This window comes from Aythya fuligula, chromosome 11, assembly GCF_009819795.1.
Source record: "Aythya fuligula isolate bAytFul2 chromosome 11, bAytFul2.pri, whole genome shotgun sequence".
NCBI lineage: Eukaryota > Metazoa > Chordata > Aves > Anseriformes > Anatidae > Aythya > Aythya fuligula.
Window position 1 is genome coordinate 1,826,882 of NC_045569.1, and position 132,988 is coordinate 1,959,869.

The window sequence follows — 132,988 nt, forward strand, 5'->3', positions numbered from 1 at the left end:
CGCGTGAGGGAGGACTTGCGGTGTGAGAAGTCGCAGCGTGGGCTGTTGGTACATCAGCAGCGATTTTCAAGTAGGCTGGGTGCCCCTTCTGTGCCCTGGCTTCAAATCTTGAAGTCACAAATTTGCATTGTGCAGCTTTTTCTCTCTTCCGTTCCCCACAAAAGGCACGGTTCTTTGCACCATTTCCAGTAGTTCCTGCGGTTCCTGTGAGGGTGGCACGGTGTTCTAGGAAGCCGTGCGTGCCTGTCTTAACATTCCTTCAAGGATGTCAGATGAATCAAACCTCAAAGGCCCAGCAGCCATGTGATTCCTTCCGTAGCCATGTTCTAACTTAAAAGTAATTAGACTGCCTCTAGTAATGCTGTCAAAACGTTACTCCCCCTCCTCACTGGTCTTATAGCTATACATTTTCTTCTAATTGCCAGCCTACAATACTTGGGACCAGTTTGTACCCTGGTCTAAATGTTGTTACTGTCAGGCTCCTGAGTGATAAACATTTCATATGCCCAAGTGGTATGAGCAAATCCTCTTTTTGACCTAGCTGAAGGAAGTTGCCTAGATCAGAGTTGTGTAAAACTGCTGGATCTTGGAGAAAGGCACTCCCGTTCTGCGCAAGGGCTGAGAGCAGATTCTGGCACACATTGGAGTGCTCGGGCAGCTCTGCAGAGCTTGGGGCAAGCACCTGCTTGGAACAGACCCTGCCGGAGAGGACACGAGTGTGGTAATTGAGCCTTGGGTGGAGGCTGAGCATTGTTGTTCTCTGCAGTGATGTTCTCCAAAAATAAACACTACTACACTTTGTTATATTATGGTAGGTTCATTTTCCTGAGCACGTAGTCTCATGTCACTCTTCCTCAGGTGGATAAAGAGTTGCCATCCCCTGCGCCTTTCACCCAGTTCATAATTCCCTAGCAGGGTTATCAGCATGAAGGCTTTGGGGCCACAAAATGAATTGGGTTCCTGAAATGGGCCAGAATTAAAAAATATGATGTGAGGGGGGTGAGATATTTTTGTATGTGTAGCTGAAATTGTTTCCATGATCACAATTTGCATAGACTTCCATATGTCAACTGAGGGGGCGGTGAGCAGTGCGGGAGTCAGAATGAGCAGTCGAAGCTGGGACCCTGTTAAGCCAGCATTGGTGCCTGAGAAAACACTCCCAGGTATGTTCCAGTTCAACTGTTCTTAATGCTCTTGTGCTCCTCTCTGAGTCATTTAACTCACTGTGTTTTACCAATTGAACCAGCACAAGTGCGAGAGGGCACACAAGCATGAATGACCAGCCAGGGAGGAGAGGGAAAGTCAACTGCTAAACCCACTGCTTATAAAACTGTGTCTGAAAATGTGGCTTTGTACTGGGGGATTGAAGAGTGGGTTCGTGCTCCATTTTGCTGCCCCTCCTGCAGGGACAGAAATATCTAGCGCTGAGGAAGGACAGTTGGCTGGGGAGACTTATTGCCCTCAGCAGTGCACCAGGGCTTGCCAGTTTGCCTGTCATTGAATAACTATGACCAGATTTTTCTGAAGTGTTGTCAAGAATCAAGTCATGTGTTATCAAGACGAACTTCTGTTGAACAGAGCTTTTTGTAATGCCCTGTTTTACTCCATTTATTTATTATGACAGTAAGGCTGTACCCTCTCTGTAGTCATGTTTACTTAATCAGGACAGAGAGTTCTTAAGAAGTAACATATTAATTAAAGTATTTCCTTTTCATGCTGTCATCCCTGAAGTCATACAGCACTTTCAAAGCTGACGGCTTCAAACATACTATTTGCTATACAACTTCAAGCTAATTTATTCTAGCTTTACTCAGATTTCTGTGGGGGGAGTTACTTTCCATGTAGGTGTGCTTACATCAGTTAAAATAAACAATAAAATCCAGAATGTGTAGGTGAGTGTTACACGAAAAGTTTCTGAACACAGTTGCCACAATGCAGCTGAAAAGCAGCCTTGATTATTTGGTGTTACATTGACATATAGTACAGTGGCACTTGTGTGGTCAGTAGTCCAAAATTTAACAGCTTGCTAGTATATGAGCCTGCAATCTTGCTGGGAGGCTAAAACCTCAAAAAGAAAGCTAGAAAATTGTATACAAACTAAAGACAAGCATCTGGAGATAGAAAGTAAACGTTGCATTGCTGTGGGATTAGGAGCAGCAAGTAAGTACAGGAATCCAACAGAGGACTGGAGGACAGAGAGAAAGACAACAAGCGTATGAGGATATTAAACACAGATTCACAAACATTGCCCCTGGATGGGTAGAAGTGCAATCAGCTTGTAGGTTCTTTGTAGTCTCCTTTCTGTACCTCAGCTGCTATCTAGGGACTAAAAGACCGATTGACCTAATTATACAGAGATATCCTCAGCATGATTTTCCTTATGATTAATTAAAGCTGTTTTATTGTATATACAGCTCCATGGGTCATGAGGGGTTGTTGTTGTGCAGTATCCTATTTTTAGATAACAACAGTAATATTAGTTTTTGTTTGTTTGTTTGTTTTTGTTCCACAACTCCTTGAAACTAAATATTTAAACCAGCAGGTAAGTATGCTTTTTGTTATAAATGACAATACAACTCAATCTGAATTTGGTAATATTTATAAAGGGCAAGTAAACAGCACTAGGTGCGTGGGAGTCTACGCTCTACCAACACATACACACGAACATCGAGCTTTCTAAATATACAGAACATTGCTTTTACATATTAAACCTGAGTACGCCTATACATATCAGAAAAGGTATCAATTAAAACATGTCCATGAGTGGGGGAGCATAGTTGGAGTTGATAACACTGGTTGAAGTGCTCCCATATCTACCATGACTTAACAGTCTCCATTTTCCATCCCTTTTCTTGATTACAAACACCGGAGAATTCCAGGGCTAGTTGTGGGAACAATGTCTCGCTTTAAGTTGTTAAGCAATTCGGCCTTCAGGTCTTATGTATCCTGTTCTTCCCAGATTGAAGGGAAACACTTCTGTCTCCTTTTCAAGGCCAATAGGGCCTGGGACGAAAGGCACATCCAGGTCAACAGGGGGCATAACAGCAAAGGCCTGTGATGGCAGCAGCGGGGAGGGGGGGGGGGGGGGGGGGGGGGGCCGATGGCATTGCTGTCGGATCAGTAAATGAGCCTGCAGCTCCCTCACTGTTTGGCAAACCACACGTGTCTGACTGTGGCCCCATATGGCTCTTTAAGGCCTCAGAGACTGCTCTCCAGGTGCTGAGCAATCCCACCACAACCTTGTCGTTTTTAGTAGCAGAGTCCTGTAATACACAATAAATGTTTGTTCATTGTCTTTTGTATTATAAAAACAAGGAGTTCCATTTGAGGAGCGGGAGTTGCGAAAGCTCCCTGCTGAAGTAAGGAGCTGTATAATGCTTGGCTAGACACTATGAAAATTCTTTTGCTTAATGTAACAAAAAAGAGAACTCCCTCCCCTTCTCTCCTTCTGCATCTCAGTTGCCTCTTTTGTTCAAAGACCCTGCTGCAAAGCTCATGTAAGCATCTCCTGATAAGTTGCTAAACTAGTGTATCAACATCCTGCCTTCCTGTCTCATGCTGGGCCGACATGACCAAATAAAAAAAGAAGTTGAACCACAACGCTGAGGAAGACTACGGCCTTCATCTTCATGACCACCAGAGGGACAGAGATGACCCCCTAGCAACAGTGTGCGCAGTCGCAGAATATACCAGGATGTGCTGCGTAATCCCGGAATTACCAAGATATAAAAAGGGACCCTGGCGGGGGTGAGGTGCGTGCTGTTGGCGGAGCCGAGACTCCCCGGCCGCCCAGCGCTGTTTGGCTTGCTGTTGCTTACTCAATAAATTCCTTTCTATTATTAATGCAATGCTCTCTGAAAATTAATTAAGGGGGCAACTTATAACAAGTCCCACACCTTGACCTCAGGTTGGCCCCATATTTCAGGATCATAAACTGTCTGATTGTTAATAAAGAGAATAAGCTGTAAGGTTGCCAGGACAGTCTTTGTTCCTAAGGACGTATGATTCCCCATAATACGCAACTGCTTACCAGTGAGGGGCAGTTGTGTGTGCGGCTCCGCTTCTCTCAGCTTGAGCTTCTTTCCAGCTCCAGTGCCTATTTCCAGTGATTTTCTGTATAAGCTTCTTTGAGAAGTTTGCTGAGTTTGGCCGAACCTGTCTTCATGAGGCAATCAATGTGCCTGTTCCCCTCCTGGTCTCTGTTCTGCTAGCCTGTCCCTGTTCTTTTGTTTTTTCTACTTCTTTATTGATGACATAATTTCCATTATATCTTGTTGCCTTTTTTCACCTCAAGGACAGGCTCCCCTCTTATACTCTTTGCCCCACAGCAGTCCTTTTCAAAACAACTTATCATCGGTCACACAACTTTGCCCAGCAACAGCAACCACCCAGCAACTTCCATGCCTTAACGGCTGGAGAACAAGCAACCCCAGACGGCATGGCGCCTCCTGAATACGCCTTCTTTGCTCCCTCTAAACTCTTTTTCAATATCAACCATTTTCTTGACACGAATTATTGCTTCATGTATCACATTTTCAACCAACCATTTATGTTCTTCATTATAGGTTTCACTTAGTTTCCTTTTCAAATATCGTTATCTATTAGAAGAAATCCTGATTTAGCCCTTCACAGGATAATGAACTTGGTAACAAACCTGGGAAGCAGTTACTTCCCGCCCCAAAACTTGTAACAGAATTTCCAGTGCTTTGATTCTGCAGTATTTGGTTTGATAACTAGCTACATTTTAAGTGCTGTAGACACAGATACCAGTTTTAAATTCCAATTGTCAGTCTATTTCTGTGAGGTGTGGGAGGGCCTGGAACAGGCAAAGCAACAGCACAGATCTGAAACTCCCACGCCTCACATATGCCTGTTTTGGGATGATGATCTCACTTGTTCTTCCTAGGAATCACTTCTGCGAGCTGAGAAGTGTCTTCCCCCCAAAACTTGCCATGAAAGTTTCTTTTTTCCCACTGACAAGCACCTGTAAGTAACACTGCTAAGCAGGCTGACCTAACGAGCTGGTTCAGGGCTGTTCAGGCTCAACGATAGTGTCCCGTGGGCGCAGCCCGACTTCGGGCCATGTTTATTTTTTAATGTGCAAACAGAACAAGAGACAAAAACAGAACAAGAAGGGAAAGCAGGTGTGTTTTTAATCAGGTGGCAGCGCCACAGCTGCCATCGCGCTACAAAGATGAACATGACCCTGACGAGACGCACGCCGCTAACAGCGCGCTGTGCCGCCTCGCTGAGGGGACGGCTCCTCTCAGCCCGGCCCCAGGGCTGTGAGGCGCGGCCCTTCTAGCCCAGCGCGGCTGTGGAGACTCTATGGTGCGGCCTTTCTAGGCGGGCGGAGCTGTGGAGACTCTATGGTGCGGCAGCCATGAGCGGCGCGGGGTCGCCCCGGGAGGAGGCGGCGGTGGCGGCCGCCGGCGGCCCCGAGCGGGCGCTGGGTACGTGAGGGGGGCGGCGGGGCCGGGAGCTCGCCCGCACACCCGCAGCTCCGGCACGGCAGCCGGCCCCGGGTGGCCCGGAGAAGGAGCTAGGCGGCGGTGATGTAGGGGCCTGGGCTGCGGGTTCGGGAGTGATGTCTACAGGGGGCTTTTAGGAAGGCAGTTCTGAAAAAAAAAATATATATATATATATATTTGTATATATATATAGTCATAGGTTTGCTCGCTAACCTTGAGGGCAAGACGTGCATTCCTGTTTAGGTTATTCTTCCTACATAGCCCAAATAATTGATGCAGTCCCTCTCTGTTTTCCTCAGTACATTTTAGTATTTAACACTGTTTAACAACGTGTTTTTGGAATATTCTCATTCCCTCTGCCCATTTTCTCACTGTTCAGCTGTGGGATAACCACACACCAGGAAGCTCGTGATATAGGGCTGTGAACAACGGAAGAGTAAAGACGAAGGGAAGAGGGAGGGAACAAGAAGCACCATTCAGCAGATAAAGGGTGAAGAACTACAACTTGAGGCTGAAATGCCTTTAATTCTTAACCAGGAAAATGCAATTGCTGTAGGTGAAACTTAGTAAATGCTGACTTACCCCAGGCACCCTTGTTCCTCCCTGTGTAGGTTCCAGTGATGCATCTCCAGATGAAGGAGTAGTGGAAGATCTGCCTATAATAGATGAGAAAGCTGTGGAGCAGTTAACTGAAGGATTGATTTCTCATTATTTGCCTGATCTTCAACGATCAAAATCAGCTCTACATGAACTTACGTAAGCAAGTTTTTAAAAGCAGCTCCAAACATACTGGTTTGCCTTTTTTTTTTCAGTGCAGTGTCCTAGCAGTCCTTAACTGAAGTATTTGCTAGTAGCACTCTGGTATTCCAACTGTGATGTTCTGGATAGTTAAGTGATATGCAGGAGTACTCGCAGATGTATAGGTAGTGATGTTGCCTATTGGAAATCTGACTGAAGAACATATGACACCAAAATCCTGTGAGCCAGACATAGTAGAAGACATGCAAGTATCTTACGTAGTTGTTCACTTCTATAGTGGAAAGCCTGCCAAAAAATATAAACTTTGTTTGCCGTGATGACCTTCATATTGAAAGCAGCTTGTGCTGTATATTGCTTGTTGTCCAGTCTTTAAACTGTGTTGCAAAAGATGCACCAAGAAAACACAGTTAAGTCGCTAAACTGATAGGGATGTTTTGCGTATTGGTATCTCGCTGATAATTGAGAGCAGCTTGTTTCAAATGCAGACTGGACCTGCCATAGGGGCAATGTTGCTAGAGAAGGCTTTACATAGAGCCATCTCAGGTCTTTAGGGTACAATGATTAGAGTTTCCTGATGCATAATGTGCGCCTGTCAAGGACAGCCTGTGTCTGAGAAGAATTTAGCTGATTTGTGTGGGGTAGAAGATTTTTAATAAGCACCATGGATCCACACAAGTTCCATACAGAAATAACTTCATTCTGCAGCATGACTCAGAGGCAACTGAGTGGAAAGTCAAGAGCTAATAGGTTTTCCCCCCCACATTCAACCTCACCTCCCAAAGAGGAGCCTGCGTAGTGCCTATATCATCCAGGGTTTTCAGATGTTCATCCTGGTTTTCTTATCATCCTGTATAATGTTAGGTAGCAAAAAGGTGATTTTGCGTGTGCTTGGCTGGGGTTTTGCAAAAACCATTGACTTGTATTGTTACTGAAATCAGCTGGCAATCCATAAGAAGAGTCTGATACTGAGAAGCATGTATTTATACCTCTATGATCAAAGCCAGTGTTTATTTAAAGGACTAGTTGAAAAAAAATACTTAAACTTTAGAGAGAACTTTGTATAATGCTACAAGAGCTTGCCATCATGGAAGTTACTGATTTACTGAGCTAGAATTAAGTGCTCTGAAAACTTGTCTTGCACAGTATATCCTTACATTCCTTTGCCTCTGCTGCTTTACTCTGGTTTTATGGATCTTTTCTTGTTTCAGACAGAACCAAGTAGTATTACTAGAAACATTAGAACAAGAAATTACAAAATTCAAAGAATGTAACTACATTCTTGATGTCGATGCCTTGGTAAGTACTATAAATGCTTTTCTAAATCTCTACTAGTATGGATTCTCCTCCTACACAAGGAGCAGCTTGTATATTTTTATTGTTCTCAATGACCTACAGAAAAGTTACCAACCAGTGCAGATATGAGATAAATTCCTCCTAGAGATTGGTGCAGAACCAGCATGTTTTCATTAAATAGAAAAGGCACTGGGAGGAAAGAACAAACTCAGTCTGCCAGTGGTAGTAAGTCTAGTTCAAATCCAATAGCCAAAGCAAATGCATTTTTTCCAGCAGGACTGAGGTGAGCTTTGTGCACGTCTCCAGACTAGCAGGAAGGAAGCTTGAGACACTGTTATGTGGAGCATAAATTGGCAAGACTTTTTTTCTGTTCTAGTGAATATTAATTCAGTAGGTTACCAGGTGTACCTGTTGGGATATGGTGGTTTTCTGTATTGATGTACGTAAAATGTATATAAAAATTTGAATATGTTTAATCCATTATCAAATTGTTGTGGTAATTGCTATGTTTGTGATTGCTGTTTTCATGTGTAGCTTTATTAAAAAACCCAAACTATTCCAACTTGACAGTCACTATCTTAACTGTTACGTTTTTAAAGTTTTCAGAAGCTAAACACTATCACAGCAAGTTAGTGAGTATTAGAAATGAAATGATGATGCTCCATGAGAAGACATCCAAGTTAAAAGTGAGTGGGGTAACTTTTCTACTTTGTAACATAGATTTTAAATTACGTAATATTGACTCAACTTTTATTTTGGATGCATGCTCACAGTTCTGATGAAAATAGAATCTGTTAAATTCCATTCTTAAAATGTTTTTCCCGTGTTTTTGGTAGCACCAAACCATGTATGTTTTTAAACTTTCACTTACTGCTTTTTTCACTTACTGCTTTTGGAGAAGAGAATATTAAGAGAATGGGAGGGATGCTGTTTACAGTTCCAAATTAAATACAGCCATAAAACTTTTATTTTCTGTTTAGAAAAGAGCACTTAAGCTGCAACAAAAGAGGCAGAAAGAAGAACTAGAACAAGAACAACAACGTGAGAAGGAACTTGAAAGAGAGAAGCAATTAACAGCAAAACCTGCTAGGAGGACATGAAAGCAGAACATGCAATAACTTGTACAAATTAATCATTTTTGCATTCTCTGGAATGAAGGCGGACTTTGATTAAATTGGGCTATAGTTATTACTAGCAACAGTCTACTCTGCTATTATAAATTCCAGAATGTTCATAATCAGTTAGAAAGATTGACGTTTTTCATTTCAGCCATTCAAGTTGCCTTCTCTTGTAATGCTATGCAGTTTGATACTATTATAATGTAAGTTTTTTTTTTTTTTAATATATATATCCTATATATATATATATATATATAGGAGAACCTATATATCTTATATATATGTATGTATAAAAGAACCTAATAATCACAGTTCTTTGAATACCTCTAATTTTTCCATCTGTTCTTTTAGTACTGAGAACTCTTAAGAGTTTGGTGTCTGGCATCCATGATTTTCAGGCAAAATACAGAACAGTAGTTGTTAAAGTTCAGTTCTGGTCCCCAGACTGAGAGCCTGACTGTTTCACTGAAACTGCTTTGATTCAGGAAATTGTGGTCTCCTTTCAATGCCACGGATCTGATGAGATTTCTGGTGTATTTGCCTGAAAGATCACCTTACTGAAGCAGCTTTTTTTTATGTTGTTGTCAGGTAACTTAAGAACAGCTTCAAAGTAACTTTTGAATCACTTTCCAGCTGAATGAGTTGGGGAGCAATCATTAAAAAAGTAAAAATAAATAAATAAATAAAAAGCAGAACACAAGATTCTCAGAATTGATGTGTGCACAATACAAACATTATTGACTATGAGCTTCTACAAAGATGGGTGAGCTCTTGCTTCTGTAATGGTTCAACAGGAAGAATCTGGGCAGATTGCTATAGGACTGAAAGTTGTAGTTTCTTCACATTGTGTAACTAATTGAAGCATAACCAAAACTAAACCGCTTCTACTTTGTGTGAAATGTATTTGTCTGTAGGAAAAACTGCTGCATTTAACTTTTTTCCTAAACAAATTATTCATGTGTGCTTTGGGTCTCTGTGAGATAATCTGTGTGAGGGCAGCATAACAAACTATTATTAGTGAATACTGGTGATAAATGTTGTATGGAGGTTGGTATCCATTTCTGTGAGTTTAGTTACTTGCAGCACTTGGTGTGAGTTCCCATTTAGACTGGCAAAAGAGCTTTAAACCGTTCGGTCCTACAGTCTAAGAAACTAGTTGTGTTGTGTCTGCTATTTTTTGGTAATGTAAATGCCATGTATTGAAGTAAGACAAAGGGTAGGCTGTGTGAAACTTTCCATGAAACACATATGGTAAGGCACCAGAGGGGTGCCTTGTTTTTTATTTTTCTTCAGTTTTAGTTGATTTACATGTTGTATATATGCCTGGACTCATAACTTCTGAAGTTCTAATTTCCCACTGCTAATATTCATCTTTTTCTGTGAAAGACCTACTGTAACAAGTAGTCATCCAACACAGAAAGTCAACCGCATTGATGTTTTGGAGCAAGAACAAATTCCTTAAAGTAGTCTGAAGGGACATGAAATGCTATTACCGAAGTAGTAATAGATTAAAACTTTCCACGCATGTACTTTCTTTAGGTTGAATTTGTCTTGTCTTAATTGCCAGTGGATTGTTGATGTATGCTGTGGTTTATGTGTATTTCTAAAAGAAATGTAAAGAATTTCTACAGTCCATTTTTGGAGCAGAATGTACATAAATACTGTTTAAAGTTTTTTTTTATTTTGTAATGTAACTTCAAAACTAGATTCAAGGAATTTAAACTGTTCTTATTAAAGTATAATATGGAATTAGATACCTCAGTGAAGTATACTAATCAGAACTAATTTCCATTAATATTTCTTGTTTTCTGTTGCCTCATGCAGTATTCAATTTACCTTTTCAAGTTGGAGTCTCTGTATTCTGTTTTTTTTTTTCTTTTTCTTTTTTTTTTTTTTTGCTTGTTTCTTTTGGAGTGTTTTTTTTTCAAAAAAAAAAAAATCATGTCCACTTTTACTGAAAATGTAGAATTCTAAGCATAGAAATTGATGCTTTTGCAATTGCATGTTTCAGCATTTCTTTGGAATTCCTGATCAAATGAAGAAAAGCTTGCAGTGCTTGCTTGAGGAATCACAAACACGTAAAAATATAGTTGATAGTTTTCCCTTAAAATTGTATGAAGTTCTGTTCTTGTATGAATAAGAAACGTTTAGAGAAATTTTATTAAAATTAAAGGGGGGGAAAACAAATTGGGGAAAGTTTGGGCAGCTTATATAACGTCTTTATTAATTCAGCGAACTCTTAATTATGTCAGTTAAAGCTATAATTTGTTATCTCCATTAGATACCAGTCTTTCAAATGCTACTTTATGTCTTAATGCATAAGAAGAAAATGCCGTGTTGGATTAATATAACCACAGTGTGCTGGCATCTAATACATGTACAGCTAGATTGAATAATCTTATTACTGTATGCATTTAGTCTTGCTTGGCTTTAGGAAAAAAATTATTTATCGGTTAGATAAATGTAGTGTTGGACGCTTTCTTACTGTTTTTTTTGTTTGTTTGTTTGTTTTTTAATCCGGGTGAAGAGTTGCAGCTAAATGTATTGTTTAGAGAAACATAAAATTACAGCTCTAAAACAATCTCATTGTACTGTTTAATACTTCATATACGACTTATTTTTAAGTTATTAAGTCACTGTGGTGGAATTAATACTTAAATGTGCAGTATTGCTTTGAATTTCTGCTTTCTGAGTGGATTAATATGTGGATGATCAGTGCTGATTGGGGAATCTTGGTTTCCTGGGCTTCTATCATTAGTATTGTTAACCTGGATACTTAATTTGGGAACCCCTTCCATCATCATTCAGGTTCATGTTAGATAATTTTTTAATTCAGTGAAATCTGGCTTTTTCACTGTCAGTAGTAACTCTGCCATGTTCATAAGACGTATGTTTCCTTTGGAACATGGCAACAGAATATTTGATCTGTTTTTAGGCTGTATCATGACCTGAGTGATAACAGCATAAATAATATGAAGGTCATTTCTCTAACTATGCTGTTGGGATTCTTGCATCTGAGACAGTTCCCTGGCTGATTTATTCCCAACTATGCTTTAATAGATGCTTTCTGCCACCTACTGTTTGCTTTGCAGCACTGCTCTTCTCCCTCTATTTTAATGTTAAGCTTGGCTTTCTAATGCCCTGACCTGCAGGAGTATTTTTAAAATTCCATTATATCTAAGTAGTCTAATTGATTTTTTTTTTTCTTTTTATTTGGGTTAGTTGTGTGAATGCTATATATTGAAGAACTGGGGTTTAGTGATGTAAAACTGTAGGACCACAATATAACAGCATGAATATTAATATGGCTATCGATTCTAGGCAAAATAGTATGCACTAAATTTCAGTAAGACAGTACGTCAAGGTAGCAAAGATATATATATATATATATATATATATATATATTGTTGTTGTTTTGTTTAAATCAAAGTGTCAGCTGAAATCCTAGCAGTTTTGGCACAAGTAGTGCACTTCAAATTTCTGACAATTAGTACATGTAAGTATTTCACTTGCCTCAGCCCTCAGTTAAGCTATTTGTAGAATCACAGACGCCAAAACCTGACGCCCCCATCCCTGCCACTATGGTAATACGTCTTCTAACCAGTCCTTTGTGATACCAAGGCAGTCCACAACTCTGTGATGTGATGTGATTTGATACTCTACATGAAGAATATCTGAAATGACTAAAAGTGATGGGGAAGATCTGTGCTACTGGTACCTGACAGTGTCACAACAGTGCTCGTGTGAAGAAACTGTTTTCCTTCCAGTAGTAACTGTTGGCAGTGACATCTGGGGGATAACGAGTCCACCTCCAGTCTGTATATTGAATTGCTGCTCATGATATGCCACATAGCTTTAAAGCATAGATGTTGGCTGCACCTGTTAACTCAGGGTTTCTGTTCATTCTAGTTTGTGCTCCCATTTATCCATTTATTTCTATGTTGTCAAGCCATGGGGCTTAAGAAAGGAAATCAAACGCGCTGCTTGGCAAACATGAACAGCAGTGTGGGGAGCAGTCTGTAGAAAAGTTGCAGCAGACTTCAGCTTTCACAGGCTTGCAACTTAATGCGGCAAATCACTTTAAAGCTTGATATAGAATAATTTCAAAATCTGTACACATTCAAAGGTATTAGTTTCTAAGATAGTAACGTAAAGAAGGAATTAATTGTGCACTGTCATTAACATGGCTATGTCAGACAATATATAAGGTTGAGCTATTTTGTTTCACGTGGTGAAATGAATGACCCCAGCACAGCTGTGAAAGCAAGGCCATGTGTACATTGGTAAGGAGAACACTATGCCTGTGAATTAACAATACAGCTTATTGCTGTGATGAGCAACACTTTTTTTCCCTGTCACCTGAAACTCGTGTAAAGAGTAATATCCTGTGTAAATACAGCCTACCACAGTAATTATAGAACAGTTAATCTGAGCCCTTTGTCACCTCCCTACCTGAAAACAATGCTTCTGTCCTCTAGCAGCATAATGGAAGTTGCTAGTTTTCCAGTGTTTAAAGTCAGGTGGAAAACTTGATGGTGAACATCTTTTTTAAAGACACCAACTGTGTGCTCTCCCAGTATGCTTTCCTTTCAGTAACATCCGTGCAAGTGTATGTGTTTGTCAAAACCTGTGAAAAGGTGTTTGCTGTCCTGTTGAAATTAATATCTTTTGGCTAGACGGGCTTTTTGGCTTTATTCTGTGTATTTATGTGGGAGCAGCCACTGATCAGGTTTGATGGTGGGGATTTTCACAAGCAGGCAGAAGGAGTTGTTCTGTTTCAGGTGCTAAAGTACTGCAGCCTCACCTCCAACACCCTTCCTACCTGGCAAGGGATATCTCTGAGAACAGAGGTAAATTGACATTACGCTTATCAGCCTTCAGCTGTAAGCTGAGAAAAGCAACTGAAGTTGATTTCCTAGAAGCAGAAGTAATAAAGCACACAAAATAACACAGAGCATGGACAAGCAGTTCAAGCAAATGAAGGGTGTTTGCTACTGGTTGGCCACGAGGAGGGGTGGATGTGATTGTGTTGGGTGAATGACAACTGGGGAACAGAGACAGAAACTGTTCCTACTCTGCTGCGTGGGATCTGATTGCAGTGCATGTGCCTGGATGCTCCAGGAGACAGACACACAATGCCTTTCAAATTAGCACTCTGCAGACTGCCTCATCCCCATCTTCTGCTTTTTACTTGCAGACAGTAGAAAATCTTTGTGGTATTTTTCAGTTGAACTCCTCCACAACGGGCAAAATTGCCTGTTCTTTATATCTTTCTACAGTAGCTTGTTTATCAGCCGAGCTGCTTTACTTATGCAGAAATTTTGTGCCAAGAGGGGAAGGTCAAGCCTGAGAAGGAAGTGGCCTTACACATGCTTTGGATCTACTGGTTGCTCAGTGCCTATCGTGATTTGGCATAAGTACCTTTGCCTGTGTGTTTACTGTCAGCTCTAATCTTTGCATGGGTTTTCTTGGTTTGACAAATATGATTTAGTGGATTAATAACTGTTATTACTTCACCCTGTCAGCATGCCATAAATCAAAGGGAGAAGCATTTTACGGTCTGGCTCAGCAGTGTGCTGCAGCTGGCAGAACAGGAGCAGCCTGGCACTGGGGCTGGGAGGCTCCTCTTCCTTCACGCGTGCAGGTGAGCTACCGCCTGCTTTCCCAGTGGCACTTGGCTTTTTATTTTCACATATGTTTAACGTGCTGCGACTCCAGCCTTAGTGTGGCGAGCTGTAAGAGGGGGCTGGCTCCGGCCGGGCAGCAGGCGCCGCTTATCGCGCAGGGGCGGCCCGGCCCGGCCCCGCTCCCGCCTGGTCTCCCTCCCTCCCTGCCTCCCTCCCTCCCCGCAGGGCCCGGCTGGCGGCGCACCAGGCAGGCGAGTGCGGGGCTGGGGGGGTGGGCGAGAACGGTGGGGAGGGGGAGGGGGAGGTGGGGGTGCGGCGTGTCCCCCTCCCGTCCCCCCCTCCGGGCCATCGCGGCTGACAGCTGCCGCGCCTCGCCCGTGCTGGCTCCGGGCTGCTGGCCCCTTGGCTTCTGGGCGAGCCCGCACGGCTGGCGGGCGACCGGCTTGTGGGGCCCGGGCCGCGTTTGCCGGGGCTGGGGGATTTACCCGTGGCGCTGGGGGGTGAGAACGCCCCTCTGAGCCTCGGTGCCCCTCGTTGGCCGCTCTGGCTGTGGTTACCAGCCTTGTTTTAGACGTGTCTTCATCCATTAGAGGTTGGTTTTATTTAATTGCAGCCATCGATATGTGCAGAACCGTAACCCAAGACAACTTTCACCCTCGGAGCTTGTTCGTTGGCTGGGGGGAGGTTGAGGCTGTAGCCGAAACTTTAATGTGCGTGGGTGGGTTGTAGCTGCTCTGCGTTGGGTTCTGCACAGAACTAGCTGAGGAGTGCTTGTCCTGTGCTGCTGAGTCTGCTTTGTTGGGTGGAGATGGCAATTGACTAAAATGCACAAAAATATTCGGTTATAATGCATCAATTAATAAGCCCGGTTTTAGTAAGGTTTCTCTTTAAAGAAAAAAAAAAAAAAGGCAATCGTTCCCTCTATGATGCTTGTAGAAATGTTATTTGTTTGCTTTTTAAGAGCAGCTTAATGAAGATAGTTCTTGTGTTTTGCTTTCTTGGTCTCTTAAAGGTACATAGGTCACTAATTCTGGAGAGGCGCTTCCTATACATGTTAGCTTTTAACTGGGAAGTCAGTATTCTATTGATACTACTTTAACCTGCTCGATGGCATGCAAACACCAGATAATATGGAGCTCTCAAATTAGAGTACCCAAATTAGAGGACTGGTGTGTTGTTGATACACCTGTTAATTTGAGAGTTTAATATGAAGGATTTTGCTGTTTGTTTTTAAACACCTGTCTGCAAATGGCACTTCAGATTGTTTGTGTGCTCTAAAACAACTTAAAAGCAACATAATGCTGCATTATCATCTGTTAGACTGCTTGTAGTTAGGGTACGTCTTTGTGTGTTTGTAAGTATGCTTACAAACATGCTTACTTCAAGATCTGTTTGGTCAGAGAGAATAATTATTCCTTACTTAGCACTACAAACAGGAAGTTTTCTTCTGGACATGCTGTGTATTGTCAACCAGCAGGCCACAATGCCTGTTCTGCTGGTTTAATAAAACCAAACCAAAACCCTTCGCTCATGAGCTTGGGGAAACAGGATGTACCTCTTCAAACTGTGTCACAAACGGAAGTTGCAGAAATTACTCGTCACAAAAATTCCCCTTTCTGACTTGAAGAGAGCACGACACATCTAACACCAGCTAACTTTTACTTCTAGGGCTAAAACTTCCTCTGCATGCTTGAGCAGGTTGTCCACTTCTTTCAAGAACAGCCTGCACGAGATAAACAATAAACAGCCTTCTAAAGTGAAACTAACTCACTCGAGAGTTGCTGTTTTTTTACAGGGAAGAGGATGAGAAGAATGTCTGTATCTTGGAAACTTCCTTTAAAACAAAGTGAATAAAATTGTTTTTGCAGAGGACACCTCCCATGTTTTCTCTCTCCTTCCCAAACTAATTATACTCTGAGAGGTAATAATGGGACTTCTTAAAGAATTTAGGGTATACAGAGGTGAGGCTAATATAACACAGAAGGTGCAGAATGAATTGGTCAACTATGTCTAGTGTAGCAGAGAGTTCTTGGAGTTGTCCTTGGATTTTATTTATTTTTTAATATTTGAAATTTCTGTTCTAGATTTCAAACTCCTCTCTGTAAATTCCATAAAGGAATTTTACCCTTTAGAAGTGAAAAAGCTGCAGTTCTTGCCTGGTGATTCAAGGGATTAAACAAAGTCGGGCAGGTGAAAGTACACATGAAAATCTTGTCATAAGTTGATTTTCAGGTTATAATGCTTATTCATTCTTTATTGGCAATGCTGCAATAAGGAAATGAATTAAAATGAGTTTATACCTGTTTTATTGCTGACAAGTTAAAAACTGATATTCAACATGTGCAGGCAATGTATTCAGAAGAGGGATAGTTCTTTTTTACTCTAGCACAGGGAGAGAAACATGTTTGGAGATTAACATTAACTGACATTTAGGTAAAACAGTTGCACTATCCCCTTGACTGCAGTTGTCAAGACGCCACCGCCTCCTGGTTCTGACTCTTCCTTGTCACGTGAAAAGGTGCAGCTCTAGCAAGTATAAGGATGGGTTTCTGACCTTTGCTTCCAGCTGCTTTACTGATACAAATGCTAAGAGGTGATCGTGGACAGAGTACACCTATTTTAGGTGTACTTAAAGATCCCAAATCTAGGAAGATGTAAACTCTTGTTTCACTGAACTTTGTTTTCCTGTCAAGCCTAAGGCTCCTTCTCCTGCAACAGCAAATTAGTACACATACCCTTGCACATAGCACTGGAAAATTTGGCATGCTTGCCATCATGGCTTGCATCCCTGAGAGGTGGGGAGAAGGGGAATGTCCACTGTGTGCATATGCTGGTCTACGTTGGCATTCAAATACAAATGTAATGATTTACTTTCCAACAGTGGAATGGCACTTTACACAACTCGCTTGTTCAGTATTTCAGTGATCTTCAACATTAAATCCTACAACTACACCACACTGCAATGTAGGAAATCCTTTTATTTCTTGTGGCACCCATCTCTTCAGGGTGTAGTGATATTACAGCTGGTGTAACAATAAATGTTAAAGCAAATGCATCAGCTATGCTATAGCATCAGATGCACTTTCCTGCCAAAATAAGCTGAAAAATTTATTACCCTTTGTTAGAATTCATTTGCTTGTAGGAAATTTTAATTTCCTGGCAGAGGCCATGATTAATTTTTATGTTTTTCCCAAATTGCTTGCAATCAGTCTGCAAACTTAGTATCTTGGCTGTAACAGAGGTTTAGTATTACAATTCTTGCCTTGGAGACTCATCTAGCCATATAAATAAATAGGAACTCTGCCTTCTGTCATTAACTGGTGCCTTTCCATATCTTGCAGCTTCCTGCTTACTGAAAGATGGCAGCAATTGGAGTAGCGCTGTCCTGTTCCTGTCTCCGTCCTGGCGTATGGCTGCTGAAACCAGGAGCACATACGATGAGCTCCCTTGGTTTACATACAGCTGCCAGGTGTGCTGCCAAGGATTATTATGAAGTACTTGTTCTGGGTGGAGGCTCTGGTGGAATCAGCATGAGTGCTCGGATGAAGAGGAAAGTGGGGGCAGAAAATGTAGCTGTTGTTGAACCAAGTAAGGTAAGACTTCTCCCATTGGAAGCAATAAGCATTTTATATATGTGACCAGTTTGATCCGGTTCTTACCCTTCTTCAGCCCCACATATTTTGAACTGTGGAGAGGAAGCCAACTAACCTGCCTTCAGTAAGCTTCACATTAAATTTGTTGCTCCATCATAGAGATGCGTGCATCCGTTCAGCTTTGTCAGGCAAAACTCTTGCTTATTTATACAGCTCTTTGGTTGAGAATAGCACATTACTACCTATTTGAAGTGATGTACCTGCATCAATTAAACTGTTCTTAAATACTGGTCAATTAAACTGTTCTTAAATAGTCATAGAATCATAGAATATCCTGAGTTGGAAGGGACCCTTAAGGATCATCATGTCCAACTCTTGACACCGCACAGGTCTACCCAAAAGTTCAGACCATGTGACTAAGTGCACAGTCCAATCTCTTAAATTCAGACAGGCTCGGTGCAGTGACCACTTCCCTGGGGAGCCTGTTCCAGTGTGCAAACAGTCATTTAAACATTTCTTTCATTCTAAATTTCTAAATTTCTAAACATTTCTTCTTAGTCATTTAAACATTTCTTTCAGACTCATTACTATCAGCCATTGTGGACCCTGGTTGGTGCTGGTGCAAAGCAGCTGGAAACATCTGCACGTCCAACAGAAAGTGTAATGCCTAAAGGTGTTGAGTGGATTAAGTCTCGAGTTATGGCACTGGATCCAGATAAGAACTGCATCAGGCTAGAGAATGATGTCAAGGTAATAACATCACAAAAACATTAGTCTCAGTCACTTATTCGGTGTTTGTCCATCACTCTTGGAACTACCTATGGAGCAAAACCTTCCCAGGCACCGAGGAGGCTAGGAAATTTGCTTAGTCTTATGAGAAGTACTTGATCCTAAAATCTGTTTCTAATGACTATTACAGATAACTAGGTTAGAATAACCTCAACTTAAGACATCATCATCATGAGTCTTCTTCCTCTTTATGGAGAACTGAATACAAAAGGTGGAATAGTTTGCTCAAAACACTTGGTTTCCTGTATAGCAAAATTGTGTGTAGAACTCTTAATGCAGTTAGCATTTTAATGATAAATTATTATTACAGCTTAACATTTACTTTCATAATGCCTGGCCTTATGACTCTATTGCTGTCAGACATCTTAAATTTTCTTTGAGATAATGTTTTGTTTGTTGGTTTTGTTCTTCTCTAAAATATTTTTTTTCCCCCTCTACAACAGGTATCTTACAAGTATCTGATAATTGCCCTTGGGATTAGTCTGCATTACGAAAAGGTACTTCTTCTATAGTTATCATGTTTTTACTAGTTTTAATGGCATTATATGCCTTCATGACTCACTAATGTAAATGTTTTTTTAGTATACTTTTTTTTTCTTTTTTTAACTGCAGGATACTACAATGCTAGTATGAATCAAAGAGCCAGAAGGCAGCCTAATGTATTAAGTGTGTCCCTCCACATATTTGTGTGTAAAAAGTCAAATTACCCATGGGGAGGTCTTCTAGGGTAGCTTTGTGGCACCTCTATGGCAACACCAGGTGATGGGACAGCAAGTTAAATGTGAACATCAAGTATAGTCTGTAATGAGACAATGAGATATGCAGACTGCAGTCTGAGGCATCTCTAATGTAAGCAGAAATGAGGAACACACAGCAGTTAGTAAAATGTGTCTTGAAGAATCAATTTGACCCCTCTCTACCACCTTTTTTAAAGGGTACACTTCAAAAGGAACCAGCTGTTACATCTGTGTGTGAATAGGCCTTTGGACCCTTCCCATCTATTAGTTTTCTTGTACATTTTCTACAGTGGCACTCAAACTCATGGTATGGCACCAGAATAATCGTAGCACTGGATAGGAAGAGGAAAACACAAAGGCAAGGTGTTAGAGCGATTTGACTCTCCTGGCTTTAACCTGCCCAGCATATGACGTAGTAACTAATAATGTATTTGACTCTCTTTTTGAGTAGCTCCTAATGCATACACAAAGAAAGAGTTAGTCTTAGTTAACTAGAGTCACACAAGATGAATTCAGCTGATTATATCAGCGGAATGAGGAATTGCATTGTGCTCAGTGACCCTCTCAGTCTTCATTTAAATTTCTACAGTACAACTTGAAAAAAATAAATTCAGTGTTCAGAAATTCAGTATTTGGTAGAGGAATCCATGTAATCACTATTACTCTTTGGTGAGTTTAGTGAATAAAATTCATAGTAACAGGCTTATATGGCATTAAAACCAAAGTGGCCATTTTAAAAAAGATGGTTGCTCTTATTTGTCTTCACTAGCAGCATAGTTCGTGTTGTAGACTGTAATCTCTTAAGCACATTGCAGTGATGTAACATGACGCAGTTATCTCTCAGAAGTTCTGCAATCCATTATTTTGAAAGAGGGACGACTGCCTGTCTCATAAACAGATGCTCTGGTGTACTAGTAGGAAAATAATTATTGGAGACAGAGCTGAAGCAAAATAACCTTAGGAAATACAGATATCTGCAACTAAGTATTGTGAGAAGTTTCAATCGCTTTATAAACTTTCATAATGCTTTTTAGTGTGTGTTTGTTTGTTTGTTTTTTACTTAAAATGATGTGGCAGTGACTTTTTCTGTTCTTACTCTGATTTTCATGCTTTAGTCTACAAAAACTTGTGTCTGGTTCTGCACTGAACAGTTCCAGTACAGATGTTGCAGACCACAGTCATTTCAGTAAATATTGCAACTACTAAAATTTGATGGAAATATCTATCTGGTTGGTAAGCTTAGGGGCGACCTTATTGCTCTCTACAGGTACCTTAAAGGAGGCTGTAGTGAGGTGGGGGTTGGCCTGTTCTCCCATGTGCCTGGTGACAGGATGAGGAGGAATGAGCTGAAGTTGCGTCAGGGGAGTTTTAGGTTGGATGTTAGGAAGAACTTAATTGCAAAGGTTGTTAGGCATTGGAACAGGCTGCCCAGGGAAGTGGTGGAGTCACCATCCCTGGAGGTCTTTAAAAGACGTTTAGATGTAGAGCTTAGGGATATGGTTTAGTGGAGGACTGGTTAGTGTTAGGTCAGAGGTTGGACTCGATGATCTTGGAGGTCTCTTCCAATCTAGAAATTCTGTGATTCTGTGATTCTTATTTTCAAAAATACCAACTAGTAGGTTTATATTAGCTTTCTTTTTTTCTTAAATATCTGTTTCTTAAGTCTCCATTTAATACTTGATGATGAAGACAAAATTCTTGCTGTCTGTAATTTAAACCTTTGTTTTCTTTTCCTTAGATCAAAGGCTTGCCTGAGGGTTTTCATCACCCTAAAATAGGTTCCAATTATTCAGTTCATACAGTAGAGAAAACATGGAAAGCTTTGCAAGATTTCAAGGAAGGAAATGCTATCTTCACTTTCCCAAACACTCCAGTGAAATGTGCAGGGGCTCCTCAGAAAATCATGTATTTATCAGAGGCCTACTGGAGGAAAGTAAGTATTTTCCTCTCTCTGATAATGTCTCTTACCAGATATGGAGGGCTTTTGCTAAGAGGTTTTTATCATCTTTTTAAACAAATAAAAAAGCACATGGGAGAAATAAGACTCAGGATTATTAAATGAAAGTGACCAAGTTGCCTTTTCTGTTATTAATGTTTACTAAATGAAACTAACTGAATTGTGCATAAGCATTTTGCATTTATTACTGGAGAAACTTGCAGAATTCAGAATTCATACGGAATGAACTGCTTAACCTGCTTCTGGTGAGCTACTGATACAACTGTTCTCAGCCTAACTCCAGGTGGTACACTAAAATCACACTGGCTGACATTGTCACTCTTGTTGCTTTAAGTAGCCAGTGCCTACTAAAGCAAGCTTAGTGGCTAAATAAAGCAAGCTTAGTGGAGCTTCAAGTAGAAGTGTCAGGCTCCATATATGTTTTAAAATTACATGATCAACCTACTGGGTATCTGAATAATGCATAGAATTGACGGTTTCAGAATGCTACTACAGATGTTTAACCTGCATACAGCATCGTTCAACAAATTGCAGCCATCTCTTTTCCCTAGCAATTTCTGTGGGGGACATCTTCAGTACCTTACTCTGAAGGGGTAAAGTATCATAGGAATTAAGGTACAAGGATGTATCCTGTCTGGCTTCTAACATGCTCTGAAATACTGTATCTGAAAAGTTCTAATGTTACTACTACATTAATTATTGAACTGCACTGTTCTATTAACTTTTCAGGACAGTGGCATTGTTCTCTTGCTTCTGGTAGCTTATCTTTGCAAATAGAAAAGGCTCACTTGATTTTTCTGTGCAGACAGGAAAACGACCCAAAGCGAACATACTGTTCAACACTTCACTCGGTGTCATATTTGGTGTTAAAAAGTATGCTGATGCATTGACAGAAATAATAAAGGAGAGAAATATTACTGTTAACTATAAACGGAACCTTGTTGAAGTTCGAGCAGACAAGCAGGAAGCTGTGTTTGAAAACCTGGACAAACCTGGAGTGACTGAAGTTCATCAGGTGAGAAGCTTTCAGGCCTCTGGTTTGGTCCTTCTTCTTTGTATGTACTGTAATGTAACTGCCACAGTATAACAATGTAATCTGTTGCTCTATTGTGTACTGCCATTTCCTCCTTGTGGTACCTTGTCGTTTAATTTCAGAAGATTTAATTTTGAAACTAAGGTGGAAAGAAGCGGGGGCAGGGTAAATGACTTAATAAACCATGCCTGAAGTCCTGTATGCCTTGTTAGTATAATTTGGGAATGTCTCAGGCATATATATGGAGGAAAGAAAACTTCTGTTAGGCCAGTTTACATGGAGTTGCCTGATAAGGTTCATGTTAATAAAGAATTTGGAAAGGATGCACTTCAAATTTGTGATCAAAGTTTCACTCTATATACCCATGTTTAAAATAAAAAATAATTCTTCATACTGTTTTTAATTCCTTACATCAATACAAGTACGATTTGCTCTGATAAACTAGACACTTAGTGCCTTTTCTGTCTGTCTAGTATGAAATGCTTCATGTCACACCTCCAATGGGGCCACCTGATGTACTCATCAACAGCCCTGTCTCGGATGAAATCGGCTGGGTAGATGTAAATAAGGAAACTCTACAACATAAAAAGTATCCTAATGTTTTTGGTATTGGAGACTGCACCAACCTGCCAACATCAAAAACTGCTGCAGCTGTAGGTAAAGGCCTGTGCATGTTTGTGTGTGCAGTGGGAAGTGTGGGAGTGACAGTAAGCTTTTAAATCAGACGGTTGTTTTGTTTGTTACTCTTGAGGCCTGAACTTCAATTTTTTTCCATCTTTCTAAGACTTAAGTCTCCTGGACCAACTGATGAGCTGAAGACTGTACCGATGCCATTAACCCCCCAGTTCTCATTTTAGATGCCTGACAGCTTGACTAATCCTATTTTCTGTGGTCACAGAATGACATAAAATGAACATGCTACTCTTGTGTTGTCATTTTTCAGTACCCAGACTTTCTACTCTATCTTAGCAGCTCATGCATATGTGTCAGCTGATAAGTCTACTGAGGAATCACGTGTTCGTTCTTGCAGTCACAGCGTCCAATATAAAAATGCTTTATATGGTCTTGTAACTTTAAAAGAAAGAAAATCAAATCCAAGGGTCTATAGAGTAATGTGAAGAGTGGTATAGGCAACTCTTGCAGCAAACTTCAGTGTGCTGGAATCTTCAGTGTTTGAGAAGACTTGACAAGTATAATTCAGCATGGCAGAATGGGTATAGGCTAAAAACATATAGCTCAAGTTTTGTTAAGCCTTCACAGTTGGAAACAATGAGGCCAAAATGTTACTGCAAGTGTGATTTATTTTTTTCCTTTATGTGGGACTGTAAAATTTGCAGACTGATTTGACATATATGTTCAATTACAGCTCAATTGTCTAACGCTACGAGCTACTACTGCTTGCTTAGCAGTATGACAGTAATTGCTGTCTAAAGCAATTTGTCTAAAGTAGAACGACAGTAATTACTGTGTAAAGCAAAGCCTTAATACACTTTTTTTTTTCTTCTCTTCCTTATCTAGCTGCCCAGTCTGGAGTGCTTGATAAAACTATTTCCCTGGTAATGAAGAACCAGTTGCCAACTAAAAAGGTATCTTTTAAGACAGCTTTTGTCTTAGGGGGAAGTTGTCTTGAATGTTACACCCACTCTCATGCAGGAATTTCTGCTAAGACAGTCAGTTAAACTGCATGAACTGAAGACAGAAAGAGCTTCATGTCAGCAGTAGAGGTGCTAAATGGCTAATTACTGATGTCATAGTAGTAATTTCATAGCACAATTCATATTTGTGGTATTGTCTTTAAAAGCATGATCTATTTCCTTCCTTCTGATTTGGAAGAAGTTGAAAAGCTGATTGGGCTGGGTACATTGACAATGCAGGTGGACTTAGTTGGACTAAGAGTGTTGGCTAGTATAATCCCTACTCCAAGAAAACCCTCACAAACCCTATTATATCTGTTCAGCTTGTCTCACATGTTCAGAACATGATCTTCTAAGGAGGCAAGTGGAAGTTTTTGTATTCCAGAAGCTGTTAAGCCTGTGGCTGTTTTTTTTTTTCTTTCTCTGAGACAGCTCTCATTTTAGGCACAGCTCCTCAGTTAATATTCCTGGGGTACTGACCTGAGTATCAGTCCATACTGCAGTGAACCCCTGGAAATTCTTAAGACTATATTTAAGAACCTGTTTATATTCTGTCCGTTAAAGCCAGCACCAGCTCTTGTCCTTATCTACTGGTCATCTTTTCTGCTGGTTACAGTAATAGCCAGCAATTAATGACACAAAGCCCTTTAGGCAATTGTTTAGGTACATTCTAATGTAAGTAGTGTCATTACGTAAATACACAATCTGCAACTGAAAGAAAATAGCTTGGTTATTATGATTATCAACTCATAACTGTCAGCCTTTTAAGCCTGTTAGAATTAACACTAAGTGCAGAAACCTCCTAGAACCTTACTTTGGTATATTAATGTTAATCATATAACTTGCAATACTTAAGCATCTAGCCTTTACTCAGATGAACATAAATGGTGTATTCTTCCTTCCAGTACGATGGATATACTTCCTGCCCACTTGTAACAGGCTATAACAAGGTCATTCTAGCAGAGTTTGACTACAATGCTCAGCCTTTGGAGACCTTTCCCATTGACCAGAGTAAGGAGAGGATAACCATGTACCATATGAAAGCTGATATGATGCCCTTTCTCTATTGGAATGCACTACTCAAGTAAGTATTTTAAGTCTGAGGAGGCATAGGTGGTGTGATCATGCAGAACAAAGCCAGGTACAGGTACCAGTACCTGTTCTGGATAACAAGCTCTTTTAAGAACAGTAATTGTACAGTGAACTTCAACTTCGAGCATTCTTTGCTAGTAACAGGGGGCTTGTGCAAGAACAATACTGAATTTTACAAAAGGACAGCCGTTGGCCAAGTTGAAACAACCTAGCTAAAGCAAAACTGATTCTCCAAGACAAACCCCTAGCATTCCTCTCTTAGTAAATGGAAGTATCATAAGGGAGTAAAACATCTCTCTCCCCCCACCCCCCTTACACATGCAGATATGACTTTGATGTGATGAAACAACTTTCTCCCTTTCTAGGGGATACTGGGGAGGACCAGCTCCTATCAGGAAACTAATGCATCTGGGCTTGAAGTAAAGTAACAGATAACAGCCAAAACTCTTGGAACAAAAGGAGTGGCCATACTGCACAAGTACTCATACTCCCTCTTGGACAACCACTTAATAGACAGACTTTTTTAAAGGAAGCAGCTTTTACACCAAATTCACTTTCTATCTACTAGGGGTTAAGCCTTACTATACACTCAGTGCTCTTCTATGTAAACCAAAGCCTTAAGCTGATTCTGTATGTACACTGGAAATTGAAGTTAAGTTTGAGGTTGCCTTAAACTACAGGATGCTACATTTTCTACAGCAATCATTGACTATAAATTTATATAATGGAACAGTTTTTCAGTGACTCTGCACACTAGTAAAACCAACTCGTTCTCTCGTTTTTGAGGAGCCTCAGTCCAAATTTCTTCAGCAAAAACCATTGCAGATGGACTATAGAAATTAGTGCAGATTAAATCTTCCTTTTCCAGATTTGTTTAGATATATCACTATAACCCTAACCTTTTTCCTCAGATCAGACTCAACATAGTTGCACTATTCAGCTTCTCTCTTACCCTATCAATTACAGGAACTTGTTTCTCCAACTAATGAAAGCAGATGTATTCATAAAAGTCTCCTACATGCTAATTCCCCATATAAAGCTTTGTGTTTTACATATACCCGTGTCACATAAATATGTATTATGTACATTAGCAGTGTTGTGCGAACTAGCATCACCTTTGTTATGTTTTACTACTATAGTTTATGAACATAAATAGAATTCTCAATAGACAGGAGATTGTGAAAAGAAATCAGCTGAGGACATGTACTAGGTTGAAGCATAAATTAAGACAACAGCTGAGGGGGAAATACTTTTTTTTATTATGGCCATGTGTAACTCGGTTTCAGGGGAAATTGAACAAAAAGTCAAATCCAATAACTGAGTCTTCACAGAAGCTGGAACTTTAGTAGCAGTCAGGTAGACAGCTCAGAGCAAACAGGAATCATCTTCAATCCCAAGCAACTTATTTCTAAACAGGAATACAGACATGAATGTATTTGAAGTTATAGCTTCTTGGTTTTAAACATAGCCATTTAAAGGGTTGCTTTTGAGTTCCAATTACAAGCATGAACACATACCTGCATGTTAAGTAATTCTTCAATCTTATTTTGGATCTGCCCATACACCTCATTGAACAGCTCCTCCCTTGATTTTGTTCCATTCAAGTGCACTTAATGTAAAATAAGAGAGCTATAATAGAATCATGCTTCTGTAAGCCTGACAGATCCTGATTTAAAAGGGCATGCACCTGACTTCCTAGAAAAATATACTCCATGCAACAGTTTCAACTCTTCTCTTACACTTAACTAGCATGTATATCCTAAACTTGACAAGCATTTCCCTCAAACAATCTTACAAAAGTACTTTTGTTATTGAAGGCTTACCCACATCAACACCAAGATCTTCCATTATCTTCCTGTGCTTTACGTACATAGGCCAAACATGGCCATCAAACAATCCAGGTGGATCTGGTACAGTATAATTCCTCGAACTGTAAATTAAGACATTATTCAAGAGTAGTCTAGTTACTGTTTAGGCAAATGACATATCATGCACTCATTTTTTCTACACCCTAGCCTGAATCTGTTGCATTCAGTGTAGTTTTTGAGCTTAAAAGTTAGTCTTTGGCATCAGCTGAAAACAGATACAGCTGCAGAGATACTGAAAAAAAAAGTTGGAGTTTGATGGGCTGGTCCAAAGCATGCAAGACATAGAAAGGATTCCAATAAAAGACTGATCTTACACTGAGCACTGATCTCATGTACACAATAGTTTGTTAGAAACCTTTTGGGCTTGTCCAGTGGAAGAAGCTACAGTTTTTCAATACAGTACCTGCATTAGTGTTAATCCTTTCATATCTAAAAAAACTTTTAAAGAGAAAGAAAGTCTTGAGCTGCATAAGACAGGTAGGAAAGGTAGCAAACGAACTTACACAGATAAACTTACCTTCTTCTCCTTTTACACTCTTCATATGGAATGGAAAGAAAGTACCGATGGTGGAAAATATCAATCAGTGGCCTGAAAGAGACACATCTGGTTGCAGCTAATCTGTTTCATTAGTAGCAAGAAACAGAAAGGTAACACTACATCCATGTTCCCTGGAGCTGTCTTCAGTCTAGTGACACCATTAGTCAATATCAGCTGCTAACTCTTGGTTTAGAACAACACTTTATTGTGTTAAATCACATAATTCATATAAAAATCAAGATATATGAAATCATAACTTGATTACCTGTAGGTGTAAAGTAGGAAGCCTTCAACAATAAGAATGTGGATTGTTTTATCTCCTCCCTCCCTGTCTGGTGAGATTTGGGCATCCAGCGTGTTGTTGATCCCATGAGAACGTTCGAACTTGACTGGGTTTCTTACCCAAGCATTGATGGTATTCATCATAGCCTCCATATCTAATGCACTAATCACTAAGACAAAACACACAACTACCATTAACAAGCAATTAAACATCATCTAGCAACAAAGTCTGTACACAGAAAAATGCATGTAAAGGATTAAAGTACTTAAAGTTTTTGAGTTACACTTTGTTTGATAACACCATAACAAAGCCTTACCATCATACTGTTTAAACCCATCTTCAACTTCTATTTCATCTTGAGGCTGAAACAGCGATAAGAAAACACCTGCTTGGTCAGCACAGCTACCAGGGAGCTAGATCCCCATTTCAAAGCAAGAAAAACCAAAAACAGAAGAACTGAAGCTTGAAGCTAAAAAACAGAAATCTTAACCCTCCACCAGGTTTCCCCGCATGCAGATAACGAGCAGGAGTCCCAGATAACCACGCCAGCCCTGCAGCCTCCCACCGACACGGCCACTCGCCCGCGCCTCCTCCAGCCGCACCGCGCCCGAGGCGGGACCCGCCGCCTCCCGCGCCCCGCCTCACCTTGAAGAAGTCGTCCTGGTGCACCACGCTGCAGTTGGGCAGGGCCTGCATCAGCTTGCGGGTGAGCGTGGTCTTGCCGCCGTTGGTGACCCTGAGGGAGCGCGATGGGGGCAGCTCAGCCCCGGGACCCCCCCGCCCCGCCCCGCCCCGCCCCGGCCGCCACACGGCGCCGCCCGCCCCAGCCCCGCTCACCCGCCGATGCCGATGACGATGCTCATGGCGCGGCCGGGAGCCGCCCGTCCCGGCTACCGAAGCCTGAAGGGGTCGGGGCTGGGGAAGCCGGCGCCGCCGGGAGCGGCCACCTACGGGCCCGAGCCGGGGCCGGGGGAGGAGGAGGAGGAGGAGAGGGGCCGGGCGGAGGAGAGGGCCGGGAGCCCGCCGTCAGCTGCGGGGCCGCGCCATGCTGGCGGCAGCGGGGAGCAGCAGGGCCGGTGCGCGCCGCGCCGCAGCGCTCCGCAAAGGGACGCGAACCCCCGCTGCACGCGGCTCCCCTCCTCCGCCCGCGCGCCCATTGGGCGGCCTCCGCCCCGCCGTGGCCAATGGGGAGCGGCGCGGCGCGGGGAGGCTCGCGCCCATTGGGCGAGGAGCGCTCGACTCGCGCCCGATAGGGCCGCGGCTCGGCCGCTCGGCGGCGTTCATTGGAGGCGAGGTGGCCGCGCCTGGGGCTGCACCAACGCGCCCTAACAGCGGGGGGGGAGGAAACCCGGGGGGGTGCGGCCCAGGGGCCCCCCTCAGGCGCTGCGGTGGTTCGGCCCGCGGGACGCCCTGACCCTGGCTGTAATTAGGGGCCCGCAATTAGCTGCGGAGGGGCTGCCCCCCGGGGCTGCGGCAGGGCTTCGGCAGCCGGGGACCCTTCCAAAGTCAGGGTTCTGGTGTGCTGGGTCTGCTCGGTTGGTTAAATCTTCGCCTGTCATCGAGCAAAGTGACTTTGAGGCACCTCAAGTTTCACGCCATGCTCAAAGCGAATTAAACCAAGTTTTATCTACAAGTTCCACTTTCCATTTTATTTTATTTTATTTTATTTTATTTTATTTTATTTTATTTTATTTTATTTTATTTTATTTTATTTTATTTTATTTTATTTTATTTTATTTATTATTATTTTTTTGTCCCAGCCCATGCCAGTCAGCTCTGTAACCATACAGACATTTCAGGATTTTAGCGCAATATAAGTAAAACGAGCAAAGTCAGGATAATGCACAAATTACAGGTGCAAAACAATGAGATCTTAGAAGGGCAGTCAGCCTGAAGTACTGTTCTCCCCGTCAACCCAGTGGTGACAGAGCTGGAGGAATTAAAAGGACAATTGGGCTCAGAAGCTGCCAGGATTTAACAGCTTGGTGTGGGCAGGGCAAGTGAGAGAGGGAGTTAGGAGAATCTTATCAAATAGAGATAGAGCACTGACGGCATTAAACCAGCGTGCTAGTTCATGTCTTTGCCAACTATGGTGCATTGTGCAAATTAACTAAAACAAGAAGCCCTGGGCCCCTTACCAAGGTCAGTCTCCTATTAGGAGCGTGAGCCTATCTTAAGAAAGTGGCAGAAACTGGTCCTGCAGATGGACAAGAGCCAAGGAGCAACTGAGTCTGCGCTAAGACAAGAGGTCAACTAGCGGTGACGAGGAAGAGTCATCAGTCTTCATCCCCACGACCCCCACCAGGATACACTGCAAGCGCAGATGGGAGGAGTTTATGGAAATGACTCCTTGGAACTAGTTTTAATATGAAGTGGGGATAGGTTATGAATATGTATAGGCACATTGTGAAACTTCATGCATCTGTAACTCTTTGCTGCATGTAATCATGGCAAATTGCTGCATCAGGTGCACACGACTTTGGTGGGACTACCCCCCGTGCTGCCCAGCGCTGAATAGACAGACCTACTGTACAATGGTATTGATTGTGGAGTCCGTTTCCCACGAGTCACAAGGGGAACCAGCCTTCAGCTGAGGTGAGGTAGCAGCTGCTAACTTTGCACTCATTGCCTTTCACCAGCAGCTTGAGTCAAGGATTCGCCATGACCAGACCTTGAGTCTGTAGGGCAATTGTGGAGAATAGATGCATTTAGTCTGTTATTAAGATTATGGCGCTTGTCAATGGAAAGGGGAGATCCTTTTATTTTCATTCAGGAGAACGTTCTACACTTCATATAGAATTAGTATATAGTATTAGTAATATAGTATAAGTAAAACACAGAAATATTTTCAATACTTTTTAATGCATAGCAATGGTGGGAGTGTTACATTCAGTGAAATATATCAAAATATATCTTAACGTTCATAAAGCTCTGGGGCACTTTAACTCCACAGACTGCAGCATGGCTGTGTATCCTGCCCATCACATTCAACATCTGTGTCTGTGTGTGCTAGCCATTTCCCTGGCCCTTTATCCCTCTCTTCTTGATGCTGTTGCTGCTATGGGGAAAAACAGAGAAAAAGAACAACAGGATATTGTCTGGTTCTGGTCTGTGTGCCAACAGTTACAAAACGTTGTTTTCTTCTCAGTTTTGGGATTCTTGTTGGCTTTTATTAGTCTTGGACGAGCCTGAGCACATTAAGATGTTTTTTAAATTCTTCCAGTTACTGTGGAAACCTTGAGTCTCCAGGAGGAAGGCGGTGTCCCGTGCCCTTGTGCGGACATTCCTGTTCTGGAGGATGACACCCTGACTCATGCAGAGGAAAAGAAGAGCCCTGTTGCAGAACACAACAGGAAGACATTTAGCACTACTCTTTGCCAGGATGACACCTGCAGGGCTGCTGCAGGAGTGGAAGTGAGCCATGGACTGGATGAGTAGCACTGAGAAAACTGCATTGCTGTACAAATCTCTTGCCAAACCAGAGCGCCATTTTGGCTTCCATTCTCCTTTTCTGACACCTGTAGGTAAGCATAAAGTGCACTGCCAGATAGACTTCTGCAGCAAGTTACCAAGCAAAGGAATCATCCCGGGGTGCAGATTCACACCAAAGTGGTCTAGCTTAGCCGTCAGGATTATAATCAAGGATTATCAACTGCAAATGTGTTGGGGTTGCCAAGGCAGGAGCTGGCTGCTTGCCAGTGCTTGAATGAGGAGGTGGCACCCAGCAGGATGCCTGAAGCCATGGGTGACATGCAGGTATGTGCTGCTGAGGCTGAAGGCTGCAGGGTACAGCAGGAGGAGAGCAGGTGTACGGCCACTATTTTGGGATGGGGATGTTCCCATGTCTAATTTGACTCTGGTAAACTCATTTCACCCCCAGTAAGTCTGCTTTCAAAATAGGTTATTAGGGTACAGCTACACACTTTGTGATTTTTAAGAAAATCTTAGCTTTGATAATCTTCTTAACATGCAATAAACCCAAATAGTCTGCAACTTCTGTGAAGTGTGGGCAAAAGCTTTGGTTTCTGCATGTTCTTGCGGTTGTGGGGACCACTGTCCCTTCTTTGCTGCACCCATACAAGGCATTAGTGGTGATAAAGGCCTTTGTGAGAGAGTGAAGTAGGGTGAAAAATGATAATGTTGGCAGCTAGTGAGTTGTATTAAAACCACACAGGATAAAATGGAAGTTTTCATTTCTGCAATAATGTATCATATCACCTAAAGCTAGGAGCAGATGTCACAAACACTTTGAAAGATAAATGGCAGAAATTGAAAAAATCTGCTTGAAGTGTGAGAAGTGATAAAGTGAAATAAAACTACAAAGGTGAAAGAAATTGATGTGCTAATTATGTAATTGCGGGGCTACATAAAAAATGCCTGTGATAGGGGGAGTTTATGGAAATGTCTGGGCTCTGTCTGAGGAACTGGTTCTGTTGCCAATATAAAAAGCTCTTCTTTTCTGGCTTAATGGCTTTTTGGAGTTAAAGAAGTTCAAGGTAAAAAGAACTCCACGTGTCTGTGAAGAGCAGCTATGTAAGACATAAGAATACTTTGTTTTGCAAATATTTGTGAAGCTTAAGCATTCAATCCCTTGTGCTTCTAAGCTGTTCTTTCCCGAAATACTAAATAGTTGAGAAGCTTTGGCCAGCTCTAGTTACAACAGGGTCATTGGCTGTTAAACGAGACTTAGTTTAGTTCTTGTATTGCTTTAATTACACTTCTTTACAGAAACTAGAATATATTCTATTTTCTGTCTGGGAATAAATATACATGCTTTGTCATGCTGTTTTCTGACGTGAACATACTGATTTTTAAATTGATACTGCTGCTCTATGTAAGTATGTCTAAAACAGTTCTCTTACAGGCTTGTTTCAGTCTTGTTGAAATGTCTGGTGCTCAATAACTGTTACCAAAATTTTAGTATATTACTAACTATTACCAATATTTTAGTATAAATTAAACAATTTATTTCTAGGTATACTCACCAGATTCTTTCTATGATCTTTTTCTGTGAATCTGCTCAAGCAATTCTTTCCTATGTTCACTTTAGGAACCACATCTTGGTCCTTGTACTGCTTTAACTCCCAGAGAAATAATTAAGTAACAAGATTGTATAACCTACTGAAAACATAATGATTGAATTCCTGGTTTGTTTTAACTGGTGCAATGGTGAATAACAACAGCTGGTAGGTAGATGCACAACTTCTATCTTTTATCACATTTGTAATTTTATCTCTTGGTTATAATATAGAACACTTTTACTATCATGTTGTTTTGATTAAATTAGACTAGGTAATGGAAAAGCTAAGAATGGACATGTTATGCTGTGTTCAAGCTCTATACGTTTTTTCCCAAAACTTTGCCTGTATGATTGTTTGCAGTTCTCAGACCCTATGTGTAGGGGGACTGACTTTTTCAAAATTCAGGAAAGCTTTTGCTAAAAATCAAGTAGCAGTAAGAAAGGTGAGTTTGACCCTCTCATAGTGTGACCAGTGTGAAGCTTCAGCCTGGTTGCCCCAAGGAGTCACTGGGGGTCAGAACTGACTGTATTTTTAATTTGTTTGCCACTCCTTGTTTCTGTCTGAAAGCTGCCTTATATTTTCTGAGTAGAAACACATCTTCCTTCTTATAGAAGAGGTGTCGGAGACTGGACCGGAACATGATAGGGGAGCCAATGAACTTTGTCCACAATGCTCATGTTGGGACAAGAGAGATGAGTAGTGACTCTTCATCAGTAAGTGTGCACTCTTGAATAAGCAGGAATCTCAGCTCAGTAGCCTGTAGAGCTACTAAATACTGAAATACTAGATAATATCATAAAAGAAAAAAACATCTGTCTTCATGTTCACCCTACCTCCCCCCCACCCCGAATTGCTTCAGAACAGAATTGCCCCTTTGTCTGTAAGCATAAAATACTGTAGAAGATATGTTCTACAAAACAGTCCATCCAGTCCCCAGTGTTTCTACATGTGAAGGGAACCTTTTGGGATAATGATTCTGTGGGTGGAAGCACTTGATACTAGGTCCAGATTTCGCATCACCCAAAAATCAAGGTTGTCCCAAGGTAAGAGATGTAAGAATAGTTGGATTTTGGACAGCAATATCCATTTTGAACACTGACTTAAAAACAACCTGGAAGATTTTTATTTTTTTTTAAAGTTGCTATTTCTCCTCATTGCTATTGGAACCTAGCACTGTCTGCTTCTTCAAATTTATGCTTTTGGAAATTGCTCTGACAACCAGACTTTGTAAGATGAATATTCTAATTCTAACTCACTCTACCCCTTCTTTGTCTAGACTGCATCAATTCAGGACCACGTGAAGTCTAAAGGTGGTTATACAAATGGCACTTCTGCAACTGCTGAGCTATAGGAAATTGAAAGAATTTTGACATTTGCCCTGTCTTAAGAAGATCTCCTGGGCTGTGCTTTCATTTTCTCTAAAGCCTCTTTATCATGAAGTAGAGAGAGTACTTGAATTATAATAGGTCAGTGTGAGCGTTTGCGTTCTTTGCACAATAGCATTCTGAAGGAGTTACTGGAAATTATCCTTAAAATGGTCTGTTGTGGTGGTGTTGTAGTAGCAACAGTAATTTGTCACTGGATGACTTCCTGGCTGTTCCAAAAACCTCAAAGTTGTCTTGTAGGATGGGATTGGAAGCTGGCATGAATTGTCTGGGGTTTTGGTCTCTCTCTTCCCCTCAGGAAGCAAGATTGTTTTTTGTGTTTTTTTTTAATTGGAAGATAACATATCTGCACTTTGTATGTGGGCTAAATTGAATTTCTAAGTAGGATCGTGTAGCCTATAACACTTTACCTAATTTTTGGATGGCTTACAATTAAGGTGTTAATTTACTGAGCTATACTTCAGTATTTTTCTCTATGACTTTCAATAGCGAACCAACTCTAATGTGATGTAACTAGCTGAGTCTGCAAAACCCAGTGAAACTTCTGCCTTGCTGTGATAACACTTTTGTAGCTAAAAAGGCAGGTTTTACAGACCTGCCCACTCCCAAATGAGGCTTAGAAAAACAAGCATTTCTCTGTTACTAGCCTGCCTCTCCTCTTTATGTGCACTAGTATAACTGACAGGTATTAATACAACAAAACTAATCATATTAGGTATCAGTTAATTTGAAGTGGTGCTACAACATGCTCAAAACTTTATGCTAATTTTGCATGAATTCTATGGAACTTCAAGCTAACTACATTTAAGATCTGTCTGTATTACCTATCTGTAATTATAACTGCACAGAACTGGAAGGGGTATCTCTTGCTTCTGTCTCCTTCAGTTCATCTAAGAAAATGGTTTTGAAATTAAGTCTTTCTTATATATGATTTTAAATTATATGAGTTAAATTAACTGTGGTTTAAATGATAGAGCCAGGAGAATATTAAATGGAAACTGTCTCTTAGAGTTTCAGCACTTCAAAAATATGAATATTTAGCCATACCCAAACTACAGTTTCTTTCTTATATCATTGAATAGAAAAATTAGTAAGAACTGTCAAAACTGCTGAAATAGAGATTTTCTTTTTATCACATCACTGACAACTGTTCTCTGACTTAAAATTATGAATGACTGCCAGTGCAGAAACTTTTTAAGTTTGCTGTTGTGGGATTAACTAAATACAATTGTTTAAATTACTGCCAAATCAGCACCAGTTACAGCCCAAGTCAGTGCAACTCTCCTTTTCTTGCTCTAGGCATAAGATCATCCTTTTTTTTTTTTTTTTTTTTTTTTTTTTTTTCATTAAAAATAAGGAACAAAAAGTTTTGCCACTTAAAAATTTTTAACTTCTATGATTATGTTTGTGGCTTCTGATACTTTTCAAATTGGCTTTGCTTAAGTCTTAGGCTGCCTATTCTGAGTATATTAAGTAACTTAAAACATGAAAAGTAGGTCTCTATATTATAAAACGAAACATTTTACCCATGCTTCCGTCCCATATTTCATCTTTAAGGGCCAAAGAGGAAGAGAATGCTACTTTCTGTAATAGTCAACAGCTGATCATCGCATTCAGCAACCACATAAAAGAGTAAAAGAGAAATCTAATGTCCCACATCTTTCATAGGACAGCAGTGATAAAGAAAATGGGTTATATTTTTTTTAACACTACAAGAAAAGCTAGAGAGAGTTAGTATTTCCTGAAGACTCGTTCAGTATATTTAAGAATAGAGTGGTGTATGCATGACTACAAATAAGTTGGGGATCAGGATAGTTATTCTTCCTATAAATAATTCAACAGAGATAATTCTGTTTTTCAGCTTATTTGTAGAAAAATCCTACTCCTTATTCTGTAAACCAAACAGTGTAAATATACAGTATACAGAATATACAGTATTATATAGGACTACATTAAAATTAACCAAGTAGTCATGTTATTAAAAAAAAAAAAAAGTTTTGCTATTGCATTATGTGCCCCGTTCTTTTTTTTTTTTTATAATGTAAACAAGCATAAAAGCGTGTCTCAGGTATTTTCTTTGTATAATTGGAACCCTTATTTAGCTCTGGTCTGTCATATAACCTAGATAGGTTTATACTGAGTTACAATAAATCTGTTGAATGAGGTACTTGAACTCTTTTCATGTTGTCCAAATCTTGGTATTTTTCTCTGCACTGAAGATACGTTGGTCAGGTGGATGAATCAGCATGGTTTGAAACTTTATTGTGCAAAATCACATTTCTCCACTAGAGAGCACAATTTTCTATCAAGTCTCTGACAACTGCTCTGTACAGGTTGTTACTTCAGTGTGGGGTGGTTTTTTGTTGTCAGGGATTCTTGTTTATTTTATTCCAGTCAAGTTGAAAACAGCAAATGACACCAAAGAGTCAAACCTTTTAATCTACCTTTGTAAGCTGTGACAACCTTACACCAACAATGTGATGTGGCAATGCAATATTAACTGCTGTGACTTGATGGAATTTTTATGGTATCTTTTTGTAGTCAAAAATAAAGTAGCTTATAAGTGTTATAGGATTAAGTCTTTTATATGTAGTCTGCCAGAGTTTCATCACTGTATCTGTGTTGTTTGTTTTCTTTTTTTTTGTTTGTTTGTTTAAAAAAAGATAAAGGGGTGGCAGGGAGTAGCTGTTATTTTAAACACTCTGTCTTACCTTGTGATGTCCCTGGTAGGCTTTACTGACTATTTAATACTTTTGCTTAAACCTGTAGTCAGTATTGAGAAAAGATATCTTGATTGTTCACAACCTAATATATCCTTTTATCTCCTGGAATAGCTTTGAGAAGAATATGTAGTGTCATGCTATGTTCCAAGTTACCCTGTAATATGGCAACCTGGGACTCAAGCAGGTAGGGCTAGTTTCTTGTATGGTCCCACCATAGTGGACTACTACTTGCTTCTGTAATTTCCACTCTGTATGGACAATTATTGTCTGAGATTAATAAATACTCTTAACCTTATTGTACCAGCAAGAGTAAGCATAATTTAATAGTGCTAAATTCCAGGGAGGATTAGTTATGAAGTTTTATTACAAGTTAACTAAATGTGGTAATGTTAGAGGAAAAAAAAATAATCAAAGCTGTTGTTTAGAGATGATTGCTTGGCTGTTCTTGATTGTCTTTGGATGTAATTTGCTATCATCACTGTGAGAAATGATGAGTGTCCCTTGACCCCTAAGCCACCAACCTGGACCCAACACCAGAGCCCCTGCCTCAGACCACACCCTGGAGACCCCACTCTGGCCCTGTCTCTGGAGCCCCAGATCCAACCCTAGAGCCCCAGTCCTCATTCTGACCCTGAGCCCCAGACCTGGACCCCTGCCACTGCCCAGGACCATGGACCCAAGAGTTTGCCCTGACCACAAGCCCTAACTCTGAGCCCCTGACCATAGAACTGACCCCAGACTCTGGAGTCCCCACTCCAGAGCTAACTATGAGCCCTGGACGATGGAGCTGACATGTATTTAACCCCAAGCCCCATCCCTGAGTGCCAACCCCAAGCCCTACCCCAGACCTGACCCTGAGCCCCAAACCCAAATCCAACCCAAAGACCTGGACTGAGAGCTGACCCCTGTATTTGGCCTTGAGCCCATGGCCCAGACCCGCACTTGAGATCCAGATACTGAGCCCTGGACCTGGACCCGAGCCCCAGTGCTGAGCCCATGACTGGAACTGACCCTGAGCCCCAAGCCCCAGCCCGAAGTCCTGATGTTGAGCTCCCCATCCCTGGAGCTGACCCTGCCCTTGAACCCAGAGCTAACCCTGGATCTGGAGCTAACCCCAAGCCTGAAACCTCAGCCCCAACCCCATGCCCACAACCCCGGACCCTTGACCGTGGAAACGTGACCTTGGAACCCCCAACACAGTCAAAGCCTGACCCTGGAGCTGAGCCCTGGAACTGGACCTGACCACGAGGCCCAACACTGAGCCACAACCTGGAGCTAAATCTGAGCCTTGGACCCAAGTCCTGGCCCCTGTAGCTAACCCCAAGACCCAACTACATAGCTGACCTGGAGCCCCACCTGGGATCTGTCCTTGAGCCCTGGACCCAGACCTGACCCAAGGACCTGGACCCAGAACTGACCCTAAGCACCAACCCCGTGCTGCAGCCCCAAGCCTGAGCACTGGGCACTCAACCCTAGACCCTCAACTCCGAAGCTGACCACAAGCCCCGGACCTGGAGCTGAGCCTGAGCCTCAGACCAAGCTGGAGCTGACCCAGACCACCAAAATGACCCTCAGACCTGGACCCAGAGCTAATCCTGAGTCCCAAGCCTGACCCCAATCCTGGACCCTTGAGCCCAGAGCCCCAGCACCCAGAATGGACCCCAGACCGAGCTAACCCCAATTCCCCACACTGAGCCCAAACCCTGAGCCTGAGCCCCATCCACTCAACCTGGGACAACTGACCCTGGACCCCTGACCCCGTAGCCCCCACCCTGGAGCTGACCCCAAGACCCAAACCAGAAGTTGACCCTGAGCCTCAGAACAGACACTGGACCCGGTGCCCCAAAGCCAGACCCCAACCCCGAGGCCCTTGACCACAAGCTGCTGACCCCATAGCTGACTCTGACCCTGGAGATAACCCCGACCCGTGACCCCCAGAACAGAACCTGGAGCCGGAGCTAACCCTGAGCCCCAGCCCCAGCCCCTTGATCCCAGACGCTCAACCCATGACCCTGGATGCTGAGCCCCAACCCCAAGACACAAGCTTCAGCCCTGAGCCTCAAACCCGAGCCCAAGCCCTGGACCTGACCCTGAGGCAGGGACCTGAGCCCCAGACTCTGAAGCTGACCCTGAATTCTGACCAAGGAGCTGACCCCAAGCCTCCAACCCCCGGAACAGAGCCCAGACCCAGAGCCCTGACTCTGAGCCCCAACCTCGAGCCCCCGACCCTGGAGCTGACACTGGACCTGGAGCTGACCCCAGACCTGGAGCTAACCCTGAGCCCCACACCTGAGCCCCAACCCCAACCCAGCACCCTCGACTCCAAACCCTTGATCCTGGAAACACAACCCCTGACCCCCACCCCTAGAACCAGGCTCAACCCCAAGCCCCAACCTTGAGCCCCAGCCCCGAGCCCCAACCCTGAGTCCCTGACCCCAGAGCTGACCCTGAACCTGGAACTAGCCCCGAGCCCCAAACCTGAGCCCCAACTCTGCACCCTCAACCCCAAACTTGGATACATGACCCCAGAGCCTCCAACCGGGACCCGACTCCAGAGCCCCCGACCCCAACCCCCAGAACCAGGCTCAACCCTGAGGACCAACCTATGAACTCCAAGCCCCAACCCCGGACCCTCGACCATGTAGCCCCTATCCTGAATGTGGCGCCGTACATGTTTTTTATGGTCCTAATTAGGGTCCAGCTCAGTGTTCTGGTTAGGGTTACATTTAGGGTTGTTTGCAAAGAGAGAAGGCATAGCATCCTGTTGTGTGTGTGGGGGTTGCATAAAGGCTCCACAAGGGAGCCTGCTCCCCACACCTGCTTCCTACATCTGTTCTGCAGATCTGGTCACAAGACCTGGTCCCCAGGCCTGGTCCCCAGACATAGTCTTCAGAGCTGGGCCCAGGTCTGGTCCCTTGATCTCGTCCCCAGTTCTGATCCCCAGATCTAGTCCCCACACCTGGTCCCCAGAACTTGTCCCCAGACCTGGTCCACAGACCTGCTCCCCACAGTTGATCCCCAGGGCCGATCCCTAGATTGGGTTCCCACATCCGGTCCCCAGACCTGGTCTGCAAACCTGGTTCCCAGATCTGGTCCCCACACCTCATCCCCAAGTCTAGTCCTCACACCTGGTCCCAAACCCAGTCCCCAGAGCTGGTCCCAAGACCTGGTCTGCAGATCTGGTCCCAAGACCTTGTCCCCACGCCTGGTCCCTGGACTGGGTCCCCAGGGCTGCTCCCCAGACCTGGTCCCCTGATGTGGTCCCCAGCTCTAGTCCCCACACAGAGTCATCTAGGTTGGAAGAGACCTCCAAGATCATCGAGTCCAACCTCTGACCTAACTCTAACCAGTCCTCCACTAAACCATATCCCTAAGCTCTACATCTAAACGTCTTTTAAAGACCTCCAGGGATGGTGACTCCACCACTTCCCTGGGCAGCCTGTTCCAATGCCTAACAACCCTTTCAGTAAAGAAGTTCTTCCCAGTATCCAACCTAAACCTCCCTTGGCGCAACTTTATCCCATTCCCCCTCCTCCTGTCACCAGGCATGTGGGAGAATAGACCAACCTCCACCTCGCTACAGCCTCCTTTAAGGTACTTGTAGAGTATGATAAGGTTGCCTGAGCCTCCTTTTCTCCAGGCTGAACAATCCCAGCTCCCTCAGCTGCTCTTTGTAATACTTGTAACACCTTGTCCCCAGATCTGGTCCCCAAACCTGCTCTCTAGATCTCGTCCAGAGATATTTTCCCCAGACTTGGTCCCCCAGATCTGATCCAAAGAACTGGTCTGCAGACCTCGTCCCCAGATCCAGTTGCCAGAACTTGTCCCAAGACCTGGTACCCAGAGCTGGTCCCCAGATCTGGTCTGCAGATCTGCTCTCCCAGACCTGATCCCGAGACCTGGTCCCCACACCTGGTCTCCAGCTCTTCTCCCAGCATCTGGTTCTCAGGGCTGGTCCCCAGAGCTAGTCCCCAGATTTTTTTTTTTTTTGCCAGGAACATGATTTGACAGAGCAGTCAACTGTTTCTTTAGCTTTGAGGATGGTGAAATGGTCTCTGCCTTGAAGAGAACCAGTTCTCAGCCTGTCTCTACAAATAGTTACTTAGGGCTAAAATCTGAGTGGCTGCTAGCTCATTATGGCTCTGGCTGTAGACTCTTTAGACCTTGAAGCCTTCTAGATTTCCAGTGCTTGGAATTCACATAATAGAGGGATATTTAGGAGGGGTTGCCAGCTAACTTGTGTTTGGGAAATCGTGGGGTACGGTTCCTTTTTTTGGTTACATTTTACTCCCTAGATATATCCAGCCATTCGTGTAACTGTCCAGAGGATTCACAAAGTGCTTCAGTACACATGGCAAGGGGCTTGACCGTGTAAGTGCAGTATTACAAAGAGATTGAGCAGGGTCACCTTTTTCATCTATAAAAGATAAGTCTGTGATTACCTCTGCCAGGGCTGCTGCACGGCCTTTTGGCATTTATGGATCTGAGGGTGTTTTTTTTCTTTCTGTCTCTGGTCTCTGTGTTTGAGTCCTCTGTAGGGAGCTGTACTGTTTGCGTGTCCATCACACACGACCTCTTTGTTTCTTGTAGCCTAGGTCATAGGCATGGACTAAGCTGGAAAGTTGAACGAGGGCAAGTGGATGGCAGTGTTGCCCCTGAGTTGGTGGACAGATTCTGTTAGTCTGTTTTGCCTTTGGGGCAGGCTTGGTGTTGTGGTTTAACCCAGTCAGCAGCTAAACACCACACAGCCATTCGCTCACCCTCTACCCTCACCGTGGCAAGAAATACATTCAGCCAGCTGGCTCCATGCTGCTCTGGCTCCCAGCTCCCATCAGCCACCCCAGATATGCAAATACTACGTGCCGCTCAACTTAGCTCTCAGATTGCTGGATGGTAAATTCTCTCCACCTCGAGAAATGCACAGGCACTGAGAGACATCTTAGTCAATTGCCAGGCTCATCATCATCTGCAAAAAACAGAGTATCAGCATTCACTAGCGAGCCGGCCCTGATGCCCACCTCCTCCGCAATGCTGACTACTACTGATGCAACAAACCGTTGAGCAATGCCTCTCTGCTCCCAGCTCCTTTACCTCAGCTGCTCATTAGCTCTACATGAGAAATGGGCCCCTGCGGTGCCGTGCTAAAATGGGCCCGGAAGGCCAGCCTCAGCTGGCATGAGGGCCTGCCATCCCGGGGCCTGGGGGGCCGGCCTCGGGTGGTGCCATGTTAAGGGGTGTAGCTGATTAACTGTTATGAGCCCGGTCGGATTCAGGGTACTGAACTACCACAATCACAGATTTCACTAATAACGCATTAACCGTTAGGGGTCCAATCGGATTCACCAATAAGGCATTAACCATCTGGGGTCTGGTTGGATATTCACCTATAATGTGCTGGGGTCTGGTTGGATTCAGAACACTGAACTATCACAGTCAGGCATTCACCAATAACGCACAACCACGCTTACCCTAGTCGAATTTAATGAGAGCTATAATAATGCAATCAAGTGTGATTTATTACAGCAACAAGTACACAGGTTCTTTGGATTGCCAGCGATAGTGACTGCAAAAGCAAGCTAGCATGCATGAAATACACAGGTGTTACAGGTGCACAGCCTAGAAATTAATGCATTAGAAGGATCAACGACTCTAGAGAAATTTATCACTAAGTGTTCAAATCTCACCCAAAGGCATCCCAATGGGAGGGGGGGGAAGAGAGGCTCAGCCGGTCGACCGGTCCCAGGAGTCAGGAGGTCCTAAGGACCCTCGCGATGGTATCTCCCCTGATGGTGGTATCTTCCCTAACATCCCCTCTCTCTTAGGCCAATTTATATTATTTGCTATCTTTTAGGTGGAGCTTGAGTGACTCTAGTCAAGCATATCTTAGTTATGATTGGTGAAAAGTTCTCCCGTCTCCATTTAAAGTAATAGGCTCCGAGAAATTCAGAGCACATGCTCGGTGAGAGGTGGTCGCACCTTGGAGGGAGGTAGCTTTTGGGACGGAAGTGTGTTTTTGTATTATAATGAGCAAAAAGTACACTAGGGTACAGCATTTGTTAAAACAAGACAGGTCCTTGGCTCAGGGTAGCAAAAAGTGCAGCTTATCGGTCTCAGTGTGCACAAGAACAAAGAGAGTCCCCACCTGGTTACAGAGCCTAGCCATGGTGTCTCTACTCCACACTACAGTCCGGACTGTTCCTTAGAGCTAGCACAGCAGGTTTCCCCAGCACAATAGCATCTAAGGTTGGAAGCCTAGGGAACGCTCAGGTAATGCAGCTATGCCCTACCCTGAAAGCCTCTTCAATGCTGTACATCTTTAATTTTTATTTTCTAGTTACTTCAGGCAATTACACCACAGGCAGCTATGGGACCGGCTCTCCTGCAGCCGGTAGAAAAGTATGAGAAGTATGAAGAAAAAGTAATAAAAAGATTGCCAGGAACTTCACAAATGTTTAATGACTATCAAGCTTCTTTTGAGTGTGTGTGGTTTTTGTTTTATTAAACTGAGTTTTATGAAACTACAAGAAAGGTAAAGATGGTGACAGATTAAGAAAATTATGTGCTGGACACTCTAGAAATAAAGACTAGTACAGGTACAAATCCTGCAAAACCCTTTATGTGATGTACACACAACATTTAGAACTGAATATTTACAGCTTAAAATACAATATTCATCCAGTGGAAAAGGTCATAGAGAGCATTTACATGAGTTACAGAAGGCTTTTTTTTTTTTATACTTTTTAAACAGTAGGACATTGAACAACTCCATGCTGAAATGGTTTAAATGCATAAGGCCAGAAACAGGTACTTCCATTACAGTTCATGTAATTACAAAAGTCTAATTGCGTAACACAAGTCTGATTTACCAGCAGAGAAACAGTTTGCTGGAATTTACTCCACTATAAATCAGTTTTCATTTATATAAACTGTCTCGAAGTGTCAAGTAAACATTAAAGTACGCAGAACATTAAGTATTTTTTTACAGGTTCAGCGCACTTCAGATTTCTCAACAAGGAACTACTGAAACAGCAATAAAAAGGAGCTTTGATTGTAATAACACAAGTGGCTTGACTTAAACAAAAAAGAAACCATCAGCGCACACTAACATTCTTATGGTGATTTCATGAACATTTACCAAAACACTAGCAAACAATACTTTATTTTCCTTTACAGCCAGTGCTTATTGGGTGAGAATCAATAAAACTGAAAGATAACAAAAGAATTTCCTTGTTAGCATTCAATTTCATGTTAGTATACATGAAGGAGACAATTCTACTGTAGAATGCGTTTACACCACATCTGTACTGTCTGTACAACCTTTCAAGTTTTAAAATAAAAACATAAGCAATTATAAATATTTTAAAGTACTAAAGATCTTTAACATCTAAATAAAGATTGCTGGATTTTCAAGACTGAAGTTTTTTCAGGAAGAAAAGGAGACAATCCAAACATTTATCATGATTGCTGGACTGATTTAGATCTCTTATTCCTTACTCCAGCTAGTAGACACACATCTGTCATTCTCAGTCATACTCAAGCTATTAATAATTAGAAAATAAAAATGAGAGTTCCCTCCACATGAATCTTCATGGATGGAGATACAAGCCAGATTAAATACACATGATTAAGAGTGACAGGCAGTGAACACATCCACAAGCCAACTACTCCAGCTCACTGCTCTCAGGCTTGATCTGCCCAACACATCTCCGGACACACTCAAGATTCATTGACCGCTGCAGAGCCATGAAGAAACAGTGTGACTGAAACATGATGCAGGAAGAACTGCAAACAGGAAATCACCTGAAGAGCCTCAGATCATATCCAACGTGCTTCCATACAATTTCACATGCCCGCCTCCTACCAAGACCCTACTTAGATGTCAACACTTAAATGGGAAGCAAAGGTCATGAGGTGTTACTCAAATTTTATTTTTAAAGCATGATTTTGTTGCTACATAAGTGACTTGTGTCTTGTTAGGTGCCTTGTTGCCAGCAATGTTTAAAAACAATTTTAGAAAAGTTCTCAAAATAATCAGGTAATCCTGGTAAGTGTTCAAGTCTGAGCACATAATAGATTTATTTTCTTTAAAATTATATTTAAGTAGTTGCTATGAGAAATTAGAGTTGACATCTACAAAAGCTGCGTAATACTTTCAGTCATTCACAATAAAATTAAGAAACGTACATTACGCTCAAACAGGTAACAATACTTTAATGGATTACTCCTTAGTCACTGTACAGTCCTGAGCACGTTTTTGCAGGCATATGTCAGGTCATCATTCCTCCCCCACAAGTCCATATGACATACACCAGTTGGAAGAAAATTTAATACTTCTGAAAAGCAGTATCTTAACTTAGCTTTGGTAATTATCAGTGCAACTATAGAAACCTTTCATTTGCTTTTCAAAAACCAATTAAGTTAAGGCAGGCACTATTGTTATTAAGATTCTTCCATCACCTTTTGACACTGATAGAGCAGACCATCTGAAAGAGCTGAACAAGGTGATCTGAACCACAAGGCCAGCATCCCTGAGTACGTACGACAGTGCAGCAGACAGGGCACGGATGGAAGCAGCCGGCATGCCAGTATTCCCTCATTACCTTAGAACAACAGAGGTTATAGAAAAAAATGAAAGAACAATTAGATATAGGTATAGTTCACAAACACTATTTTTCTCTCAACCTTCTGTTATCTTCTACTCTCATCCCCGTTCTTCATCACCAAAAATGTATGTCTCCTGCATGTAATTCCAGATTTATCTGTCTAATTGTTTCATTCCCACATTTTTGTCCCGTCCAAAACTCTTCAGTGGAATAGTTTGCTCCCTTGTAAAATCTGTTGTTTGCTGTTTGCTTGTACCTTGCTACCAACCTTCACAAACGTCTGAGTAAGGCCAATGAAGTCCTTAGGAGAGCATCCCTGCATTTACCATACACCCCAATGTTCACTACCTTGAACTGTAAGGTACCTGCTTCCATATATCTATTTTCCTAGGAAAAGTGGTTGTGAGCAACCTTACGGTGTATTTTCACTCACCTATAATATCTACTATGTGGAGTTTCAGCTTCTGCTGCAGCGTACTCAGAGCTGTTGAGAGGGAATCTTGAGAAGGCGACATTTTTATATTCTGTTTCACATCATTGGAAAGGGACAACCACAGCTTCCCAAAGTCTTCTGTAGTCATTTCCATTGGCCTAAAGTTCAGCACAAATCATAGTAAAATAAAAAATTCTTCAGAATAAGTTTGGTCTCCTAAAAATAAATTCCATTTCCAAAAGCAACTGAACAGAGCAAATAACAAACAAATGCAGATTAGTTTAAGGAAACCACTGCTCTTCCCAGCTTATTGTTAAAAAGTTTCTCTCTATATATATTTTTTTTAATTTAGAAAGCTAAAGCAAGGAATAGATTATTCTGTATAAGTAAAAGACCAAAGTGAATGACCTTGAGATACCTGCCTGCTGAAAAAGTTCATCTAGCAAAAAGCCTACTGAAAATAAGGCTTCTCCCCCCCCCCACGCAAGAGTTGCCTACTTTCTCACATAATGTATGGGACTTTAACTGAACTAAGTGATTTGAGTAGACACATTTATATTTTGATGTATTTTAAAACATCATGCCCTTTTTACCCTCCTGTTTATTTAGTTCCCAAAACCACATTCCACCTTTCAAGACTATTCCAACCTGCAGCTACAGTCAGCATTCTTTCTAGGTTTGTACTTCTTCCTGGACCACCACCCTCCCCCCCTTTTTCTTTTTTTAAAGTATGAAAATAACAAATTACTATTATTATTACCAGCAATTTCTGTTGGATTAAAATTAGCTGCTCAAGATGAAGCCTTGTATTTTCATAGTCAATACACAAACCATCCTACACTTGTCTAATACTTGTTTGAATAGACATTTTTTTAAAAACTGCAGCTTATTTACCTGATGAAATCCAACAATGATAAAGTTACTGAAAATTCAAGGCAAGGTTCCATCTCTGACTGGTAACTAATGGAGCCAGGAAGAATTCCCTGTGTACAGATTTTGTCCATCCAAACACATTTCTGGCAACGTTCCACACTCTGAGCTTCAATTACAGAGAACTGGTGGGCAGGACTCTCCAAAATCTGCATTTTCAAAAGGAATGTAGAACATATCAGTACTGCTTGTCAAGTTGTGGAAAGGGCTAAGGTACAGCTATAAAACTTTCTAAGTGCTTTTTATTTCCATTGATTTTTCTTGGACTGTGGCCAGCAAACAGAGCTACCATTCTTCAGTTCTTATCAAGGACAATCATTAGCATCTACAAAAGCATTATGAGAATTAAAACCGAGAAAGTTGATCTCTTTTTGCTATTTGCCCCCTTTTTTTTTTTTTTTCCTTGAGTGATTGCTCTGAGAGGCAGAACCTGAATTCTGTAGTTCAGTCCCAAACTAAACTAATATATAAGACCAAGAAGCATTGCAACATACCCAAAGCAGCTTCAATTATGTAATAAAAGTAGAATGTTGAGAAATCATCCCCAATATCGAGGATAACTTCAAGGCTGCTCAACAGTCCTTGGCCTCTCCAAACAAACAACACAGACCACAACCATAGATTGTGGTCTATATTCGTGGGATATTAAACGAATTACTAGGAAAAAAAAAACAAACACTAGATGTTTGTTTCCTATCAATGCTATGGCAGATTTGATGTAAGCTAGAAATCAGAAGGAAAAAGGCTTCATAAATGAAAACTGCTAATTGGTTAAGTCAACTATAAACCAAACATTTGACTTAATTCTTGTCCTGTTATCACTTGCTGAGTGTCTACAGAAGGTTTTATAATTCTGTCCTTCCAGTAAAATTCACGGAGTCATGCCAGTATGTTTCTTAAACAGCTTTTAAAAAGTTTCATTCAAGGCAATCACATGCTTTTACCAGCTGGATTTAAATCCCAGGTGTAGCTTATTTCAAAAATAAACTGACTCCTCTCCAACATCAACCACATGCATAAGAACAAGAATGAAATATAACTGAGGTCTTTGAAAAGAAAACCAAAGCTTCACAATTTTATGATGCATTTTTTTCCTTCACAAGTCTGCCTACCATATAAATACAAATAACGACCGCACAAGCCCAGTAGCCACAGCAATGAAGTTAGTGATTTTTCTGGCAACTCAGGTCATACCATTCTGAGTGCTCCTGGTTAGACTTGCATTCAGTTTCAAACTGAATGAAGAAGCTGAATTCAGAACTGAAGAATCATACGTGTTTGTTATAGAGAAGCAAACAATAGGAAATGAAATCAAAGTGAATAAGAAAACTGAGATGCTAAATCAAATGACATTTTAAGTTTAGGTACCGAGACTTCTTTCATTACCCTTTAGGAGGTAAGTAAGAGACATACCACAGGTTTTAAGGGCACGTTTAGGGAAAAAGGCACATCTATTATATTAAACTAAATATGACACACTGAAATGCAAACAAAAGCAAAAAAAAATCCAAGTAAATTTGAAATAATGGAAACCAAGTTTCTTACCTGAAAGTGTTCTGCTTTTTCAAACACTAAGTTTACAGTATTAAGTGCAGAACTCTTTTTATTTGAAGCAAACACAGCGAGCAACAAAGAGTCATCTTTCCACACCTTACATAAATACAGAGCTAAGGCATCGCTCTGACAAAGTTCCACTACTTCGGAATGAGGAAGCTCTTCTAGTTCTTTTGGTAAGGAAGGGACCGACAATGTTTTGTTGGCACTTTCACACAAAGCACTTGGAGAAGGCTGAAGAATTTCAATATTACCATCAGCAAACAAAGACAACGGTGATAGCGTACTATCTGAAAGCCTGTCATCCAGCCCAGGCTTTTTAAGGGACTGAGGTGTTTCAAATGCTAAGTTATCTTCCAAAGTATCTGAAGAACACAGAGAAGGTTTTCTTAGTCTTGTGTGTTTATTTCCCTCACAGTCTTCCTTGTTAACAGGCACTGTATCAAGTAAGGGACCAAAAGTTGAAGCAGCACTGTTTTGGATGTCTGATGCCTCTTCACTGGTTTGGGTTTCATTTATCTTTGATTTTCTTTTGAACTTCTGAGTAGCCACATCCATTTTCCCCATCTGAAAAAGAAAAAAATGGCGATGGAGAGAGCTTCCAGCAATATGCTGTGTAACTTAACAATGAAACAGAAGCAGCAAAGGCAAATAATGACCAACAAATTAGTTTAGATGACAAATACAAATAGATTGCAAACATGTTAATGGATTTAGTAACAGGCTTTTGTTAAATATCTTAAGGGGTGTTGGATTAGCCTATAATGCAAGAATGATGCTTAGGTTCTCCACAACAAACTGACAGTTCTTATTAAAAGCAGCTACAGGTAAACATTTTCTGGTTAAAACAATAAATAAATACCAAAACATGAGTGAAATAATTTGATAATGCTAGTCTGATAGAGATTACTTTATGCTGAATTCTTCAATCTTTCACATTGTTATCATACATAAATAAAAAGGGCATTGAAATAGGATGCCAAACTAGCTTTACAGTCAAATGACTGCCAGCAGCTCTGCTGGCACAACTGGTGTCAAAGAACAGTTGTTAGTGAAAACTGAAAACAAAACCCTGAAGGTAAACAGAAGGAAGTTCTAGTCACTAAGATCTACTTCAGAGGTTGTTTGATCAAGTAGTATCCAACCAGCTTCACATTCATAACAAGTTACCAGATGACAAAGGTCATTTCATATAGTTTTTCAATTACATGGATCATTCACCTAGCTTTCAAAATGCTGATTTGATCTCTCTTTGCATAAATGTATTTTTAATTGTAAATAATGTTAAATATGAACTTCAGGCTGTTAAGTCACAGAAGAATCACTTACCAGACTGACACCAGCATTTGATCCTAGCCCAACAAACAATGTCGATGCTAACTGCTGCTTTTCTTTTTCTTCCTCGGAGAGGCTGGAAACTTGATCAGACTGAGATGCAGGAGGATCAATCACCCGTCCTGCTAATAAGTTGCCACAAGAAGCAGCCTGTGGCTCATCTGGTTTCCCAGCTGTGCTTTCTTTCTTTGGAAGATAGCCTTCTTTGCCCCACAACTTCCTTATTCCCTCAAGTTTCAGAGTATTTGTCCTTAAAAAAAAAAAAAAAAAAAAAAAAAAGCAAATAAAACAGGACTGCGAACATTTTCATAAAAGCATGCCAGCACTCTGCTCTAAACACCATCTGCAGGTTTGATACTTTGATATACACAGGGAGCAGTGGAATACTAATGTTTTTCTATCTGCATAAAGTTCTATGTTAATAATGTCATTCATCACTTAAAGCATCCAGCAAATGCAAAGTAGGCTATAAAGTAAGCATAGATAACTTCAGCCAGTAGTAGACTGCATTTGTCAACTCAGAGATTCAAGCATGTTATAAAAGTAATCTGAAAAACATTTTCAGAGTGAATATAAACACAGTATCTGTATTTCTCTCCATGAGAAAAACTGTGGGAATCTCTACGTTTCTTTAAATAGTTCCACTGCTGATTCTTTAAAAACAATGTAAGTTAATATAAGAGGCTGAAAGTTATGAGACTTAGAAAGTATTTCCTGTAAGATGTGTTCAAGTTCTTGTACACCCTGAACTCCAATAGAGGTAAATTCAGACACAGGCTGCAATTCTTTCACCTAAAAGCCTCAATTTTTTTTTTTTTTTTTTTTTTTTTTACACAAGCTGGTTGAAAAACTCAAGAGAGCTTTCATGGTTTCTTGTATGCCCATCTACCAGGGTATAAATGATGTAACTAATTTTTATGGAACTACAAAGATAGAATTTATTTGTACTGTTCTAAAACTTAAGAGTATCTTACACTGCAAATCTTAGCCTTATTTTGATCTAAGAAGGTTTCCTTAAAAGGCACATTAATTTAAGCCCATAAAAAGCAAATGTGGCCTATAAAAAAAACTGAAAGAATCTAGAAAAAACACTCAATTTAATCATCAGTTAATCCTGTCTCAATTTTACTGCATTATCATTTAAGTTGTTGCTCGTGAAGAACATGAAAAAACAGTTTAACTGTGTTAGCCTATTTTCTAGGTATTTCAGTGAAGATGTTATCCTGCATTTCTACTTACATGACAGAAGTTTCCATGTTAAACTGTATTCTTTAATTCCGTTTAATGAAGCAAAGAGGAAGCAAAGGCATATGATAATGACAAGGACATAAGTTCAAATGTACTTCAATTAAAATGCAAAGTAACTCACTCTTTATGCCCAGTCTCAGCACTGTTACCCGACGTATCAGACCCAAAAGATAAACCAGTGGGGGATTGTCTACCAGTGATGCCAGATGAGGACACACTTGAAGCAAATGATAATCCATACGGTTCAAAATTCAGAGCTGTAAGACAGACAGTCTTTTAGAATTATAGTAAGGCACAAAAAGGTAAGATTTTTTTTTTTTCCTGAAAATTGATATGCTGTATTACTACATGTCTCAAGCTTCCCAGTCAGGATCCTATCCTCATTAAAAACAGATGTGTCCGCTCTGAAGTAACTTCCACTTAGACACAAAAGAATGTATCTAAAAACATGTATTGATTTGGTAGCACTTAATTTTAAATTTTACCATTTTAATTACTACAATTATAAAGAACAAGCGACTTTATGGAGCACCATTAAAACAACTGCTTATCCTTATTATTTGTAGAGCAAAATACTGCACCAGATCTACGTCAATAAGCTTTTCTATTTGTTCATGCACCTACATAACACATTTTTGAGTCCACAACAGCATGTCCATGTATCACTATCTGTTTTGCAAACATTCTTGGCACCTTGGGTGATAGCTTGCTTTCAATAAGACTGGAAAATCAGGATGCAGGACCACCCACCTTATCCACGCTTTACCAATCAAAATGTAGTCTGAATACCTTCTAAAAATTGTTTTGGACTATAACTTAACATAAACAGTCATTGTTGTGTAAGAAGCAGAGCAAAGACTCTTCACTACAGCCCTGAGACTACTAATGGATGCACAGTCCCTTTCTCTCATCTCCACTCAGCCCTACACTTTCTTCTTCCCAAATAAAGAAACAAAGCAGAACTGCTGCGCATCTGGGATGAGAGAGGTCTCCTGACAAAGGAGGAGACAGTACTAAGGAGGTGTCCTGTTACATAAAAAAAAGCAGGAAGGAATGGATACAAGGGACTTCGTGATAATCAGCAGCCATATTCAGATTCAAACACTACCAACCTGTAAAAATTGGTTAACTATAAAGAACGTTAAAATAAACTTGCAAAGTCACCTTCCAGAATATTTATGAACATTCTTCCCAACCTCTATCTTACCTCCTAGATTTCTAAACCAGTGGAAGATGCTAATCAACACTTGTGATTATTGAGGAAAAACAGCATTCCAATCTAATTCTTACAATGTTTTCACTGCAAAAATGTAAGAACATTGAAAACACTGGACTGTAAAATGGAAGTTCTGCAGTCACCTTTTTCCTGAGAAAGCTTCTCCTCTTGTCTCTGGTGATGAGGCTTATATGGCGCTGCACCACGGCTAAGTCCCTCAGCGACAAACCCATCCAGAAAAGATAAGGATGCATCTACCTACGCAGAATTAAGAAAAATAAGCAATGAATATATTTCCTGTACACAAGCCTGACATTACCACAAGAAAACTCTCTTATCAGCAAGATTTGCATCTTCTGTCTTACTTCCCATACCTACTAGTAAAGCTGCTGTATTCCTCAGGCCTGTGAAAATGTATATGTACAGAAATTATTAAGCAAGTATGTTGAAAAAGATTTGTAACTTAAATTAGCTCTTCCAATATTGACTTTTTGTCTAAAAAAATAAAAAAAGCACAGAGGGGAGTTCTCAAAATGGTTGACCCACCATTATATGAAAATATTGAAGCCAAAAAAAAAAGAGACCCACTCTAAAACACCAGCAATATCAATACTATTTTCCTTCATTAACTATGGACATTCCAGTGCAAATTTTACTAGTTTCTAAATGGGAAGCAAAACCTTTTAATTAGGAAGCTGTACCGTATCAGTAAAACAGGTCTACATATAAAAAAAATCAGCATACGCAGTTGTAATTTTGTTAAAGGTACTTCAGCTTACTAAATACTGTGTTCTATACTGAATAACAGAGCCAAAGATTCATCACGTCTGAAAAAGTATATTTCTCAAAACCCACTTTAAGGAGACTAAACAGTGACACTGGTCAGAACTGTCAAATAATTTATTTTGAAAACACTTTCTGTCGAATACTTAACCCCCTAGAACTACAAATTAGTTCAGGAACAACACACACTGCTGTTATCTTACCACCATGTCATTGCAACTAGCATCAAACGGAAGCAAGTTTTTCATCAATACTCTGTCTTCACGCAGATGCTTCAATTCAAAGGCATGTTGTCTCATGCAAGTATCTAGAGAGCTACTGAACTCTTTGATTAGTTTGTCAATCGTTTTAGAGCAGGAGGTGTGTGATGCTATCTTGGTGACTGCAGCCATAATCCATGCTTTAGTGTCAGAGGTAACAAAAGTCTTCTTCAGCAAGCTGTGTAGCCTTGTCAAAATAATTTCTGGATCAACATCTGTAGCAAGGCTGGAATATTCCCCCAAAACCTATGCACAATGAACAGAGAAAATACACACTTAGACACGGAAGCGCGTTCAGTTTTTAAGTTAGTATGTAGGAACAAATAGTAACACAAAATCCACCTCACATTCAAAAAAGTATCACAGACGCTGGAATAACTAAGATCTTAGAACTTCCTATTCAAATAAAATGAAAGCAAGAGATTCTGTGTAAGGGAATACCTCTCTACCAGATTTGGACTCCTAGCATTTATTTATTTTTTAACATCTTTTTCACTTTAAAGCTGCCTACACTAAGTAACCGACACATAACAGTACAGTAGGCAGTACCACCATACTGGCTCCAACTGCTCCAGTCTGCTACTGGTTTAATCACTGGTGTATGAAGGTCGTAACTGCTTTCAGTAGCATAAGAAAATCTGAAGACCCAACTGCATATCGCAAAGGCATTCCAGTCCTACTGCAGGAAGACAGCTCTATCAAGCCTACACAATTGACTAAACTGTCTCCAAACTGCTTGAATGAGATAAGGTCTTACACGTGTTCTAAATTTCTCTATCATGGCAAATGCTTGAGGCGATCTTTGTGTTTATCTCTGTAGTTTCAAACTCTTAGTTTCTTGAAGATCAAATAGTTGTTCAAAAAGAAAGCTAAACAGCAATTAGGCCCTTACAAAAAATGGTTTGTTCATACTGCAGCATCTTCCTTGGATGGTAGCTGAATATTAAACAAGTGTCAAAGAATACTATCACAGGACTCAGACAGTTAACTACAAGGCTAAAGCTGCTTTTCATAACCACATCTGGCCTAACTCTGATAAAAACAGAAAGGCTCTCAGCACGCAGGCAGATGAGTTGGCTGCTAAGCCATTCCAGTAGTAAACTGCCTTGAAAGGGAGCACATTAGCTTTTTGATAAACTATGACAAACTAAATAGTTTGTTTGTCATAGAAGAGGTCATTATATTTCAGTGTATTATCTCATCTTCGAGTAAAAATACAATAATCATTATTAAAATAAAATAATTAAAAACATCACTACCTTTGACAGTTTGTTCACATCTATGTACTCAATTTTCACCACGTGTCTACCTTACCCAACTCATGACTTGTAGGAATTTCTGTGGATAGAATGTATTTTCCTCTTCAAGTAATGTTAAATAAGACCGTACTGCATACGTTCGCAGCTGTTCATCTTCTTTTCTATCATCAAATCCTAGAGAGGAAAACAAAGTGTATTTTGCTTGAAACACAAATGCCACCTGTATCAACTATTATGTCAACATGTATTTTAAGAAAGCGAGCCAGACAATTAAGTAACAGATATAATTCTTCAGAGCACTTGGTGAGTTACCTTCAGCTAAAAGCCTCAGAAAGTTGTTTGGGATGTCAGGATGCAGAGCATCACCTCCAACTGAAAACACTGCATTCATCGTTTGGATGAACCACCCATTGTCAGGGGCATACCTGTCCAGATGTTAAGGAATGAAGTGCTAAGGCATAACTTTTCTTTTCCTTTTTAGTTTGCTAATCAATACATCTTAAGTTGTGAATGAATAAATAAACAATAGAGTGAAAAAGAATGGTTTAAGCAGACTTCATGCAGCAGGGAGACATTCACACAAGGACTTAGTTCTGAAAACATGCTCTGTTGTATTTCAAGCTCACACTTGTCCCATGGTAGCTTTCTAGAACTTTTTTTTTCTTTGAGTTTATCAAGTATTATTTGATTAATGATAGATTGGCTCTTTGCAGCAGCATTTTGCTGTTGTTTTACTGAAAAAAATAAACATTTAGAAGTACTCCACAGAAAGCAATGTTGCTTTTTATATACTTAAAATTTGAACAGCGTAATTCTGGAGGTTAGGAAACATTATTTTTGCCTATCCTCAAACCAACCCTGAAAATGCACACCACTGAATGGAAATTTTCAACTGTAGAGAAAAGTGAGTACAGCTTGTTTGTTTGCTGGCTGTTTTGTTTTTGTACTACTGCCTGTGCCACGCAGCATACAAATGGAACAGTAAGGTACTTCCCCACTATAAACAGCTTAAAACCCAAATATCAGACAAAAATACACACAGAGAATGAAGCAATGGCAAGTCTCGCAGTGATACCCACCATATACTGAATGTCTAACCATCATTTATATTTCAAGCATAGTTGATCAATCTTTATTTCCATGAAAATGTTATCTTCAAATCTATAAACCAAGAGTTAGCAGGGAGATCATTCTCACAATTACAGAACAGCACGCAATACAGCAATGAGACATCTCTCTATACAGTAGCACAGGACTTCCAAGTTTTAAATTACAAATACAAGGTTTAAATACTAAACCCCAAAGCCAAAATGAAGGATTTTAAGTGCTATTACTCCCAGAAAAATAAAACATTCTAGTCATTTTTATACAAGTTTTCTTTTGCTTATTTTTTGCATTTGTAAGAGTGGAAACCGCAGATATAACAACTTGATTAAAAAGATCATGAAAGATGCTTTGAAAGGTACAAAAGTAACGATTGGCTGAGCTCCGACTCAAGGCTTCTAAAAATAAAAGGATATTTCTCAGCAAGTTCTGCTACTTTGCCAGATAAGGTGATGATAGCATATTCTTCCTTGCTTTCTTTTAAGTAGTCAAGCATCTTCTGAACTATGACTGTCACATTCTGTCCATTTGTAATTCTATAAAGAATCTCTAAAGTCTGAAAGAGAAAGCAAAAGAGATTTGATTGGTTCTGATGATTCAAAACAATAATCAGGCAAAACAATAACACCTTAGCACAATGCCAAATTGAGCAACTGTCTTTACTTGGCAAGTCTTAAATGAAGCATGCTTCTTACCTGCACAGTTTATCTCAAGTACTGATAGAAAGAGCAGTTATAAACAGTATTAACGTGACACAATATGCTTCTTACAATATTCGTTTTAGAAAACTTACCACCCATCTTATACAGTAACTTCATTGGTTGTTTTTTGAAAAATTCACTGACCTCCCTTTTAATAATAGGATCTGGGTGGTCCAGACATTCAATTATTGTCATCTGGTGCTGAAGTGCCAGATTAGGATCCTGCTGAATAACACAGGTCAGAGACTTTAAACCTAGAATATAAGCAATTGAAAATTATATACAAGAATATGCACCATTATGGCAAAACTGAAAACTTGTTAATGAAATCATCCTTACCTAAGTATTTCAAATTAATTTTGGGTGACAAAACAAATTTTCCAATACACTTGGCAGCCTTTTCGAGTAGTTCAGATTTGGGGTGAATTGTATAAATTGTTTGGACACATTCAAACAAGATGGCTAGGGAAAAAAAAGCAAATAATAAGTTTTACATAGTAGAATTATTTAATACATAACAAGCAAACAGACATACACACTAGTATGATAAAATTATGAGACTGAATGCAGTACATTTAATATTTTAAAGCAGTCTTGTACCTTACTCAAGTGTCTACTTCCAAAGAGCTGGGTAACCCATAATTTCAGTTTTTAAGCAGATACTTTGTACACAAATACATTTCCTTTTTGCAAACAAAGGATATTCTCACCGTACATACTCCATTCAACTTAGAAATACACAGCTAACACTGTAGTACAGCTTTAATTACATATCCTAACAGCAGACATATTCCTTTTCTGATAATCCACTAACATAAAACATAAAAGAGCAAATCATGGTTATTCTGGTTTAGGTGGCTGAAATATTGCCACACGCATGCAGTGAAGCAAGAAGAGTTTGGCAAACAATTCGTCATTACAAAAAAAAAAAAAAAAAAAAAAAAACGAACTGAGAACAAAGTAGAATATAAAATGGCATGGGGACCAGTTCAGGTTTATGTTGAATCAAATTTTTTTGCACAAAAGCAACACACACCTCAACTTTTACTGGGTGTCTGAAGCCCACAGAAGAGATTAAATTCTTACAGAATCAAAAAAGAAAAAAAAATTAATGCAACATTTTAGTTACAGTGTACAAAAGCATTTGAATAATTTAAATGATTACATATTTCCTTCACCTTGCATTTGGATCTGCTTTAGCTCATTGACTGTAACAGGGAACTGCAGTGCTGAACTGAACTGCAGAGTACCTGCCTATGTAATAACAGGATGAAAAACCATCTCCTTTTATATACATATAGATATATTTTAAAATATTTTCATTTAATACCTAAATGTTACTATAGTGATTGTTATATCTATTAATATTTCTTCATTCTTGTTTTATCATATAATTAAATATTGTTAAATCAATATTATTTGTGGTATGTATACACACAAATACATACGCACAGACACTGATTAATTTGATCAGCCTTTGCCACTCCACGTACAACTTCATCTTTAAAAGTTCTTCCAACCCTGAAGTCTCCTATAGTAGCTCAAATGAGCAGACTGTGACAGTCTTTAGATGAAAGATTTGAGGCAAAATGTTTTTCAATAATTCATGATTTCTTAGTTACAGCAGTAAACCTAAATCATTGCAAGAAGAGAAATGCAGTTCCTGAGTTTAAAAACTTTTCACAGCTGAGAAAAAGGTAGAAGTGAACTTAATGATGCACAAAAAAATAATTAATCCAAGTTAACCACCTACAATAAGTAAAAAACATACAATAACTAAGGACTTTGTGTAAAAAAGAATAATCAGTTATAATCTTCTTTGATCTCTTATCACTGAGAAATATTTTATAAAGAGTTGATTGCACGTGAACAAGAGTTACATATCTAAATTCTGTCTTTGAATAAGTCATGATAAACCGCTCACTTTGGCCCCTTAAGCACTTAGCACAAGTCTACAGTTACTAACTCCAAGTGCAAACTGTCTGTATTATAAGGAAACATTCTTCCCAGTATCTTGTATGTTCTTGTCTCATAGAAGCAATAAACCGATTATACAGAATATATGACAGGTACTTTCTCACAAATTATTTACTACAAGGTAATAATTTCCTCCCTACCCCTGTTTCTGGTGGAAGTAACGCTTACACAGTGTTCAGAAAATAGGTACAAAGCAGGCATTACGCTAGATCTAGAGCTCTGGTCCACATTCCCCTTTTAAAGTCAGTTATAAAACATGTCTTGATTTCCTCTCCATCCCATCAGCACAGCTACTGTGGCATCACCTATTGGGCTTTACTTTAACAATAAAGTAACGGGATGGAGCTTTTTTGGTCCATGTACTGTGAAGCAGCTCTCAGGTGTAGAACTCTACAACATCAGATCTGGGTGCTTAGATGCACTGAAGTCTTGCAGAAGGGAAGGCAAAGCAAAATCCAAATGAATTATTCCGCTTCTTATTAGAAAGCCTTAACAATGCAATTATTCCTTTTGATTTTGTTCTAGCAACAAATACAGCTTTCCCTGCAGAAAGGATAATGAAATTAACATAGTTTTAAAAATTCTAAACTGAGATGTGTGTCAAAAACATATTTTCACATGCACTGCTATCACTGAATAAAAACAGCACTTCCAGAATTAACTGTTGCTAGAGAAAAAGCCATACACAGCTGTAAAGAGCCAATGCGGTCACTTGCACATGTACTGCCTTTCCTAGAGCAGAGAAAATATCAATGGCTGAAGATCTAAGCATTTCTCATAAACAGGACTGTATCACTAGGATTTTTCTTTTACTATGTACTTCAACTTGGACAATGTTGAGAGCTTTCATGAAGAAGCTAACTTCCTGTATTTACAGGCAAGGGCAACGCAAACATAAGATAAAGGCTTTTCAGTCAAGATGAATTCCCTCTAAATAATAAGTCTGTTTTACTTCAGTAATAAGAAACTTTGCTGTTCAGAAATATATCGCTTGTTCTACAATTTACTAGTCAAACACCTAAGAATACATTTCTTGTACAGTAAGAACAACTGGATTTTCCAGAAGTGCTGCATATGTATTTAGCGTGATCAAGTGCTCATTTTCAACCTTTCCAAATACTGGTAATTAGATAAAAGACCCTCACCCACCATATGTAATATTATGATTTATTTCTGCTCTTCTTAAAGATTCATCCAGAACATCATACATCAATTCGCTTGTCCTGTTTAACAAGAAATATTTAAAATTCTTATTTGCAGCATGTAGTCTTAACTTCCAAACAGCCTAAACACCAACATTAAAATCTGCAATGCAAATTATTTGTATCTACAGATTCAGTTTAAGAAGTTAGAACTCTATAATCTATCTCTATACAACATCCAACGTTTGCAGCTTTCAAAAGAAACATTTACCATATAACAAGAAAAACGCTTCCATTCTACCATATCACAAGAAAAAAAAATAGGAAAAGATCACAGATAACTAGGTACTCACAAAATTATACCATTTTTTAAGTTATCTTTACTGTGGAACTTTACCCAGTTGTCTCATAACCTAGTAACATAATTTTCAGAAAATATATTTCAATAATATTCCTTAATTAATTGCTTAGACAATCCAGAAGCTGAGAAATTAATTTCTCTATTTGAAAAGTATCTTCTCAATGGTTAATAATGAATTAATGCATAAAAAGTACAACTCTGAAATCCTTTTACAAGAAGACAGAAAGGTTGTCTATGAGATACTGTTTATAACTATATTCTTTGTGCATTCAGAGTATTAATTACAGAGAAAGACCTGGTTACCTTGGATCATCTTTTCCTAACAGCCCTAATATTCTTAAAAGCTGAATTTGTAACCATGGCGCTGGCACACTGTGATAGTTGAAGTCAATAGGAAGCTTTCCTCCCACTACCTGTTTCAGGATCATTACAAAACTCTCTGTCAAGTCCTTATATCCAGATGAGTTTTCCTACATAAGAAAGAAATACAATTGAAATACTTTAACATAACAACTCAAAGTACAATATATAAATTGAATACAATCCGAAGTGGCCACTATTTCTTTAAATCTCTTTCTACTCTCATCCCTGAATATCTACAAGCTCCTTATTTTAAAGCATTTGTTTCTTGCACTTTTGCAACAAAAAAAGAATGAATTTAACTTCAAGGCAATGGAAAAAGAATTAGTCAAATTTCAGTGAACCCTTTAACATACTGCAGAAGTTAAACTTGGTCTCTAGTTAAGGATACAAATGACACTGACTTCTTGCATAATCCAAATGCTCAATCTGTCAAACTAGGTTGAGAGCTAGTGTGAACAAATACAACATATCCATGATTAGTTAAGTTACCTTGTCTAACAAGTATATTTTTGTAGCAACTTTGCTAAAAAGCTTCTGTACAGTATAGTGTGCTTCAAATAAAGAAACGTATGAATAACTGCTAGGGTTCAGATGTGCTTCTAATTCTTTGCCTACCTTAATCATTTCAAGATAAATATGCAAAGAAGCAGCCATGACACCAACATCCCTGTCACATAAGGCTTTCCGGAACTTATCATGAATATGCTGGACTTGGTTAGGAGCAATGAGATAGAATTTATATAAAGCTTGAACAGCCTTTCTTCGGATAATTTCCCTGAAGAAAAATGAGATTTACACAAAACAAAATCAAGATATTGTGTCCTTTATGTACCTGACTTAACAAAACAACTTGCACTTGTTATTTCTACAGTAAACTTACTCATAGTATGTTATCCGCTAGGTATGAGATTACATAAATAATCAAACTAAGGTTATGCATATCTGCAAATATACTTTAACCAATAAGGTTTATAGGAAGAGCTTTATAAAAAAAAATAAAATAAAAGCAAGCATTGAAAGGTTCCCGGTCTGATTCTCCACTTACTCTACAAATACCTACATATATTTGTTAAAAGGACTCCAGCAGACAAGGTAAATTACATTTACCTATCAAAAGTGGTTATTAACAAAAATAATACCTGTTCAATGCTCAGTCAAGGGTGCAAATAAATGAGACAAGAATACAAGAGAAACTAAGAGGAACAATTTCTGAAAGTAATGACAAGAAAGATCAAATCAGAGAAAAAACATCAGTTTACTAAAACCACCTACAAGCCTAAGCCACTCAACCTTACAAGGCCACTTGCAGTTGTGTAAATTAATACGTACTTCGAATGCTGGAGCTTGTCTTCTATTAAGGGAAGAACAGCTGGAATCATCTCCCGTGGAAAGATCTGACTAACAACAGTTAATGCCATGCACACCTCTACAAGATTAGTGCTCTGTAAGTCCTATTACAAACATTGAAATAAGACAGTCAGTTTTCATTTAGACTTCAATTTTGTATAGACATAGCCCAAACTTTTTGCAAGAAGGCTGGATCCAGCTCACCTACAGCAAGCATCCTGCTGCCAGCCATGATATTGTCTACTTGAAGTGTCATCTCTCACTAAGATGACCAGGCTCTTTCCTACTTTCATACAGTAACAAGCAACTCCTCACACTCGCATTACAGAACTACATTCGTATTCTAAATTTATGTGAGATCAACAGAGAGCTACAATCAGCATTTGCTTACTGAAAGAGTTTGATGATTATAAAACTAAACCAAGTCCCCAGCTGGAGAAGTACATGAGTCACTTTACACTGACGTTAACAGCGTTCTCTCTAGCACCTTTGATCTAGCCCAAACAATTTATAAAGAAAAGATGAGCAAGCTCAGTAATAGTACCAATTACATATTTTTACACTAAATTAAGACATTATCTATGCCCTAAAAAGAGAATGCAAATTACACGTGATATTCTACAAATGAGGAAGAATTTAAAAATTTCCTATCTGTCCCAAATACAATTAAAAATAGTAGATGCAGCTCATTGTAACCATCTAAGGAAGCACGGATGGATTCATGAAATAGGATTAGAATTATTTTTCAAAACAAATCAAACGTTTAAGATTTCCAGCTCACATCAATATTTACTCCAGCCATTTGCCACAGTGAGGTTTTAGTGCTTGTTTTGGTTTAGCTGTTTGAGGATTCTTATTTCTCACTTCTTTCCATAACCCTACCAGTTTCAAAACAGATTTTTAAAGATTATAAATGGTTTCCATCACAACAGCAAAACAAGTACCATTTTCAGTCTTTAAGTTTCTGTGACTACTGTAACATCAAAGTAATCGCTACATATAAGGGATGTAAGTTACAATTGCTCCATGTACTAATACAGAAGATGACTCCTATGAAATATTATTAGGTAATGGATTTTCAGTGTCACTCCAAAGCATATTTTCAGTTTCTATCAAAATTGCCAAAATAACTCAAAGAAGCCAACAGATACTTTATGTCAACTAAAAGCAATTCATTCCAATATGTATGCGTGGCTCCTTCTGGAGTTTAAAACTATAAGCAACGTTTGATGGTATTTCTCATGGGTAAAATTTAAGAAAATATTGATTCAATAAAAGGAATGCCAAGATTAAACAAAAGAGTGAGATATAACTAGTGAATACACAGCTGAGATGCATGGCTTAAAATGGAAGAATTGGTCAAGGTTAGTTAACCTCCAAACCTTCAAAAGCACTGTACCTTCACAACTGTGTTGACAAGTAGAAGCAGCAGTTCATGATTTTCATGGAGAAATAAAGAAACAGCCAAGTAACCTATAAAAGAAAGCAGCCTCCATTAATACATACAATCAATAAGCAACTTCAAGACAGAAAACTTAAGCATGTCTGTAATACAAGAAGAGTTAAACAAAAAAGTAGTTAAAAAGCCACTGATGGATGGCAGTAGCTCATGTTTTAAGTATCAAGACTTCCTTTTCTTTGCAAGCAAACCTACTGTATTTAAGTTGCAGTAAAGCTCAATAAATAATGGCTAAGAAACCACTTGCTGTGAGAAGTAAGATACTGTAAGGAGCTAGAGAGCAGTCAAGAACATTGTGAGAAATCACTTTCTGCATAGTGAATGTCTCCTCTGCTGACTAAAGTATATTCCTAATTAAATGCACTTCCTTATATTTGTTTCTCTTTCTTCAAAAGATATAGTTCAGTTTCAAATACAATTCTGCACTCCAAGTTGAACATAACATTATTCCACCACCCTATGCCAAAGCCTCCCTGGTTATTTATTAACAAAAAAGAAACAATTCCAAAAGCCCAGAAGAGAAGCCTGCCAGAAACCTTTTTCTTCAGAGAAAGAAAATCCTCTTCCTTTCAAACTAAGGGAGTTAAAGCAGGGACAAGGAGAGCATGTCACCACTCAGACATATACTGTAGTTATTTGTATTAGAGGTGGATCTTAGTCAGAAAAGGCTTGGCTCTTTTAGGACTTGGAAATCAAAATGAACAACTTAAATTGTAGTGTCTGGACTATCAGACATTTGAACCTATCTGCTTGTGGAAATACACTTGATCAGTTCAGCAAACCTGTAAAAATGTAGTTCACTTTGATTCATCGAGGCTAATATTGGGTAAGAGAATAACTTAATATCTTAATTGAATCAACTGACAGTGGTTCCTTAAAGACCTTGGTATATGGCACCAAGAACAGACAAGGTCAACCTTATATACCATACATAGCTGCAAAGCAAAATAAAGAAACAAACCACATACACTCTTGATGACATCTTTTTGTCATATCAAAGCTTAAGGGCTCTTTGTGTCTGGGGAACTTTAAGTCCCTTCATTAAAAAAAAAAAAATGTTGCTTCACCAAAACCTACTTAAAAGGAACCCTAGCATGGAAAGGTCTCAAACTGATTAAACTGATTAATAACAAGATGCACTGGTTCTCGACACTTACAAAGGTCATATAAAGTTTTCTTCAAAACAGCTTACCACCTGCCCTCCCAGGTTTGGTGAAGATTGAAAATCTTAGTCACTACCAGAGCATCTGTGCACTGGCTTTCATTATTCGGGGAAAAAGCAACTTTAAATCATCACTTGTAACATATTTTCTCAGAAACTCCAATACTTGAGTGGATGATCCAGATGAAATTCAAACAAAGGATATCAAACAAGCATATCCCGCAAGACACTGCCTTCCTTCTGTGTATGCAGACATAGTATTGCTTGGAGTTAAACCATTTTCTCTGCAAACAAGAAGAAATGTCTTCACTAGGCAGTTGAACCAGCAACTGCAATAAATTCTCCAGACGAGACAGGCTCACAGCTACTTCAAACAAAATCTACTCGAAAAGGTTTTATAGCCACATGGGCAGGTAGGAAATCAGCTCCATGAAAATTCAAAGAAATCTGAAATAGCCTTTCATATTTCCTCAAGAACTTCTACACCTATGCTCTAAGGATCTCCCCATTTGATTCATTTCTTACAGAACATTACAATCACCAAAACAGATATAAATATTCCGTTTATTGCAGTTAGCAGCGTGGCCTTAAGCTCATTACAAAAATTCTAAAGAAATATCTGCAAGTTAAATGCTGGAAAACCAGTACTGTGCTTGCGGTAATTATCTGACATCAACAGTTTCTTCTAACTTTGTATTCTAATGCTCAAAACAAAGTCAGATCCTGACAGAAACTCATATTCAGCTTGGATTTAGTTTTTAATTGTATTTCTTGCAAATTACTTGTTTATTAGTGCTGCATTTCAAAAACACTGAAAGAACAACTGATGACTTAAAATATTTTCCCTTGCCTTCTGTTCTAAAAGTTCACAAACTAGGGACTTGGTTATTTTCAAAAAGAGGAAAGACTACAAAATGAAATCTTGAAAGTAGAAGAACACTTTGAATAAGCTGTATTTTTACATGTGTTACAAGTTCTACGAAGCTTTAAGAACGCTGTCTGAAAAATATGACAGGGCTACAACCACATACACATACCAACTCTTTTCTCCAAAAGATTTCCTTGCTGTGCAAGCTTGATTGCATGGATATATCCAAAAGAAGACTCGTATCCCAGCATTTCACAATAGATGAGTCTCACCATACATTCTTTCATCAGTCTCTGAAATACCAAAAATAAATTACTGAAGCTTTCCTGTCAGCCTTGTTTCACGTGCTTCTTCACTGCTCTAATGGAGTAGAGGAGTTTGACAGCAATACATGCAGGTTCATAGAAATTTCCTATATATACATACAGGAAATCAGAGTGCTCCTGATTTTTTTGTTGTTATGAACATTCTTTTGTGAATCAATAATGATTTTTGACCACAACAGCAGAACTCTCCGTATAGGTCCCTCAAAGTTGTTATCTAATTTTGATTACCATACATATAATCAACACCAAATTAGCAATTTAAAAAATATTATGAAGTAATCTCAAGCGTTAGATATCACATTGTTAACGCAATCTTTAACCAGTCGCTACGCTGACCTAGAATGGGTTATCACATATATATGAGGTTAAGACTTTATTTTCCCCTTCAGATCTCCACCAATTAACCCAAGCCAGACATATACCTCAAGTCCTACAACTCAGACATGAGCAACAGAACACATGACAAAGCACAGCTTCTTACATTGCAGAAATTAATTATAAGAACGTCAGACTGCAGAGAATATTATTTGATAGAAATACTTCATCACACAACTTTTTTCCTACATTATTTGAGAGCACAGTATGACCGGACTCTGAATACGATATTGCCCCAATTTGTTAATAGAGAACAGAAGTACAGTACCCTCACTATTTTAACCAGGCTCCACATACATTGACATCTGTACTTTTTAATGGTGATGATTATGTGTCTATGCTGCAGATAACGCGTTCACTAGGCAAAAAGAGTGGGGCACACTGTTTCCTTCACTTTGTGTCTGCTGCTCCTGCAGACTAACAGGACTTACGAGCGTAGTGGTGGGGGCAGAAACCATTGCTTTCAAACTGGCTATCTCCTGCTGGATTAGCTTTTCTTCTTCCTGGGAAAAGAAATTAATCTGACTTGAAATCTTGCACAGCTTTGGAGGCGACACACGGAGCAACTAATGGTTACTCGTTTACGAGGATCTCGCGGGCTGCTCAGCACCGCGGGCACAGCCCCGCTCCCCGCCGCAGCGCTGCTGACACCCGGCCCCGCGCGGGGGCACCCAGCAGGGCTCGGAGCCCACCCAGCCGCGGCCCCGGGGACCCGAGGCCCTCGCGGGGCGCGAGGGGAGGAGCAGGGAGGAAGGCCCCGGCGCGTACGTGCTTGGAGGTGAGCGCCGTGATGCTCCTGATCAGGCTGCCGAGCCGCGAGCCGGCCGACGGGCGGCCGGGGCCGGGCCCCGCGGGGAGCTGCGGGCCCAGCAGGGCGGGCAGCGCGCTCAGCGTGCGCTCCACCACCTCGCTCATGGCGCCGCGCGCCGCCCGGAAGCCAGGGCCCGGCCCGCCGCGAGGCCACGCCCGCCTCGGCGCCCGCTTCCGGGCGCGGAGCCGCCAGGGGGCGTTGCGCCGGGAGGTGGGGCGGGAGGGGCCGGCGGTGGGCGGGGCCGGCGGTGGGCGGGAAGGGCTCACGGCGGGCGGGGCTCGCGGCCCCGGGCCGTGAGGGGAGGCCCCGCCCCTCTCCCGTGCGAGGCGCGCGGCGGAACGAAATTCGCTCGAATTGGCCTCGTTTTTGTCTCAGCCCAACGGTGCTTTGGCGGGGACGGTGGTGGGATGGGTTTTTCTTCTAGCAGCGGTGGGGGAGAAGCTGAGGTGGTCAAGTGACAAAGAAAAAATCTCTGGAGAAAGAAAAGCAGAAAAAAGTTTCTCCGTCCCCAACGCACGGCTGGTAAAGAAACTGTGCAGGTGGGGGGAGCCAGGAAAAACGGCCGAGCAGGGGCAGGCTGAGGGCAGAAGCTTTACAAGTGTTAGATTTGGCATTTCCATGAAGCCGAGTTAAAAGATTTGTACTGGTAGTTTTTAAAGGTTTTGTTTGTTTTAAGAAATGCATTGGCTAAGAGTATCTCATTGAAGAGTCACTCAAGCAAAGCCAGAATGCTGTCTCACAGAAGCTGGAAAACCTTGTCGGCCGTGAGGACCAAACCTGTGAGCGCAGCAAGCTGGGAGAGGCTGCAGGTAAAGGTGCTGGAGCTTGAATCAGCGCTGTGATGTCCCCAGCTCGGTGCTTAGCACCGCATTAAGGCCCGGAGTCCTAATCACCTGCGGTGGGATACAAATAAACACTTTCTGTAGGCTGACTTTTAGCATACAAGCCCTCAGGCTTCTGCATCATTAATTTCTCATAGTGTTGATGATGGCATTGAAATGAACAGGACTATTCATAGTGCACGCATATGTGCAAAATACGTGACTTACTGTCAGATGGTTAACAGATATTTCTAATGCCTTGCATAAAGATTCCCCAGTACTGCTTTTCCAACATTTTTTGTTTCTTTTTAGGCTACAGAATCTTTAGGTTATCGTGTAGCATACTATGAGCTGATGCAAAGAAAGCAAATTCACTGAAGTATGAGAATTTTATCATCTAGGCATCAACTTGGCAAGGTGAGGTTTTGTTGTTAGGTTTTCTTCTGCTTTCATCTCCTTTCTGTTTTCATCAGCTAGATGAAAAACCTTGAAGTGTGGTTATAAAACAACTGTTAAAATAGCACTGAGAGGCTGCATTTCAGTTATTTTTCTAGGATCTCTATCAACTGCCTTCACCACAGTAAAAAAGCACTCTAATTGCCATTCCTGTAAGTTCTCCTTGGCATCTGATAGGCAAGTGGTATTCTTCCTGGCTTATGAATCATTACTGGAAATACATAGTTCTAGAATAGAAAATGGGTTGATTCTGCAGGAGCCAAAATAGACTCCAAAATAGAAGAGCTTATGCTCTTCTCTGGATTGTCTCTGCACTGTGAAGAGGAGTGTGTAATAGTATATGATGTAAATGATGCCAAATGAAAACAGAGATGTAGTGAGAAACAAAGGCAGCACTTTCCCCCAGTCATTTTCTATGATGATTAAACATATTTTTTTGCAATTAGCAGAGATGATATGCTGTCACGTGTCATACAAGCTCCCCAGTGCACTAGTAAGGAGCATGGAGTCAAATGCACAAAAGCAGACCACGGCACTGCAGGTGTGCTCGGTGCCTGCCCGCTGGAGGCATGCCTGTGAGTGCCTTGTCCCTGCATACGGTCTTTGTTGCCTGACTGAACATGGAACCGATTTGTGCCTGAAAATTTAGGCTCGGCTTTCCTGGCATGCTTTCTTGTGGAGGAATGGTTAAGTGAAATAGGACATGTGGATGTTGGGCAGTTAGGAGGCAATGGGCTAGTGAAGTACCGTACTCAACTCACATGAGTCTGGCACGTACGCAGCTGGCTGAGAGCCAATCAGGATCAAGGACACGATGCCCTTGGGCGATTGGGAAGGCCCCTAAGGCGGGATGGTGGCTAAAAGAAGGAGGAACAAACTGAAAAGAGCGGGAAATGTTAGCCAATGCTGAGCTTAGTTTAGGAATATGTATGAGTTGATTATGTTCGAACTAGATAAAAGGTGACTGAGCTATCCATTAAAGTTGAAGTTCACTGTTCACTCATATTGAGCGTCTGTGTCTTCCTTCCGTCGACAACACTTTCTCACCTACAGTTTCAAGAACTAGAGTGGCTGCTGAAGTCTTTCTGTCTCTGAAGTCTTACTCTCTTTCAGTAAGGACAGGTTTTGAGTTCCTTTCTCTCCTCCATCACTCCCAGAGACAGAGTCCTCCAACAGTTCTTGTCAGAGAGGCCCAGCAAAGCTGGAAGACATTTAGCTCCAGGGAAACAACAACCCGTATGGAATTAGGAAATAATATAGGAAATATTTCACATTAATAGAAGCATTTATCACAGAAACATAGTTGTATATAAAATGTTTTTAGATACAACTTTTTTTACATACAACCATGCTTGAAAAGTTGTCTAAAATATCCTTGGTACAGGCTCCAAGCATAGGAGCTATGCGATAGGTGAGGATTTGGGGGTTCTCTGTGTATTACTGAAAGTTCATTTTCTCTGGATCTGTGGATCACTGGCAGATTATTTTTAAAAAGCAAGTCTGATGTAACCTAGAGCTTCCAATGTTACCATTATTTAATGTCAATGATATGAAAAGCGTAAGTATTTAGTGATTGCTAATGTGGGAAAATAAAGGAATTGCAGTATTTTCTGGTGCTTATAGTACAAGTAATTATTCTTCTGGTTTATGTTATTTTCCCAGCTTATTATATTATTATAATAATTTTATATACTAGTAAGAGACTGAACAGTTAAGCTGTACTCGGTTTTCAGTTGTAAACTGAAAGAGACAGCTTTGGCCGATATTTTTAGCAGCCTCAACACCAAGCATTGTGGCGCTCTGAGATGTCTTGAGGTAGAATGCTTTCAGCTGCCCCCTGCACGTCTGCAGCTATGGCTACCCGAGGAAAAGGCCCTTTTTTTTTGAAGAAAAAACGCCGTTGTTTAGCTCCCACTCAGGAAGCAGACCCTACAGTCCTGAAAGCGCTCCCACTGCCACCCCCCAGCCCTCCGAGGCCGCCCTCACGCCTCAGGGCGGCCCGGCCAGGCCGCGGGGCGCCCCCCGCTGCCCAGGGGCGGCGGGCGCGCTGCGGAACGCGCATGCGCGGCCGGCCGCGGTCCTCCCCGGCCCCTCCCTCTCTCCCGGGGCGGCTCCGGCCGGCCGCCGCTCCTTCAGCACCGCGCCGCTGGACAGCGCCCGGGGGGCGGGGCTGGGGGCGGGGCCTGGCGGCGAGGGGCGGGGCCTGGCGGGGCGGGCAGCGAAGCCCCCGGCAGCGGCCCCGGCCCCGAGCCGCGCTCGCCCTTCGCGAGCGCCGGGCAGCAGCGGCAGCAGCAGCAATAGAAGGAGCAGCAGCAGCAGCAGCAGCAGCAGCAGCAGCAGGATGTTCCTCAAGCTGGCCGTCGTGGTGCAGGTGCTGTCGCTGATGGCAAGCCGCGGGCATGGCTTCCCGAAACCCGGGGGCAAAGGTGAGGCGCTCGGCTCAGCCGGCGGCCCCCAGCTGCGGGGAGTGCTTGGCAGGGGATGCGGGGAGAAGAGCCAAAACTTCCCTTCTGCTTGGCTGCAGGCAGGTGGATCCCATAGACGCGATGTTCCTGGCGCAAGGCGGTGGGTGGCTGGAGCTGCGCTCTGACACCGGGTTCGGTGCCTGGCTGCAAGTGGGGGCAGCAGCGCCGGCCCTGGGAGAGGCGCTGGGCTGGGCGTCCTGTGCCAAGCTGTGTGCCGCCACCCTGCAGCGGCCGCCGGGCCTCTCCCGCTCGCTGTCTCCCCTGGTATTCTGGGTGTCACGGATTCTTAATCTCTGGGCTGTGCCAATCCGATTATTGCTATTTCAGTCAATCTCTTACAGCGTTTTCCACCCAATTCATCTATGAGTTTTCTCATCAGAAAGGGGTTACTGAGGATCTGTATTTCTCTTATGTCCGTCACAGAACCTCTCCCTCTGCCCCAAGTAATCATGCTTTGTTTAAATGTTTGACATTTGAAATCCCCATTCTCCTAGGAAAACTGATTTTATTTTATTTTTTACAAGATCTTGCAGTTAGCATCATATTTAAGGCACCATGTTTTATGTGACAAAACAACAAATTAAGAAAAAATGTGTTGCCTCTTTGGAGTCACGTGCATCATGTAACTGAATATATGTGTGTGTATATTTTTAATTCTAGATAAAGCTATACACAACAGACAATTAAGTGTAGAAAGACCTTTGGAGGAACAGGTAGGTAAAATAAAAAAATATTTTAGATTTTTTTTTTTTGGTTTGTATTTTCATAATATTTTCAGCATTCAAATACAAGATACATGAATATCCCGATGGCTTTACAAACGACATAAAAAGTGATTCATCAGTAAAGCAAACACTGATGTACTTTAGGTACAAAATAAAGTTTCAATAATTTTAAATAAATTCTTTATAGGGTTTTACTGTCCAAGATCCCCAAAGCAGGTCATCAGCTCTGGCAGCTGACATGCATGGAACTCCTTTGTGTTGCAATCCTAAGGGAGGGAGTACAGTGAGAGCTTGGGCTGAAGAAGGGAAACATCACTGGTATTTGTCCTTATATGAAAAGTCTATTACAGCTTCTTGTAATGTCTGATTCTGATCAGAGAATGTGGTGGTAATGATGAAAAGTGACAAGAGTTTAAACATGTTCCAATTATTAAGGCAAACTTCACACTAAGAACAAAGATCAGGGAGTAAGGCTTTTGCTGGTAATAATGAAGTAAGAGATCATATGTTTTAGTGTATTTATTCCTTCTGCCTCTGATTGTTGTTGTTGTTGTTGTTTTAATTTATTTTATTTTCATATGTCAGATTGCCGAAGCTGAGGCAGACAAGAATAGGAAAATAGTTCCCACAGGTAAAACATTTCTTTCCTGGTTTTATAGTGTGTTGTTGTTGTTGTTGTTTTTTCATAATGGCATTCAAAGAGGTAAAAAAAAAAAATATGTCGTGTGATATATTTTCCAGAAAATAAGCCAGAGTTCAGGAATTATTCCTTTGCTGATGACTTGAATCTGCTAAAGTCAGTAGCAGAAAGAGAGAGGAATGAAAAAGAAAGGGAATCAATTAGAAGCTCTTTGTATGAACAGCAATTGGCCATTGATGATGCAGACTCTACCAAGAACCGCAGGGTCGTGGATGACTATGACTCTACTAAAGGTGGACTGGATTATAAATTCCAAGGTATTCTATAATCACCTCTAAGTAACACTTAGGTTAGACTTCTCTTGCAAACTGGTTGTAATAACGGATATTGCATTCATCACTGAACATGAGCTGTATTTGTTCCTGCAGTGCAATTTTGGTTACTTCCAGTTGTAGAAGCTTGTCATATTGCAATTAGGTTTAGAAACACAATACAAAAGAATTACTACTGTTGATTATTATACTCATCTTCTGTAGAAGGAAAATCCAACCGTAATTCGCATCGTGTTTTTTAGAGCTTTAGATTTGATGGAAGAAAATGGGACATATTTTTAAATGAAAATGTGATTTATTCTGGTTTGAAAGGGAAAAGTACTTTTATAGAGAGATAAATCACATACATTTATTTCAAATGTTATGCCTGTTAGATGACTCTCCTTATCACATAGCTAAAAGAAAAGAAGTAACTGAAAGACAAAGAATTGCCTTTACTACAGGAGTTGTTAATTGACTTGTAGTTTAAGTGAGTCCTCTGAGAGTTGAAAGAAGCATTTAGCTCAGGATATTTTTAATTATATAAGAGTATACTGATCACAGATCAAAGCTTACTCATCATATTCACATTCTCAGTGGTCACAATGATATTATTTAACGTAAGTAAAGATTACATAATTAAAACTTAATTTGATGAAATCCAAACAAGACTATAATATGCTGTTAGTTATGACATATTTTATTCTAAGTAGCCATACAATGAAGGCAAGTACCAGGAAGAGGTACATAAGCAGATACGTGAGCAATATTCTCTTATTCTTACAAATTTTTCTACGAGCAATAGAGTTTGTTCCTGACATTTGTACTTTTAGAAAAGAGCCTGTTATAAAGACATTTTTCATCTGTAGAAAATAGACATGAAGAACGTTTCATTGTGACTGATGCATGCAAAGTGTGTATCAAAGTATGTTCCTAACCTGTATTTAAAAGTACAGCTTTGTTCTGAAGTGAAAAAGATACAGGCGAACATTTTTTGCAAGATGTCTAATCCAAATGAGTTAGGACAGTTAGCACACAGTTAAACTGTAATCCTTTTAGATGATCCAGATGGCCTTCATCAATTAGATGGCACTCCTTTGACTGCTGAAGACATAGTTCAAAAAATTGCTACGCGAATCTATGAGGAAAATGATAGAGGAGTGTTTGACAAGATCGTTTCAAAACTTCTAAGTCTGGGGCTAGTAAGTATCTTGTTAATACTTCATTCAGCTGTGTTGTGGGTTGGTTTAATGCTCTTTTAGACAGTTTGGATGAACACTGTGTCCAGCGAATAATGCTGACTTGAAAGAATATTAATGAGATTCAGGCTCTAGGCAAGCTTCTTGACTCCTTTCTGCACATTAGTTTAGGTCTGCAACAGTATTGCTATTGTGATAGCTTTGCAACAAAACATGCCAAACTGTAGAGTGTTCCTGATGTGGAGAAAACATTTGTGGATTGTGCTCCTCCATATAAGCCCTCATTTTTTCCTTTTAATTTTCCTCTTCTGATTCGCAAGTAGTTCTTTACAATTATCAATTAATTTTGGACGTTTATGGAGAAAGGTCTGAGCTCATTCCTGGTCCACCTGCTAATTACGATAGTCAGAGCATAATGATGCCGATTGGCTGAGGATACATTTCTCATTGTTGCTGAATTGTAACAAGATAGCGTTTTACTCTGTTCTCTGGATATCTCAATGGTTGAGATATTGCAATATGGAATCCTTATATTTTCGTACACTAGTCTTATCTTTTTTGCACTAGAATTTGCAATCAGCTATTGCATGCTGAATCCCACTGATTACAAAGGGAGGTGTGTGGGGACAGCTGCATAGTACACTTGTCATTCAAGTGACAGCTGTTACGAAGCAAAGAAAAAACATTTTGAAGATGCTGCAGAAAGCTATTAGCGTTTTTCCTCCCTATATTACTGTATTCTGTTGTAGTTGCTCATAGATATGTATGTTGTTAAAGAAAATGTGTGCATGTATATATATATATGTAGTTACGCTGCACTTGCTGTTCCATCTTTCAAGCTGGACCCCATTGTGTTAAGCCCTACAGGGTTATATTTTCCTATTGGCTACATGGGGGTGGGGGGGTATGCACACATATTTGATGTGTGTTTGTATGTGTTTTTTATGTGTCTATCTCTCTCCATGTATACACACACACAAAACAGTGAATGTATTACACCCAATTTATCTATGCTCAGCTTTGAAGCAAACTATTTAAAAAGCTCAGGTTTCATATTGGCATTCATTTTAAGAAAACCACAATATTCTATAAGTACTCTGAACAAATATTTTAACAGATCACAGAGAGCCAGGCCTATACCCTAGAAGATGAAGTGGCAGAGGTTTTACAACAGCTAATTGCAAATGAAGCAAAGGATCGTGAGAAGGAATCTGAAGATTTTGATTACCCTCCAAGCAGAGCAGACAGTGATACAAAGGAAAAGCAACAGGAAAAAATGGTAATTTCTTAGCTAATAATTTTGACTCATTCAGTAAACAGTACAAGTAGACTGCTTCACTTTAGGGAATAAATAGTTCAATCTGGAAACTAAAGATGTTCTAAAAGTAATTCCATAAGACAGAAAAATGAATAGTGTATTATGTTGAATTTTAAGCTAGATTCTAAACTGAAATAACTTTGAAAAAACAGTCTAGTTTTCACTTGGTAGATAGGAAAATATTGGTGTGAGATGATGATACTATTGCTCAATTATCTCTATCGCCAAACGCAATGTGCTCATTGATTTATCCATTTTTATGTCTTTTGTGGAGACATCAAGCAAGACTGATCAGGATAGTTTCACTAACGGGGAAATTGATGACACAGTGGATAACACATGGTCATCATCCAATATCTTGGAAAGAAGAAATGAACTGCCTTCTGAAGATAATTTTGAAGACCTCCAATACTTTCCAAACTTCTATGCACTATTAAAAAGTCTAAATTCAGGTGAGCTTATTTTGGGTGTACAGGAATATTTAGGGAAAAAGTAGAAAATTATACTCTTTGTTTGCTCCAACTCTTTTCCCCTCTATTCTCCACAGCTCCCCTAATTGCTTTAAAAATGTTCTCCAAGATGCATAGCATAAACTCATTTTTTTTATTCTTTCTTTTTGTGAATATGACAAAACGTTGGGAAGAATGCCACTCAGAACTGCAAATGCTGTGACCTTGGTGGGCCACATGATTCAGGAATTCTGAATTCTTTTCATTGTTGATGGGCATGATGAAAAACTGGAAAATTGTTTTCTCCAGGGCCTTTCCCGTAATGTCCTTTTCTTCTAAGCCAACAGAGATACGAGCAAGTAGAATCAGTAGAATCCTCATAATGATGCTACCAGTAAACAAGTCAGAGCCTCCCAGCCTTTTCACAAACCACAGGTTTGCTGTTTATTGCAGTGAAAGCTCTGCACGTCTCTTCCTATTCCGGTGCTAGACATTATTGCCTTCCAATTAGTGAAAGCAAGATTGTGGCACCTCGCCACAGCCCCTTTGTCAGCATGCTCTGCCACACACCCACTCTTACTCTCTGCAGCCAGCATGTCTTCAGCACAGTCAGCAATAATTTATTCTGTAGATTCCTTGTCCTGCAGGAGCCTTAATCTTTCCTCAAACTGTCCCCATAAATACTTTAGTGGAGAACCAGAATGAAAAACCTGAGGGCATGTTTTGCTGAAATCCAGGCTAGAAACCTCATATTCTTCTTGTTCTTTTAATTTTCACTTGGTAGTTTTCAATGCTATTCTTTCTCCTTTTTCTATTCACAAAGCAAAGCAGCATATGGGGTTTAACAGGTAATCAAGCAAACAGAATCAGGGCCCACAAGGCACATCTCTGCCTTGTCTCCTGCTTTATCCCATTCACCTGCCAACTTTTATCACGGTGGAGGAGAGGAGATTCAATTGCATTCTACAGATGTGTGTTAAATTGCAGAGAGCAATATTAAAACCTGTTCAGTAGCTCTCCAAAGGGGCTGGCCCTCTGCCAAGGCTGGGAGTATGTTTTTGACTGTCCCTGTCTGAGACTGCACCTGGCTCTGTTGGGTCCTGTGACAACCAGGGATGCAGGAAGAGCCTGCGTAACTCTGTGGTGGGAGAGATTCATGCTGCTAATGCAGACATGACAGTAATAGTGCTCAGCAGATAAATGCAGTGAAAAAAGAAAGCTAAGAATCACTGCTTATGAGGGTATTCAGCAATACATATGGACAAGAAACATGGATTTTTATCATAAAAATCATTGTTTATGTCCTATTCTGGAGTCATGATCCTCCCAACCATGTAATATTATATTTTTTCCCAGTTCCTCAGTCATGGTCTCGTGCACTATTAACAGTCTCATTTGAGACACTTGCCAATAAATCCAAAGGGTCTCTGAGCCATCTTCATGTTAAAGGGCCAGATCAATCCACTGAGTAGTTCACTGACAAATAAAAGAAAAACATTGTAGAAGACTGTGCCTATATGTGCTCACTGCTTTTTGAACTTTGTTAAGTCACTTATCTCAGTGTGCTTTCCTATCCACAAAATGAAATTAATACTATTTTATTTCTATAACATAGATCTTCAAGACAAAAAGCTGTAAAGAAGAAACAAACCCCAAAGTTTTTAAGTATATTCAGATGTACTCTGCAGGAGCAGTTTAAAGGGGAACATAAGTAGGATTTCTGTTTGGTAATCTAGCACAGCCTTCCTTGTAGTGTTTTTGTTTTGTTTTTAATGCATGAAGTTTCTGCAAACAGTTTGCAGAACTGAGTTTTCTGAATTGGCTGAAGTCTTTGACTACCTTTGCTTTATCCCCTCACACAGAGACAGAGATGAAAGAGAAAGAGACCTTGATAACCATAATGAAAACCCTGATTGATTTTGTGAAGATGATGGTTAAATATGGAACAATCACACCAGAAGAAGGAGTTTCCTATCTGGGTGAGAGTACATACTTTTTGCAACAGTACTGTTTATTAATGCTATGTTCTTACTCTACCAACAGTAATAATTATATCGTCATCTCCTTTGCTCTTACGAGTCTTGTTTCAGACTTCTTCATTCAAAATGTTAAAGCTGTACTTCTAAATGACTGATCATTCATTATAGCAATGTTGAAATCTATACTGCTTTAATATTTCCACATAATGATGGAAAGGTTATTTATCAGATATGTATTTAGAGGTTTATTCCACCTTCACATTTGTGAAATGCAATTGATTTTAATTGGTGTTTTTTCAGAGCAAGGTTAGCATTTCACTCAGTTATATTCAGGTGGATCAGGTGTCTGAATTTTCCAAAAGGAATCTAACACTTCAACACCTCTAATCTGTAATCTGTAAATAGCTAGAATAGACAGGACCTAGTGCTATGGACCAAGTTTTACCAAGTAAAACTCTCTCCATCTATGAAAAGCATTACATGTGGGCACAGGAGCAGCTTTTGAAGCTGTCTTTGCTGAATTACATTTTAGAATCTGTAAAATTTTAAAATTTGTATGTTTTTTGCATTTTTTTTAATGTAATTAGACTTTGTAAAATTGTTATAATTTCCTGAAGAGGGATTTCGGAACGGCTGGGCTTGGTTTGTCTTTGTTTTGTTTTCTTACCAACCTCTCTTTCTGTCTTTTGCAAGTTTTATAGTAAATGTTGATAGTCTTTCTAGTTAAACAAGCAGAGCTACAGAAAAAGGGTACATCTGTATAAGCTCTCTACAGCTCTTTTATTTTTCTAAAGTATTTCTGTTCTAGGCTAACCTGATAATTTTTTGTTTACATCAGGGCAATTTCTCAGCGTAATAAATCAGCCTGTCACAGAGTTAGGACTGGCAATGATCTTTCATGACTTCTGTAGATTTGTTTGATACGAATGGTTGATGCTACTGAACCTGTATGGATTGATTACCAATTACTCGGCTGCAAAAAATCCAGTGACTCATGATTCACATTCACTGCATGATTGTAACTCCCCTTTAAAGAATTCTGTATATCTCTGACCAATATTGTCCCTTGATTTTCATTGAGAAGTCCTTGAATTTTGGAAGATTTGGATATTTGATACGATCTCTGCCTGCCTGTGTGTTTAAGGAAAGATTCACATAATTACACAGTTATTTACGAATGCTGTGATTTCAATGTCATTCTACAAATTAAGATAACATGACTTGCGTAGATATTGTCCTCACTGATAGTGTTGTGCCAAAACTTAATAGGTTAAATTCATCCCTGACGTAACGCTGCTCAGATAATGGAGTTACACTAGGGATGCATTTTTGCCTGCTAAAATTCAGGGCATTTATTCACATTGGCTTTACTTTGAATAAATAAATACCGTTACTGTGGAAACAAATTGCTATGATGACACAGTACAGAAGGCAGGGATTAGGTTAAGAATTTAAGAGGTCTGATTTAGTCTGGATTTAAAGTAAGGCTACCAATGTAGCCAGACTCTGCCTTGCAAATTAGCGATTTACGGAGAGGTGGATTTTATACTTCATCAAAGCAACTTACCGTAGTGGAGAAAGCTTTCTCATAGGTCTCTCATTGCTTCCGTGGTATTCTTTTTTTAGACTTGCTGTTGAGAAATGACTGTAAAACTGACCTTCATTTATTTAGTTAATATTCTCAAATATTCAAGATCAGCAAACAAAGGAGAAAGCTAGCTTCTTGCAGCATCCATAACCATGGCAGCAGGTTTATCGCCACCCTTATTCAACTAAAAGTTACAATATAATATACCCAGTACTACGTGAATAGGTACAGTGTTGCTCAATGCAGTTTAGGCTATGGGAATGATGCACTGCTGTGTTCATTTGCAGCGGATGAAGGAATTAGAATGAATATCTGTCAGAGAGAAGAAATAATTAAAAAAAAAAAAAAAAGCAGCTTTTAATTGTTCCTTCAATCCAGAATTAGTGAGCAGATCCCATGCTACTTGGCAGAAATTACCTGCTGGGTCTGGGCAAATGGAATTATACCCTTTTTCTGTTTTATTACAGTAGAAAACTGCCTAAATTACTTTTCATCACTCCGTGGGTGAAGCCATGCGAAACTATGTCCCTGAATTATATATTCAAAATAATAAATCATTTACTGAATCAAGTCACAAGCTTTTGTGCCTCTCACACAGAGACAGTAAATTTGAATTCATATACCAGTAACAGCTGGCTTGGGATTTGGAAACCACAGCATTATGTCATCATCATTGTATCCTACTCCAGGGGAAAATATCTTGCTGCTGCAGTGAATGATGTTGTTAGGTTTAGCTTTAAGTTACAAAAGATCTAGCTGCAGTGTGGTGCAAGAAAAACACAAAAGCATCCACATACAAATGCAAGGGAAAGGAAGTTCATGTTTTAATACAGATATTCAGTGTTATGTAAGATATATTTAAAAGCTTTTCATATGCTAAGTAAAATCTGTAACACAAAACACAGAAAGCAAAAAAGCAATTTATCCAGTAAAAGTACTGCCTGTCTTTTTACAGCATGTGTTCAGAAGGTACAGCTCTGGAAGCATTAAAGAGAGGCTGTAACAAACTGATATGAGATGTGCATTCAGTCAAAAAGCATCATATTTGATAATTTCCCTGCTGATGGCAGACTGCTGCTATCTTCTATCACTTTCTTAGCTATGGATGATGTATTTTGATGTACTGGGGGCAAGTTCTTCAGTGGAATAAAAGCCCCATGATACATTTCTAGACTGTTCAGAGGCTTTCAGAAATCCTTCTAGAAAGCCTTTCTGCCCTCTGAAGATTGAAAGTTGCTTTAAAATCTCTTTTTGCAATGAAAAGAGTGGACAAATGGTGGTACAGAAGTCATAAGGTAATCAATCAAAGGACATGGGGCCACAGCTACACAAGTGGCTTGTGAGTTAGATCCAACTGTGCTATCAATTTATTCACCTATGGGCTGCTTCTCAGTATCCAGAAAATACTACCCAAATAGCTGAGCTTGCTTTCCCCAGCCTGCTAGATGAACAGGCTGTTATCACTGCACAGGTTGAGTATTGGGAGGGAATTAGGACAGTTACTGAAACAATGATTGCTGTTGGCAAGGGTGCAGTGACAGAGTGGACTGAAAGAGCTGGAACCTCTCCACATAATGACTGGCAGAAAGCAGCGAGAAGCTTTCAAAGAAGTTGTGACCGATTCAGCATAAATTATTTCATTATTCATGGCAGTCATACTGTTTCTGTTGCATAAGTAGCTGATGCTGAATTTCCCATGCAGAACTGAAAAGGACTATATCCTTCATGGTGCTGAGTGCCTTGAGGGAACAGGAAATGCTGTTCGAGCCATGGTAAAACTCACTTTGATATCAGCAGAGCAGAATAAGGAATGCATTGCAAACATCCATACACTGTTTGAATATTACTTTGTGATTAATATTGCACTTGCCTTCATTTTCCTTTTCTGTCTGATGAGTAGTGTCACGGTGAAGCTTCACTCTTACAGCTTCTCTATCAGAACCATCAATCACAGGGCAGATAAGTGTTAAGGAAACACTTCTTCTACACTGCATAGCAAAGAGGGTTTTTTTGTGAGCTGAGTGAGTTTTCCTGCATGTCAGTCTGTTTTCTAGCTAATTTTAAAATGAAAGCATATCAGTCCACTACCATCCTAGTAAAAGCTCTGTTTATAGCAAATGCATAAAGAAAAATCATTTTGTAATACCCTGATGTTAATAATATTGTTGTCAGCTTAGACGCAGAAACAAATGGTTTCTGCCAGTTTGTTCAGATAAATTTGTAAATCATCTCCCACTAATAGGACCAAAATAACAAGTGAGTTTTAGAACTATTCGAGGAAATATTTGTAATTAGACACTAGTGGACCAAAACAAAAACAGAGCTTTCAGAAATGACAAACAAATTTTTAAAAGGCACCAGTGGGTATGTCTGAATTCTCTTTACACAGCTCAGTGATTATATTCTGCTACTGTACTCTGCTTACAAGAGTAGGTTTGTAGCAAAGTTATCCATTGCCACCCCAAGCAAATGAAAGTTGTATTATCCCATGAACTGTTACCCTAGAAACGCAAATCAGTTATGTGAACATTGTATTCCTGTGTGTTCTCATTTATTGACTAGTGCACGTAGCACCAAATTTTGCCATCAGTACTTCTTTCTCTCACATCTATGTATACGTTTCACCTTGATACTGTATATAACGCATATTTTATTACATCTTATAATTGAGGTTGGCGAGTTTTTTTTCAGTTTCTAAATCAGAGCTTCTATGTCTTCCACAACTGAACGATATTGTTGAAGAGAAAGGCAAAGGAGTGGGAAGAAAATTAAGTTTAAGCATTCTGGAGATTTGTTCTCTCTGAGGGGGATCCCACTTTTCACCTCCTTGTAGGAGAGCCTTTAGCTTAGTGTAACCAGTGTACAACACATGGCCCTCAGCAGAGTGGTTTGGGAGCAAAGCCCCCTTAAATTAGGAGGGAAAATAGAGAGATTGCTCCAGCTCATCAGTATGCAGTGTTTGAGTCACAGCCGCCTCCTTCCCTAGACCAAACCAAAGCCACCTCTCATCCGCCTCCCTTTGGCTCTGACTCACTGTCAGAATCCACTCTCTCCCCCGCAGCTGAGTAGGAGATTGTGTTGGTTAGAAATGGACACGAACAGATGTCTCTATTTACCTCTCCTAGCCCCTTGTCATTTGTTTCCATGGGCAATTCAAAAGGAGACTACGAACTGCAGGATGTACTAGCTCGAGGGAGATGGTTTCTTGGTGAGCTACCGCCTAGGTATACACAGTCATTACTTTGGTCCTTTTTTGAATGTTACTGTTGGGGCATTGTTTTATTTTCGTATTCTCTTTCACACAGGATCACAGGATCATAGAATTGTAGGGGTTGAGCCAGACTGAGGCTGCATGACAAAATTCTAGGGGAAGCAGAAGAGGCGCTGAGTCCCCTGTGCTGCTTTTACTATGCCCCTGTCTGCTAAGGAATATGGACTAGCTGTTCAGTCTCTCACATTCATGCTTGGTGCCCTTCACAGCTCCACCTCTGATGAAGGCAGAGCGCTGCAATTTCTCCAGCGTAGGCCAGTGCATAGTAGACACAATCTGGCCTTTTCCTAGGAGACAGGAGGATTCATTCGAATACTGTGACTAATCCCTAAAGTTCTCATCAGCACAGATGCTCCAGGCCAAAGGTCTGATCCTGATATTTGTTTAGATACGCAAGAACAGGCACTGAGTCAAGAGTATGAGGCAAAGAGCAGATCACAGCACCGAGTGGCATCATCTCTCCCCTACTCACTGTCTCCAAAAGCAAATGCTGCCTGATACAGACTGTGTGATTTCAAAAGGGGTCATGGAAGGTGTGGCTAATCCAGTGCCAGAGGCTGCAAGTGTTATATAGACAGCACTATAAGAAATTTTTGTTCTTTCCTTCGTTTTGAGCTGAAAGGTGAAGTGCACTGACTATTTCATACAGGAAACCATTCAGGCATACTTTCTTTTTCTTTTTTAATGTCATTTTTCTCAAAGACCTCTTTGCTTATACCGTAGGTTTTCTTCATCAGCATTAAAATCTTTAATCAATTATAATCAAATTCTTTAATCAAATCTATCTGAATTTCCCTTTGGTCATTTTCCTTCTCCAGTATGACTTTATCATATGACTGATGCACACAGCTACCAGTGGGAGTTATTTAATTTTAGGCAGCTCTATTTTTCCTGAGATTTGCTTTGTATCTGATGAACTAAGGTGACACAGATGGCAGTACACTGCTTTAAGAAACTACACTGTTCTTAAGAAAATCAAGGGCTCTCATACATCTGAAATCAGGAGCACCTCAGATTAGGGCAGTGGGCCAAATACTGAGGAGCAGCAGTGATGATGTGAGGTGTATGTGAACAGTTAAATACAAGATGAATTTGCATGGCTGTGAGATGAAAGAATGTGAAAAGAGTGTGCCAAGGTCTAGCAAGTCTAGCAAGTGTGCTGACCGCAGGCCCTGTTTCAGCTTAAAGCTTTTCTTTCAGTAGCTTCATCCAATGCCTCATCCATTTCTGTCACATGGCACTCTGTGTTTGCACAAACACGTGAATGTTTTTCTGCCCTCACCATTTTCATTATCTTCTATTTACCCCCATTCATACTCTCACTGCATAGAAAAAAAAAAAAAATGGGTAGCGATGATATCAAAATTCTACTAACCCCAGAGTAATTAAAAAGGAGAACCACCACTCACTACTGTGAGTAATTATGGGCATCACTTAAGGGTGACAACATAGTATTTCCACTATCCATAGGATCTAATTTTTTCAGCTACCTTTCTGAGGGAGATTCAGTAGTTTTAGTATTATTGTTTTTTTCTCCCACCACATTGCATGGCTATCAAACCATGTGTAGAGGTCTGTAAACCAAAAAGAATATATTACAGTTAATTCCTTTGCTTAATTACTATCTAACCTTTAAATTTGCAGCTAGTTCTTGCCAATATTTTGCTTCTTCTTCCATTTCCCTTCACTGCTTCCTCTATGCTTTCCAACTGGATAGTTTGTGAGAAATCTCTGTTTCCTGATGGTGTCTCTGTTGACAAATAAGGATATTGCCCAAATCCTGAAAATCTAGGTCTTGCATCCTACCAAATGGTTTGTGCTTCTAAAGAAAAGAGGGCAACACTTTCCTTTTTTTTCTCACTGTATTTAATATATACATTTATAAAAATACTTTCCTAATTTAGTACCTCTCTGACGACAGCTGAGCACTTACATGTAGATCATAAGCTATGATTTGAGATGATGGTGTGGGTGTCAGGTGAAGAGGGTGTCACTAAACTTTCAAAACTAAACTCCATCCCACTCCTGCAGTAGAGGCGTCTGCATGCTGCTTTAATCCCAAACCTTTTTATGCTTAGAAAGTACATTTTATCAAAATACTAAAAAGTGTGTGCGTAGGCTTTGTGGCAACCTCAGGATGGGAAAGGTATTAGGAAAGGAGTGTACCACACAGCTCTAGGAGACCCGGAGTAATACAAAGGAAATACCTCTAGAATACTGAAAGGTTAAATCTGAGAAACAGACTGAGAGGCAGGGAGTTAAATAAAGTCAATTAAGGAGATTTGGCCAGAGCTTTGCTCACCTCAAAACATACCTATCTGATTGTGTTTTATTTTTTCAATTGCCTTTCATCTGATTGCCAAGTGATACTGCTGCTGTTTTATTTCAAATCACTCTGACCATCTTCCTGGAACCCATTTACGAGTGATGCCACTACCTGGGGTTTGTCACCTGACACATCGTTTCTCAGGGCAGCATTAGACTTCAGACACACCATCATGATAAATCAGTCAAATGGAGAGATTCAAAATGAAAATGCCATATCTTGACAGGTAAGGCAGTAAGTTGGAAAGGAACGGGAGATTTGCAAGGCAAATTTGTAAGGTTCAATGTATGAACATTTTTACCTTTTCTGTATTTCTTATCAATTCTTTAAGGAGCCATCACTGTATTTTATTTACATGCTTTTTCTAGCATTTTACATGACTTATGGGTATAGTTTAAAAGGATTATTTAAACTGACAAAGACCATAATTAATAAAGGAATATCCAGGACAAGTGAGTCAGACCACATTGTAGAAAGCACCCATTTATGATTTGGTTGGGTTTCCTTTCAAAAGAATTGTGATTTTTGTTCCCATTTGCAGTAAATTCATTTGGGTTGGGTCATCTGAGAGTCTACTTCTCTGATGCTTAGAAACCTTATTCTCATTAAATTTAGTCAGGGCTATTTGGTGCCATTTGCTTTTGTGTCAACATTATCATCCACACTGAACACCTCATTTCCCACTTCGATGTTTACCCCTTTCCATGTTTATGGAGGGCAATTTTGTCTTCTATCAGCCTTCATTTTGTCAGGCTAACAAGGCAAGCTTTGCTCTTTTCTGATAAATACACTCCTCATTTCTCTTATCATCCTGACAGATTTCCTTCAGTTTAATAATTTTTTTCTTAATCAGGGGTCATCACATTCAAAATGTGACATCAGTATTTGGTACACTAGCATTAAGTTTATTTCTGGTAGAATCAATTCCATGATTCTACCAGAAATACCTCACTGACACCTGCTAGGATTATATATTTTCTATAGCTACCTCTCACTCATACCTCACTGTCACCTTTGATAACTGAAATGCTGTATCTGGAGCTTTTTCCTCATTTGATTCTACTAGATTTCAAGTTACAGCAGAGCCATTTTCTTAGATTCACTATTATTATGTGACCTGAATGTCCTCTAAAGCATCCATCGCTGGTCACAGCTGAAGAAAATATACTGATCAGATGAACCACGGGCCTCACCCAGAACAGCAGCTTCTCATATTTCTGACTAGCATGAGAAAGATTGAGATAGGAGGTAGCTAAGGGTCAAAGTCTGCTTTTCTCTACATTGGCGAAAATCAACAGGATATTGATAGTTCTTGTTCCCTCATGTAAGCTAAAAGGACAATTTCCCCAAAGAATTAGGCAGGTGTGCTATTCCTGACAGAACAGTCACAAACGAACACTGATATGTCCTGGATTTTGTCACAGATGAAAAAAGGCTTTGCAAATTCTGTAGAATCACCTACTGCAGGAGACAGAAGAACCCTGGGAGAATTACTAGCAGTCATCAGCAAAAAGCTATCCATCTGAAGCTGCTGTAGTGCGTGAACTCATAAAGTAAACTCATTTTTTAGCTATGCTTAAGATTGATTTTGGCTACCGTGATCATCCTTTTTTTCTCCCTTAATAAACAGCCTTTCTAGCAGGCCTTTCTGCAGAAGTTTAATGATGTGAAATCTCAGCATCAGTCAATTTGACAAGGATAGAATGTGTAACTGCCTCCTGGGCACAATGCAATTATGCAGATAAAAAAGTCTTTGCAGGACAATTTCCAAGAGTCCAGAAAACACCATGAATCTATCTATGGAGAAGGGTCCTTGTCAGGGTTCCATTACCAATTCCATTAAATACTCAAATGGTAATACTTAGAAACTAGTATATTAGTTTCTGCCTCTATAATAAGAACAAAGTAATTTAATTTGTAATTTTTTTTTCCACATAATATCTTTTTCCACAGATTTAAAGGGTGTAATCACAGTACCTTCTCACAGAGTAAACATAAGTATTTTCTGCTTTTATGTCCTTCAGATTTTCAGATACCCAACTTGAAAAACTTCAGTTTCATAAGTGCTGGGAATTTGCATTTTCAGATGCAGTCAACAGGATCTCTCATGCAGTGCCTGTAGAAATTGGGCCGAGGGCTTCTGAATGCCTACCCAAAATAGGAGCCTTCTTGAAAAATGAATGCTTCAGTGAGTCATTTGAGATCAAAGAGGAAGTTAGAAAGTGAGGCAAGGCAGAAACCAGATCTTCTGACTCTTGGTGTCTGGTTCTAATGATTAGATTATACTGCTCCTCAGAAAGCCAGCCGCCAGAGGGGTGACCTCTTTTACCAACATGGGTCACTTCCATTAGCTTGGTAGTTATTGTTCTGTTGTTTTGATTAGTGCCATTTCAAATAAGTGGCCAGCTCTGTGGAAAGGTCGTTACCTTTCTGAACTTTTACTCTGTAAAAATTATGTTGCTAGGGAAATGATACCAGAAAAGTAATCAATTCTTGTTAGACCTCCAAATCCTACATTTAGCTGCTTAGCTGCTGGCTGGGCACATCTCAGTTCAGGAGATGACTCACTCCATTAGTGTAACTCAGAGCAAACATTGCTCAGCCATGGCCTAGCCACGTTTGACAAGTACAAACATGTTTTGAAACAATATCAGCTGTTAAAGGCATTAATTCTGAAGGGGGAAAGAAAAAAAGGTATAAATCCTCTTCAGGAAGAGTTGGGATTCTCTTGTAAAATTCTCTTTATTATATACGTAGGTGCACCAGATGATCCCCATAAACATGAACAAGCTTACATTGCTAACACTTCTCTGTCACAATGAAAATACAGCTGCTTATGAAATCTTGAGATTCACGTTGATGTGCCATCCAGCCATCAGGATAGCTTCAGTACTTCTCCTGTAAAACGTAGTCCTTATTAAAAGGCCTTTCATATAAACTTGTCCATATCTTTACTGTTGAAATAAGACTTTGAAAATAGAGTATAGTTGTTATTATACTTGGTTTGGATTTGGTAACAAAGCTTGGACCGTTAGTGGCCAATATTGCTATACTATTATACTTCATATGCAGATGTAGCTGTTCAATTCATGGGGCTGGAGAACAACGCATACTGCCATGTTACTGCACTTGGCAAAGTAGTAATATATATTAGTACTCCTATACTGAACTAAACCAATATTGTTAGCCAAATCAAAAGACTCAGAAACTAGAATTTCTGATTTGTAGAAGTAACCGAATAACAGAGGAGCACAAATCCTATTGCCTTCAGTAGTACCTGCTGGGTGTGGGTATATCAACTCTTAAACTCTTTGGGGACAGAGCATGAAAGGCACTTAAGAATCAATGCACTTACATATGTGTGGCATTTTAAGCATTTGAATACTTCTATGTATTTTAACATACTATTTTACACTTAAAATTAAGCCTGATTTAATAGATTTTGCTGGGATAAAGCCTAAATTCAGTGACGTTTTTGCATTTGCATGAATTAGTGAGGGAGAATAATGTATTCACTTGAATTTACGAAGGGTTTTTAAGTGAATGTATTTACACGGTTAACACCAGATTAATACTCTGTTTTCATTAAGATGTTTTTAATGAAGCACAGAGTTCTTAGCTGTGTAATCTTATCCAAAAAACTGTGCCTCTTGCAACAGAGAAATCCTTATATTCCTGCCAGAGTGCTAGTATGGTACTGATTCAGGATAAATAATAGAATCTTAAGCTCAGCTGAAAGGAATGTTTACAGTCTTTTCAATAAGCTCTGGATCAAGTGATAAGTGAGGCATCAATACCACCACTATAATACTAGCTCGTTTCTTCTCTTCATCAGTGCGTCTGATCCAGTTTGTAACCCAGCCCAGACCTGCTTAGGGCATAGGACAAGGTCAAGAATCAAATTAAAATGATAAGTTGATAAGATAAACGAAAATAGTTCTACCCCGATCCCCCCCCCCAAAAAAAAAAAAAAAAAAAAAGAAAGAAAAACTAATGTGATGGAGAATTGACAGATTGTAGTCAAGCAGGTTACTGATAAAAACTGCTTACATTTCAGTTTTATGTAAATAAGGAAATATAGATGATCCAGGCAGACAGGATTATGTTGTTTCTCATCAGATGGCAGGCAGAATTGCTTATGGTGATCTGCCATGAAGAGAAGTGTGCTTGCTGAAAAACTAATCTTTAGGTTTCAGTGCTGAGCATCTTTCTGATTGAAAACTTTGCTTTCTAGCTGATGGATAAAATGTTGGCCTACCATGTAAGACATTATCTAAAATATTTACTACCCTTACATTATCTATTCTGCCACAGTTATCACATTTGATACTGAGTATTTCAGCTGCTTATATAAAGGGAGCATTGACAATTCAAAACCAAGTCTTGCAAAAATATACAACCAACTAGTTGACATCTATGAAATTTTGGATCCACGTTTAACCAAACTTTTAAACAAACAAACAAACAAACAACAACAATAAAACAGAAGAAAATTCTGCACCAGATCCATAACATGACTAAGAAAATTGTACGATGTATTTGTGGATATCTATTAAGCATTGTAGCAAAAGAAGGACTTTTTTCGCACATAGAGATACAATTATTGTATCTGAAAAATCCATCTTGATGAAAAGATTGCTTTTAGTTTTAAATGAGATAAGAGTTCAACCCTAAAATTTGCATAGAAAATCATTTGCTAGACTTGTAGAGCTGTATACATTGCCACTGCTGTCTACTTCATTTTTAGATAGATGCTTGACCTCAGCAAATTAAAAAATATTTGTTTTAATTAATTCAGTTTAAGTATATATTTCATCTAAATATCATTTAATACATTATTTTTGCATTTCTTTTCCAGTGAAACTGTACAAAATACAGACAGATAAGCAGTTTGTGAGAATATTGTTCTACCAGGATGAAGTACATATTTCATAGTCATGTTAAACCCTTCCATTGTTTTCACCGGAATAAATTGCTACAGATACTGTTATCTGTATTTTGTGACTTATACAATTTAAATAATTAGAATTTATATCCTCAGTCTATCCGCACTCACTACTTTTACTCTATCTGTGCTTATTGGCCCTATTTGGTACTGCTATTACCATGACTTAGTATTTTTCTCTCTCTTAAGATTGATCAAGATTTAGTGTTGACTCTGCATTCATTCTTCAGAGACAAGGATGAAGACAGTTCTTTTAGAATTCCACTCACTGCTCAAACTGGTGTTGTGGAGAATATAGTATAGATTCTGTATCATAGCTGTTGAAGAATAACTACAGTTTGGTTTTGTTTTGCCTTGATTTCTAGAAAACCTAGATACAATGATAGCTGTGCAGACAAAGAAGAAGCTTGAGAATCCTTCCACTAAAACCAAAACAAAGCTACCAGCAGGTACTTATTCTATATTATCTTACCTGGAAATCCATATTTAATAATATTTTTTATCTAGTTAAAGCAGGTTAATTGTATTAGAATTGTATTAGAAATGTATTAGAAGAGGGACTGCTAGCTAAAGATATTGGTCCTTCAAGGGTCTGTAGCCAAAGCTTGCATGTCTAAAGGTACAAGAAGAGATGAGTTTTTACTTAATTGGCTAGTATTTGAGAAGCATATTCACTTGACTGTCCTTTTCAGAGCAGTGCAAATGTTACTCATATACAACATCAAGCTATTTGAATGCTTTTTAAGGTTTAGGTTAAAAAATCACCTTGTCAACTTTGGATCTGGTGAATGGCAAATTTCCTACCCCCCCCTTTTTTTTTCTGCACAAACAGACGTACACTTATAAACTGCATATTATTGTATTTTAATTACCTGTATTCAGCTACTGTTTGTAAGAGCAGAAACAGACATTCCTGTTTCCAGGGGTCTGGGGTAGAGATGACCTTTAGAAACCAATTTGATACAGTCTCCCATGAGTTTGTTCCTCAGTCATCAGTCAAAATGTTTTACTTCTTAGAGATCATACTGACATAATTTAGAAGTGCTTTTGGAACACAGGATACAAAATTGCTCTTATTATTATTTCCTTAGACAAGAGTAGTGAAGAAGCAGACAGTACGAAGGAAGAAGCAGCTAAAATGGAAAAGGAATATGAAATCTCAAAGGACTCCACAAAAAATGAAGAACAAAATGCAGCAGGAAACAGTGAAGAGCCCAGAGGTACAAAATAGCCTTTGTTTTTGCTACACATGTATGCCTTGAGTGATTAGAATCCTTTACTATCTTTGGTCTTGTTTTTCCATTGTGCTAGCATAAATATATTAATTTTATATAGTTACTAGGAGTCAACACACAATAGTTTGATTCAGAAGTTTATTTAATTATTTGCTTACCTTTAAGCATACAGAAACCATAGCCCATGCTGAGTAAGGCCATAACCCTTCACAGTAATGAAGGGTTAGGTTATGTAGTAGTCTAGATGTACCTCCAGAGTAAGTTCTTGCTCCTGTACTCAAAAACCTTCTTCATCATCAATTTATTGTCCAGACTTGGTGAACTTCCTTAGGAAGAGATATATAGAGAGAATATTTATCAGGTAATGAATTCTAAACTTGCAAAGTAGTATGCATGTTAGGACAGAAACCTTTTGGGGGGTTCTTATTGCTAAATAACCAGCATAAACATCTATGTTTTGTAGTTATTTGTTAAAAAAAAAAATAGGCATACAATCTGCTTTGCACTGATGCTGCTTTAATCTAGTCCATTTTTGTATGCACGTTTTCACTGCAAGATGTTCAATAATGAATTGTAGTGATCAAGGCTACAGATTGTAGTTTATTGGTCACCTGGTTCAGTCCTGTGGCCAGTGTAAACAGACAAACTATTAGCCAGTCACAGATAGGAGAAGATATTTTTTCCAACAGAGACTTTTTAAGTACAGAAGATAAAAATAGCTCAGGAGGGTTGTCCAATTTCACAGTAAAGAAAAATCGTCTCAGTACCCATAGGGTGTAATAAATAACGTTTCCCTTGTCTGTTGAAGATTTGTCTGTTCAATTTGGTTCAGGTTATTTTACTTTAGCTTCCAAAAAAAATGTTCAGTGTTTAGTTGTCTCATAAAATATTCATTGCTCTCTCATAGAATAGCTTACTAAAAAGCTAGCTTTGCAGTCTCAGCTCAAAATTTACAGTATATCTGATACAGTATCCACTTACTAAAGTATTAGCCTTCTACAAGAAAATCACACTAGTGTGCTTTTTGTTGTTGTTGTTTTTTCTTTCCTGACAAATATAAGAACATCACATCAATAAAGCTCTAGACAATTTAAGAATTCAGAATCCATTATCTGGAATATTTCCCTAGGGGCTTTATTAGGTAATCCTGGAACTAATTCTGTCCTGTGTGCTTTCTGGTCCAAAAATAGCCATCACTTCAAAATTTCAGCTATAAAAAGGACATATAATGGTATTTTTAATGCTTTCCTTTTCTCAGTAAGTATAAGTAGCTATATTTCAGCTCGTCTTTTCAAAATATTCACAATCTTATATCTGCTATATGCTGTTAGTACTGATGAATAAGCATTTCTGACATTTTGTACATGAGCAGATAGTCAATGCTTTCAGTGTTAATTAAGTCATTTCCTGCCATCTGAACAGCTTCAGCTTTGCTGAACAGTTCTTATGATCAAAAAGCTACAGGTTGGCTTCAATTCACTTACACAGTAGTTGTGGATGCCACCAAAAATTATGTACACAAATCCAAAAAAAAAAAAACACCAAAAAAACATGATTCTAACTTTGTGGATGAGTAATCTTGTACAGATAAAACCTGCTAGCCATCTGTGGGAATTTTGACTGGCTAAGGTTGACAGAACTCGGCTTTTAAACAGAAACTAATAATAGTTTTAATCTTCCTTTGCTCAGTTAAACAAGCTGCATCAATCATTGATATATGTGCTCTCTCATCCTTTACTCTAGGGAAAACTGAGGCATATTTGGAAGCAATCAGGAAGAACATAGAATGGCTAAAAAAACACAACAAACAAGGTAACAAAGAAGGTATGAAGTAAAAGGCCTGGACATTGGGATAGTTACCATATAGATTACAAAGCATGTAATTTATATTCCATAACTTAACATTATGTTACAGGCTAAAAAATAATAGTATGAAACCGCGCTTGTCTGTATTATAGTGGTAATAGGTGATGTTAGAGTTAAATAATACAGGCCATGTAAAAGTTAAATTAATGTATTAAAATAGCAAACTAAGGCAAAGTCATATAAACTGTCTCAAACAACCATTGGCCATGAAACACATGGCGACTAACCAGTTAGAAGTTAGTCATGTGCTGTCCAGATAGTGATGGTGGTCTGCCTGTCACCAGATTTTGTCAAGTAAGTCAATTTTGTCAAGTGCTTCATTTGTTAGTTCAACAAACCTTTTAATTATGATTTTACACACATGGTAAACATCTTTTTAGATGCCTGGATTTGTCTACCTATGTGACCAGCACTGTAATATATTAGATTACAGCCCAAACTATTCTAATATGTTGTGTCTCTCACATATAAAGCTATGCAGAAGGGGAGCAGTGACAGAAGGAGATACACAGGGTATGCTCACCAGCTGCTCCACTATTTGACTCTTCCTTGGAGGCAGGACTACATGAGAGCTGGAGGGAGGAATCTAACAGCAGCAGGATTTCTAGCTTATTTTTCACAGATCTTTATTTATCCATGTCATGTTTTCCTTCAAGATCTTAATATAAAACCAGCTTCCTATCACTTCTCTCTGCTATTGGTGGGGCTTCTGCTGTCAGCTGCTCTTTAAATGAAGGTTCCTAGCCAAGGGATCCATCCCTGGGGTATTAGTGGAGCCTGGTGAGAAGAGTCCTTCATGCACCAGCCAAGCAGAAGGGGCTCTGAGATAAGATTAGCCCTGGGTAATCTAACCACCCTCTCTGTGAGTTGAAGCATATATGAATTACATTTCAGAGACAAGTGCATGTCTGCAGCCCAACACTTTAATTTTCCTATACAGAAACTCTGCAATGGGAAGGACTTTTTTTTTTTCAAGCCTATGGTTATTTTTCCGATCTGAAAACTTTCCTCTCAATGGCAACAACTGCAGTTAGCAGCAGGCATACACATTTGCTCAAGAGTTTTCCTGACACTTCTAATAAATATTTATATTTATTGGTGTACTCATTATAATCACTATATCTCAGTCACAAGTGATTATTTCTCTGTATCACACGTACTGACAGGGCAGCCCCTCACTCGTCTTCATAGTGACATTTTTTCTTGCACTACTGCAGCCTGCAAATGGCTGTGACTACAGATCAATAGCATTTTATCTGCCTGGGAATGCATTAAGATGTACGGATGTTACTACTCCCAGAAAATGGATCCACTGTGCTACTACTGAATGCATGTCTTTCTGTGTAGATGGATTTTCATTTACACTAAAATATCTGTCCTCTGGCAATGGAAATGGGCCTTAAAGTCGGCATAAGTTATAACAAAACTAGAATACAGTTCTTACTCTTCTGATACATAATTGTTATTGTACCTTTTCCTTACTTTTTATTTTTATAAAATGCTAATTCGGTTCTCCTGGGATGATGATAAAGGAAGTACAGTCAGAGTAAGGTTATCTAGCAGTGAATGCATTGTGTTGTGTTTCTTCAGTACACGATTAGGTGTCATTTATGTGCTCATCAATTATTTCTCTACTTCCAGCTAGTACCTTGGAGCTAGCAGAAAAACGATTCACAAAGTAATTCATGTATTAAAATGACCAGTCTTCTCTACCCTTATTCATGGATTGTTTATTCACAGGGTATACATAAAGAGGTTTAGGTTTGCTTCAGGAAATGTTTGTAGGTCTTTAACTTTGGATGAATTTCACTGGAAGTTAGTTTTCATTGAATGACTAATGACCTTGCAAGTGTTCATTTGCAGTTTCACAGTTTAAAAATATAAATTGCCTTTTTAGGAGGCAAGTAATCTTCAGTGGTCTGGATGATTTAGAGAGAAACACGTAAAGGCCTAGATTTTGACCTTACTGGCTTTTGTGTCCAGAATTTGTTTTGCATATACAGGAAGAACAGAAGTCTGTTCCTCTGACTGGCTTGATCTCCCAGACCTGGCTTCATCTCTGAAACCAATGCTCTTTCAAGACAAGCTCCTCTCCTGTGTAAATAAACATCTCTCCCACTGCTAGGTGTAGGCTGCTGTGTATTCTATTACTTTTTAGTGTCCACAGAACACAACTGTGAGTCATTTAACTAATACATGCAAATAGCACGTTTGAATTTTTCACAGAATACTTAGGCAGTTTATAGTTTCATGATGTTGACGGTAGCCATTAAGGAACAAAAATCAATTCTGTGAGTAATTGTAGGATGCAATAGCAAATGGCAAGATTTGAATATGCAAACGAGACCTCACTTCATTTATTATAGCCATTTCACAGCTTAGTGTAATGCTGCAGCTATTGTGGTGAATATAAATTGAAACTGATTTTTCTAATTCCTTGCGCAAAATAATAGGTTGTAAATAAGCATTAGAAATTAACAGACCATTACTAAGTTCTAGGAAAAAAAAAATGAATTATACTGCCATGAGATATACAAATTAGCCAGAATTGGATAATATCTTCGTGGTTATAATCTCATGTAGAATGTATTTGTTTAGAAATTAAACCATCACATCTCCATGCAATGATCAGAGAGTTGTAAATACTATTCTATTTAAAAAAATAAACCTAGGAATTTGAATGTGGTTAATGTGGATATTATATTATATTAATTTAGTATTTATTGTTCCATCCATTTCCATTCCATGGAATCTTTCACTGGAGACTCTCATTTTGTCAACATGAGTCAAATCTCAAACCCTTATTACTAAATGGCTATTTAATTCCCTATTACTGAGATAGGATGAAGAGACAAACTGGTTATATTCTTTCAAGTAATCCCAATAACAGACTCAAAATGAAATCCTAGCTTCAGTACAGCAAATGGCAAAATTAACTCAGATATGGACAGGACATCCCTGCAGCAGTAGGGTGTTTTGAATATCTATTTTCTGTATTAGTCACTTTAGATTACTTTATACTGTTATAGAAAAGATCACAAGCATTAATTTGCATCTTTAATGTCTATCTACTTCTATCTGGTTTTGGTCACTTAGCTGTAAAAAGACAGAAAAAATATTTTCTGTTTTGTTAACAATGTGCAGTTTGAAAGAAAGTCCTTCCATTTATATATGGTGGTATACATTGGACTACATTACAAAGTTAGTATTAATACCACTTGGAGGTTCTGTCCATGGAATAAGTCACTTCTACTGAAATTTTCAGGATGAATCTGTTTTTATGAGAGATACTAATTAATTTAACCTAGTATGAAACCTTAAGACATTGATGTTCTCCTGACAACTAACTTGTGATTCTAACAAATTAAGCTTTATATTTTATGCAGCTTTATATATTTATGTAACTGAAACATTTATGTGTTTATGTGGGAATACACTGGATCTGTGCTTGGCAGAGTTAAAACTACACAATATATGTAGGTTACCTTTTTAAGTTATCTGAAAGATTGCTTTAAAGCAGAATTCTCTTCATGGGAAATAGTGATGTTTTTTATCATAGGAAAATGTTGTTTAATGCATATACATGTACTATGAATCGTGCTGCATAGATGCAACCATCTATCAGAAAATGAGAAAGGATCTGTCTGCACTGTATTGCAGATTGACATACAAAGACTGTCAAAGACTACTTTGAGAGTAACACTGTCATAAAGACTACTCTGCAGTATTTTTCAAGTCAGGATACTATGTTCTGTATGAAGGTAAATAATTATATCATGTCCATTTACTTGCAGAAATTTGCTTTCTTGAGTTTTCTGTAATAAGTGCAAATTTTATTGGGATTTTTATAGGAGACAGTCAGTTTAATACTTTTCTTTGAATCCATGACAATTGTGAAAATATTAGGGTTTTAAAAATAGCTTTTCCATGCAGACTAGGACGTTGAATCTCTGGACCTGCAAATATTCTTACCTTAGCACTTACCAGCAAGCAATCAAGCACAAGAGATGATTACTCTTGTACTCTTGAATAGCAAACGAACCAAGAGGTGTAAGAAGACATTGTGTAGGTGTTTTTCTTTTTCTTTTTTTTTTTCTTTGTTTTTTTACAAGTCGCATTTATAGTGAACTCTCTTTTGTTGGATAAAATGCATTTATGGGTAAACCAAGCAATGGCATTGCTTCTTAAGTGAAGCAATATAATGGTGATGACTCACTGTGTAAATGAATTCTTATTTTTCAGATTATGATCTTTCAAAGCTGAGAGATTTCATTGATCAGCAAGCTGATGCGTATGTGGACAAGGGCATCCTGGACAAAGAAGAGGCAGATGTAATTAAACGCATATATGGCAGCCTGTAAAAAGCTGATGGCTGCCAAACACGTAGAAAACTAGTATAGCTTCCCCTCCTCCCAGCTCAATGACTTATGATCTGTTATTTTGAGGATATCATTAGAAATGCTCTGGTTACATTGTACTGATAACTTTCTAGACAGAGAAGAGGAACTGTAGTGCTTCGTGCACAGACTGCATACTGTATTTTCCTGCACTCACAAATCAAACCTAAACTCCAAATTCTGACACTGAATTTCAATTTGGCAGGGTAAATAATTATGTAATGTTCACTTTGATTTATTTTTTGTGTTTGGTTTACTTTTGTAGATAAAAAAATTGTTTCTGATGGACAGGTCTTTTAATGATACACCTTTTTGCTCTCACTCCACTAGCTTTCTATAGATGCAACTATGTAAAGGGCATTATTAGAAAATAGTTCATAGTTCTCTAAATAAAATATTTGAAAATAATTTACCTATTAAAGTTTTCTTTAGTATTATTTTACATCCAGAAACCTTGTTTTAAATCCTAATATCATTTTTTCATTTACCCTTTTTCTGTTTCTTTATGTAGTATTCTATTACTTGAAGCATAGTGTCATTAGCTAACCAATATATCTTTAACACTACAACTGCCGCCTTTCATATTAAAGAGCTGTATTCTCCCTATTGTGGCTTCATTCAGCATGTATAAATGTTCTTTGGTACACCATTTTATGATTGTGCATGCATTAGTTGAATCCCTTATCTGAGTAGCCTGATAAAAAGTGTAAATAGCCATTACTTGCTTAGGGAAAAAAGAAATAATTAAAGCCATTTTGCAGGAAAAGGAGAGTTTTCAACTGGAGATACTTTAGGAACATGGGTCCTGTTTTTCAGAAAGACCTTAAAAAACTATCAGATCTCAGCATCCCTGAATATCAAGGCCATGATCTGCTTACTGACTTTGCTCTGTGTTGAGCAATATAATTTTGGAAAACTATTTTTGGCAAATGTATGCTATCACTAGCCAATTACTTGGTACACAAAGGGTGAAAAAAGGAAACAAAAATGTCACCCTAATTCTTCTCTCTCACCTTACAGAGCTTATGAAGAATGGTTTAAGAGATCTTTTCATATTTAAGCAGATGGATGATTGTATACATGAAAAACTTATGAAACAAGAGCAAAAGTACAGACATTTTTTAAAAAGTAAATTCTAGACAGAGTAATTCTAGACACAGTTCCTAAGATGCAGATCCTGAGACTTATCCCATGCAGCAGTCATTTGTCTAAATGAATTCCGGGAAAGTTCTCTTCTCTTTACTCTCTTTTACTTCTCTTTACTGGTTCTTCATTGATCATTGAGGCTATCCCTCCTATGATTAAAAAAAAAAAAAAAAAAAAAGGAAAGAAAGAAAGAAAAAAAGATACTTCCCAGATTGCTACAGTGTTAGCTGATGCAGAGATCAGTAGCCACCTACCAATGAAGGGAGACTTAAAGAGTACTGCTTGCATAGCACAAAGTTCTCTACATGTTAAATGGTCAGATCATTTCTTTTCTTATTTCCTCAGCACATTTGGACAGAAAGGTGGATGAGGAGATTTGAACAATATTTCTCAGCCAACTGAAATAAATTTTGGCATCCCTGCAAAACATGTTATCCACTGGACATTATCAACAGAACATTATTGGTAACAAATATTAAATAAACGTGATAGCAATGAGGTGTAACAACATATCTCTTTGAAAACTGATGATACATAAGCCAATGAATGCATCCAAAAATTACATCTTGATGTGGATCATTGAATTGCAATATCAGTCACTAATGGTGATATATTTTGCTCAGGTCAAAAATAATACTCAGAAATTTAGTCAATGTAACCTTTTCCTTTGAAAGATAGTCCCTTAGAAAAGCAAGAGAAAATAATTAGGAAAAAATAATTCATGTTATTCTGAATCATTGTATTTGTTTTCTTCTAAACCCTCTATTTTTTTATTAGTATTATCATTTGCTAATGTTCCCAAAGAACAGAATGTCTTCTTGTTCCTTTAGATCCCATTTTTTTTTCTGAAACAGCTTGTGACTTACTTTCTTCTGTGACTATCACAATGAAAAAGTGGACTGTTTCCCAAATTTGGATTTACAAACAACATCAGGAGAAGAATAACTATCGACCTTCACAGTTGGGGAAGTGATAGTGATCTAAGATCTGCAATTAAAAAAAATAATAAATAAAAAAAAGAAAGAAAGAAAGAAAGAAAAAAAAGACAAGTTTTCCTTCCCCAATTACTACTTTGTAAAAAGCAAACTTTCTCCTCCTGTCAATATAATGAGTAATATAATAATATTTTTAATTTTTGTTAGAAATTAGGTTCTCCCTTTGGCCTCTCAGGCATCTAGGCAGGAGTCTGGTACTAATGGAAAGATGCCATCAACCAGCAACCTGTGATTATAACAGTTTGTATCCACAAAAAGATTGGTGCAATATTTTTTAATCTCTCTTTTTGCCAAATCTTGTAACTTCAGCAAAACATAGATGACATCATTTAGCAAAAATGTCCAAATAGATATGACCCAATTCCAATTCAGAGCCTGTACGTTCTTGGTCCTGTTCCGTGCTTACCCTGCTCCTCTATATCATCTGTGGTATATATGTAGACATTAGACCTACATGATGTCTAGCTGACAACTGAGCAAGCCTTTTGATGGCTAGATAAGCAGTCTCAGCCATGGTTCTTCAATCAAGATTCACTTCCCATCCTGTTCAAACCCATTTACCATGTTATTTGAATGTTTCAAATACTGGTTTGATTGTTGGTACATCAAACGAATGTTTATCATTTACATCACCTTTCAGAACTAGAGAGTAAAAACACAGCCAGCCAGATGAATCAGACTGTATTTCTGAAAGGCTTTGACTTATGCTAAATAAAATCCAGCTTAGTGACTTGAGTTTCAACCTGCAATACAGACCAGGCCTTATTTTGAAGGAACACTCGGAGCACATCTACACCAGACATCTGATGCCAGTGTATTTAGTACATAATTTGTAAATTATGTACTTACTCTGTCAGTACTTTTATTTCTCTTGTGAGAAAGGTATTTTCAACACCTGCACAGCTCTGGCTCTAAGACTACAAAAAACAGTTTCTATGTTGTTTGTATCTCTGCTGGATCTTTCAGAAACCCTTTGCTCTCAAAATTATCACTGAAAATGTAACAAGTACGATATATATGGTATTCACATTTTGGGCTTTTCTATTAGACTATTGTTTCTGACACTATATTAAACACTTTACTACAAGCTATGATAGTACAAGGCTGCTTTTGTGCATTAAGGAGAATGCATCTTTTCTTCCCAATGCTTGGCCTTTTGAGGAAGCCCTAAGCACGGAGCAATAGGAGTTCATCGCTGATGTCTGCAGGAAGGGGGAGGCCCCTCTCCGAAACCATTAAGTGGAACAATGGCACCCAATAGCTGCAGGTTTGTCCACCACAGAATAGCTGTAAAACGAGGAATATAATCTCTACTGTGTGTTTTACTTCTGCCTAAAATTTCCTCATTGGTAAAAATGCAAACAATAAAGTTGAAGTACAGGAAGAACAAAGGTGGAGTGAAAAACCAAATCTACAGGAAATACACAGGATGATGTATAAATAAAATATATAGGAAACACTGTCATTTTATTAAGTAATAATGTGGTGGTGGGGATTAAGATATTAAGACATTAGTTATCCTGGAGTCTTAGGAACCTGTTGTTTATGGAGTAGAGAAACTCTATCTTGAATTACTCTTTCTGTATTACAGAAATACTATTTCCAGGCATCATTTTCTCTCTCTCTCTCTCTTTTTTTTTTTTTTTTTTTTTTTTTTTGTGGGATTGCACACTTTTGATCAGCGCTCAGCCAGAAGCCAGGCAACTCGCCACCGCTGCTGAGGAGAGCCTGAGGGCTCATCTGGGCCCAGCTGCCTGCTGGGCTCTGCAGGTCCCATGGCCTGCTCAGGGGCCCCGAGGACACGAAGAGAAGTGCCTTGGGTAGTCTGGGAGTGCAACTAGAGGTTGAGGTCTTGTTTGGGTTTAGTTTAGTGTTGGGGGCTGAGCAGTGTGCCCTCAGGGTGCTCCAGGTGGGAAGAGAGCTCTGAAGAAGCGTCTTCATGGCTGAGACCTGTCCCTGCTGTGTGGCAGGCAAGGAGAGGAGCGGAGGAGGCCTGTCCCGGGCAGCCTTTGTTGTGGTTAATGGTGGTGCTGAAATCTTCCCTGTGGGAATGTGCTTGTTTGGAACAGGGGAGACTGGGTAGGGGGCTCTTCTGAGCTACGTCCGTCGTATGGCAACGGGTGCTGCGCTGCGTGCCAGTGCAGTTGGGGTTCCTGTGAGGAGAGGCCCTGTGGGTCCATCCTGAGGGCTGCTGGCCTGAGCTGTGGGGCTTGACTGAAACGTGCCTGTGTGGCTGCTCCTGTCTGAGGCGAAAGGTGTGGTGGTGGGTTTCTGCCCCCCTCCTGTTCCTTCTGGCTGGCAGAGAGCTGCTTCTAATACCCTTCTGCATGGCTTTGCCAGTCAGGAAGCCTACGTGTGAATGGCATCACTGATATCCTGTTGTTTTTTTCATGGAAGTCCTTCATCCTGTGAGCATGGTAGTGCTCCTGGGAAGCGTGAGGTGAAGTACAGCTGTTGGGAGCTTTACTGGCCTCATGTGGGAGCTGGAACCTGTGTTTATTGTGCAAGGAAAGCTGTATTTCTGACCTGTTTAATAAAATGTGCTAGTCCTGGGGGCTGGATAAGTGGTATTAAAATTGTAAATCTTCAGCAGGAAAAGTTTTTTTTTTTTTTTTTTTTTTTTTCTGAAAGGTTACAAAAACACACCTGGGCCTTAAGCTGGAATCTCTAGAAGAAAAGTTTCTTCTGGCTCTGGTAATGCCCTACTGCCCTACTACAATTAACTGAAAACAGTATAAATTAATATCTAAGCAATAGATGTAAATCCCCATTTTAAAAATACAGAAAGAGCTAAAACTAACTCAGCAGTCTCCACGAGAATGAATGCTTTCTTTACTCTCAACTTTCCCTTCTTCTTGGGAATTTGTGTGCCACTACACCGGATCAGAGCTGGAGACATTCTGAATGAGTCTGCTGGATGGAAATTCCTGCAAGCTCTAGGGACATACTAATTCCTGACTAGTTTTGAACTTGTATTTCCAGGGCTTTTAGGCGCTTATTTCTAGTGTTAAATTTTGAAGCAATATTGAAAGCTAGTTACTGTATTGCAGGAAGTTTTCTCTTAATTTGAGCAAGCAATAAACTATACAGGTGAATTGATGAACAGGTAACATCTGTCACAGCAGGGATGCAGCAATTCTTTACTGAAGAGTTTTGTGAAGCTTCTTAAATAATTGAGGGGAAAAAAATCCAGGATGATTAACAAGAAGTTGCTCACATATTAACTACAGGGTGAAGAATGAATGCAGTTTGCATTCAGCATTCCTGAGCTTCAGGTGAGATCAATTTGCGGACCTGAATGCTGACATCTTAGAATAGTGAATGCTTACTATTAGTCAGTTACTTACTATTACTTAGAATTAGTGAAGGCTTTTTATTAACTTTAATGAAAGGTTTTGGTTGACTGCACAAGTAGATCAAATAGTTTTTAGGAGTCTCATTAGTAGTAAATAACAGTAAACTCTTGGGTTAAGAAATGACTTCATGTGTGTAAGGGAAGAGGCAAGGGTGGAGCTTTGTATATAGTAAAGGAGCACATTTGCCCTAAAATTAACATCTAAAAGCTCATGTAATTAGATAAACCATTCTTCACAAAAAAAGTCTAGAACCAAGCTGACTTCATAATGAACAAACATTGAAATTTATTTATTAAATTAAAACCACACAATGTAACTGCACACAAGAACACACAACTGATATTTCAATGCTTTATCTTACAAAAGAAAAATCTCTTGCTGTAACGCTTCCCTTTTACTAGCCAATGTTTGTAGACAGCTCTTTAGTAGTAAAGGCTTTAACTAATGAAAACAAGCCAGACTCCCCTTCCTAGAAATAAAGGATGTTCTTATAACCACCCAGACACGTACAGTTCAGAGGCAAGTTCTGCAGCCCTGCAGTAGACACAACTTCCACAGCAAGCTTGCCTGTGTCTGCAGAATAAGTAAACTTCCACTTGTGGTTTTGTCATTTACAAGCAAACTTACTTAACATCTTAAATACTTAAACCAAATTTCACTTTAACGAGTATTTACAAAATCTTTACTAAAGATCAACATCCTGCATAAAGGGTGACCTCAAGGATATATTGTTGCTACCATGCTACAGTTTGCACAGAAGGGGTATAAAGGCCATTGCTAGTTTTGGAAGGCTTAAACCCTTTGTTCATATAGCATAAGGACATTAACCTATGGAAGGCAGAAGAGGTCATAATTTCAGTGCAATTACCCATTCATGACTTGTATAAAGTACAACATGATGATGAGTCCAAAAGACTTTTTTGAATTATTGACCATTTAGTTCTGTAAGAACTGATTTCATGGAAAGTTTTCAGGCCATCGCATCTGTCTTCTAGTGGTGATATGAAGAAGTTGCATAGGGACCTTCCTCATTCTCCTCCTCTCTAGAAAGGAAATGATCATAATCATCAGATCAGGGACAGATATCATGCCTCAACAATACAAATTTATTAAAATGTGAACAACTACTTTTCCTAATGGATCAAACATGCCTGGAATTCTCATTACTTTCAAGAACAGAAGGCTAAAAGTAAGTAAAGCTGTAAAGGTTCCACAACATCAGGATGTTTAGAGCTTAACTATTTGTGGTATTATCGATTTGGCACTATTATAAAGGATAAGCAAGTAGAGAGCATGCTGGAATTCTATTTTTCTATCTATTCTGTTCTCCCATTTCTCTTCAAAAATAGTATTTCAATCCTACATTTGCTTAAAGCCTTTTGAGTGGCAGAGGATGCAGATGGGCAAACTAGGCAATAAGGGGAGTGATCCATCAGTTGTATCTGTATCTGTCTTAATGCTGCAAGGATTTTCCCTGAGTGGATTTGTTAATATATTCTCCCTGTGCATCACTCAATATTGAGACTGATCACTTGGAATTTCTTAGTGGGAAATAGTTGCCTACAAGCTCTAGTGTGATGACTGGATAAACCACAGTAGTATTGCTATTAAAAATCCTCAGGAAACATCAGTCTGCTTACTGTTTACTTAACAATACCGCCCCTTTAAAAAAGTGTTCATATATACAATGCAGTGCAGCAACTGGTACTAATATGAACATGTGAAGTACTACAAAGACCATCATTTTCTAGTAGTAGATCTTTAAGGATAGGTTCAGTAACATAATTTAGAAGCTGCTGTCAATTCTAGCATGTTGGTGAGGACTGAAAGACTTCAGTTGTTGTACTGTGAGCTTCCAAGGATTTATTATTCTTAATGCTGTATATGCCTGCATACAAAGGTACTGTTACTCAAATAACCTAATAATGGTACAGGGTACACTATGCGCTTCAATCACGTTCCAAATGCCATCATGCTGACTTTTTCCTGCTAACTTCTAAACACCATTAACTACTGCTTAAATTTTGTATACTCCCCTAGAATACAAATGGGATAAAGCATGGAGTAACCAAGCAGCTGAATAACTTGTTCTCATTTTCACAATCTTCGTCTTTTCCTGAGTAGTCCAGAAAACAAACAAACAAACAAAAACAAACAAACAACAACAAAAAAACTTAATCCAAAGATATTTCTTGAATTGAAACAACTTGTCAAAAAATTAAACCTCCCAGAAAATAAGGTTTTGAGTTAAACTTGCAATTATTGCAGGGATATGTGTGACAGCAATACTAGAAAATTAGCCTATCAAAGTAGCAGAACAACTACAATCTAAGCTGTTCATACCTACTGCTGCTGTGAAATACATACTTAAACTATGGGCTCACATGGCAGTCTTCAATACAGGGCAGAAGACTAGCATTTGGGTCACAGCCAACTTTGTGGGGTTTCTGTATGTGGTGGGATGTAAGAATTATGTAGTGGGTGACTGTGCTTGAAGATAAGCAAAGTCGTGACTTGCTGTAATGTGCAGAATAAACTTCTAACCAAGGCTCAGGAATGCTGCAGTTGGCAAGACAGCTTCTAGCATTCTGTCCCAGGCTGCAGTGCTTTGCTAAGCAAAGAGGTTGACAACACGTTACTCCAAACCATGGTAATGGTCAGGAAGTACGACTACTGTAGATCTTCAGAGTTGTACGTAGCAAATACAGCTTATTTCAAATAGTCTAAAACCAAGCTAAGCTTTATATGAAGTAAGATTACATAGTAGCTTTGGTCCATTGTCCACAAGCAGCGAAATAGCAGTGTGTGTATATGTTTAATGACTGAAAATTCCTTTACTTTTAAGATGCTTAAAATAGTGAAGTGGTAAATCACTGTAACATTCCCCTTGAGGCAGAGGGAAAGGAACAGCAAAGAATTACAATGTTTTATAGTTCTATCTCTTCCTGAATGCTGCTGCCACTTGGCCCAGCAGGATGCAAGCACAGAAAAATGCCTACTGCAAGCTATTGTATGCATCAGGCCACAATAACAAATGCTAACCACCACTTTCGTAAGACTGAGCATGCTTGTGACTGAACAAGGAAATTTAAATCCAATCCTTAGATGCTTCTAGCATCCAAACCAAGGCAGCAATAAGAGCTCAGCTTCTGGAAATGTGAGTCTCCACAGGTACTGTCCTTTATTGAGGTATCTCTTTCGTGAGCTGATGGCTAATGATGGTGGACAATTATTGGATAAATTAACTGAACTTGTTGAAGCATTTAAAACTTATAATACTGTATTCTTTTCTAGGCTCAGTTCTAGGCAACAAAGCTGGTGACAACATAAGGTTCTGTTCCAGTGCTGCATGCCATTTAATTATATTGCCTTATATAAGCACTGATGATTAGAGAGGCTCTATTCAATTACACGGTTTTCAAAATCAGTCACTGAAAAATGCAATTGCATAAAAGTGTAACCTGTCCCAGAGGCATACACTTGGCCTTAGTGTTCTAGCCTATCACACTCTGAAATCCTAAGTACCGTACAAAGAGCTTGCATTAGATCTCTGGTGTTCTGTCTGATATAATAAGCATCACTAAACTCAATTTCAGTTTCAGCATCCTGAAACATATCCAATAGCATTTTGGGCAAAACGAAGCACTAGCATTTTCTCAAGCTACTAACTTGTGTGCCGTGTGTGGAACAAAACTAGTATCTTCCATAATATGCAAATAGAAGAGGTCTCTAAGTATGTTACAAACAACCTGTGCATTTTTTTGTCTATTATAAAAATACTGTCCAAAACAAAAACAGGGCTTCCTGTCTCAGGCTGCTCACCTAGGGCTGTATCTTGAATAAATCTGCTTGCTGCGGGGATTTATTAAACAATGACTTCTTGGTCAGTGAAACTCCAGCAGAAGTAGTAGTATGTGTAGGTCTAGATGTATTTTTCCATAAACTATCTAAGAGCAAAACACAGTTAGCACAAACTGAGTAGATTACATTCTATGATCTCTAGCACTTGTCTGCTTGCATGGCTATTAAAGCTTAACTTATCTAAATCTACAACTGTGTGCTCCTCACTCTTTTTACCTAACAGTGAGAGGCTTTTGTTGGGATGAAGTTAACTTCAGAAGTTAATACACTACGTTCCTTTGAGAGTACTGAAAAAAAGTAACTTCAAGGGTTATAATTAAAGAACAATTCACCACCTTTGTAGCACTGGACTGTTGCTGAAATAGATACCTGTACCTAAGACAGATACCAGGTAAATGTGATCAGAATTGGTGCATGTATGTGCTTGCATTCTTGGTGACTTTAAGGCAGACCAAAGTAAAGAGCCATGTGAGATGTCATAACATCTGTCAAATCAGGCTGACCGGTATGGTGAGATGTTATGACTTCAAGTTTTGGAGCAGATTTTAAAAAACCACAAGCAGAAGCAGATGTTCTTGGTAATGTAACTTGTCCTCCTGCATTCCTTGTTCCTGGGAAGGAAACTTTGTACTGGACCCTCGCTTCCTACACTATAAGTTAAGTAGTACAGGAAGTGGATATTGGTAGAGGTGTGCTGCCTGTGCAGTGTCATTTTCACCATATAGACTTTGCCACAGCATGAGCAGAGCCAAAGTGAATTTTCTTCTGCAAACTTTGTTGAAGGGATGTTAAAAACAACTGCCTTCCTCCAACAGGGACCACAGTTCAATTTCACTCACCTTAACTGCTGGGTCAACATCTACTCTAATGGATGTTAGATACACATCTAATGATCTGAGAGTCAGCAGCAGCGCATATTTTCATAGGAATGCTCTCCATGGTTTCAAATATAATAGTGTAAATGAAAGAGTTTGAAGGAAGAGGGATTTGAGGTACAACAGCACTTTTCTTTCATGTGATCCAGTCAAAACAAAGTAAGTGTGCTAGCAAAATGTAACACTAAAAGCTGTCCAGCCTTCCCTGAGAGAGCAGCTCTAAATTGCTGCTGTTCGATGGGAAGCGATGGGAAGCTGTATATGGAGTACAGTAGATAACAAATTGCATTCTTCAGTTGTCTTACAGGATATTTTTCCCAAATGAGGCATATCTAACTGCTAAATCTGATGTACTGTTTCCCATCAAGTTTTTGTCTGTTGAACTTAGTTCAAGTTGATGAAATGACCCTTTACCTTTTTGAAAAAAACGGGGCTATACTCAACAGATTTGGTCCTGAAAGGTATCGTTATTTGAAGTGAACTGGAATGATGGAAGAAGCTTTGTACCAAACAACTTTCTGAAGGAGAAGTATGTATCTGCCGGCATAACCTCTTTCCAGCTCTCCACGCGAACAGAAGAAGTGTGAGGTCCCTGCACTCACACCAAACTGGGTGTGCTTAAATAGTGCTCACTTACATCGCGAGACACTTTGGAGAATATTGGCCTTCGAGCTTTCATAGGATGCTATTGCAATTCTATGAACAACATACACGGAGGCAGCCTTTAACTGCCATGTCAAGGCATCTGCTAGTGGTGCACTGTAATTAGATCTTGTGCACGATGATTGCATAGACTTGCTCTTGACAAAACTACAAGTGCTATCTGAGATACTCCACAGAGAGGGTCCAGCTTAGACTAAAAAGCCTTCAGGATGAAATTAAGATGCTTAATACTAAAAGTGGCATTTACCTGACACTGTCATCTTTTAGTTTTCTGGCTGCTTGTTTGGATAACTTAATCTGCAAGTCCAATCTCTGTAGAAAATCTTTGGCAGACAGTTCTTCTGGTGCAGTGGGCTGATTGTCAGGTTCTTGAGGACTGGGAGAAGAACTACTTTCTTCCTGAACCGTCACTGGGCCTTCTTCACAAGAAGGGGAGCTGTCAACAGTTTCATTCTCAGGAGACTCCAGTGAATTAAGTCCATTGAACAGTAATGGTTTCTCTGATATAACAGGAATATTCAGGGTTTTCCTCAGAAATATACAGTCATTAGTGAACAGTTTATTTGCCCTCTTTATTTGTTCCATCTGAAAAAGATAGGAAAAATGTAAATTATTAGGTTTTGGCAAAGTATAAAATGCCACCTTCCTGAAGTACTACAGTAACCTTTAGTTAGAATAAGACTATACTTTTGCAATGGCTTCATTAAAGGATTTTTTTGCATTCAGAGACTTCAGAGTGGATAGTAAATCTTAGCCTTGTTAACTCAGCGTTTTAGTTTCTTCCTTGCATATAGACTTGATTCCATTGTATTGGTCTTCCCAGAAGTCTTGTACTAGCTGAAGACGCATTTCTGGAATAGTCTTCCAATCTCTGTACAGGCTCACGTGAATAACTTACCAAAAACAAAACAAACAAAAAAAACCACACCACAATTATATGGCAAAAGCACTGCTGGTTTGGTTTACATTAGAGTAAGGCTCAGCACTGCTAGCAGCTGCTATAATTGAACTACTTCAAAAAGCATGGATAAACAAGGGGGAATGGTTACCTTGAGCATCCTAGGACTCGCTGTTTTTTAACAGTGAGCACCACAGATGTTGGAAGAGCTGGATACGCTTCATCCATACTACTCTGTATCCACAGCTGATGCAATGCATTCAGACTCAGCTGAAGTCCTGACTTTCTGTGAGGAGTCAGGCAGTGAAAGGGAGGGGAGATTCTAAACAATTTTGGATACAGTTGCATAGACTACATGCTGCGTCTGTCCAGTAAGCTGATTCTACAGCACGATTAACAAGCTCTTGTGTGTCATAATGCATCTTAACAGCTGCTGCATAACTTAAATACTACTTTGGCAACTTTTAGCCACAATGCTCCAAAGCCTACTCATCAGCAAATGCTACCTCAGGACAGAAGCAAGAATTCATTAGATGCATCTCTCTCAGTACTAATGTACGAAGACCTGATTGTTCCATACTTAATGCTATTTTTAATAGCATCTCAGGTTGTTCTACAAAGAAAAAGCCCCAGCTGGAGTTCATACTGCTTCCCTACTAAGAATATTAAGTTCTTACTCATCAAATTTTCTTCCAAGTCAGTACGTTAATGGCATGGTTAGATTTAATAGCTGAGTAACATCCAGTGTCAGAAACTCGTCAAGTAAGAAAAGCTCATTACTGTCCCAGCTCCTGAAGACTGGAGACTATTTTTGGTGAACCTTGCGTAGTTTAGAGCCTGTTTAAGTTTCCTCCCAAGCAGAGTACCATCTGAAGGCCAATAAGAAAGCTACGTGACTTAGTAACAAAATCAATAATGGCCATCAGATGCAAGTTTAAATGCCTATTTTCAGAATTTCTGAAAGTCAGTGCCCTTCTTGATTGTTATCAAAATAATTTAAAATGACAGCTGGAGCTCTTCTCAATTAAAAATACATTATAAGATTAAAAATATCTATTTTCAACTCCAGTTCTCTTATCAATGGGACTAGGAAGCTGATGCTTCAGAAGCTGATAAATAATGCACTGTACTGCTCTTCTCTATCCTACTGCACTGTAATTCCACCTCTGGTTCATTCTTCCTGGAATATCTTTTACGTACTATCTGGTGGCATTCTGCACTAAGTAACAGTGAAATAGGAAATATGTCTCTAAAGAATGCCCTTTGCAATCCTGAACATGTTACTTGATAGTGTGCAATATATTCTACTCTTTCTCCAACTCTGACTCATACATTCAGAGGTGCATTGCCTAAGTAGCAGGTAGTTTACCTAGTGCTAGGAAAACTCAACTGATTTGTTAGCTGCAGACCTATAATAAGAAATATTGCTCTTAATACTGTAACTGAAAATGCACTAATGCATAAACTGGTGCTGAATTCACCCAAACCACTTCCACTGACAGTGAAACAAGTAGTCCTCATCCTTCTCCCCCACTAGAAGGGATACCTTTGTATGATGGATACAGTACTGTAAGTGAACCACAAATACATGTATGATACTAAGCATGTGAGCTATTAATTCCAGAGTTAATTTACCCAAGAGTTCAAAGAAGATCTAATAAACATCACACGAAATTAATGATATCTGGGGGGAGAAGGGCAGCAGAAGCTGAGGCCAAACAAAGCACAGTGATCTCCCTCTGTCCAACGTGATATTTTCATGCATCTTACATTGCCTATACTGATGTCAACTCAGGCACTGGACAAGGATGTCTTTTGCTACGCAGTAATTCCCTCTGAGGAAAAGCACATGGGGATGCTTCTAAAACCAGTAATGCTGGAAGTAATGTCAGCCCAAGATAATTCTGATGTTCCACAGTCCAGCAACTCTCACTTTCAGATAAGCGTACAGGACATAGGAAGCAAGAGTAATGGCTCCTTAGAGGAAGCCAGTCCTTGTCATTGCGTGAATGTGTAAGATTCTTCATTTTGTTTAATGCAAACATGTCTGTATGCATTCATGCCCAGGACTGAAACCATCAAGGCAATAACAAATGTCTAACTTGGCAGTACCCATAGGTTAAGCTGACATGGAATCTCCCTTTCTCAGTTTCAGTCTAATGATGCCGTTCCCCAAGCAGAATACTGACAACACAAAATCAAACAACATAAGAGATCTTCAAAGCCAGCATTCATATGTTAATTGCATCAATAGCACAGCAGAAGTTTATTAACTTTGTTCGCATGATGGGTTTATGGTTTGCAAGTTAAACACTTAAGACTGGTCATCTACAACTTTAATTTAGCTGAACTTGTAGAGTGTTTAGAAATGCCATTTTTGAAACTATTTTGTGATTCATGCATATATTTTTCACTTGCTGCACAGTGCAAATACTTGTGTTTTGTTCTTCTTTCAGAAGTGTAAATATTTAGGCCAGAGATTATCCATCATGGAAAGTGTTCCCAAAAAGTAGTAATAATAATAAAAAAAAAAAAAAAAAAGCAGCAAGGGTCACTTTGCTCTGCCTCAGTACTAAGAAAACCTTTGTTTTGATGTAGACCGCTGGTAAATTCAAAACGCCACTAACTCTGTCAACAACATTTGGTTAAGCTACTTTCTATTTCTTCCCTTAAACACTCCTTTCACGATGAAGGCTGAGTGCTGCCGAAGGCTGCTGAACCTGGAAGGCCCGCGCAGATCTTCCAGAGCCAGAGGAGGCCACGAAACCCGCCCCAGGCAGCGCCTCCCCGTTCCGCGCCGCGATCGATCTTCCTCGGGAACGGGCCCAGCCGCGCGGCGCTCCCTGCAGGGGCACGGCCGGGCCCTCCCGGCGCCTTCAGGAGCGAGGTGCCGCGGGCACCGAGAGCGGCGGCGGCGGCGGCTGAACGGCGGCCCCGGGGCCCGGCCGCCGCCCCGCCCCGCCCCGCCCGGCCCCGCCCCGCCCCGTCCCGCCGCGGCCTTACCGTGACGCCGTACTTGAGGGCGATGCCCTGCAGCGTGTCCCCGGCGCTCAGGCGGTGCTCCACGTAGCGCTCGGCCAGCGGCGCCGCCACGCTCGCCGTGCTGCCGTACGAGCGGGCCTTGGTGCGGGCCAGCCGCTGCGACAGCTCGGCCTCCGACTCCGGCCCGCCCGGCGGCTCCTCCCGCAGCGACTCGGCCATGCTCCCGCCGCCCCCTCAGCGCCCCGCGCCCCGCCGCCCGCCGGCCATGGCGCGGGGCCCGCGCGCGCCCCCCCCCCCCCTCAGCCGCCACCCGCCCGGTAACGGCGGCAGCGGCACGGGGCGGGCTGGGGCCGGCCCGCCCTCAGCTGCGCCGCGAGCCGCACGGCGCCTGCGCGGGGGCGGCTGAGGCGGGGCGGGAGCCGCGAGGGGAGCGGGAGGGCGGCGGGGGGACGGGGGGGGTCCCACACGGGGGCGGTGCCCGGGTCTGCTGTCAGCGCTCGTTGCCTAGAAACCTGCGCACAGAGGTTCTTCGGCAGCTGGGCCCTCGTGAAGTGATGGGCTTCATAACACAGGGCGTGGGCTGTGTACGTGGTGCCCGTGTGCGCGCACGCAGGGTACCCAAATACCAGGGCCATACAGATACGCAGGGTACCCAAATGCCAGGGCCACACACACACATACGCGGAGTACCCAAATACACGGCATGCCCTGTGCAGCCCTCTCAGGGTAGCTGGATGAGAGCAGGGCTTCTGGGCCGGCTGCCCTCCAGGTCTCAAGCCACCGTGATACTGGGAAGCGGTGGGCAACAAATGCCATGGTGCATTTCTCTTCTGGAAGCTCCTAGAAAGGCAGACCTGGCCAAACAAAAGATATGTAAGAGCTTAATTGGTTTATGTGCTAACATCAGCATTCCTTGGTGCAGTGTGTATCCACATAATTATTTATGGATATTTATGTCAGCTGACAATATCTAGCCATGGCTTTTAATTGGGTTGTGTTCACTGACTGTGTCATAGTCTCTTGAAGGAATAAATGCAGAAATGAACAGAAATGAATGATCTGACAAAGGCTGTTAATCTGGCCACAAGTTTCCATGCATGTGTCAAAGCAGCCCTGAGAGATGCACTGGTTACTGGTAAGAACTGACACAGCAGCACCTCACCATCACATGAGAGAAGCCGGTGTGACAATCCCAGTGTCTAAACACACAACTGCAGGCAACATGTGGATAGAACAGAAATTGGTTGCAAAAGTGGCTAGCTTTAAGTTTTCTGCAGCTATAAAGCATATTTGGGAAGTTGTAGGCTACCTTGGGATATCCAGTTGAGGCTATACCGGCTCTGTAAAGAGCACCAGATTAATTGTAACCTCTGTGCTTTCAGTTCCTTCGGAAACTCGTCAGCCTGCTGAGCTGCATCAGCTTTCAGCTGCGGCCCACCCAGCGGGAGAGCTGAAGAACTGCAGGGCAGCCTTGTTAAAAAACTGCTCAGTGCAGCCATGGCTCAGCCTCAGCCTCTGACAGCCCATCAGCAGAAGCTACGAACATCTGGATGCCTGCCCGGAGATGGAATTACCCTGACCAGTTACTTCAGCTAAGCAGCTTTTAGCACAGGGGAGCTGAAATTCAATAAAATGAAAATGCCATTTGGTGTTACTGATACAGTGAGTTGAATGTGTAATGTCAGTTTGAAAATACACTGTATGGGTGTAGTAATATACTGTGCTCTTCACATCAGCAATTCATAGAGATGTTTGTTTCTTACCCCTTAAATCCACAGTATGGCTGGGAGAACACTTGGGTTCGAGATGATGCTGAGATACTTGATTTGACTAGCTGTCTGCCTCTTCTCTAAGTAAAGTGAACACCCTTGGAAACAACAATAAAAGTTAAATATTTGAGCCAGAGCTTAAACTAGGAAGCCCATTTTTACCTACAAGCATTTCTTATATGCATTGAAAACAAGTTACAGAAGAAACTAGAAGTGGCTTACTGATGACTGTTTTTTAAGGAAGGAAAATGTTAGCAGTGAGAACAGGGTGTCCGTTCTACTGGGATGTCTTCATGTCTGTGACCTTGAGAAATCTGAGGGGAGTGCCAGCTTTCCCAGGGCTTTTTGGTTTGGGGTTGTTAGCTGCCCTGTCTGACCGTGGCTGAAGCTCACCAGCTTCCCAGTGTCATGCCAGCTGGGCCTGGAGTCAGTGCTGTAGTACAATTCTGCATTGTGCCTGTGCTGCCTGTTTGTTGGGTTGCCCTGTTTGATTCCAGACAAGGTAACGAGCTCCTCTGGCAGCCTGCAGGTCTTCGTTGATTACCCATCCCCAAAGGTTTGATGTAGGGTTACCAAAATCGACACATTAGAAATAACTCCTGCTGTAGCTTTGGGATTCTCATTTCCCATAGTATTGTTCTCCCCAGGTCAGCAGCTTACAGACATATCTGGGTATTTCCTGATGGATGGGGCTATGAGGCAATTAGAGCTTTAATTGCAGGGTTTAGTGCCTGGTCATGACCTCAGTTCAGCAAGGGAGTTTCTTGGCAGTACTGTCTGCTTCTTTCCTTCCTGTTCTCTTCTGCCCTTCCTGTTTCTGTGTTGCAGCCTCTGCCACCTGAGCTTCTAGTTTGAAGGAGCTGTACTTGACCAAACCTGTTTCTTGCACTAATCAGTAATTCTTTAGGTAATGCTTGCACTAAAGTCACGTAACTGGGGGGTTGGACTTGCTGCTCTAATCAAGTTTATATGGGATGGAGGAGTTCACTCCTGAGTCATTCTGAGCTTGTCTGCAGACATCATTGCCTCTATTACTCACTTCATGTTTGGGAGGTTATTGCTGCAGCTATAGCAGTTGGAAACATAGTTTTTTAAATGAAAGCTTTCACTTTGGACACCTCAACTAAGTACAGTGGAGCGTCTGCCTGACATAAGAGTTTCTTGGAGTTAAATCTGTGGAGAAGTGGAAACCTCTTTTTGCTTTTTCCCTGGGGACATATTCAGACCTAGATAATGGGCCCTGCATTCTTGTATAAAATCATTGTACAGGAATTGCCTATGGACAAACTATGTTTAACTACTGCTTTATAAGTATTGTAGCATTAGCTCAAAGGTAACTCTGGTAATGAGTAATGCATTCAGTTAGGGACTTCTGTCTCCTCTTGTCAATCTAAATTAGCTCTGAGGATGAATTTTCAGTAGAGCTTCATGATGAAACTTTAAGTAACCAACAGTATTTAAGTGTATGCAGTCCATTAACTGTCAGTTAGCATTGGGTATGTAGCTGCCATTTTATCTTTGAAAATCATCCATATCTAGGTCGGTAACTGCACAGTGGTTTTGATTTATTTACTTCAGTTTGTTGACCTATATAATGGTTAAAGCCAGGAATGTTCTAAAATAGAGATCAGTATCAACTGAGTCTACCTGGGGGGCAGCCTATACAACTTAATGGCCAAGTAGAGAAGACAATGTTTTTTAGTTAGGTAACCATTCTGTTAATGATCAGGTATTCATCAGCTGCTTTGTCAGTAAAGAAGCCTTGGGCCAAATCTACATTGCAAAGGGTTAAATGAAATAGAGCATCATCTAACTTCATTTATGAAGCAAGCTCAGACGTTACAACTTACAGGATTTGTACTGATGGAGGACAGGGTTGTTTTAACTTCAGGAACATTATACAGTCGTCTTCATGGGTTAAATATGTGGGCAGGATCACAGTAACTAGGACAGAATAAATGAAAATAAGGCTGCCCTTGGCAATGGGCCAAGCTGTGCTGCCCACCTCTGCTCATGTTGCAACCTCTGACCAAAAAAAATGGTGCAGTGTAGGACAAAGATCAGAGACAGATTCTGCCTTTAAAAATAATAGCCCTGGGTTCTGCAATTAATTGCAACACAGAGAAAAGGTCCTGTCTGAATTTCAAAGGGAAAGTAAGTTTGCCTGAACTGATGCACATTACTTAAACTGTTCACATATTCCGCATCAAAATAAGCCCATTATGTTGCAGTAGCAGCTGCGAGCCATTATTAATATTTAACACCCTTAGCAGGGGTTACTATGGGTTTCTATATTAAGGCTATAAGAGTGTTGCAATATGTGCTGTGAGTTTACATTCTCAGAGCTTTTTTGCCTTATTGTGTAAAGTGCCAGTGAAACCTTGTTTGTTCCCTTTCCCTACCATTTGCAGCAGCTGAATACCCGTCCCAGCTGCATGTTAGGTGCGTGATTACCTGTGGAAGGACCTTGCACTTCTTCATTGCCTCTAGTTTTTCTTGTACATCACTCGCCACTTAGGAATGTGAATGCTGCAAGTCCCGTGCTGATGGGAGCAACCTTGCACACGAAAGCATGTGAATGGTTTGGGTTGTGCTATTACAGACATGTTCCATTTTCTCCAAGCATGTGGCTTCTGGTGTCAGCTGCTGGAGAATGATACCAGCCAGCTTCCTCTTCCTAACTACATCTTATGACTGATTTTTGTTTATGACCTGTGCATGTTGAAAGGGCAGTCAGCCCCTGGGTGATTCATAGTTGTTCACACTGAAAATAGGTGGGGTGAATATGCAGGGTGGAATCACTGTTTGGCACACCTGTGAGGAGGCTGTCCATGGCTGTGTTCGACCTTGGGTTATGGGGCCAGGAGCCAGTACCCAGCAGAGCACTGCAGGCTTAGCAGACGGGGTTGCTGCTGACATTTCAGGAGTGTGGGACAGGCTATCCAATGACCCTGGAGGGAGAGCCACTGGCCCCAAACCTGTGTTCCTGTCCAGGTCTTTTTTAGCCTTTGTCAACTCTTCCTTTAGGTCATAAAGTCCTTGGAAATCAAGCTGTGTATAGCGCTGCCTGGCTAATAAATTGTCAGGCAGGAAAGTCAACAGCACAGGAGGAGGAAACATTTGGAGCAGCAGCATATGTCCATTAGCATCACAAGTGCTGTTCCCCACTGCAGTGACTGTTAGGGAGGCACCCAGGGGCACGAGCTGCTGTCCCTTGATGATGTCTGAGTTAAATGTGCTGTGTGCAGCTAAACCAGCAGCCTATGACCTTCTTTAACGCATGCCTTGCTGATTGTTATACATAACTTGCTGCTGCACACACAGATGGATACACATTGACTAACCTCTCCATACATCAATAAAAGCTCCCTTTCACATCGTGGTGGTTTTACCATGCTAGGCGGCTGAACACCACAACCACTCTCTCACTCCCCTTCCTTAGAAGAAGAGGGGAAAAAGTAAAGGAAAGAACAACTCACGGGTTGAGATAAGGATAATTTAATTAAAGGGAAAAAAATAATTATTAAGGAAAGATTATTATTAATGAAACAATTTAACTAAAGGGGTAAAAAAGGAAAAGGGAGGGGGAAAGGGAAAAAAAATAAAAGCTATGTGGAAGTGCAGAGGGAAAAAAAATTACTCTCTACTTCCCACAAGTGAGCAATGCTTGACCACATCCTTGAAGCAGGACCTCAACTCAAGTAGCCAGTTTTCAGGAGGACAGACATTTTTGCAACAAGAACCCACCCCTCCCCTCTTCTTCCTGTTTCCACCCTTTATTGCTGAGTGTGACACCACATGATATGGAATATCCCTTTGGTTGGTTTAGGTCAGCTGCCCTGGTGATGTTCCTTTCTCACTTTTTTGCCCACCCCCTAGGAGGGTTAGAGAGAGTCCTGATGCTGTGCCAGCGCTGCTTAGCAGCAGACACAACCCTGGTGGGATCCCACTGCTGTTCTAGCTACAAGTGCAGAGCACGGCACTGTATGGGCTGCTGCAGGGAAAGTTAACATCCCAGCCAGACCCAGTACACACATTTAGTCAGGCTATCAGTGACGGGAGATACTAGCAGCATACCTTTTGCCTCCCAAGGTGGCTCATAGATTCACAGTTAGCAATGCCTTGTGCTGCTTATCTGCATGAAGTTGTCACTGAAAACACGGAGCCAGAGCTGTGTGAGGACAACTTTTTGAGCAATTCCTGGATGGCTGTCTGTTTATCACTGGACCCCATGACACCATTTTTTGACTTCAATTTCCAGAGTGAAACTAATGTCAAAATTATTCTTGCATATAGCATTAGAAAGTTAGTCATCGCAGAGTACTTCAGCGTTTAACTTGGCTTCCATATGTTTCTATTCATACTGCTTTGCTTTTCTGTGCTAACTGCTTCTTCCCAGGTGCTTCCTCTGTTCACGTGCACCTGCACCCAACCGAGCCTTGTATGCAGCATCCTCACTGTCAGCCCACACAGATGAGTCTCTTGGTTATTTGTGTGCTGACTTAACATTTTCCTTCCGCCACTGAATTCAAATTCGGTACAATTAGTTGCTTTAGCATCTTAACTAAAAAAGCAATTAATACGATAGATCTGACAGTCACATGATAGTGGCACCTCCACTGGTGTGTAAATCAGCAATAAATGTAAGGAAGACAGCTCTGTGGTGAGGGAAAGCTGTGCAGAATGGCTGGAGGGCTGGTAATAAGGGAATCTTTCCTTGCCCCATTGCTTCTCTCTGAGTGGCTTTTTCAATCTGAGCATCTTTGGAGAATGTTTTATTGGAAAATCTGTAAACAGATGCCTCACCACAACAAATGTTTTATTTAGACAAAAACAACTTCTTAATATTCATTTGCCAGAGTAGGTGTTTTTTAGTGTCATTCTCTACCTCACTTGCTGAGGTAGCTTCAGTCACAGCTGAGCCAAAGGGAGCTTTCTTAATTAAAGGAGGAAATGCAGAGGAGAAGACTTGCTTATTATATATTGCAACTAGTTTTAGGCTTATTTTTTTACAGACAGATTTGTATAACCTGTTTCAACAGGTCAAGAATAACTTGTTAATTTTATATAGGCTTTTAACTTTGCTTAACTTTGCTGTAGTTCAGAAAGACTTAAAACCAAAAAGCCTTTCTAACCCTTCCCTCAGTCAGAGGGTTTTGTAAGGACTGTCTTCTACAGAAGTGTATCTGAAACTGATAGTCAGGGATCCAAATAAGTTGTCCAGAAATTCCCTAAGAACATGAATGAAGTTAGCAGATATCCAGAAATCCAGGTCAGCATATCAAGCTTTCCATCCCCATATGCTGCCTATTGAACTATGCCTGCTCTGCCTTACGCTTCCTTGCTGACCTTATTTCTCTCAAATGTCCATCCTCATCTTACTCTTCGATCATTTTTTTTGCTCTGTCATTGTCTTCAAAGAGGATCTGGCTTCAGCTCTGGACTAAACTTAGTGTGAGGCAGAAGCTGAACTACCAGTAGGCTTGGTTCCTTAGACAAACAGGATTTGGTGACTCAAGTGATAAAGAGTGCAACTCTTCTGAAACTTAAGCTGAATGTTTTCAGCCTCTCCCAGGTACACACCGCCTCTTAAGCCTGCAGAAATCCCACCAATGCCCTGCCCAAATGAAAGAAGATCTGGGGAAAGCATACAGATGTCTGCCCTTGCAGTGTGCTTGCAGGATATATGTGTCTGGCTTTGGGGTGGGAAGTGCTTATAAAGAACCGCAGCTGAAAATAAGAGGGATTTTTGTTTGCTTTTCCTATTTGCAAAGCTTAGCAATTGCCTTGGAAAGAACAGCTCTCATTAAGTTTTTGCTGTGAGTCTCTTCCAAAATTGCCAACCTTCACTGACTGCAGACAAGGCCCCAGACTACAGCTCCCAGGCCAAATGGATGGCAGTGATGAGGGTGCATTTGAAGCTGGGCAGCAAGTTTCTATTACAGGAGCTTTTTGCCCTCTGAGTTGTTTACTACTGTGTGTTTTCTTCCTGTGGGAATGCATTAATTGGGCCTAATCAGCCTTGTGGCTCATGTTATCACTCGGTGCCCAAAAGAGGAGTGTGTTTTTGGTGTGTGGCTATTTTTAGCTGGTGTAAATAGGGCACTAAACTAGCAGCGTTCATACTTCTTGTAACAGGCTTCTCATCCGGGGCAGTGAGGAGTCACTCCTAAAAATACTGTGATGGCGTTGTGGGAAGTGAGGTGTGGTGGCGGGCGAAGTGGATCCTCGTTTCACATGCTGACAGTTTCTGGGTGCTTCTCCTTAACTTTTAAGGCAATAATTATAACAGCAGTCCTCTGAGATGTGGTAGAGGGAATAGCTGGCGGATCTGAGTTAAAGCTAGCTTGTTGCCTTGCAGTCAACTCCCAGCTGGACACGCTGCCCTGGGGAGGAGATGGAGTCCTCAAGGAAACTGGAGAATTCAGGACGCTGCTTTGGCCACGAGCACTGTAAATGTAATTGGTATGAATGCTCCCAGCAGTAACACATCCTGCTTTGTCTGGACTCATTCCTGCCTTTAACATACACTGCAACTTTGTAGAAGAGTATTTTCTATGACAGGGTAAAGATCTCTATGCCTTTCCAAGCAATACTTAGTTGTGCTCTGTGTCTTCCCACAGCATTTTCTTCTTTCTTCTTCTCTGTTAAACTCCGAGGAGGCTCAAGTCAGAAGCCCCTTACAATGACACCTGCCGAGGGAATGTCACATAGCCACGTTCCTGTGTGAAGGTAGCCACTGAACAGCTCCAGAGATCTGAGTGGGTCGGAACAAAAGATGAAGAGTTAAAGGGATAATGGTGGCTTGCAGGAAAGCAACTTGAGGCATTGCTGCGGTTCCATACCATGCCTCTCTGACGGGGGTTACCGTCTGTACAGCAGTGTTGCTGGAAGCAAAAGGACACTGGCTCCTCCATCAGTAAGTCATAGCTTAGTGCTCCAGATGCTTGTTTTTCTGGGCCACTAGAAGGTGTGTCAGGGTGTGACCTGTTTTGTCTGTAAATTACAAATCAAAAATAGGAAGTGAGGAAGAGTTTAAGTGAAGGGAGTTGTGTCTTTTCGGGAGTACTTTGTTCTGACATTCCTGGTATATTTGAAGAATATTCTATGTTTCCACACTTCATCATAGACCAATTGTCCAAAGGGATTGTATATATCATTGTATGTTATCACTGACCTTACCAGAGGAGCTTACCTCCTAATGAGAACGTTCTCAAGTCCTTATGTTTTCCAAAGGACAACAAATTGTGCAACAGGATGGTAGCATTTAACAGTACATCAGAAAAGCACTATGTGCAAATACCTGACTTTCTTTCTGCATTGGCACATCTAATTAGTGATGGACTTGTTTGTTCAAGCATTGGTATGGTTTGTGAAGTCAGATATAAATAATTGAATAAGGTCCTTATAATTAGTTTCTTCCTCCTCTAAGAGTTTCAGCTGCAGAATCCCTTCTAGGGAGTCCTTCAGGACTGATTATTTCGGTGCCTGTGTCTTCCCTACCTCACTTTCTATCTAGGTCTCTTTAAGTGCCAGGCTGACTTTTTTCAGCTGCTTTTTTCCCACTCATTGCCTAGCCCTCATCCAGTAAAGTACTTGCTGCAATGAGTAACTAATTCTTGCTCACCACCCTTTGAGTGATTAGTCTTTGTAATTGTTGTGTCTGCGTATATGAAATACAGCATATCAGAGTGTGTGAAGGTCTCTGTCTGTGAAATGTCTGTCAGATATTGCCAGGAAAATAATCTTTTTGATGACTTCGCCCATCTGAAGACTGCCTGTACTGAGAAGATCTCTCAATGATTTACATCTCTGTTTCCAGTTGCTGAGAGCTCCTTAATTAAGACTCCGGTACTGGCCATAAAATGTGATTATTTTCCAGATGATCATAATAGCACTTCATGTGCTTTTACCCAGCACTCTCTGAAGTCTCATTAAGCCAGAGTAGAGCATGGGAATACTGTCTGGGGCATTTACACCACATGCAAGAATGCAGGAAGGAAACACCCTGAATATTACGGTAGTATGTCCAATACTGGCTTATGCTCTGAATTCATAAACATGAGTGTCAAAGTTGCAAGCAGATATTATGAACATCTAATTCTAGAGTGGAATGTAGTAAGTTGGTGTTTGAAGTTGTTGTTGGTTAGCTGAGACATTAAAACAGCGATAGGTCAGATGTTGAATGTCAGTGATTAGGCTGCATATATATGGAAGTTTGGGTGATGGTAGTTCCTGAAAGCAGTTTATTTTTACTGGATTTGCAACCAGAAATACTGAGCTGGTCATCCAGGGTCAGACACAGGCCAGGGCTGCAATGAGAGGAGCCAGAGCCAAGTATCCCTGAGATTCTCTGAGATAAGCTGCACCGGTTATATTGGATTTCCCATTTACTTATAATGCACGTGAATGCATTTTGATGCATTTAATTCATTCACATTTATTGTGAATTGTAAACGTGAACGAATTAAATGCATTGATACAGAAAGCAAATGTGTGATTTTTGTTAAGAAAATCAGTCGCTGTCACTATGCTAAAATGAAAAGCATCCTGCTTGTTTCTATCAGAAGTTGCAATGACATCGTGTTACCATGGAACTTCCAGTTTTATCTACTCACAAATGGATTTTTGGTGGGCAGGTAATCTAAATAAGGCCATGATAACATTACACTATAGCAATGTTGGACATAGGCACAAACACCCATGAATATATTGAGTAGATTTTTACGCTGAAATAATGGGCAAGCATAAGCAGTAACTATACAGTGGCAAAGAGTAATAAATAGGAAAAATAGGTTAATATGCTTGCTTGGAAAGGAACAGACAAGCAGTTCCATTGTTAGGATTCATATTTGAATTGCATCCTTCTTGTGAAATAGGAATGAGATTAAAGGAAACGTTTTGCTTGGTGGGTGGGATAAATTGAGGATTTCTGTGAAATCTTTCCGTAGTGTTTTCTATAGAGTTTAGATGCAGTGTGGTGGCAGAAGATGTGAGATAGTGAAACCTGAATTGCAATAGAGATCCGCTGATTTCTTTGCTTACATCAAACAATTGTTGCTTCCCTTAAATTTCAAATTTGGTGATATAAAGCATCTACACTGGTGTTTTGTCTTTAAACGTTCCTTTGAAAGGAAACAAAGGAAATCGGAGAATATTAGCAAAACACACTTGCTCACTCCTCGCAATCCAATGCAGAAAAGCTTGTGACTTTTTTGTTCCCTTTCCTGGCTGAAACACTCAATTACTTTTGGCTTTAGATTCCAAGCTCAGCCCAGAATCCATTTGTTACTGTGCACTGAAACTGCGTATGATACTAACTAGACATGGCAGCTCTTTTCTAAAATAGACTGTTCCAATCTGTCACTTTATTCTTTGGCACCAGGGATTTTTGTTTTCCTGAGATGAACTCTGCTCCTGGCCATGAACCTGATGGTGTGGAAGAACTGCAGAACAAACTGCGGCAATCAGCTAATTCACCTGAGCAGAGCTGCAAGACCTACCTCATCCTGTGCATGTTCTCATCCTCAGCAGCTGAATAAACATTTACAAAGCAGTGACTGAGCCAATAGGAGGAATTAAGTGAGAGCCCAAACACACTTTGCAAGCACCTGTGCTGTTCTCAGTCGTACAAATTTGCTGAAACTTGCCTCACATTATCCTTCCTGCTAAACAATTCTTTCAAGATGCTCTGAACCAATTCCCAAACTCCATGTCATCTGAATAGGTGAGTGAGCCTGGAAAGGTACCTTCAGGTTCTCAGGGCCATCATCTGCTTCCTGATGAGCATCCCTGGTAGGTTTGTTTCATGGAACTCATTAGCACTTAGCATTAAGGTTGACTTTCCTTGTAAAATTATACAAACTCATTGAGGTCTACCTGTCAGTTAAGCTTACTAGAGTTGCTGGGGTGCTCTTCTACATCAAAAATGCAGCTCAATCACTAACGGGGTGCTGTGAAGAGATGCCTTCGTTTATTATACATGTTGCAGTATCGCTCAGTTTCTTGCTTGTAGAAGAACATGTCTCCTAAAAAAGACAAAAGGCAAAGGAGAGGGAGCAGGAGCCAAAGGAGTCTATCTGCAGAGCAAAGTGATGAGTTGTCTGTACCCTACAAGCACAAAATGCAGAACTCACCTCAGTTCCAGAGCTGAAAGCAAAAGCTCAGAGACTTTGGGCATGTGTCAGGACTGGGATTGGCGTAGCCTTCTGAAGATGGATGCTTTGTAAAGCCATGTCTCTGCCACTCTGATTTTGTGTAAGAAAAAAAGTAGTTATTGTCATGATTTGGTCCCAAGTTTGTCTGGATCCTGAGGAGTTAGGAAGGTATTGTGGGACGGCTGTTAGAACCTTGTTGCCTCAGTCCTCTTCTGCAGTAGAATACAAGGTGATCTCTGCAAAGAGATCCCACTAGATTTTTTTTCTTCTCGGTATTAGTCATAATGATTAAACTCAGTAAGCTGATTGCCAGTATTTAATGCATGAATTCAGAAACAAGATGTACTGAATATATTAATTTCTTCAGTGTTATAAGTGACCTAGTTGCTATCTACTTTCATTAATTACCATTTTAATCGTCTTTCACATGAAGGAGGTTAACTTTTTTTCATTAAAAGTAGGATTTTTTACAATCACTATTTCTACTTACTCGTGACTGATTAGTATGAAATTTAACTTGAGTACAGAATATGCAAGAAAAAACTAAGTAGGGTATCACATACTGTTTTTCATGTTGAGGGAGATGTCTGTTAATGTAATCAATCCAAGGTAGCGCTTGGGGGAAAATAGATTAAGTCCAAGAAAAAAATAGGGAATACGTGCTAAAATTGTGATTCTTACCAAAAGATATGAATAGACATCAAGTGGTTCTGAGGATATAGTTTCTGTGAAGCTGCAGGGTTTTTCATGTATCAAGTGCACTTAGTCATCTCCGTGAGTATTTGTACAAATGGCTCAAACATCATGAGAACTCCTATAGTAAACAATTATATGCCTCCTAGGGCAAGAACGAGTGCCTTAAAATTAGTAGCAGAAGGATAATGTTCAGCAGTAGCTCTGAGATGCTGTCTCTGAATTAGATACTAAAATTGGATTCTTACTTCACAGCTCTGAATAGCAAAAAGATGGATTTAAAGAACTATTTTCAACTGGCAAAATAACTGCTTGAGTTCGGCAAATAATTCCTACTTGATAGAAAAGGTGTTATGAATTTCAGCTAGCTCAGTTATACTAAGATTCTTCGGCCCGTACTGGTTTACTGAAGTATTACAAATACAAATGTTTAATTGTCCTGTGAACTGGGATCACTGCTAATGTAGTCATAACTTCAGAGAAAAATAATGGCAATCACTGATGCTGGGTTGTGCAGTGACCTTTTATATCCATGGAGTTTGCAGCTATTGGAAGGTATTGGTTGGAAAGCCCTTTCAGTAGTGGACTCAGAAATATGTCCAGTACTGAATTAAATGCTTCTGTGCAGAAGTTAGTCAATTTAAGGAAAATGCTGTTTTCTCTTACTGGTTTTTGGATTCTTCATATAATGCACACTGTGCACATAATACAGAGGATGTCCTGTAGTGTTTCAGTAAGTGCTCTGAAACATCAGCTTTCAGCTTTTTCTTGATAAACTTGTGAAATGCTTTTCCTTTTTTTCTTGATTAAGAGGAGTGGATGTTTTGGTTTGGTATTTACATTAAATCTGAAACTGTAAATGAATCCCAGGTTCTTTCAGACAGATCTTTCTCCACAGCAGATCGGAGTTGTAGTTGAGTTGGCTGTGAAGTTGGTCCCCAGCGTGGGATTTCAGTGGGGAAAGCACCTGCCAACAAAGAAAGGGGTCTGTGCAAATAGAAATAATAGAACTGCCATTTTATTGTGAATCTCTTGGCAATGGTAGTCACATGTTTGCTCTGCATTTGTGCTCTGTATGGCACACAGGAGCCTCCTGTTCAAATGAGGCTGCTAAGCTCTATAAAACACAAATAGCTGTCACAAATGCACATGCAAGCTTTAGAGCTAGTTTTGTAGCTTTTAATTGACCAAAGTGATTATCTGTCTACAGTGAGAGCTCTACCTGAGCTGTTCCAGCACAGGGCTTAGACTCATCATCTTAAAAGCTTCTTTATGAATCATAACTCTGTGTCCTTGAATAATTTAGAATCTAACAGCATTGCAAATCTTAAGATTAACAGTCCAAACCTTGTAACGACAATGGTTGGTTTTGACGCACCTCTGAGGTAGGTACCATTACTCATCCTCACTTGGACTATAACCTTAGGTCCGCTGTGTAATGTTGTGCAGCTCTGTTCCTTCGTCACCGGTCCTTACCTAGCTCTGTGAACAGGGAGGCTTCTGGTGCTGCATGGTAAATCTGTCCCACAAAGAAATCAGTAGAATGTGTATTCAGAGCTCATGTTTCAAAGGTGGAGCCTATGTGGATCAGAGTAGGATACCCATTGAATTTATTTTTCCAGAAGTGATTGCACTAAAACTTGTTTGCAGTGGGTGGTGCCATGCCATATGGGTAAGTTGGTCACTTCTGACTGATCAGCAGTTCTCATAACAAATGTTTGTTTGCAAGGATTTCTGCTCGTCGTATGTTGTCAACATATACAAAATCAACTTTTAGTTTCACTGACAGTCCATGAAGCTTCATTTTAAGGTATCAGCTGTTACCTTTACCATATCCATGCTGGCCTTGTCTGTGTTCTGTCAGGCTCTCTGGTCCTGCTTAAAAGCTCAGATCTTCTAGAGTAGCAGGATTTCCTTAGAGTAACCTCTGTCTCCCTCCATCTTCCCTGTTTGTGGCTTTGTTCTGGGTGGCTGCACCTGGTTTGGGGGTGAGGCAGCTAGTGTTTTGGCTGGGCTATTACATCCAGCAGTGTAATAGCACCTTGCAGCTGGATGGCAGCTGCTGTTGACACTGAATTTCAGGAGACTTAATGCTGGTCTGTCACCACAAACTGTGTCAGTGTTTCCTACCTGTTCCTGTACCTTGTCTTCTAATAAAACCATGAACTCTTATTAGTCTGAAATACAACAAATCTCAGGTCTCTCTGAACTGGTTTAAAACAAAAAACATGATTCTTCTCCCAGTTCACATATGTAAATGGATGAGATCAAGACAACAAAGCCTGTTCTTTATTACAACTGGACTGGCCATTCTGAAAAATAAACATCTTGTCAGCGTCATCCTGGCAACAATACCTGTGAATAGGTTACTTGGACCTTGTTAACATCAAACCCCACAGTGTTTCAGGTCTGAAGTGAAGGACACATCTCATTGAAGAGAACGCTTCATGTTAGTCACGTTTTTCATCTGTACCTAGACTGGTTTTCCTCAAACTGGCATTCAGGAGAAGGTGATCTTCTGCGGTAAGAAAGAATGTGTCCTTGCTCCTCCCTGAGCCCAAGTCACTCCTCAGCTCTGCAATCTGCCCTCTGGGCTTCCTGCTGGGCCGGGCACTCACTGCCCGCAGTGATCGACAGGAGCAAGCTCAGCAGGAGCTCAGCCTTGGCAGAGCATCTTCTGGGAGGCAGAGTACACTGCACCTGAGCAGTGGGGTAGGGAGGGAAATCCAGGTGCTGATTTACATCCCTCAGCGCTCAGATTTCAAATGGGGAGCTTGGTACAAGCCAGAGCTTTTAGCTAAAGGCTTGGCTGTATCTGGAGGAGTCTTTTCTTTTGTGTTATCTGCATTAAGGGCAATCACCTCAGACTTTTAACCTTGAAGCTGAATTGTGAAGTCTTAAAAGCGACAGAGCTGTGGTTGTATGCCTCACCCTGAGCGACTGCTGGCCACCTGCCCACACGCTGCGCATCCTTTCTTACTGCGGCCATCCAGCAATCAGGGGAAGATGCTGCTCTCATTCTGCATCCTGTTACATGCCTTGGTATCCATTAGCAGCACCATTTATTGTAAAATCTATATTTTATGCGTAAGGCAGAGATCAGCCTAAAGGCTGCCCACTGCACACCATGCTGGTTTGATCTCAGCTGCTGTGGCGGGGCTGCCCAGGGTGCAGGAGCTGAGTCAGGCTGATCCTGCTGCTCCTGCTGCCTGTACCCATGGGGTGACGCCGGTGCTGCTGTCACCCCCACCCCGGCTGCGAGCGGGGCTTCAGTGACTCACTGCAGAGGTGTTCCTGATGAACTGCGCTGGGAGACATGTGTGGCTAGTAGATAAATCTTCACGGACAGGGAAATGCATGAGGCTCGGCAGGTTAGAGAAATGTGTAAGGATGCGTCACCCTAAAATTATTTTTAATTTGTGATGCTCTGTGTATTCCTCAGCTCTGGAAAAATCTTGATGCGTGTACAGCGAGGTTCATGCGCACAGCACAAATCTCTTCTGCCTCCTTGTGCTGCTTCTCTTTCCTGCTGGCTAACAATGAGCTGTGTGTCAGCCTGCAGCCTTGTTGTAAAGAGGCAGACCCGCCGTGCTGTCACTGCGTGGCAGCGGCCGTGCTCGTCTTCCTGTTTTGCAGTAATGTGGGGAACTGCATCGCATGGGGCTCCCTGCTGGGTGCCAGTGCCTCATGCAGAGCTTTCTCTTTCTTGCTGCCTGTAAAGTCTGCTAAAGAAATGTTATCACTTGCTTCTGCAATAAGTTGATGTTAATTAACAGGTGACTGTGGTGTTTCCAACAGCACACGAGCGTTCCCCCATTAAAACAGTGAGCTACTCCCTGTTTGGCGGCAGTGACAGGAAAGGATGAGCGGCCAGTCACTGCCTGCTGGGGCTTTCCTGCACAGTATAGGAACACCCTCTGTGCCCTGTGCAGCAGATGCGAGGATTTCCATGTACAGCTCAGCCTAGCAGTGGTGTTTATTTAAGGCTCTTAAAAGGAAGATGCTTCCTTTTAGGTCTGCTTTGGCACCACTAGCATGTGTGCCTGCAGTGCTGGGCACAGCCTGGGTGCTGCCAGGTACAGGTGCTGCTCAGCGGGGGAGCTGTTGGGTTCATCCCGGTTGTGTAGTACCTCCATCCCTTGGAGCCAGGCAGAAGTGTTGCTATTTGTACCCTTGGCAGTATCTAAATTCTTTTGGGGATTTGATTTCAGAGCAGCTTTGTTCAGGGGAGGAGATCCAAAGGGTCATCCAGAGGGCTGCGCAGCTTGGCGCTGGCTTACATACCCTGAGATGAATTCACTTGCTGAGGTCTCTGTTAAGCTCCAAGTGGAGCAAATGATTGGGCTCCCTGTGAACAGCCAGAAAACAACCTCGAGCACCAGTGCCAATGCATTTCAATATCTGACAGACCTTGTGTGCCAAGCTGCTCATGTGTCCAAGGGTAAACTCAATCACCTGCTGATATCCCCCCAACCCCTGCGGAGCTGACAGACCTTGTGCTTTTTACTTCTGCTACAGTGGCTGGGTTTTACTGTCACCATGTGGAAATACCTGCATGTATTCTACCTAATTCATTCCTGCCATTGTATCTCTTACTCCCCGGAAGAGCTTCAGCATCAGCTTTTTTTTTTGTTTTGTTTTTTGTTTTATTCCAAATGATGCAAGTATTTGGTTTGATTAGATCATAGGCTGGATACTGGCATGCAAGTTAAGAGCATCAGATACACAAGATGCCAGAGCAGGTGGCGCCGTAGTCCCTGCTATGGAAAAGATGAGACAAAAAAAGAATCAGTTTATAATGTAAAAATGCTGTTTCCAAACAGCAGAAGCTGATTAACTCACAGGCACAGCAGTGCCCTGTACCATCAGGGTGGCTGAGCATGCACATGACCTTTGGAATAGCTTGTCTGACACTGAGTGGCATAACTGGATGCTACAATGACTGTGCACATTAGTGGGAAAACAATACACTGAACTCTTTTCACAAGTCTGTTCCTGTTTTCCTTGGCACTCAGAACTCCTCCTTGGATGTTCCTGCAGTGATTCACCCTGACGCCAAGCCAGCAGGACAGCCCAGCGTGTCCTTCCCTGGCACAGCAGGTACCTCAGCTGCTGTCTCTGGGGGCTGCTCCAGTCCTCAGCGCTGGCCTTGTGCAAGTTTGAGTCCTGGCTGTCTTGGAAACAGTGCCTCTTCCATTGTACTGATGTTAAATGTAAATCCTTCTGACTTACTCATTTAACTATGCAGCCAGTTTGAAAGCTTCAGAAGTAAGGGAAAATCATATTTTTAAATTGAATTTTCTCATTAGTACAAAAATAGAATAGGAATAACTAGAAGATATTACAAACAGCTATCCAATTTTAATGAAAAATGTATACCAAAAGAAGCAAATGCCTTTTTACTAAAGTCATCACATATCTGTTTAAACCTCTGTCTCATTCTCCTCATAGAAATGATCTCAAACTCTGAATCTCTAACGCTGTGAAAGCGACGCTTGCTCCTGGCAGGTGGCATCGCTACTGTTGTCCCTGCTGCCTGGTTTGCTGCAGCTGCTGAGCGCTGTTGTCTGGCTGTGGGCCAAAACTGCCATTTCCCTCTGGCAGGCACGGTGCTGCTGCGCTCCACAAATGCATGGGAGACACTGCATAAAAGCCAGTTAAGGAGAGCTGCTTAAATGGGAGGTAACTAGGTCCAGCTCTGTAAGAGGTGCTCTTGACCTTATTACAGGCTTACAAACCTCCCTGCAGTGCGTTTAAGAGGATGCTGCAGTTGTTAGCCCGGATCAGCTAGCACATTTGCAGCATGAAGGTGGGGAGAACTTAACCAGGGCTTTGATCAGCGACCGTGCCACAGTTGGTCTGAACACCAGAATATAAAGGGGGTTCTGAGGGGCTGTTCTTTGTTGTCTAGGGGGCTTGACACACTTGATGACACTTTTCACTGGCAGCCTAAAAGCCTGCAGAAAAAACACAGGATGGGATGGAGCGACTGTGCCGCCTAGTGGGGCTGGACCCCGCGGGGGGCGGCCATGGGTAAGGCTTGGCAGCAGTGCCTGTGGGGTCTTCATCTTTCTGACCCCAAACGCAGAGGTGAGTGCCCTGCTGTAACGATGAGAGAACACACCTGGCTTCTCAGCAACCCAGTTAATGTGGATGACGAACACCAGCGTTGTTCTGCGGTGTGCCAGTGCTGCTGGAGCACAAACTACGCGGGAATGCCAACACCCCGCTTCACCAGGCATCTGTGCCTGGTCATCTCCATCACCTGAAAGCTTTTAATGCTGATTTAGACAGCTGATGAGTGTATAATATAACCTTTCTATGGGCAAATGACAGAATTAACACTAGATTATCAGGTTTGGGGAATTCCTTCTCTGTGTGTGCATATATATGTATGTATACACACACACAATGTTCACCAGCATAGCTTTGAGAGTCTAAATAAATTTTAGAGCTAGAAAATATACAGTTTGCATTACCAAATGTTACTTCCAGATTCTGTTCAGGATAGCAATGCATTTATTATTAGAAAAGATCAAGAGAAAAGCAATATATACCACCGCTTTAGCTGTAAACTTTGTCTTCTCCTCCCTTGCTCATTTACTGAGCCTACCTAACCTCAGGCTTGCTAAAGTCAGGCAGCTGTTACAGGAGACAAGCAGACCTTTGTTAAGGGAGGCCCCTCATGCTGCTTTTCTTTGGGCTCATCTGCTTTACTGGACAGGGAGAGACAAGCCTGGATATTGGAAGTACTTTGCCATGCCTGGGAACCAGCTGAACACAGTTCTGCTTTTACCCCTCCTTCTCTTCAAATAGGAAACCTCAGGTGCAGTTGACCATTCCTCTCTGCTCGGATATGGATGAATGCTTGCTATAGCTTAACCAGGGATCAGAGGGACAGATTCCTTGGCTGGTTTTATTATGCAAATACTAACATGTATTAAAATGGTTAAGAAGTGGGTATTCATTGGAGAGCTGTGTGTTTTAGTGGTCGCTGTCTGACATCCCTGACCTGGTGGTGTTATATGCGTTTCCTCCCCACAGCCTGCGTTTGGGTGGCAGCAGCATGACGCTGGGCGCAGAGCTCCTGGCTGCGCTTAGAGAAGTGCAAAGAAACAGATCAGAACTACTTGAATATGAGAAGACATAGTCAGCATGCACCTCGGTTTCTTGGAGGTTGTAATAAAACTTCCTACAGTGTCTGTGCAGCAAGGGACCTGCACGGCAGCAGCAGCAGGTGGATGGCCAGAGGTCAGCTGAGCTGGCTGCAGTCAGGCTGTCACTCCAGATCATGTTCATACAGACTGACCTTCCTTGTAGAAAATAAAGCACTTGGGCTTTGCACTGCTGTTGCTCAGGCTTGAGAGAGGAGTGAACAGATTGGAACACTGGAAGGATGAGGATATGCACTCAGATTGCAGAAATAATATCAATCTTGTTGTAAATAAGTTATTTTTCAGCTGTTTATACATGAAATTTTCATACTGAAAAGAAACAGAAAGAAAAGCTGACTCCAGAAATGTTCAGAGTGAGAAGGTGGAACAGAATATTTGTGTTCCCTGACATAGATTGCATTTGTGGCCAAAACTGCAAGGTACTACAGCACAACCCATGTAAAGAATGATGCAGGACCAAATCCAGTTTGTGAAGAACCCTTTTCTCTTTGCAAAAGCTATGATGCCTGTAGAAATAAAATCCTATCTTGGAGATGGGAACCGGAGTGTGTGACCTTATGAGTGACTCTGCAGCTGTATTCTCTGATTCTGTTATAATTGAAGAGCTGGGAATTTTCCTACATAGTTCCCATGAGCACTCCCTCTGATGTTAGGCCCTACAAATCCCTACAGAACCACATCCTGGGACACAGATGTGTATTTTCTCACTGAGATATTTCCTCATTTTCTTTGAGTCTCATCCCTTTTTTATTTTTATTTTTTTTTCTTGGCATGCAAGAGCAAAGTAGAAAGATACTGTGATATTTCAGAGTTAAAGCAATGACATAAATAAAGGTGGTCTTTGGGCAGGGAAGATGTTTTGTTTCTTTGTGCCTTTTGTTTAGTCAGCAGATGGGAGGAAATGTGAACCTGCTAGGAGGGAAGGGTTGAAAGCAAAAAATTGGCCTTTCTGAGAAGCCACAGATATGGAAATCGGAGGTGGGTGTTTACACTCAGTTACTATTGCCCAGCCAGGATGAGGTGCACACTTCTTTACTGCTTCTGTCCCTGCCCGTGGCAGGGCGGTGGAATTAGATGATCTTTAAGGTCCTTTCCAACCCAGACCATTCTCTGATCCTCTTGCAGCTGGGAGGTGATCTGTGCAGGGTTTGCAAGCAACCAAAGGTACAGTTGGCATTATTACAAGGGACGGTTTTTAAGAATAGAGAGAGGATAGCTGAAGAATGCAAGAAGGTGATGTATCTCTGTGAAGGATAACATGCTGGTATCCCACTGACTGCTGGAAATAGCTTCTGTTGATTGCTTTTGATTGTAAATGGCAATCACTGTAATGGCAATGCAGACTTAGTAAAAGCTTCTTGGCTGAGACGTTCACCTGTAACAGAGATTATTTGTGAAGACCTATTCAACAGTCTCTGGGATGGCTCCAAGATCCAGTGTGCGTGACGGGGTGGGGAGGGAAGGGGAAGCCTGACAGAAGATCAAGCCATGTGGGAGCTGCAGGAGCCGCACTGGAAGGACCAGCCTAATCTGATGTCAGAGCATTGAGGGAGGTCTGATTCAAGGCACAAAACCACAAGAAATTGCAAAAGCTCAATTCTTTATGAATATTTATTTAGAAAAACCACGATGTTGGGGAGTCACTGTTACATAGCGTGGTAATTCCCTTCCTCTTGAGTAATATGCACCACGGTGTGCGCATGCAGTTACTTATGTTCCAGCGATAACATCTTCACCTAGAGTTTAACATGTACACCACACAGTCTTTAGTGCACGCTACCAGTCACATACATGTTAGGACACGAACAAAGTTGAGCTTTTCCATGAAAAAAATGTATAAAAAATAGAAACCAAACTGAAGCTGTCGACACGAGAAGCAATGTGCAAAA

The 132,988-nt window shown here is 40.5% G+C and overlaps 6 protein-coding genes and 1 long non-coding RNA gene across 13 annotated transcripts; 4 read left to right on the forward strand and 3 right to left on the reverse strand.

The window, feature by feature from the left end:
• The first annotated feature begins 5,340 nt into the window (after window positions 1-5,340).
• On the forward strand, window positions 5,341-8,874 carry BLOC1S6 (biogenesis of lysosomal organelles complex 1 subunit 6). Its single transcript, XM_032195218.1, has 5 exons — window positions 5,341-5,453; window positions 6,083-6,227; window positions 7,439-7,526; window positions 8,123-8,209; window positions 8,504-8,874. The coding sequence occupies exons 1-5, from the start codon at window positions 5,384-5,386 to the stop codon at window positions 8,621-8,623; spliced, it is 510 nt and encodes a 169-aa protein (XP_032051109.1). The 5' UTR covers window positions 5,341-5,383; the 3' UTR covers window positions 8,624-8,874.
• A 5,587-nt stretch (window positions 8,875-14,461) lies between these two features.
• Window positions 14,462-26,158, forward strand: SQOR (sulfide quinone oxidoreductase). Its single transcript, XM_032194840.1, has 10 exons — window positions 14,462-14,519; window positions 17,610-17,861; window positions 18,441-18,611; window positions 19,094-19,147; window positions 21,126-21,320; window positions 22,150-22,359; window positions 22,851-23,034; window positions 23,896-23,963; window positions 24,917-25,095; window positions 25,469-26,158. The coding sequence occupies exons 2-10, from the start codon at window positions 17,628-17,630 to the stop codon at window positions 25,524-25,526; spliced, it is 1,353 nt and encodes a 450-aa protein (XP_032050731.1). The 5' UTR covers window positions 14,462-14,519; window positions 17,610-17,627; the 3' UTR covers window positions 25,527-26,158.
• Window positions 26,159-26,339: 181 nt separating this feature from the next.
• LOC116493436 (nicotinamide riboside kinase 2-like) lies at window positions 26,340-28,775 on the reverse strand. The gene is made up of 8 exons (XM_032194841.1): window positions 28,630-28,775; window positions 28,438-28,528; window positions 28,109-28,154; window positions 27,775-27,961; window positions 27,489-27,560; window positions 26,927-27,033; window positions 26,621-26,712; window positions 26,340-26,511 (listed from the first exon to the last, which is right to left on the reverse strand). The coding sequence occupies exons 1-8, from the start codon at window positions 28,653-28,655 to the stop codon at window positions 26,506-26,508; spliced, it is 627 nt and encodes a 208-aa protein (XP_032050732.1). The 5' UTR covers window positions 28,656-28,775; the 3' UTR covers window positions 26,340-26,505.
• A 2,203-nt stretch (window positions 28,776-30,978) lies between these two features.
• Window positions 30,979-35,505, forward strand: LOC116493531. Of its 2 annotated transcripts, XR_004253774.1 has the most exons (4): window positions 30,979-31,316; window positions 32,843-32,978; window positions 33,425-33,526; window positions 34,090-35,505. It is a non-coding gene; the product is annotated as an uncharacterized LOC116493531 (long non-coding RNA). The 2 variants fall into 2 exon arrangements; XR_004253775.1 differs by lacking the exon at window positions 33,425-33,526.
• Window positions 35,506-43,351: 7,846 nt separating this feature from the next.
• Window positions 43,352-66,643, reverse strand: AP4E1 (adaptor related protein complex 4 subunit epsilon 1). Of its 4 annotated transcripts, XM_032194702.1 has the most exons (21): window positions 66,496-66,643; window positions 66,159-66,230; window positions 65,196-65,319; window positions 62,937-63,010; window positions 61,520-61,641; window positions 60,806-60,965; window positions 60,131-60,297; window positions 59,474-59,547; window positions 56,687-56,809; window positions 56,492-56,601; window positions 56,063-56,202; window positions 54,855-54,967; window positions 54,598-54,716; window positions 53,227-53,529; window positions 52,384-52,498; window positions 51,146-51,281; window positions 49,771-50,026; window positions 48,433-49,008; window positions 46,852-47,036; window positions 45,958-46,115; window positions 43,352-45,521 (listed from the first exon to the last, which is right to left on the reverse strand). In XM_032194702.1, the coding sequence occupies exons 1-21, from the start codon at window positions 66,640-66,642 to the stop codon at window positions 45,361-45,363; spliced, it is 3,435 nt and encodes a 1,144-aa protein (XP_032050593.1). In that variant the 5' UTR covers window position 66,643; the 3' UTR covers window positions 43,352-45,360. The 4 variants fall into 4 exon arrangements, with proteins under 4 accessions (XP_032050593.1, XP_032050595.1, XP_032050594.1 ...); XM_032194704.1 differs by lacking the exons at window positions 66,159-66,230; window positions 66,496-66,643 and adding an exon at window positions 65,996-66,148; XM_032194703.1 differs by lacking the exons at window positions 66,159-66,230; window positions 66,496-66,643 and adding an exon at window positions 64,325-64,442 and having other exon boundaries at window positions 65,196-65,311.
• A 3,414-nt stretch (window positions 66,644-70,057) lies between these two features.
• SCG3 (secretogranin III) lies at window positions 70,058-97,135 on the forward strand. 2 transcript variants are annotated; one of them, XM_032194544.1, is made up of 12 exons: window positions 70,058-70,241; window positions 70,941-70,993; window positions 71,591-71,636; window positions 71,747-71,962; window positions 73,016-73,158; window positions 74,273-74,434; window positions 74,748-74,925; window positions 76,785-76,901; window positions 89,397-89,480; window positions 90,123-90,251; window positions 92,010-92,090; window positions 96,375-97,135. In XM_032194544.1, exons 1-12 carry the CDS (start codon window positions 70,157-70,159, stop codon window positions 96,491-96,493), a joined length of 1,413 nt encoding a protein of 470 aa, XP_032050435.1. In that variant the 5' UTR covers window positions 70,058-70,156; the 3' UTR covers window positions 96,494-97,135. The 2 variants fall into 2 exon arrangements, with proteins under 2 accessions (XP_032050435.1, XP_032050436.1); XM_032194545.1 differs by having other exon boundaries at window positions 92,010-92,078.
• A 5,148-nt stretch (window positions 97,136-102,283) lies between these two features.
• LYSMD2 (LysM domain containing 2) lies at window positions 102,284-111,555 on the reverse strand. 2 transcript variants are annotated; one of them, XM_032195155.1, is made up of 3 exons: window positions 111,327-111,555; window positions 107,673-108,010; window positions 102,284-103,069 (listed from the first exon to the last, which is right to left on the reverse strand). In XM_032195155.1, the coding sequence occupies exons 1-3, from the start codon at window positions 111,522-111,524 to the stop codon at window positions 103,018-103,020; spliced, it is 588 nt and encodes a 195-aa protein (XP_032051046.1). In that variant the 5' UTR covers window positions 111,525-111,555; the 3' UTR covers window positions 102,284-103,017. The 2 variants fall into 2 exon arrangements, with proteins under 2 accessions (XP_032051046.1, XP_032051047.1); XM_032195156.1 differs by lacking the exon at window positions 102,284-103,069 and adding an exon at window positions 103,076-105,973.
• Window positions 111,556-132,988: the final 21,433 nt, after the last annotated feature.

Excerpts from the sequence above, each read along its gene's own strand:
- AP4E1 (XM_032194702.1), bottom strand. The coding sequence starts at position 66,642 with ATGAGCGAGGTGGTGGAGCGCACGCTGAGCGCGCTGCCCGCCCTGCTG. Across the intron at positions 63,011-65,195 it reads TCTTTTGGAGAAAAGAGTTG|GTTACTTGGCTGTTTCTTTA; the intron begins GTATGTGTATGT and ends TTTCTTTTATAG. Across the intron at positions 51,282-52,383 it reads GAAGCTTTCTCAGGAAAAAG|CTCTGAATTTTGAACCGTAT; the intron begins GTGACTGCAGAA and ends TCTGTCTTACAG.
- SQOR (XM_032194840.1), top strand. The coding sequence starts at position 17,628 with ATGGCAGCAATTGGAGTAGCGCTGTCCTGTTCCTGTCTCCGTCCTGGC. Across the intron at positions 19,148-21,125 it reads TTAGTCTGCATTACGAAAAG|ATCAAAGGCTTGCCTGAGGG; the intron begins GTACTTCTTCTA and ends TCTTTTCCTTAG. Across the intron at positions 23,964-24,916 it reads ACCAGTTGCCAACTAAAAAG|TACGATGGATATACTTCCTG; the intron begins GTATCTTTTAAG and ends TCTTCCTTCCAG.
- LOC116493436 (XM_032194841.1), bottom strand. The coding sequence starts at position 28,655 with ATGAGCATCGTCATCGGCATCGGCGG. Across the intron at positions 27,034-27,488 it reads GAGTGTAAAAGGAGAAGAAG|TTCGAGGAATTATACTGTAC; the intron begins GTAAGTTTATCT and ends CTTAATTTACAG. Across the intron at positions 26,713-26,926 it reads AGATCTTGGTGTTGATGTGG|TGCACTTGAATGGAACAAAA; the intron begins GTAAGCCTTCAA and ends TTTTACATTAAG.
- SCG3 (XM_032194544.1), top strand. The coding sequence starts at position 70,157 with ATGTTCCTCAAGCTGGCCGTCGTGGTGCAGGTGCTGTCGCTGATGGCA. Across the intron at positions 71,963-73,015 it reads ACTGGATTATAAATTCCAAG|ATGATCCAGATGGCCTTCAT; the intron begins GTATTCTATAAT and ends TAATCCTTTTAG. Across the intron at positions 90,252-92,009 it reads AAACAGTGAAGAGCCCAGAG|GGAAAACTGAGGCATATTTG; the intron begins GTACAAAATAGC and ends CCTTTACTCTAG.
- LYSMD2 (XM_032195155.1), bottom strand. The coding sequence starts at position 111,524 with ATGGCCGAGTCGCTGCGGGAGGAGCCGCCGGGCGGGCCGGAGTCGGAG. Across the intron at positions 108,011-111,326 it reads CCCTCAAGTACGGCGTCACG|ATGGAACAAATAAAGAGGGC; the intron begins GTAAGGCCGCGG and ends TATCTTTTTCAG. Across the intron at positions 103,070-107,672 it reads CTAAAAGATGACAGTGTCAG|AGAGGAGGAGAATGAGGAAG; the intron begins GTAAATGCCACT and ends TTTCCTTTCTAG.
- BLOC1S6 (XM_032195218.1), top strand. The coding sequence starts at position 5,384 with ATGAGCGGCGCGGGGTCGCCCCGGGAGGAGGCGGCGGTGGCGGCCGCC. Across the intron at positions 6,228-7,438 it reads TCAGCTCTACATGAACTTAC|ACAGAACCAAGTAGTATTAC; the intron begins GTAAGCAAGTTT and ends TTCTTGTTTCAG. Across the intron at positions 8,210-8,503 it reads AGAAGACATCCAAGTTAAAA|AAAAGAGCACTTAAGCTGCA; the intron begins GTGAGTGGGGTA and ends TTTTCTGTTTAG.